Genomic DNA, 143,386 nt, shown 5'->3' with positions numbered 1-143,386 from the left:
TTTTGGCTCAGGAAAAGGTTCTGTGGTAAGCCCGGTCTCTGTTTTACTTGGATGAAAGCAATTCCTCAAAAGCAAAAGGTGATGTTTATTATTTATCTTCAAAATGTAATTAACGTAGAGGTGTGACTGAGGATAGTTTTCCTTCAGAGTCGTTCTTTATTATAGCCTGCAGGATTTGGTAGCGAGTTGTGGAGACTGAAGAGTTGTGGCTCTGAGGAAGGGAAAGCCATACCAAACTAAGAGTAATAGGCTACATGATAGAAAACACATAGAGCTCAGACACTATTCAATATTCTCTATTTATTCTCTCTCTCTCTCTCTCTCTCTCTCTCTCTCTCTCTACCTTTCTCCCCTCTCTCTCTCTCTCTCTCCCTACCTTTCTCTCTCTCTCTCTCTCTCTCTCTCTCTCTCTCTCTCTCTCTCTCTCTCTCTCTCTCTCTCTCTCTCTCTCCCCTCCCCTCTCTCTCTCTCCCCCCTCTCTCTCCCCCCCTCTCTCTCTCTCTCTCTCTCCCCCTACCCATTTTTCTTGCTCTCTCTCTCAGTTGCCACCCCCATCGCCTGTACAATCCATGGGGCAGACCTAAGTGGCTGTGTAGGCCAGGAAAGGGATAATGCTTGGCACTGCTATAGAGTTTCACCTCTTCAACTCTATCACCTTTTCATTCTCAAAGAGTATTGATGTACAGTGCATTCGGAAAGTATTCAGACCCCTTGACTTTTTCCACATTTTGTTACGTTACAGCCTTATTCTAAAATTGATTATATATGTTTTTTTCGCTTATCAATCTACACACAATACCCCATAATGACAAAGCAAAAACAGGTTTTTATAAATTTTGGCACATTTATAAAAAATGAAACATCACATTTACATAAGTATTCAGATCCTTTACTCAGTACTTTGTTGAAGCACCTTTGGCAGCAATTACAGCCTCAAGGCTTCTTGGGTATGACGCTAGAAGATTGGCACACCTGTATTTGGGGAGTTTCTCCCATTCTTCTCTGCAGATCCTCTCAAGCTCTGTCAGGTTGGATGGGGAGCGTCGCTGCACAGCTATTTTCAGATCTCTCCAAAGATGTTCGATCGGGTTCAAGTCCGGGCTCTGGCTGGGCCACTCAAGGACATTCAGAGACTTGTCCTGAAGCCACTCCTGCATTGTGTTGGCTGTGTGCATAGGGTCGTTGTCCTGTTGGAAGGTGAACCTTCGCCCCAGTCTGAGGTCATGAGCACTCTGGAGCAGGTTTTCATCAAGGATCGCTCTGTACTTTGCTCTGTTCATCTTTCCCTCGATCCTGACTAGTCTCCCAGTCCCTGCTGATGAAAAACATCCCCACAGCATGATGCTGCCACCACCATGCTTCGCCGTAGGGATGGTGCCAGGTTTCCTCCAGACATGACGCTTGGCATTCAGGCCAAAGACTTCAATCTTGGTTTCATCAGACCAGAGAATCTTGTTTCTCATGGTCTGAGAGTCCTTTAGGTGCCTTTTGGCAAACTCCAAACGGGCTGTTATGTGCCTTTTACTGCAGAGATGGTTGTCGTTCAGGAAGAATCTCCCATCTCCACAGAGGAACTCTGTGGAGATCACCTTTTGTTTTTGAGGAATTGCTTTCATCCAAGTAAAACAGAGACAGGGCTTACCACAGAACATTTTTCTGAGCCAAAACCCACAGGGCTAGAGCAGTGGCTCTCATCAATAACATCCTCATGCTTCTGCCTTAAAGGCCCAATGCAGCCGTTTTTATCTCAATATCAAATCATTTCTGGGTAACAATTAAGTACCTTACTGTTATTGTATTTAATTAAAATGGTCTAATAAAAAGCATGAGCTGGCGCACTCCCAGAGGACATCACTTAGTGTAGAGGTGCTGACCAACGGAGAATAAACTGTAAGCTATAAAAACAAATAAAGAGAGTCGCACACTCTATGTATAAACTCCCAGTCATTTATTAGGTAAGAAACCACCAACGTTTCAGCATCACCAAGGCCCTTCTCCCCTGATTGCTCTAGGAAGAGTCTTGGTGGTTCCAAACTTCTTCCATTTAAGAATTATGGAGGCCACTGTGTTCTTGGGGACCTTCAGTGCTGCAGAATTGTTTTGGTACCCTTCCCCAGATCTGTGCCTCGACACAATCCTGTCTCGGCGCTCTACGGACAATTCCTTCGACCTCATGGCTTAGTTTTTGCTCTGACATGCACTGTCCACTGTGGGACCTTATATAGACAGGTGTGTGCCTTTCCAAATCATGTCCAATCAATTGAATTAACCACAGGTGGACTCTAATCCAGTTGTAGAAACATCTCAAGGATGATCAATCGAAACAGGATGCACCTGAACTCAATTTTGAGTGTCATAGCAAAGGGTCTGAATACTTATGTAAATAAGGTATTTCAGTTTTTTATTTTTAATACATTTCGAAGAACCTGTTTTTGCTTTGTCATTATGGGGTATTGTGTGTAGATTGATGAGATGTTTATTTACTTAATCCATTTTAGAACAAGGCTGTAATGTAACAACATTTTGAAAAAGTCAAGCGGTCAGAATACTTTCCGAATGCACTGTATAACAGAGAGAGACGTTCCTATTCAAAAAGTCAGTATTCCAGAGTTTTCTCTTTCTCTCATATGTTCAACAGATTCTGCAGTCTGCGCCTATTTTTCCTTACCTCAAAGTTTGCAGTGACTAGGGCTGTTGTGGTGACCGTATTACCGCCACACCAGCGGTCACGAGTCATGAAGGCTTCTCCAAGCTCTGATGCTGCTGATGGTCATTAGTAGCTTACCAATATTGCTAACTGGCTGGTACTCAGCACTCAATTGTCCCTCTAATCACTCTAACATCAACGCAAATGTAATCGAAAATCTAATCAAACACTTCATGAGAGCCCATGAGCTCATATTGCGCAACTATAGGCTATGCAATTGCGCGAGACAACAAAGTGATGGCCTCTACTAAAAAGAGGAGTATCCCATCAGCTTTCTAAAGGCTAGGCCTACTATATTTATTTCTCAACTTTCCTAATATTAAGCGCATTGCTTATCTTTACAACAGGAGTATAGCCTACCTGGCTGGCATGAAAATGAACCATTGGAAAAGCGTTCTCCATTCGCTATTTAAGTGCATAGATTACATTACATTTTTTCCCGCTGCCCCTGTTTCGAGACAGGTGCATGATAATGGTCCATTCTAAATCAAAACAAATTTCACACATTTATTATTTAGTATATGTAAAGACAAGATTAAAACAAGAATAGTCTGATGGGTGACAATATTAGCCTATCACTTGTGAATGATGTCCAGCATTGGAAACAATGCCATTTTTTTGCGACTTTTTTTAAATCATAGTCGCACACCTCATGTAGCCTAGCCCATAGGCCTATATGTTTTAATAAGGTTTGTATCACAACTAAAGTGGCCAAAGAACTTCTTAAAATTAAGCACATTGATACGCTTTACAAGGGGTGTAGAGCTTAACTGGCATACATAAGCAGCACGTGAGTTTCAAGTTTGGGGAAGATAATTTTCACCATTAAAATGCACCTTTATAATATTCACATTTGCGGTCACTTTTGATAATGGTATTTTCCCACTAATGGAACATTTGCGCTTATAGCCTACTGCCGTGTGCGCATTGCTGTACTTATAATGTGAAGAAATAGCCTAATAGTTTATCAACATTTTAAGCTAAACGTTCTGATCTGTTGCGTCAGCCACATTGCGTAAAATACGTTTTTTGATGCTAGTGGTTGTATTAATTTGAGATCTATCGCATCCCACAACTGTCCCAGACTATGTTTGGAATATTTATTTCTCGCACATAATACACTGCTCAAAAAAATTAAGGGAACACTTAAACAACACAATGTAACTCCAAGTCAATCACACTTCTGTGAAATCAAACTGTCCACTTAGGAAGCAACACTGATTGACAATACATTTCACATGCTGTTGTGGAAATGGAATAGACAACAGGTGGAAATTATAGGCAATTAGCAAGACACCCCCAATAAAGGACTGGTTTTGCAGGTGGTGACCACAGACCACTTCTCAGTTCCTATGCTTCCTGGCTGATGTTTTGGTCACTTTTGAATGCTGGCGGTGCTTTCACTCTAGTGGTAGCATGAGACGGAGTCTACAACCAACACAAGTGGCTCAGGTAGTGCAGCTCATCCAGGATGGCACATCAATGCGAGCTGTGGCAAGTAGGTTTGCTGTGTCTGTCAGCGTAGTGTCCAGAGCATGGAGGCACTACCAGGAGACAGGCCAGTACATCAGGAGACGTGGAGGAGGCCGTAGGAGGGCAACAACCCAGCAGCAGGACTGCTACCTCCGCCTTTGTGCAAGGAGGAGCAGGAGGAGCACTGCCAGAGCCCTGCAAAATGACCTCCAGCAGGCCACAAATGTGCATGTGTCTGCTCAAACGGTCAGAAACAGACTCCATGAGGGTGGTATGAGGGCCCGACGTCCACAGGTGGGGGTTGTGCTTACAGCCCAACACTGTGCAAGACGTTTGGCATTTGCCAGAGAACACCAAGATTGGCAAATTCGCCACTGGCACCCTGTGCTCTTCACAGATGAAAGCAGATTCACACTGAGCACATGTGACAGATGTGACAGAGTCTGGAGATGCCGTGGAGAACGTTCTGCTGCCTGCAACATCCTCCAGCATGACCGGTTTGGCGGTAGGTCAGTCATGGTGTGGGGTGGCATTTCTTTGGGGGGCCGCACAGCCCTCCATTTGCTCGCCAGAGGTAGCCTGACTGCCATTAGGTACCGAGATAAGATCCTCAGACCCCTTGTGAGACCATATGCTGGTGCGGTTGGCCCTGGGTTCCTCCTAATGCAAGACAATGCTAGACCTCATGTGGCTGGAGTGTGTCAGCAGTTCCTGCAAGAAGAAGGCACTGATGCTATGGACTGGCCCGCCCGTTCCCCAGACCTGAATCCAATTGAGCAGATCTGGGACATCATGTCTCGCTCCATCCACCAACGCCACGTTGCACCACAGACTGTCCAGGAGTTGGCGGATGCTTTAGTCCAGGTCTGGGAGGAGATCCCTCAGGAGACCATCCGCCACCTCATCAGGAGCATGCCCAGGCGTTGTAGGGAGGTCATACAGGCACGTGGAGGCCACACACACTACTGAGCCTCATTTTGACTTGTTTTAAGGACATTACATCAAAGTTGGATCAGCCTGTAGTGTGGTTTTCCACTTTAATTTTGAGGGTGACTCCAAATCCAGACCTCCATGGGTTGATAAATTTGATTTCCATTGATAATTTTTGTGTGATTTTGTTGTCAGCACATTCAACTATGTAAAGAAAAAAAGTTTATTTCATTCATTCAGATCTAGGATGTGTTATTTTAGTGTTCCCTTTATTTTTTTGAGCAGTGTAGAATAGGTTAACTTTTGTACTATGGGGGATAGTAGATTGACATAGTCTAGTGCTTTTGCTGTTCGTTAGGCCTACTCATCTTGTTGGCTGACGAAAAGTAAATGTGGACAGTTCTTCCAATATCTTCAATATGCACCTCGGAATTGGATAAGAACGTGCGCAGTTGCGTCCCCATGTGTCTGTCTTCACTTGTAGCCTGTGAGAAAGACCCAGTCACTTGATGGAGAGCCATGTGAGTGAGAGGTGCTTCAGAGAGCGTAGCACTCAGGGAGAAGGGCACAACGCAGCACTCCGGGCCAAGGGCACAACAGCCACTGGCCTCAAAAGGCATGGATTATTTTAGGGTGCATTACGGCCACACAAAGGGGATCCCGCTGGGAAATTCGAGGCATTATCAAGTGCTTGTAAAATTGTGAATGAGAGACTGATAAAGTGCGTACAGCCTGCACAAAAAAACTAAGCAGAGCTCATGCCTTTCAAGCGATTTTTTTCAAATCATCATTAGAGTTGCATCATGCAGCCTTACAATGTATTAAACATCAAAACATATAGCCCAATGTTTGCAGAACAACTAAAGTTACATTAATAACTCTAAATTAAGCATATAGGAGTACCTCTTTCTTTGTTAACTGCTCAACACAGAATAGCCGCATGTGCACACTCCCTCAAATCATTTGGAGAAAATATCCTTTCTATTTAATTCAGCTTTGTTCAATTGTATTCTTCATACTATAAAATAATATAAAATAATGCCACAGAATTCTAAGCAAATCTTGTCTGCTAAATGAACTACTATTGCCCACGGACATTTGGCATAGCCAGATCAGGATGTAACATAAGGACAACTCAGAGTATGTTATTCTGTTCTTCTGAAATAGACTACATTTTCTTCACATCATTTTTCTTTAGACCTGTCTAAAATAAATAATGGATTTATTGTGAAGGTGTAGGCTATATTACATGGATTTATTAGACTTTTTAAAATGTAGATGTTCCTAAGGTCTGCATCAGTGGCTTGTAGGCTATGTGTGGAAGCCAGGAGATGCTAAATGTGTTTATGTTAATTGTGGGTCAATTACTGTGAGACCGACAGTTACTTGCTTGACAATGACAGGCTGACAATTTCTTGACCGCCACAGCCCTAGCAGTGACTGACTGCTTACTGCTCATTTACATTTTTCACTGTATTTTACCACTTTTCTCAGGGGAGTGTAAGGTCCTCAGAGGGACCAGTAAAAGTTCACAAACTGCAAGGCAGACAGAACTACCTCGGCTCCTACTCCCATGGAGTCCAATCTCAGGCCCTGTCCAGGTGGACCGCATCGTTTACTGTGGTCCATAGGTGGAGCCAAATACCAAACATGTTTAATATTGTACATTCCACAGAGGAACGTTTTACTTTCAAAGAAGGTTGAGTAGGCATAAAGAATGACTCAAACTGTATTTACTGTCATTCAATGTTGATGTTTTAAATGATTTACAGTGGAAATTAGGTGATTTTTCATTAATGACAAGTTTTGATCAAACATATCACTCTTTGTTGTCAGAATCTGCTTATGGCCTCCAGGAAGTGTCAGCCCAAATAGCTACAGCTGCCCTCCCTGCATCAGGACCAGGTAATATTCAAATTATGTAGATTAAACTACACATGATGATCACCAATACTGCATGAGACACATGTTAGATGCTATGGAGACATCCTCTCGTGGCCATACCTTACTAGAAGTTAGAAGTACAGTTACTGTATAACATCTCCATTACTAAATGGTTCTGTTTTAGACCATCCAGAGAGACCATGAAGTTACTCCACAGAGATACCTGTCTTCACTATTTACATTACAGATAAGAATGTTTTATTTCAACTCTTAACATGTATGAGCACCACATGCAGTAACCAGAGCCTGTTTGTCTTGCAGCGAAGAAAAGATAATGAAAGTCAGTGAAGAAAATATCTACACGAGGAAATATAGGTATGCTTGCTTTGCTTTTATACTGTAGAACATTTAATTTAGCTTCAAGAATGCCCATGTCTCTCTCATTCCAGACTTCCAGATGGAAATAGCCCTGCTGCTGGATAGCAGCAACAACGTTGGCGAGCGTCGCTTCAACCTTCAGAAGAACTTCATCAGCAAGTTAGCAGTGATGCTAAGGATTGAACGGAATAGACCACATCTCGGTGTGGTGCAAGCTAGGTGAGTCAATTAATTTGGTGTTCAATTAGTACATTTTCCAATTAGGTGTTATCATTTAGCCACTAACTCCATAGCAAAACAGTATAGAATTCCATGTAGCTAACACAGTGCTATACCCCACGGAAATAATTCTTCCTGACTAACCACAGTGCTCTTGTCCTTTTAATTTAAAAATAATAATAATTTGGGGGGTAGATCAGCTTAATATTGCAGATAGATTGTAACTTCCATCAATATAATTGTCTGCATCACTTCCAATCCCCCATGTTTTTTATATATATACTCCCCTTTATTACTTTTCAACCCCGCCATCCTTTCCCTACTTGGGGTAAATTAGTGAACAATGCTTAGGCCTCTACTTCCAGCTTATACTTACTATCTACATTTTATGGACACAGTCAATTTTACAATAATTCTATTTTATTTGTTTTTGCTCCTGAACTTCTTCTAATCTCAACCTCTCCGATCATTTTCATGATGTCCATCCGGTTTGCTTCTATATGTCATATATTTTTAACTGTGCTCTTTCCCAAAAGCTCCCTATATACAGTGAGGGAAAAAAGTATTTGATCCCATGCTGATTTTGTACATTTGCCCACTGACAAAGAAATGATCAGTCTATAATTTTAATGGTAGGTTTATTTGAACAGTGAGAGACAGAATAACAACAAAGAAATCCAGAAAAACGCATGTCAGAAATGTTATACATTGATTTGCATTTTAATGAGGGAAATAAGTATTTGACCCCCTCTCAATCAGAAAGATTTCTGTCTCCCAGGTGTCTTTTATACAGGTAACGAGCTGAGATTAGGAGCACACTCTTAAAGGGAGTGCTCCTAATCTCAGCTTGTTACCTGTATAAAAGACACCTGTCCACAGAAGCAATCAATCAATCAGATTCCAAACTCTCCACCATGGCCAAGACCAAAGAGCTCTCCAAGGATGTCAGGGACAAGATTGTAGACCTACACAAGGCTGGAATGGGCTACAAGACCATCGCCAAGCAGCTTGGTGAGAAGGTGACAACAGTTGGTGCAATTATTTGCAAATGGAAGAAACACAAAAGAACTGTCAATCTCCCTCGGCCTGGGGCTCCATGCAAGATCTCACCTCGTGGAGTTGCAATGATCATGAGAACGGTGAGGAATCAGCCCTGAACTACACGGGAGGATCTTGTCAATGACCTCAAGGCAGCTGGGACCATAGTCACCAAGAAAACAATTGGTAACACACTACGCCGTGAAGGACTGAAATCCTGCAGCGCCCGCAAGGTCCCCCTGCTCAAGAAAGCACATATACAGGGCCGTCTGAAGTTTGCCAATGAACATCTGAATGATTCAGAGGAGAACTGGGTGAAAGTGTTGTGGTCAGATGAGACCAATATCGAGCTCTTTGGCATCAACTCAACTCGCTGTGTTTGGAGGAGGAGGAATGCTGCCTATGACCCCAAGAACACCATCCCCACCGTCAAACATGGAGGTGGAAACATTATGCTTTGGGGGAGTTTTTCTGCTAAGGGGACAGGACAACTTCACAGCATCAAAGGGACAATGGACGGGGCCATGTACCGTCAAATCTTGGGTGAGAACCGCCTTCCCTCAGCCAGGGCATTGAAAATGGGTTGTGGATGGGTATTCCAGCATGACAATGACCCAAAACACACGGCCATGGCAACAAAGGAGTGGCTCAAGAAGTAGCACATTAAGGTCCTGGAGTGGCCTAGCCAGTCTCCAGACCTTAATCCCATAAAAAATATGTGGAGGGAGCTGAAGGTTCGAGTTGCCAAACGACAGGCTCAAAACCTTAATGACTTGGAGAAGATCTGCAAAGAGGAGTGGAACAAAATCCCTCCTGAGATGTGTGCAAACCTGGTGGCCAACTACAAGAAACATCTGACCTCTGTGATTGCCAACGAGAGTTTTGCCACCAAGTACTAAGTCATGTTTTGCAGAGGGGTCAAATACTTATTTCCCTCATTAAAATGCAAATCAATTCATAACATTTTTGACATGCGTTTTTCTGGATTTTTTTGTTGTTACTCTGTCTCTCACTGTTCAAATAAAGCTACCATTAAAATGATAGACTGATCATGCCTTTGTCAGTGGGCAAACTTACAAAATCAGCAGGGGATCAAATACTTTTTTCCCTCACTGTACGTATTATGGACACAGTATGCTTACATTATTAGTTATCTTGTTATTATTTGTTGTTATTTGTTATTAGTCCCATCCTTCAACTCCATTCAACACCTCCCATCTATCTCTTAACACCATCCATATAGGATTTCTATTTGCCATATATATTTCAACTGTACTGTGATGTTTTACAAAAGTTCTGAACCTTTCTATTCTCATTGGTTCTACAGATTGTGAATTAAAAATAAACATTTTTGCTAAAAGTATTATTATATTATTGATCAATTGATTATGACTTTTCAGATCACCCAGTAATGCTATCTGCAAGGTTAGCTCCAAGTAAATATTGCAATTCTTTAGCCATTCCTGGACCTGTGTCCAAAAACAAGCTACAAATGGACAGAACCAAAACAAATGATCTAATGATTCTGTCTCTTCGCAGCAAAATCTGCAGAGCTGGGAAGATTGTATCCCCCATATAAATAACATTCTATTGGTAGCAAGAATTTTATATAATAATTTAAATTGAAAGATTCTAATTTTTGAATCCCGTGTCGTTTTGCTGTCAGTTCATAAACACTATGCCATGGGATCGGTACGTCAAAAATCTCTTCCCAACTATTTTGCAATCTATATGGGACGGCTGTCAATCCTTTGGTCCTTAAATGAAACTGATATACTTTTTTATTTATCACAGTTTTCCTTAACCAATTATGTTCTTTAATGCAAGGCCGACAGACAAGTTCCTTACTTTCTCTCCCTTCCACTTTCCTCTTCCATTTTTGCGGTAAGGCTGCAATTATTTGGTTGTAATTTTGGGTAGAGCAGACATTTCCATATGTTTTTGTTAGCTGCATGTGCGACATAACTCCACCAGTCCTACCGATGATATCATTTACGAAGATTATACCTTTTTTAAACATTTTGTCAAAAAATAAAGGTTTTTTGTCAATTAGTATATTTGAATTTAACCACAATATTTGTTGCATTATTTGTTCTGTCTTTTCTGGAGGATTAAATTGAAATTGCAACCAACTTTCTATGGCTTGTTTTAGAAATAGTGATATTTGGGAGATGATTTCCTTTTCAAATAACTGAAAATGAGCGGTTGTAATCTGAATAAAGGGGAAAAGGCCATTCTTGAACATTGGGTGAGACAATCTTACTAATTTGCTTGAGAACCAGTTCGGAGATAAGTATAACTTTTGTATGACCGAAGCTTTTAGTGATAGGTTTAATGCTTTAATATTTAATAATTTCTGTCCTCTGAATTCATATTCATTATATAAATAGGCCCTTTTAATTTTGTCTGGCTTGCCGTTCCAAATCAAATTGAATATTATTTTCTCATATATTTTAAACAACTGTTCGCTAGGCGTAGGCAAGACCATAAGCAAATAGGTAAACTGGGATAATACTAAAGAGTTAATCAGGGTGATTTTTCCACAAATTGTAACTTTTGGTGCCAACGAGAATGAGATAAGAAAGAAGTCAAGACGACTAGCTTGATTGAGTCTCTGTCATATCATTTAGCCACTAACTCCATAGCAAAACAGTATAGAATTCCATGTAGCTAACACAATGCTATACCCCACGGAAATAATTATTCCTGACTAACCACAGTGCTCTTGTCTTTCCAGTGACACCCCTGGACAGAATTCCTCCTGACTAACGCCTCGATCACACCTACAGTGTAATTGCGCACAATGGTACCCATCATCATCTGGATATGTGTACAACAAAAGTTCAACATTCAACTTCTGCTACCATTTCTGTCAAGCCGTCTACGCATACAGTTTGACGCATACGTTCGATACATCTAATGTATGCACCACACAGAACGCACTGCAACTGCCTCTGCAATGCAATGCTGCAAGGCAAACGCAGCGTTCCATTGGAAATGAATGTACTTCTGGTGTACCAAAATGGAATGACACTATCAGTGTAATTGAGGCGTAACTATAGTGCTACCTACATTTTTCCTATTTTGTTGCCTTACAACCTGGAATTAAAATTGATTTTTTGGTGGTTTGTATCATTTGATTTACACAACATGCCAACCACTTTGAAGATGCAAAATATTTTTTTACTGTGAAACAAACAAGAAATAAGACCAAAAAAAAGAAAACTTGAGCGTGCGTAACTATTCACCCCCCCAAAGTCAATACTTTGTAGAGACACCTTTTGCAGCAATTACAGCTGCAAGTCTCTTGGGGTATGTCTCTATAAGATTGGCACATCTAGCCACTGGGATTTTTGCCCATTCTTCAAGGCAAAACTGCTCCAGCTCCTTCAAGTTGGATGGGTTCCGCTGGTGTACAGCAATCTTTAAGTCATACCACAGATTCTCAATTGGATTGAGGTCTGGGCTTTGACTAGGCCATTCCAAGACATTTAAATGTTTCCCCTTAAACCACTCAAGTGTTGCTTTAGCAGTATGCTTAGGGTCATTGTCATGCAGGAAGGTGAACCTCCGTCCCAGTCGCAAATCTCTGGAAGACTTTTCCCTCAAGAATTTCCCTGTATTTAGCGCCATCCATCATTCCTTCAATTCTGACCAGTTTCCCAGTCCCTGCTGATGAAAAACATCCCCACAGCATGATGCTGTTTCCCCACGGATGGTGCCAGGTTTCCTCCAGAGGTGACGCTTGGCATTCAGGCCAAATACTTCAATCTTGGATTCATCAGACCAGAGAATCTTGTTTCTCATGGTCTGAGAGTCCTTTACATGCCTTTTGGCAAACTCCAACCGGGCTGTCATGTGCCTTTTACTGAGGAGTGGCTTCCGTCCAGCCACTCTACCATAAAGGCCTGATTGGTGGAGTACTGCAAAGAAGGTTGTATTTATGGAAGGTTCTCCCATCTCCACAGAGGAACTCTGGAGCTCTGTCAGAGTGATTATCCTGTTCTTGGTCACCTCCCTGACCAAGGCCCTTCTCCCCCGATCGCTCAGTTTGGCCGGGCGGCCAGCTCTTGGAAGAGAAGGTGGTTCCAAACTTTTCCATTTAAGAATGATGGAGGCCACTGTGTTCTTGGGGACCTTTAATGCTGCAGAAATTTTTTGGTACCCTTCCCTAGATCTGTGCCTCGACACAACCTGTCTCGGAGCTCTACGGACAATTCTTTCGACTTCATGGCTTGGTTTTTGCTCTGACATGCACTGTCAACTGTGGGACCTTATATAGACAGGTGTGTGCCTTTCAAAATCATGTCCAATCATTTGAATTTACCACAGGTGGACTCCAATCAAGTTGTAGAAACATCTCAAGGATGATCAATGGAAACAGGATGCACCTGAGCGTAATTTCGAGTCTCACAGCAAAGGGTCTAAATACTTATGTAAATAAGGTATTTCAGTTTTTTGTTATTAATACATTTGCAAAAATTTCTAAAAACCTGTTTTCGATTTGTCTTTATGGGGTATTGTGTGTAGCTTGACGAGGATTTTGTTTTACTTTATCCATTTTAAAATAAGGCTGTAACGTAACAAAATATGGAAAGAGTCAAGAGGTCTGAAGAATACTTTCCGAATGCACTGTATGTTCTTATACAACAGGTGGGACTAATCCTGGATGCTGATTGGTTAAAACCGCATTCCAGCCGATGTTTATTCCACGTCTTTTTTTTTTGGGGGGGGGGTAGATCAGCTTTATATAATTTCAGAAAGATTGTGGGGAGAACAAGTATTTGATACACTGCCGATTTTGCAGGTTTTCCTACTTACAAAGCATGTAGAGGTCTGTAATTTTTATCATAGGTACACTTCAACTGTGAGAGACGGAATCTAAAACAAAAATCCAGAAAATCACATTGTATGATTTTTAAGTAATTAATTAGCATTTTATTGCATGACATAAGTATTTGATCAACTACCAACCAGTACGAATTCCGGCTCTCACAGACCTGTTAGTTTTTCTTTAAGAAGCCCTCCTGTTCTCCACTCATTACCTGTATTAACTGCACCTGTTTGAACTTGTTACCTGTATAAAAGACACCTGTCCACACACTCAATCAAACAGACTCCAACCTCTCCACAATGGCCAAGACCAGAGAGCTGTGTAAGGACATCAGGGATAAAATTGTAGACCTGCACAAGGCTGGGATGGGCTACAGGACAATAGGCAAGCAGCTTGGTGAGAAGGCAACAACTGTTGGCGCAATTATTAGAAAATGGAAGAAGTTCAAGATGACGGTCAATCCCCCTCGGTCTGGGGCTCCATGCAAGATCTCACCTCGTGGGGCATCAATGATCATGAGGAAGGTGAGGGATCAGCCCAGAACTACACGGCAGGACCTGGTCAATGACCTGAAGAGAGCTGGGACCACAGTCTCAAAGAAAACCATTAGTAAAACACTACGCCGTCATGGACTAAAATCCTGCAGCACACGCAAGGTCCCCCTGCTCAAGCCAGCGCATGTCCAGGCCCGTCTGAAGTTTGCCAATGACCATCTGGATGATCCAGAGGAGGAATGGGAAAAGGTAATGTGGTCTGATGAGACAAAAATTGAGCTTTTTGGTCTAAACTCCACTCGCCGTGTTTGGAGGAAGAAGAAGGATGAGTACAACCCCAAGAACACCATCCCAACCGTGAAGCATGGAGGTGGAAACATCATTCTTTGGAGATGCTTTTCGGCAAAGGGGACAGGACGACTGCACCGTATTGAGGGGAGGATGGATGGGGCCATGTATCGCGAGATCTTTGCCAACAACCTCCTTCCCTCAGTAAGAGCATTGAAGATGGGTCGTGGCTGGGTCTTCCAGCATGACAACGGCCCAAAACACATAGCCAGGGCAACTAAGGAGTGGCTCCATAAGAAGCATCTCAAGGTCCTGGAGTGGCCTAGCCAGTCTCCAGACCTGAACCCAATAGAAAATCTTTGGAGGGAGCTGAAATTCCGTATTGCCCAGTGACAGCCCCGAAACCTGAAGGATCTGAAGAAGGTCTGTATGGAGGAGTGGGCCAAAATCCCTGCTGCAGTGTGTGCAAACCTGGTCAAGACCTACAGGAAACATATGATCTCTGTAATTGCAAACAAAGGTTTCTGTAACAAATATTAAGTTCTGCTTTTCTGATGTATCAAATACCTATGTCATGCAATAAAATGCAAATTAATTACTTAAAAATCATACAATGTGATTTTCTGGATTTTTGTTTTAGATTCCGTCTCTCACAGTTGAAGTGAACCTATGATAAAAAATTACAGACCTCTACATGCTTTGTAAGTAAGAAAACCTGCAAAATCGGCAGTGTATCAAATACTTGTTCTCCCCACTGTATATACAGTGGGGAAAAAAAGTATTTAGTCAGCCACCAATTGTGCAAGTTCTCCCACTTAAAAAGATGAGAGAGGCCTGTAATTTTCATCATAGGTACACGTCAACTATGACAGACAAATTGAGATTTTTTTTCCCTGAAAATCACATTGTAGGATTTTTAATTATGGTGGAAAATAAGTATTTGGTCACCTACAAACAAGCAAGATTTCTGGCTCTCACAGACCTATAACTTCTTCTTTAAGAGGCTCCTCTGTCCTCCACTCGTTACCTGTATTAATGGCACCTGTTTGAACTTGTTATCAGTATAAAATACACCTGTCCACAACCTCAAACAGTCACACTCCAAACTCCACTATGGCCAAGACCAAAGAGCTGTCAAAGGACACCAGAAACAAAATTGTAGACCTGCACCAGGCTGGGAAGACTGAATCTGCAATAGGTAAGCAGCTTGGTTTGAAGAAATCAACTGTGGGAGCAATTATTAGGAAATGGAAGACATACAAGACCACTGATAATCTCCCTCGATCTGGGGCTCCACGCAAGATCTCACCCCGTGGGGTCAAAATGATCACAAGAACGGTGAGCAAAAATCCCAGAACCACACGGGGGGACCTAGTGAATGACCTGCAGAGAGCTGGGACCAAAGTAACAAAGTCTACCATCAGTAACACACTACGCCGCCAGGGACTCAAATCCTGCAGTGCCAGACGTGTCCAGGCCCATCTGAAGTTTGCTAGAGTGCATTTGGATGATCCAGAAGAGGATTGGGAGAATGTCATATGGTCAGATGAAACCAAAATAGAACTTTTTGGTAAAAACTCAACTCGTCGTGTTTGGAGGACAAAGAATGCTGAGTTGCATCCAAAGAACACCATACCTACTGTGAAGCATGGGGGTGGAAACATCATGCTTTGGGGCTGTTTTCCTGCAAAGGGACCAGGACGACTGATCCGTGTAAAGGAAAGAATGAATGGGGCCATGTATCGTGAGATTTTGAGTGAAAACCTCCTTCCATCAGCAAGGGCATTGAAGATGAAACGTGGCTGGGTCTTTCAGCATGACAATGATCCCAAACACACCGCCCGGGCAACGAAGGAGTGGCTTCGTAAGAAGCATTTCAAGGTCCTGGAGTGGCCTAGCCAGTCTCCAGATCTCAACCCCATAGAAAATCTTTGGAGGGAGTTGAAAGTCCGTGTTGCCCAGCGACAGCCCCAAAACATCACTGCTCTAGAGGAGATCTGCATGGAGGAATGGGCCAAAATACCAGCAACAGTGTGTGAAAACCTTGTGAAGACTTACAGAAAACGTTTGACCTGTGTCATTGCCAACAAAGGGTATATAACAAAGTATTGAGAAACTTTTGTTATTGACCAAATACTTATTTTCCACCATAATTTGCAAATAAATTCATAAAAAATCCTACAATGTGATTTTCTGGATTTTTTTTTCTCAATTTGTCTGTCATAGTTGACGTGTACCTATGATGAAAATTACAGGCCTCTCTCATCTTTTTAAGTGGGAGAACTTGCACAATTGGTGGCTGACTAAATACTTTTTTCCCCCACTGTACATACACACATACAGTGAGGGAAAAAAGTATTTGATCCCCTGCTGATTTTGTACATTTTGTACAGTCTATAATTTTAATGGTAGGTTTATTTGTAAAATGAGAGACAGAATAACAACAAAAAAATCCAGAAAAAAGCATGTCAAAAATGTTATAAATTGATTTGCATTTTAATGAGGGAAATAAGTATTTGACCCCTCTGCAAAACATGACTTAGTACTTGGAGGCAAAACCCTTGTTTGCAATCACAGAGGTCAGACGTTTCTTGTAGTTGGCCACCAGGTTTGCACACATCTCAGGAGGGATTTTGTCCCACTCCTCTTTGCAGATCTTCTCCAAGTCATTAAGGTTTTGAGGCTGATGTTTGGCAACTCGAACCTTCAGCTCCCTCCACAGATTTTCTATGGGATTAAGGTCTGGAGACTGGCTAGACCACTCCAGGACCTTAATGTGCTTCTTCTTGAGCCACTCCTTTGTTGCCTTGGCCGTGTGTTTTGGGTCATTGTCATGCTGGAATACCCATCCACGACCCATTTTCAATGCCCTGGCTGAGGGAAGGAGGTTCTCACCCAAGATTTGACGGTACATGGCCCCGTCCATCGTCCCTTTGATGCGGTGAAGTTGTCCTGTCCCCTTAGCAGAAAAACACCCACAAAGCATAATGTTTCCACCTCCATGTTTGACGGTGGGGATGGTGTTCTTGGGGTCATAGGCAGCATTCCTCCTCCTACAAACAGGGCGAGTTGAGTTGATGCCAAAGAGCTCGATTTTGGTCTCATCTGACCACAACATTTTCACCCAGTTCTCCTCTGAATCATTCAGATGTTCATTGGCAAGTTCAGACGGGCATGTATATGTGCTTTCTTGAGCAGGGGGACCTTGCGGGCGCTGCAGGATTTCAGTCCTTCACGGCGTAGTGTGTTACCAATTGTTTTCTTGGTGACTATGGTCCCAGCTGCCTTGAGATCATTGACACGATCCTCCTGTGTAGTTCTGGGCTGATTCCTCACCGTTCTCATGATCATTGCAACTCCACGAGGTGAGATCTTGCATGGAGCCCCAGGCCGAGGGAGATTGACAGTTATTTTGTGTTTCTTCCATTTGCGAATAATCGCACCAACTGTTGTCACCTTCTCACCAAGCTGCTTGGCGATGGTCTTGTAGCCCATTCCAGCCTTGTGTAGGTCTACAATCTTGTCCCTGGCATCCTTGGAAAGCTCTTTGGTCTTGGCCATGGTGGAGAGTTTGGAATCTGATTGATTGATTGCTTCTGTGGACAGGTGTCTTTTATACAGGTAACAAACTGAGATTAGGAGCACTCCCTTTAAGAGTGTGCTGCTAATCTCAGCTCGTTACCTGTATAAAAGACACCTGGGAGCCAGAAATCTTTCTGATTGAGAGGGGATCAAATACTTTTTTCCCTCACTGTACATACATACAGTATACACTCCTTCAGCTCCATTCAACACCTCCCATCTATCTTGTAACACCATCCATATTGGATTTCTATTTGCCATATATTTTTCAACTGTACTGTGATGTTTTACAAAAGTTCTGAACCTATCTATTCTCATTGTTTCTACATATCGTAAATTGAATATAAACATTTTTGCTAAAAGTATTATTATATTATTGATCGATTGACTATGACTTTTCAGATCACCAAGTAGTGCTATCTGCAGGGTTAGCTCCAGGTAAATATCGCAATCCTTTAGCCATTCCTGGACCTGTGTCCAAAAACAATCTACAAATGGACAGTACCAAAACAAATGATCTAATGATTCTGTCTAATCGCAGCAAAATCTGCAGAGCTGGGAAGATTGTATCCCCCATATAAATAACATTCTATTGGTAGCAAGAATTTTATATAATAATTTAAATTTTAAAATTCAAAGTTTTGAATCCGGCGTCGTTTTGCGTATCAATTCATAAACACTATGCCATGGAATCGGTACGTCAAAAATCTCTTCCCAACTATTTTGCAATCTATATGGGACGGCTGTCAATCCTTTGGTCCTTAAATGAAACTGGTATACTTTTTTTATTTATCACAATTTTCTTAACCAATTATATTCTTTAATGCAAGGCCGACAGACAAGTTCCTTACTTTTTCCCCCTTCCACTTTCCATTTTTGCGGTAATGCTGCAATTATTTGGTTGTAATTTTGGGTAGAGCAGACATTTCCATATGTCTTTGTTAGCTGCATGTGCGACATAACTCCACCAGTCCAACCGATATCATTTACGAAGATTATACCTTTTTTAAACGTAAAAAAATAAAATGTTTTTTATCAATTAGTATATTTGAGTTTAACCACAATATTTGTTGCATTATTTGTTCTGTCGTTTCTGTAGGATTAAATTGAAATTGCAACCAACTTTCTATGGCTTGTTTTAGAAATAGTGATATTTGGGAGATTATTTCCTTTTCAAATAACTTAACCCTCCTGTTGTCCTGGGGTCATTCTGACCCCAAATTAAATCTTTTGCCGACAAAATATGTTTTTTATTCATCAATTGGTCTGAAAATAACGGTAGTTGTTTAATACTATGCTCTTTATGATTCAAACAAATTTGAAGTAATTTGATTGAATTATGGGTGTTTTACTAAATGTAATAACTTCTGTTGTCCTCTGGGGTCAAAAAGACCCCGCAGCACAAAGTTTACATACTGCTTGGCAAAACATCTTTGATCATGTTTCTTTGATGTGTGGGGTCAAGCAATGGTTATGACAACAACAACAAAAAAAAAAGTATTTTCTCACAGGTGTTTGGGCATTTCACATTTTAGTCTGAGAGAGACTGTAACGATCCCGGCAGTCTGAGTCGGGTCCGGTCTGTGTACTAGTTTTTCTGCTCATGATCTCCAGTTTCCCGAGGGTTCTGGAACGCTCCCTGCCTGGTTGCCGGGCAACGTTGCTAGGCGGGAGCTCTCTTGATTTCCGCACCTGCATCCCATCAGCAATCTGCACACCTGGTCCTGATCATCACCCTTCTTAGGCTCTGGCCTAACATCCATTCCCTGCCGGATCGTTAGCCATGAACAGTAGGTTTACCAGAGTATCAGTCTTAGAGCTTCTAGCGTTAGTTTTGTTGTTTTGCACCTTGTTGGTTTGTTGTTTACTTACCTCCGTTTTGTTCCATCTGCAGTCACTCGTCCGGAACCTTCATCCAACCTCTGCCTGGTGGTCGGCGGCTGCCGAGCCATGATTGGATCAACCACTGCACCCCCAACAACTAATCAACGCCCGCCCGCTCTGTTCCCTGGATTATTCAGCATCACTCTTGAATTTGTAAATAAACACTCACCTTCGTTTCAACTTACCTTGTCCTGGTCTGCTTCTGGGTTCTGGCTTTGTAACTCGTGACAGAACGATCCGGCCAGTAATGAACCCAGCGGACCTGGACTCTGTTCGCCATGCCATTACCCATCAGGAGAAGATGTTGGGCCATCATAGCACGGAGCTACAGGAGATCGCGTTGGCAGTTCGGAACCTTTCTACCGGTCTGACGGAGGTCCAGAACCAGCGCAAGTTTCCGGTGGAGGATCCACTACCGGTTTCACCCATCTCGCCTGCCGCGTCTGGAGCTGTGTCCTTCCGTGAGCCCAAGGTTCCGGCGCCGGATAAATATGAGGGGGAGCTGGGAAGATGCCGTTCTTTCCTTATGCAGTGTGGGTTAGTGTTCGATCTACAGCCCTACTCTTATGCCACAGACAAGGCTAGGATAGCCTTTGTGATTGAGTTGCTGCGTGGTCGAGCGCTGGAGTGGGCTTCAGCCGTTTGGGAACGACAAGACCCCTGCATGGCTTCATACCAGGGGTTCACGGCCGAGATGAGGAAGCTCTTCGACCATTCCGTCCGAGGGAGGGACGCAGCTAGGCGCCTGTTTTCGCTTCACCAAGGAACTCGCAGCGTGGCCGACTTCGTGATCGAGTTCAAGACGTTGGCTGTGGAGAGTGGGTGGAATGAGGAGTCTCTGCAAGCGGCCTTTTACCAGGGTCTGTCGGAGCAGCTCAAGGATGAGTTGATCTCCTATCCGGAGCCTAGTGACCTGGACAGCTTGGTAGCCTTGTCTATTCGGGTGGATAATCGAGTCCGAGAGCCGAAGGAGGGAGAAGCAATGGGGTCCGTCCAATCGATCAGCTTCTCAGGTTCCAGTCGGGTCGGGGATTGGACCAGAATACGTCGATCATCGTCCACCACACAGGATTAGTGGAGAGGTCCTGTCTCCCGATTCTGAACCAATGCAAGTAGGGCGGCACGGGTTAACCAAGGAGGAACGCCAACTCAGACGTAGGACTAACTGTTGCCTCTACTGTGGTGGTTCGGGACACTACCTCGCCACCTGTTTCCGGCGGTCGTCAAACTGCGCGGCTCGCTAAAGTTGGGAGGACTTTTAGCGAGCCAGTTTCGACCTCTCAATACCTCTGTCAGACCCCGTTTCCCGGCTACCCTTGTGAACAGGAATCAGAGCTTAGCGATTAACGCTTTTATCGATTCAGGTGCCGATGGAAGCTTTCTTGATGCCGAGTTGGTGGAACAGCTGGGGCTTTCCAAGGAGCAATTGCCGGAAGCCATTGAAGCGACCACTCTGAACGGCAGTAGTCTGGCACGTATCACGATGAGGACTGAACCGGTTAAGATGCTGTTGTCGGGGAATCATTCGGAGATGATTTCATTCTTCATTCTGCCGTCTTCCCATGTTCCTCTGGTCCTTGGATACCCCTGGCTGAAGGAACACAATCCCACGTTCGATTGGGTGACGGGCAAGGTAACGAGTTGGAGCCTTGATTGTCATGCTAACTGTCTCAAGACTGCCTGTCCCCATTCGGTTCCCAGTCAGGTGATTGAGGCTAAACCCCCAGATTTGTCCCTGGTTCCCGAGACATATCACGATTTGGGGGAAGTGTTCAGTAAGCAGAAGGCTCTGTCACTCCCTCCCCCACCGACCATATGATTGTGCCATCAACCTGTTCCCTGGAGCTGTCTACCCCAAGGGAAGGTTATACAGTATCTCCCGCCCTGAACGTGAGGCTTTGGAGACCTACATCAAGGAGTCCCTAGCTGCTGGTCTCGTTCGTCCCTCGTCATCACCCCTGGGGGCAGGATTCTTCTTTGTGGGTAAGAAGGATGGCTCTCTTCGACCGTGTATTGATTATCGGGGGTTGAATGACATCACGGTCAAGAACAAGTATCCCCTGCCCTTGATGAGTTCTGCCTTCGACTCCTTACAGGGTGCTACGGTGTTCACCAAGCTAGACCCTACGCAATGCGTATCACATGGTCCGGATCAGAGAGGGAGACGAGTGGTTGACGGGTTTCAATACACCGATGGGTCACTTCGAGTATCAGGTGATGCCGTTTGGACTGACCAATGCTCCAGCGGTATTCCAGAGTATGGTGAACGACGTCCTGAGAGATATGATCGGTCTCTTTGTGTTTGTTTACCTGGATGACATTCTGATCTTCTCGAAGGAACCTTCCGACCACGTCCAGCATGTCCGGCAGGTTCTGCAGCGACTGTTGGAGAATCGCCCTGTTCGTGAAGGCCGAGAAGTGCGAGTTTCACGCCCACACGACATCCTTTCTCGGGTACATCATCTCCAGGGGAGAGATTAGGATGGACCAGGAGAAGGTTAGAGCGGTTCTGGAATGGGCCCAGCCCGGTACGAGATTGCAGCTCCAGAGATTTTTGGGGTTTGCGAAGTTCTACCGCAGATTCATCCGGGATTACAGCCGTGTGGCCGCTCCGTTAACTGCCTTGACTTCCAGTATCAGGAGCTTCAAGTGGAATCCGGAGGCGGATCGAGCGTTTCTGGATTTGAAGAGGCGATTCACCAACGCACCGATTCTCTCTCAACCGGACACGGCCCGTCAGTTCGTCGTTGAAGTGGACGCGTCTGATGTGGGAGTTGGCGCCATCCTGTCGCAGCGATGCTCCACGGACAGTAAACTCCATCCCTGCGCCTACTACTCTCGGGAGCTTCTCGCGGTGAAACTTGCCTTGGAGGAGTGGCGCCACTGGTTGGAGGGGGCGGAGCAACCGTTTATTGTCTGGACTGACCACAAGAATCTTGCTTACGTGCAATCGGCTAGACGTCTCAACTCCCGTCAGGCCAGGTGGTCGTTGTTTTTCGGACGATTCAATTTTTCCCTGACGTTCCGACCTGGATCTAAGAACGGCAAGGCGGACGCCTTGTCTCGGATGTTCTCCAAGACGGAGGAGAGTGGGTCCAAGACCGAGACAATTCTCCCCCGGAACTGCGTCGTGGGAGCTGTTAGGTGGAAGATTGAGGAGGAGGTGATGGCGGCCCTTCGGACGCAGCCCGGTCCCGTAACGGTCCACCCGGTCGGTTGTTTGTGCCTGAGTCGGTTCGTCCCTGCGGTCCTCAAATGGTCCCACGCCAGCAAGATGGCTTGTCACCCTGGCGTGGCTCGGACGATGGCGTTTCTTCGCAGACGTTTTTGGTGGCCTGCCATGGCCGAGGATACTCGGGGTTATGTTGCTGCCTGTCCAGTGTGTGCGCAGAATAAGAGTACCAATCGGTCCAGCTCTGGACTACTTCACCCCCTTCCGATTCCCCGGCGACCATGGTCGCATCTGGCCCTGGACTTTGTCACTGGGTTGCCCGCTTCTGAGGGGAACACGGTCGTTCTGACTATCGTGGACAGATTCAGCAAGTTCGCCCACTTTGTGCCAATTGCCAAGCTTCCCTCTGCCTCGGAGACGTCCGAGATCCTGGTTAGGGAGGTTTTCAGGGTCCACGGTTTGCCCAGTGATATCGTTTCCGACCGTGGCCCTCAGTTTACCTCTGCTGTCTGGAAGTCCTTCTGTTTGGCCATTGGAGCTACAGTCAGTCTCACGTCTGGTTTTCACCCCCAATCTAATGGTCAGGCGGAGAGAGCCAACCAGAAGATGGAATCCACGCTACGCTGCCTGGCCTCTTCCAACCCCACCTCCTGGGTCTCTCAGTTGCCTTGGGTTGAGTATGCCCACAATACTCTCCCTACATCTGCCACTGGGATGTCTCCCTTCCAGTGCCTGTATGGCTACCAACCTCCCTTGTTCCCTTCTCAGGAGAGGGAGCTCTCAGTGCCTTCTGTTCAGGCCCATATTCGTCGTTGCCACCGGACCTGGCATCGGGCCAGAAAGGCACTCCTTAGAGTTTCGGACCGGTATCAGCTCCAGGCGAATCGTCGCCGGATCCCCGCTCCCACCTATACCATCGGAGATAGGGTCTGGTTGGCCACGGGATCTTCCTTTACGGACTGAGTCTAGGAAGTTGTTACCACGGTTCATTGGTCCGTTTGTGGTGGAGAAGGTGATCAATCCGGTGGCAGTTCGACTCAAACTCCCGAGGACGCTCAGAGTCCATCCCACCTTTCATGTCTCCTGCCTCAAGCCTGTTTTCCTCAGTCCTCTGTTGCCTCCTCCGCCTCCTCCTCCTCCTCCTCGGATGATCGGAGGTGGTCCTGCCTACACGGTGCGACGCATCATGGATTCCAGACGGCGGGGCCGGGGTTTCCAGTATCTCGTGGACTGGGAGGGGTATGGTCCTGAAGAGAGGAGTTGGATTCCGCGGCGACAGATCCTAGATGCTGACCTCATCCGTGACTTCTACCGCCTCCATCCTGGCGCTCCGGGGAGTCCGCCCGGTGGCGTTCGTCGGAGGGGGGGTACTGTAACGATCCCGGCAGTCTGAGTCGGGTCCGGTCTGTGTACTAGTTTTTCTGCTCATGATCTCCAGTTTCCCGAGGGTTCTGGAACGCTCCCTGCCTGGTTGCCGGGCAACGTTGCTAGGCGGGAGCTCTCTTGATTTCCGCACCTGCATCCCATCAGCAATCTGCACACCTGGTCCTGATCATCACCCTTCTTAGGCTCTGGCCTAACATCCATTCCCTGCCGGATCGTTAGCCATGAACAGTAGGTTTACCAGAGTATCAGTCTTAGAGCTTCTAGCGTTAGTTTTGTTGTTTTGCACCTTGTTGGTTTGTTGTTTACTTACCTCCGTTTTGTTCCATCTGCAGTCACTCGTCCGGAACCTTCATCCAACCTCTGCCTGGTGGTCGGCGGCTGCCGAGCCATGATTGGATCAACCACTGCACCCCCAACAACTAATCAACGCCGCCCGCTCTGTTCCCTGGATTATTCAGCATCACTCTTGAATTTGTAAATAAACACTCACCTTCGTTTCAACTTACCTTGTCCTGGTCTGCTTCTGGGTTCTGGCTTTGTAACTCGTGACAGAGACAGGCAGCACAATGAGGAGGCAGAAGTTTTATAATGCACAGGAGGCTTGCAAGATAATTTTTGAAATAAAAGAAAATAATGACCAGGAGGACAATGCTGCACATAATGAGGATGAATCAACTGATGAAGAGGGTTCAGGGTCAGAAGAGGAGGAACATAATGATAAGGTGATAGATCCAACATACAGACAGCATGCTACTTCTTCCTCCGAAGATTCCCCCACATCTCCTGCTGCAGAAATGGAAGATGATTATGAATATAAGGAAATGGATGAACGTGATGATGACGTAGAATCTGAAGCTGGTATGGAAGAAGTGTCAGAAGTGGAGCACTGCACCTATTATGATGAAGAATCAACAGATGAGGTAGAATCTGAAGTTGAAATGGAAGAAGTGTCAGAAGTGGAGGACATCATCTATTATGATGAAGACGAAGAATCAACAGATGAGGTAGAATCTGAGGAAGAGGACCCAGCTGACCCTGAACCCTCTTCATCAGTTGATTCATCCTCATTATGTGCAGCATTGTCCTCCTGGTCATTATTTTCTTTTATTTCAAAAATTATCTTGCAAGCCTCCTGTGCATTATAAAACTTCTGCCTCCTCATTGTGCTGCCTGTCTCTCTCAGACTAAAATGTGAAATGCCCAAACACCTGTGAGAAAATACTTTTTTTGTTGTTGTTGTTGTCATAACCATTGCTTGACCCCACACATCAAAGAAACATGATCAAAGATGTTTTGACCCCACACATCAAAGAAACATGATCAAAGATGTTTTGCCAAGCAGTATGTAAACTTTGTGCTGCGGGGTCTTTTTGATCCCAGAGGACAACAGAAGTTATTACATTTAGTAAAACACCCATAATTCAATCAAATTACTTCAAATTTGTTTGAATCATAAAGAGCATAGTATTAAACAACTACCGTTATTTTCAGACTAAATATGTAACACAGAATTGATTGAAAATGTATACTGTATGCTTTATAAACAGTCAAACCAGGCAGGACAAAAGGTGTGATTATGGGCTGTCATTAATAAAAATAAAATGATTCAAAAACAGCATCCTCACTAAACTTTTACAAATACCACTCAGTGATAAGTCAAATAGTCAAAATAATAATAGGTCAAAATAATTCATAGTTTCATTGTATTTTTACTTAAAAACAGGGTATACTTTTATGTAAACAAGGTCTATTGGCTCTAAATTCCAAAACAAATGAAAAAAATTATAGTAATGGGTTGAACAGAAGTAAGAATAAAGATGTAACACAGAATTGATTGAAAATGTATACTGTATGCTTTATAAACAGTCAAACCAGGCGGGGTCATTTTTGACCCCAGAGGACAAAAGGTGTGATTATGGGCTGTCATTAATAAAAATAAAATGATTCAAAAACAGCATCCTCACTAAACTTTTACAAATACCACTCAGTGATAAGTCAAATAGTCAAAATAATAATAGGTCAAAATAATTCATAGTTTCATTGTATTTTTACTTAAAAACAGGGTATACTTTTATGTAAACAAGGTCTATTGGCTCTAAATTCCAAAACAAATGAAAAAAATTATAGTAATGGGTTGAACAGAAGTAAGAATAAAGATGTAACACAGAATTGATTGAAAATGTATACTGTATGCTTTATAAACAGTCAAACCAGGCGGGGTCATTTTTGACCCCAGAGGACAAAAGGCGTAAGGCATTTGGGAGGACAACACAAGGGTTAAAGTGAGAGGTTGTAATCTGAATAAAGGGAAAAAGGCCATTCTTGAACATTGGGTGAGACAATTTTACTAATTTGCTAGAGAACCAGTTCGGATTTAAGTATAACTTATGTATAACTGAAGCTTTTAGTGATAGGTCTAATGCTTTAATATTTAATCATTTCTGTCCTCCGAATTCATATTCATTATATAAATAGGCCTGTTTAATTTTGTCTGGCTTGCCGTTCCAAATAAAATGGAATATTTTTTTCTCATATAATTTTAAAAACTGTTCACTAGGCGTAGGCAAGACCATAAGCAAATAAGTAAACTGGGATAATACTAAAGAGTTAATCAGGGTGATTTTTCCACAAATTGACAGGTATTTACCTTTCCATGGTAGCAAGATCTTATCTATTTTTGCTAACTTCCTATTAAAATGTATTGGAGTGAGATCATTTATTTCATTTGGGATATGTATTCCGAGTATATCCACATCACCATCAGACCATTTTATTGGTAAACTACATGGTAATGTAATTTTTTTATTTTTTAGTGATCCAATATGTAATATAGTACATTTATCATAATTTGGTTGTAATCCAGAGAGGTTAGAAAATGTATCTAGATCCTCTATGAGGCTGTGGAGGGATTCAAGTTGTAGATTTAAAAGAAAACATGAATCATCAGCGTACAATGACATCTTTGTTTTTAAGCCCTGGATTTCTAATCCCTTGATATTATTGTTGGATCTGATTTTTATAGCTAACATCTCGATGGCAATAATAAATAGATATGCCGATAGTGGACAACCTTGTTTCACTCCTCTTGACAGTTTAAAACTTTCTGAGAAATAGCCATTATTTACTATTTTACACCTAGGGTTACTATACATGATTTAAACCCAATTTATAAGAGATTGTCCAAAATTGAAATTCTCCAGGCATTTATATATAAACCCGTCGTACTTTATCAAATGCCTTTTCGAAGTCTGCTATGAATAGTAGGCCTGGTTTCCCAGATTTTTCATAGTGTTCTATTGTTTCCAGTACTTGCCTTACATTATCTCCAATGTATCGCCCATGTAAAAAACCTGTCTGATTAGAATGAATAATGTCCGACAATACTTTTTTAATTCTATGCGCTATACATTTTGCTAGAATTTTTGCATCACAACACTGAAGTGTAAGGGGCCTCCAATTTTTTAAAATGGACTGGATCTTTATATTTTCCATTTGTATCCTGTTTCAGTAATAATTTATTCCACAAGTTACCGCTATAAGATAATCATAGTGACCTAACAGATTTCTAAGATTATGCTCTTCCTATTCCTTGTTTAATCACTTCACACGACCACACTACTCAGCTGATCTCATCTGACCTATCTCTCTACCAGTTGTATTATTTCCTATTAAATACCAGTGGAAACACAAACAGTAACGTAAAATAAAGTGCTTGCCCCTGTTCAGAGGACAGTACAGCAGAAGCTAACAGGGCAACAGCATTGTAGGTACACAAGTACTTAGAAAACTATAACATATCATCAAGTTTGATATCTGACAGTTTGGAAAATTTTACTTTTCATGTTTTAGGCGAAGTGTATCATAATCATGTAACTATACTAAAATTCTGATGTGCATTTTAAGGTTCATGTGGTTTTCTATGTATTTCATGAACAATCCAAAGCAGGCAAAACCAAAAGCATTGAAACAGCATAGATAAACTACATGACCAAAGGTATGTGGACACCTGCTCATTGAACATCTCATTCCAAAATCATGGTCCCCCCCTTTGCTGCTATAACAGCCTCCACTCTTCTGGGAAGGCTTTCCACTAGAAGTTGGAACATTGCTGCGTGGAGTTGCTTCCATTCATCCACAAGAGCATTAGTGAGGTCGGGCACTGATGTTGGGCGATTAGGCCTGGCTCGCAGTCGGCGTTCCAATTCATCCCAAAGGTGTTCAATGGGGTTGAGGTCAGGGCTCTGTGCAGGACAGTCAAGTTCTTCCACACCGATCTCGACAAACCATTTCTGTATGGACCTCGCTTTGTGCATGGGGGCATTGTCATGCTGAAACAAGAAAGGTCCTTCCCCAAACTGTTGTCAGAATGTTGGAAGCACAGAATGGTCTAGAATGTCATTGTATGCTGTAGCGTTAAGATTTCCCTTCACTGGAACTAAGGGGCCTAGCCGAACCATGAAAAACAGCCCCAGACCATTATTCCTCCTCCACCAAACTTTACAGTTGGCACTATGCATTCATTTGGCATCCGCCAAACCCAGATTCAACCGTCAGACAGTGAAGCGTGATTCATCACTCCATAGAACGCGTTTCCACTGCTCCAGAGTCCAATCGCGGCGAGCTTTATACCACTCCAGCCGGCACTTGGCAATGCGCATGGTGATCTTAGGCTTGTGTGCGGCTGCTCGGCCATGGAACCCCATTTCATGAAGCTCCCGATGAACAGGTATTGTGCTGACGTTGCTTCCAGAGGCAGTTTGGAACTCAGTAGTGAGTATTGCAACCGAGGACAGACAATATTTACGCGCTACAGCACTTGGCGGTCCCATTCTGTGAGCTTGTGTGGCCTACCATTTCACGGCTGAGCCGTTGTTGCTCCTAGACGTTTCCGCTTCACAATAACAGCACTTAAAGTTGACCGGGGCAGATCTAGCAGGGCAGAAATTTGACAAACTGACTTGTTGGAAAGGTGGCATCCTATGACAGTGCTATGTTGAAAGTCACTGAGCTCTTCAGTAAGGCCATTCTACTGCCAAGGTTCGTCTATGCAGATTGCATGGCTGTGTGCTCGATTTTATACACCGGTCAGCAACGGGTGTGGCTGAAATAGCCGAATCCACTAATTTGAAGGTGTGTCCACATACTTTTGCATATATATACACTGTACAGTGAGGGAAAAAAGTATTTGATCCCCTGCTGATTTATTTTTATTTTTTATATACAACTTTTCAATAGATTTTTGTTAATCACGCAAACACAATTAACCCAACAAAACAAGGTTACATGCAGTCTCAGCATGCATTACAAACACAGACTTTATGTACAGGTACACCATTTAATATTTATTATAGACATTTTATATACATTACTTTTCAACAGTTGCATTTTGCTATGTGGTACAATCTTTAAAATCTGCTGATTCATAGTTTGTAAAACAAAAACCTTACAAAACTCATCAAAACTCACAAACTAACCAGAACCTTTTTTTGGAAGACTAGAAAAAATATTTTATTGTATTTATCATGCATTACACAAACAAAAGTATTTAGTTACACCATAAATTGTAGCATGTTTGAACATAAAATTGTTTTGCAGGATAAAAGAGAAAAGTACAACCAAACAAAAGACTGAGTCGTGATTAATCTTACGTTTGCTATTCCAATTCCTTAAAACAAAATTAAGAAAAATAAAACGGTTACACCCCATGCTTGCTTCAAAGCACTGATTTATAGCATTAAGATGTCTAATAACCTGTGATAAATAAACTAAAATACAGTAAGGTGTACAAAAATATCACATAGTGATAGGATGATGCAGTTTATTTTAAAAGAGAGCGCTCTCTCAGGAAGCCATGAACTGTGCTTCTTTTAGTCCTATAGTCTTTACTCATGTGACAAGACCGTGTCAAAGCAATGTAAGAGATCACATCCTTGGGTTAGGAAGGGCGAGTTCACTGAGTGTTTTCAGTGACGTGGGAACAGTAAGATGATGGTTGTGGGGGACAGCATTAGTTGTGATGAAGGGTTCAGACCGGGAATAAATATTCCCTTCTTTTTTTATTTATATACATAATTTTCAGTGCTGTTATGACAGACTTTATTTATATAAAAAGGATTATAAAAACTATATTTATTTTTTTACACAAAAATGTCATGGAACTAATGCTAAAGTGTGAAGTTGATTGACTATATTTCATTCATTATTTTTCTCACTACATGATGTTGTTGAGTGGACGCCTGACTGACTCATGTTTAGTGTGAACTGAACTGACGCCGCAGGGTCTCCCGGTCGGCCCACCAGGGGCTGTGGCCACGTCCTGTTAAATAGAAACTATCAGAGCCAGCCCTGTATGGTTGGGGTCAGCCCTGTAGTATGAATCAGGTGAAATCTCAAATTCTCCCTCGGTCACTGAACTATACCTACAGAACAGATATTAGCTCAGCTCAAACCCAGTCAAAAAGGCTACATACGCTAGTTTGTTTTACTCCAGCTTTTTTAACTTACAGTAAATTACAGGTAAATGTTGTTGTTGTTTTAGTTTGAAAACAGGATAAAATTGATTGGGCGCTTCTCCACCCTCCACGCCTGGCATAAGTCCCCTTGGCACCTGGTTTGTGTTGAGTTTAACAGGGATGGGGGTGGAGGGAGGCAGCTTCAATGTAGTGTCATAAAATGCTACTCTTGTTACACAAGGCAGTGAAGCAGTCCATTCTTTCTTTCTGTGTCTACACACTCAGCTCAACCTGGCAGAGCAGCACTGGTCTACTACACAAACACTTTGGCCAGGGCGTCGGCCCCTGCACTTGCTATGTATGCCTTAGACGGGTGGAAGGCAACGTCATAGATGGACTCGTCAGACTTCTTGCGGTGGGCAGTGATCTCCTGCACACAGGTCTTACTGTCCAGGTTCCACAGACGGATAGAGCAGTCGTGGCCTACGGATGAGGAATGTGTTCAGTAGGGAGAAAACATTTTGAAACAGAGGTACTAGCTACCTGAACCCAAAAAGAAGACTTCCCTTGTCCATACAAAACGTTTTGCTACAGTGTGAGTGAGCAGTAGCGGATTCAGTGGCGTTGCTTGAACTTACTTCCTGACATCAGGTAGATTCCGTTGGGGTCCACAGCCAGGCTGGTGACGGCATCCAAGTGGGCCACCATCGCATGGATCACTTTACCTACACGACAGACAGACGTAACAGTCAGTACAGCGGTATGGCAGACAGACAGGCAGACGTAACAGTCAGTACAGCGGTATGGCAGACAGACAGGCAGACGTAACAGTCAGTACAGCGGTATGGCAGACATACGTAACAGTCAGTGCAGAGGTATGGCAGACAGACAGGCAGACGTAACAGTCAGTACAGAGGTATGGCAGACAGACAGGCAGACGTAACAGTCAGTACAGAGGTATGGCAGACAGACAGGCAGACGTAACAGTCAGTACAGAGGTATGGCAGACAGACAGTCATTCTCCCATCTAGGCTGTTATTCACTAAGCTACACACACAAAGACAACAGTCAGTCAGAGTAGCTAGCTAAACAGTGTGTCCACTCCTGTCCACTTACCCGATTTATTGTCGAAGAACTTGATGTTTCTGTCCTCGTGGGCCGTGATGGTTACAGGCAGGGTGGGGTGACTCACTACCTTGTTGATGTGGTTGGCTGCAGGCAGAGCTGAAAACATACAGAGGAGAGAATGGGTCAACACTACACTCACTATTAATACACCATCTGGAATGAAGACCGTTAAAACTGTTTACTTCTTCTCTAGGAGGATATATCATATATCTTGCATGGTCACAGGAGAACAACAACAGTAGCTAAAAAGTTCCCCAGTCCTACCACAGAGCATAGGGTTAGTCTCGCTAGTGTGTTAGAAAAGGCTATAGGCTAGGGTTTGGACTAGGTCAGGATTCTACTCTAAATTGTAGACTTACTGCTCTCCCCCTGACCAGCGAACACCACGGCGGTCTGTGAGGTCTCCAGGTCATAGATCACAGCGTTGCCCGTATTGAAGGACGCCACCATGTGGGCGGGGTCACAGCCGTTGAAATCCACCGCAGTGGGGATGCCGTGCTCTGTCGTAGACAGACAGACACACACACACACAAAGACAACGGTCAGTTAAAGAGCCTTTTGCACTTCCACTCTCTGACCTTGGCCACTTGACACACCAGCCATAGACAAGTGCCATTGTCATGTTATGTCCGTGTGAATAACAAGCTCTCCATCACACTACTGGGGAAGTTGAAGTGCACAGCATTTGGATGCATACCATATGGATTTCTCTTAAAGGAAGGGAGAATTTAATATAAAACAATTTATTTAACTCCAACTTCGCTCTAAGACAAATGGAACTCAGTTAAGCTATTTGGGCCTTATTAATGGAATACTAAGTCTAGTGCTATGTTCTTACCTTTCTCTGCATTGTAAGTGCTGATGCATGGGTTCTTCTCCTGGGGGTTCCACAGCTTGACTGTTCCGTCTGCGGAGCAGGACAACAGGCGGTTCTTGATGCCGCTGTAGGCCAGCCCCCACACGGCGTCTGTGTGGCCCAGCCAGGTTCCAGCCAGGACGCTGGGGTCTGAGGGGTTGGAGGAGGGGACAGGGTCAGTCATACCCATACAATAAGGAAGGAAAAACAGCTCTGTGATTACTCAAGGACGTGATTGGAATAAAGTGAAGAAAAAGTATACTAGTCGATTCCAATAATATGATAGATGAATGAAAGTATTCCTGACTTCTGTTAGTGTGGTCAATGTCTAAAGGCACAGAGGATAGACAGAATATTGGCCATGCTAAATGTGCCAACCTTACCATAGGTGTCATAAGGGTCTACGTTGGAGCTGGGGATGTTCCACCACTGTATTGTGTGGTCAATCCCTCCACTGTAACACTGCTCTCCACTGGAAGTCATAGCCAGGGACAGCACAGGCCCCCTGAGGAGAGGAAAGGCGTATCAGAAAGGTGACTTTTAATGCTCCCTACTAACAATAATTTACATCATTATACAGTGAGAGAAAGCTATATGCAAAACAGTTTTATTGATGGATTACAGTTTTACCGTATTAAGTTGTGTTTTTTACCACTGCTCCTTCCGGTAATTAGATACTTACACATGAGCTCTGAATGTGTATATAGGCTCCACATCAAAAGAGGCACTTCTAATGAAGAGGAAACAAAGAATTCTTTAAAAAGGGTTTTCATACCTATTTAATATAATGATGCATTCTAGAATTCAAGAATGACAAGTTAATCCAACCATGTAAACAAGTGTTTGTGTGTGTGTGTGTGTGTTTACTTTTTGGCAGGCACAGTCTTCTGCAGGTTCCACAATTTGAGGGTGTGGTCCTCAGACACGGTGACCAGGACAGGCTCTACAGGATGGAAGGCCAGGGCCCTGACCCCGTCAAAGTGGCTGCGCAGTGTGTACTTGGGATTCCACGTCTTCCTGAACGTGTCCTTATTGGCTGGCAGCTAAAAATAGATAGACCGGACAGGGGAGGAGAAGAGAAGGGCAACTTTAAACAAGTGTGGAGTGAAAAATAGAGACAGGTTGGTGGTGAGTTAGCTAGGGGGGAATAGACAGCACTAGAAGATGTTATGTAATAGGACTACTTGAGTGCGGTATGCCCCTCCATTTCCTAATGAAGCCCCTAATGGACATGCTTGGGATGATTCTGACCAACTGTCAAAGCTAGAACATTTCCCCTCTCAACGCTCTGTGTATGTGAGGTGGCTGAGGAGGAGGAGAGAGGTTCAGGGAGAGATTCAGGAGGAAAGAGAGAGGGGCAGGGAGGGGTTGAGGAGGAGAGAGGGGGGCAGAGAGGGGTTGAGGAGGATAGTGAAGGGGGGCAGGGAGGTGTTGAAGGAGAGAGAGAGGGGCAGGGGGGTTTTCAGTGTGGGGGGTTGGAGTTGTTCAGGGATGGCAGGTAGGACTTGTGGTACTTACATCATAGCTGTAGTCGGCCTCGTCATTGGAGACGGTGAGGTCAGCTAGGTCTCCCAGTCCCAGGACACTCTCCAACACGTCATCAGAGCCCATGATAAAGGACTTGCCCCCGCCTGAGGGAAACGGTAAGGGCTCAGCTAAGAATAGGACGGAGAGGAGAGGAGGAGGTTTTAGTAAACACTATACAGGCCACACCTAGACAGAGACAAAGATGCTTGGTAAACAAAGATCTCAGCTCCTCTCAGTGGGGTGCTAAAACATTCACCCGAATGGGAAAGACTGCAGCGCACACACTAAGCTGATTGACATGGCTAGACAAGCTTTTATGGCTAACACTTAAGGAGACATAGTAGAAAGTAAAGTATTCCCCTAGGTAGAAGTCAAAGCCTTGAGTAAAAAATGTAGACATGCAATTAAACAATTTCCTAAACAGACTAACGTTAAAGATGCACTATGCAGAAATCGCTCCGCCATTTCCTGATTGCTAAAATTCTAATAGTTTGCTTAATTTCAGTTTGTGACAAAACAAGCAAGAACAGTGTAGAGAATTATTGTACCATCTAAACCGCAGTGAAATATATTTTCTATAACCAAAACATATTGTATTTTCAGCTGATGTACAAAACCGAAAACGTAATGTAAAAATGTAACTTAACCATCTACATTCTAAGCCCTGTCTAAGAACGGGAAGCATAGAAATAGCGCACATAGAACACACATACTGTTTCTTAGACTTGCTATCAATGAGAATGACAGATCTATAACATCCATTTCTATGTGAATTTGGTCGGGTCGCCCTAAAAGTTACATATTGCAGCATTACGGAGGAGAAGCAACTACACGGGTTAGGACTCCTGCACAAAAACTAAAGAAATATAGGCCAGCATGTATAGACTGGGGTTCATTTCATGACTAATGAGTCTGACTGGTGCTCTGTATGCAACCCTTTCTCTCAGCCACTGTGGAGGATTGCGCTGAGAGTAATGTTGAGATTAGTGCTGCCTGAGAGTACTGTGACTGACCCTAGAGGCTGTGATTAGAACAGGGCATGCAGCAGCAGTGAGGTGTGTATGGCAGGGCCAGGGAAGGGCTCAGAATATCCTGTGCACAAGTGAGGAGGAATGCGGACGCAGCATTGGCGCAATTGAGATTCCACAGGGTGGGCCTTTCTTGCTGCAGATCAGAATACACCCCCCCACTACACTACAGTTCAATTAGATCTACCACTGGCCCACACATAGACATGTATTCCTCTACTGTCCACAGATCCTCTACCCAACACCCATGCGGGCTAACACAGATTATAATTACCGCATTTATGCCAAATGGACATGGTGCAAAATGGGGTATAACCAGTAAAGTCTTTAGAGTCTAAGCTGACATATGTAACTGTTTTAAGATAGTCATACTATTGATGATTTGGATATTTGAATTTTAGGACCCCTTTAGGTAAATACCAAGTAAATAAATAAATAAATAAATAAATAAATAAATAAATATATATATATATATATATATATACACACATACACACACACACACACAGTGGGGAGAACAAGTATTTGATACACTGCCGATTTTGCAGGTTTTCCTACTTACAAAGCATGTAGAGGTCTGTAATGTTTTATCATAGGTACACTTCAACTGTGAGAGACGGAATCTAAAACAAAAATCCAGAAAATCACATTGTATGATTTTTAAGTAATTAATTTGCATTTTATTGCATGACATAAGTATTTGATACATCAGAAAAGCAGAACTTAATATTTGGTACAGAAACCTTTGTTTGCAATTACAGAGATCATACGTTTCCTGTAGGTCTTGACCAGGTTTGCACACACTGCAGCAGGGATTTTGGCCCACTCCTCCATACAGACCTTCTCCAGATCCTTCAGGTTTTGGGGCTGTCGCTGGGCAATACGGACTTTCAGCTCCCTCCAAAGATTTTCTATTGGGTTCAGGTCTGGAGACTGGCTAGGTCACTCCAGGACCTTGAGATGCTTCTTACGGAGCTACTCCTTAGTTGCCCTGGCTGTGTGTTTCGGGTCATTGTCATGCTGGAAGACCCAGCCACGACCCATCGTCAATGCTCTTACTGAGGGAAGGAGGTTGTTGGCCAAGATCTCGCGATACATGGCCCCATCCATCCTCCCCTCAATACGGTGCAGTCGTCCTGTCCCCTTTGCAGAAAAGCATCTCCAAAGAATGATGTTTCCACCTCCATGCTTCACGGTTGGGATGGTGTTCTTGGGGTTGTACTCATCCTTCTTCTTCCTCCAAACACGGCGAGTGGAGTTTAGACCAAAAAGCTCTATTTTTGTCTCATCAGACCACATGACCTTCTCCCATTCCTCCTTTGGATCATCCAGATGGTCATTGGCAAACTTCAGACGGGCCTGGACATGCGCTGGCTTGAGCAGGGGGACCTTGCGTGCGCTGCAGGATTTTAATCCATGACGGCGTAGTGTGTTACTAATGGTTTTCTTTGAGACTGTGGTCCCAGCTATCTTCAGGTCATTGACCAGGTCCTGCCGTGTAGTTCTGGGCTGATCCCTCACCTTCCTCATGATCATTGATGCCCCACGAGGTGAGATCTTGCATGGAGCCCCAGACCGAGGAAGATTGACCGTCATCTTGAACTTCTTCCATTTTCTAATAATTGCGCCAACAGTTGTTGCCTTCTTACCAAGCTGCTTGCCTATTGTCCTGTAGCCCATCCCAGCCTTGTGCAGGTCTACAATTTTATCCCTGATGTCCTTACACAGCTCTCTGGTCTTGGCCATTGTGGAGAGGTTGGAGTCTGTTTGATTGAGTGTGTGGACAGGTGTCTTTTATACAGGTAACGAGTTCAAACAGGTGCAGTTAATACAGGTAATGAGTGGCGAACAGGAGGGCTTCTTAAAGAAAAACTAACAGGTCTGTGAGAGCCGGAATTCTTACTGGTTGGTAGAATACCATCCCAACCGTGAAGCATGGAGGTGGAAACATCATTCTTTGGGGATGCTTTTCTGCAAAGGGGACAGGACGACTGCACCGTATTGAGGGGAGGATGGATGGGGCCATGTATCGCGAGAGCTTGGCCAACAACCTCCTTCCCTCAGTAAGAGCATTGAAGATGGGTCGTGGCTGGGTCTTCCAGCATGACAACGACCCGAAACACACAGCCAGGGCAACTAAGGAGTGGCTCCGTAAGAAGCATCTCAAGGTCCTGGAGTGGCCTAGCCAGTCTCCAGACCTGAACCCAATAGAAAATCTTTGGAGGGAGCTGAGAGTCCGTATTGCACAGCGGCAGCCCCGAAACCTGAACGATCTGGAGAAGGTCTGTATGGAGGAGTGGGCCAAAATCCCTGCTGCAGTGTGTGTAAACCTGGTCAAGACCTACAGGAAACGTATAATCTCTGTAATTGCAAACAAAGGTTTCTGTACCAAATATTAAGTTCTGCTTTTCTGATGTATCAAATCCAATTTGTAAGTCGCTCTGGATAAGAGCGTCTGCTAAATGACGTAAATGTAAATACTTATGTCATGCAATAAAATGCTAATTAATTACTTAAAAATCATACAATGTGATTTTCTGGATTTTTGTTTTAGATTCCGTCTCTCACAGTTGAAGTGTACCTATGATAAAAATTACAGACCTCTACATGCTTTGTAAGTAGGAAAACCTGAAAAATCGGCAGTGTATCAAATACTTGTTCTCCCCACTGTATATAAAAAATGTATTTGATAAAATATTGATTTTGGCCTTTACTACTAAAGCCCATAGAAATTAATTGAATAACACATTCATAAATGGCAAAAAGGACAGTCAAAAAATAAATAATAAGAAACAAGGTTAAGTGTCGGTCCTAGATCTAGGAGATAGACATTTCCTTGTTTTCGAAAGAAAAGCAATTTTTTGGTCCATTAAAATAACATCAAATTGATCAGAAATACAGTGTAGACATTGTTAATGTTGTAAATGGCCATTGTAGCTGGAAACTGATGATTTTTTATGGAATATCTACATAGGCATGCAGAGGTCCATTATCAGCAACCATCAGTCCTGTGTTCCAATGGCACGTTGTGTTTGCTAATCCAAGTTTATCATTTTAAAAGGCTAATTGATCATTAGAAAACTATTTTGCAATTATGTTAGCACAGCTGAAAACTGTTGTGCTGATTAAAGAAGCAATAAAACTGGCCTTCTTGAGACTAGTTGAGTATCTGGAGCATCAGCAATTGTGGGTTCGATTACAGAATCAAAATGGCTAGAAACAAATAACTTTATTCTGAAACTCGTCAGTCTATTCTTGTTCTGAGAAATGAAGGCTATTCCATGCGAGAAATTGCCAAGAAACTGAAGATCTCGTACAACGCAAACTGTCTCTAACCGGAATAGAAAGAGGAGTGGGAGGCCCCGGTGCACAACTGAGCAAGAGGACAAATACATTAGTGTCTAGTTTGAGAAACAGGCGCCTCACAGGTCATCAACTGGCAGCTTCATTAAATAGTACCCGCAAAACACCAATCTCAACGTCAACAGTGAAGAGGCGACTCCGGGATGCTGGCCTTCTAGGCAGAGTTACAAAGAAAAAACCATATCGCAGACTGCCCATCTTTAATTTTTATTGGCCAGTCTAAGATGTGTCTTTTTCTTTGCAACTCTGCCTAGAAGGTCCTCATCCCGGAGTCAATTTGATGTTATTTTAAAAATGGACAAAAACATTGCTTTACTTTCAAAAACAAGGAAATTCCTAAGTGACCCCAAACCTTTGAACGGTAGTGTATATAAAATATTTATAAACAATTTTAAAAAACTACAGTTGAAGTCAGAAGTTTACATACGCTTAGGTTGGAGTCATTAAAACTCGTTTTTCAACTACTCCACACATTTCTTGTTAACAAACTATAGTTTTGGCAAGTCGGTTAGGACATCTACTTTGTGCATGACGCAAGTAATCTTTCCAACAATTGTTTACAGACAGATTATTCACAATTCCAGTGGGTCAGAAGTTTACATACACTAAGTTCACTGTGCCTTTAAACAGCTTGGAAAATTCCAGAAAATTATGTCATGGCTTTAGAAGCTTCTGATAGGCTAATTGACATCATTTGAGTCAATTGGAGGTGTACCTGTGGATGTATTTCAAGGCCTACCTATAAACTCAGTGCCTCTTTGCTTGACATCATGGGAAAATCAAAAGAAATCAGCCAAGACCTCCACAAGTCTGGCTCATCCTTGGGAGCAATTTCCAAACGCCTGAAGGTACCACATTCATCTGTACAAACAATAGTACGCAAGTATAAACACCATGGGACCACGCAGCCGTCATACCACTCAGGAAGGAGACGCGTTGTGTCTCCTAGAAATGAATGTACTTTGGTGCGAAAAGTGCAAATCAATCCCAGAACAACAGCAAAAGGACCTTGTGAAGATGCTGGAGGAAACAGGTACAAAAGTATCTACACTGCTCAAAAAAATAAAGGGAACACTAAAATAACACATCCAAGATCTGAATGAATGAAATAATCTTATTAAATACTTTTTTCTTTACATAGTTGAATGTGCTGACAACAAAATCACACAAAAATGATCAATGGAAATCAAATGTATCAACCCATGGAGGTCTGGATTTGGAGTCAACCTCAAAATTAAAGTGGAAAACCACACTACAGGCTGATCCAACTTTGATGTAATGTCCTTAAAACAAGTCAAAATGAGGCTCAGTAGTGTGTGTGGCCTCCACGTGCCTGTATGACCTCCCTACAACGCCTGGGCATGCTCCTGATGAGGTGGCGGATGGTCTCCTGAGGGATCTCCTCCCAGACCTGGACTAAAGCATCCGCCAACTCCTGGACAGTCTGTGGTGCAATGTGGCGTTGGTGGATGGAGTGAGACATGATGTCCCAGACGTGCTCAATTGGATTCAGGTCTGGGGAACGGGCGGGCCAGTCCATAGCATCAATGCCTTCCTCTTGCAGGAACTGCTGACACACTCCAGCCACATGAGGTCTAGCATTGTCTTGCATTAGGAGGAGCCCAGGGCCAACCGCACCAGCATATGGTCTCACAAGGGGTCTGAGGATCTCATCTCGGTACCTAATGGCAGTCAGGCTACCTCTGGCGAGCACATGGAGGGCTGTGCGGCCCCCCAAAGAAATGCCACCCAACACCATGACTGACCCACTGCCAAACCGGTCATGCTGGAGGATGTTGCAGGCAGCAGAACGTTCTCCACGGTGTCTCCAGACTCTGTCACGTCTGTCACATGTGCTCAGTGTGAACCTGCTTTCATCTGTGAAGAGCACAGGGCGCCAGTGGCGAATTTGCCAATCTTAGTGTTCTCTGGCAAATGCCAAACGTCCTGCACGGTGTTGGGCTGTAAGCACAACCCCCACCCGTGGACGTCGGGCCCTCATACCACCCTCATGGAGTCTGTTTCTGACCGTTTGAGCAGACACATGCACATTTGTGGCCTGCTGGAGGTCATTTTGCAGGGCTCTGGCAGGGCTCCTCCTGCTCCTCCTTGCACAAAGGCGGAGGTAGCAGTCCTGCTGCTGGGTTGTTGCCCTCCTACGGCCTCCTCCACGTCTCCTGATGTACTGGCCTGTCTCCTGGTAGTGCCTCCATGCTCTGGACACTACGCTGACAGACACAGCAAACCTTCTTGCCACAGCTCGATGTGCCATCCTGGATGAGCTGCACTACCTGAGCCACTTGTGTGGGTTGTAGAGTCCGTCTCATGCTACCACTAGAGTGAAAGCACCTCCAGCATTCAAAAATGACCAAAACATCAGCCAGGAAGCATAGGAACTGAGAGAAGTGGTCTGTGGTCACCACCTGCAAAACCAGTCCTTTATTGGGGGTGTCTTGCTAATTACCTATAATTTCCACCTGTTGTCTATTCCTTTTGCACAACAGCATGTGAAATTTATTGTCAATCAGTGAAGTGTGATTGACTTGGAGTTACATTGTGTTGTTTAAGTGTTCCCTTTATTTTTTTGAGCAGTGTATATCCACAGTAAAACGAGTCCTATATCGACATAACCTGAAAGGCCACTCAGCAAGGAAGAAGCCACTGCTCCAAAACCGCCATAAAAAAGCCCGACTACGGTTTGCAACTGCACATGGGGACAAAGATCGTACTTTTTGGAGAAATGTCCTCTGGTGTAATGAAACAGAAATACAACTGTTTGGCCATAATGACCATCGTTATGTTTGGAGAAAAAAGGGGGTGGCTTGCAAGCCGAAGAACACCATCCCAACCGTGAAGCACAGGGGTGGCAGCATCATGTTGTGGGGGTGCTTTGCTGCAGGATGGACTGGTGCACTTCACAAAATAGATGGCATCATGAGGAAGGAAAATGATGTGGATATAATGAAGCAACATCTCAAGACATCAGTCAGGAAGTTAAAGCTTGGTCGCAAATGGGTCTTCCAAATGGACAATGACCCCAAGCATACTTCCAAAGTTGTGGCAAAATGGCTTAAGGACAACAAAGTCAAGGTATTGGAGTGGCCATCACAAAACCCTGACCTCAATCATATAGAACATTTGTGGGCAGAACTGAAAAAGCGTATGCGAGCAAGGAGGCCTACAAACCTGACTCAGTTACACCAGCTCTGTCAGGAGGAATGGGCCAAAATTCACCCAACTTATTGTGGGAAGCTTGTGGAAGGCTACCTGAAACGTTTTACCCAAGTTAAACAATTTAAAGGCAATGCTACCAAATACTAATTGAGTGTATGTAAACTTCTGACCCACTGGGAATGTGATGAAAGAAATAAAAGCTGAAATAAATCATTCTCTCTATTATTCTGACATTTCACATTCTTAAAGTAAAGTGGTGATCCTAACTGACCTAAGACAGGGAATTTTTACTAGGATTAAATGTCAGGAATTGCGAAAAACTGAGTTTAAATGTATTTGGCTAAGGTGTACGTAAACTTCCGACTTCAACTGTGTGTGTGTGTGTGTGTGTATATATACACATATATAACACACATTTAACCCCTTTTTTTGGGTAGGCACAAAACTACCTTCTTACTTCCATTCGTTTTTTAAAAACCTGTACCGGTTAGCTTCAGACAAGTCCTGTGACACTTGTGGGGGTCAAGGAGAACAACATTGTGTTCGTAAGAATCTCCCCTTTCCACAGTGGGGTCCCATTAGTTTGTACGTCAAACCGTTCTGACGTTTTCGTAAGATCTCATGGTCTGACAAACACTGCTCTAGATCTGCCACCTTTCACCGCAGATGTGGAGGTGCAACACTGCCGGATGCGGTGGATTGAGACGCATCCAATGCGAAAGAAACTGATATCTCTGACAGATTTTGATGGGGATATTTTTGTTATATAACACCGGTGCGTCAATCGACTCAAGGGAGTTAAATGTAACTAAATGTAATCGAAAATGTAATCTACGTAATCCCCAAAAGTTATTATTTATCATGAGAGGGCCATAAACAATAACTAGTAATGCTGAATACTCCAAGAAAGGTTTAAATCTCACCTTTTTGCTAAAAATAGTTATAAATTGCAGAAGTGTAGTCACTTTTGAGGACACAAGCTCAAGTACACACTACAAATATGAAATACAGTATTTTATATGATGTAATTTCCTATTCAACAAAACTGTATGAATAAGGCTTGAAATGACATACGCTTTCAAAATATAGTACAATCAAATTATAAAACTACTAACTATAAGATTTCACCTTCCGTATAACTGTAAAATACATATTTGTATGTTTAGTGTTAGAGAACATTTGCATATATTGATCAAGGTCTCTTGATCAAAACATCTGCCCCCATTGCTGTGAACATCTCACAGAGCTCTAGCTTGGCTTCCTGAACTCGTTATGAACTCGCCTTTGCTCTAATATTAATCATGTCCATCTATGACAAACAGCAAGTGTTTTTTGTTTAAAAATCTATTAATTATTTTAGATGAATGGCTATAAATCGATCTCTGAATGTGCTACCATGATGAAACCACTCTGCGCTACAATGTAACGATTGCAGGCATGTGCTTTGTTAGTGGCTGGAGATGATGGACAGTCAGAAGAGCAAATGAAATGGTAGGAGGGACATCCCAGCTTCAAGTGGTTTCAGATTTCACATCCTATGTCACACAGGCTCAGAAAATATACTCTGTGTCCGTGGGAACCAGGGCTATCGATTTATTAGGGGACTTTACATCTATAAGATAGCTCTCAGCAGCTAGTGAGTTAGGTATCTGATATCCTCTTACCCCATTCGGTCCCGTCCCCTGAACTCCGGGCCTCCCCTGCTCCCTCTCCGTCCTCGGCATTCACCAGGAAGTCAAACTCCTTCAGAGCCTCCTCCGTGTCGGGGTCATCTGGAAGGTCAGAGGCCAGGCCCTCGTTCCCAACCTGGACAGAGGACAAACACAGTCAGTCACCAGGTCTGGCACAGTGGGATTATCAGATATATAGTTCATACAATACTTGTAAAATAAAAGTATACTTCACAATACTTTTATTTTCCATTTTAGGAGACTAGTGGTTGTTATTTCCGTTCCATATGCTCTTGTACCAATTTAACTGTGTTGACTTATTTTACACAGCAGGCATTTAAAGGTTCTCTCTTGATGAATATCAACATTTATAAATCAGGTCTGAGGATACCAGTCTAGTGTCGAGCTAAGCACTACTTTGGTCTTAGTAAGACATTATTACAACCATTTACACAGAGATGACAGCGGCAGTACATTTAGAACATTAGGAATGGTCTTTTCACTTATGACCAGATGTAATTGTCTGTAGCAAAGAGGGTTTCACCTTTATCTTATGCTTTTTTATTGTGTGTTTGCCACTGTCTATATCCTCCATCAGGTCTCCATCCTCATCGTCATCTTCATCACTGTCCTCTGCGTTTTCTAAGAAGTTAAATGTTTCCAGAACATCTCCTGGATTCCTAGTAAAACAGGTAGAAAACTATTTAGAGCAATGCGTCACTGTGGATGATTTGATTAGTCACATACATGGCACAGGTCTGGATGATGCATCTAATGCTATTCAGAGCATACTGTTCTGAGCACAGAGGCAGAATGTACAGAATCCATCAGAAATCTGCTATCTGGGAAGTTGCCAGGAAAAGTGAAGAGAGTGATTTCAGTTGTCAGGCAAAGTGAGCAACATTGTGTCAGTTGGATAACACCAATTCCTTCAGACCTTCACTGAAGTGATTGGCAGTATGCATGATCAGAGGAGGCCTTACTACCTACCTTTTCATATCTTGTCCCTTTCGTTTGGCTGGAGACTCCCCTCCATTAAGGATCTGATCCAGGTTCTTGTTTTCCACCGAGCCATTCTGCTCTGAGCCGGACAGGCCCAGTAACGAACGCACTCTCTGAGACCGCACATCTAGTATTGTGTCCGTGTAACCTACTTCCTGAAGATATCTGTTGGGACAGAAACAGAGAATTACACATAAAAATTACTTAGCTAACTAAGTAAACCTGGGCACGTATTCCTAAAGCATCTCAAATCAAATTGTATTGGTCACATACACATATTTAGCAGATGTTATTGCGGGTGTTGCGAAACGCTTGTGTTCCTAGCTCCAACAGTGCAGTAGCAGCTAACAATTCAAGAGCTGGGTGCTGCTCTAGGATCAGTTTGACCTTTTAGATTATAAGGAATCAGATGACATGGACAAGGGGGACCTGATCCTAGACCAGCACTCCTATTCTGAGATGCAGGCCCGGATGGGAATTCATCTTGAGCTATAAGTAAGTGTGTTAGCATGGTAGCTGCATGCGAGGCCCTGTAAGCTGTGTGTGCTGTCAGTAGAGTACTCACTGTCTGAGGAGTTGTCTGCCCTGTTTCCACGTCAGCTGACTATTCTGAGGTACAGCAGGGACCTCTGTGTCTTTGGTATCTTCTGTAAACACAACAGAAAAGTTAATGAAACCGCTGTAAAACTAGCTTTATGTCAACAGATTCTATTTATCATCATTACGTTTTATTGCAGTTCAGAGAGGAGAGGTCCATACCTGATTCAAAGCTGGGCATCTTAACTTCACCTTGATTTAATTCTGTTCCATATTTTAATTTATGGTATTTTGCTCTAGTAGAGAAAAGATAAAGTAAAGAGATTAGTAAATGTGATAATAAGCATACTTTGCAGTTATGCACAAAATGTACAGGTAATGTATAAAATGTCAGGCATTGAGGTCAATGAGACCAAGATTGAAATTGGCCTTGTATCGACGTTATTGACTCATGTAAAAAATTATAGGTAATAGGTATACACTCACCTTTCTTGCTTTAATGCATATTCTAACATTTTTATTCTTCTAACTAGATCATTCTTTAAATTTTCTTGACCCTTCCTTTCTCCTTGTAGGAATGCTATTCGAGCCTGAAAGAAACAAGAAAAGAGAAAAAAGAAATAGGTTTAGGGTCTGCCGATAAAGTCAACATTTTATTCTCAACTTAGAAAGCACTACACATGAAAGGTCATATTTTGTGGTGTATCAAACACTACTCTTTCCCACAGAGGAAATAGGCATGTCATGTCTACTGAATTATTAAAACAGCAGAATAACTGTGTCAGAGGCAGCAACGATTACAACATCACCTAGTACTACCACACTCTTCTTCTTATCCTCATATTCCATTCAAATAATTACTCCATCAAATCTTTGTATCACATTAAACTTTAATTATGCACACAAACAAACCCCATGTAGGGGCTTACTAGTCCAGCTATTGACCCTGTACAACAGTTGTCACCAACCTTTTCTGAGTCAAGATCACTTTTGCAGTCAAAAAGAAGGCAGAGATATTTTTTAAAACATGAATTAAAATGTAACATTAACCTAATAAAAACAGTTATGTAGGAATGAGGTTTGTGCAGTAGGCCTAATACATTATCACAGCATATTGGCTATATGCCTGGCCTGCCAATATTGCTCTGCTTAGACCACATTATATTTCAAAACTCGAGCTTTGATAACAAAATAGATCAGTTGGTGTAGCACTTGAGGCACAGTTGAGCATAAATTGAAATAATTTGCTTTTGAATTTTACTGGACTGATGGTACCTGCATCAGATGGTCATGGTTCTCTCAAGACAACTGGGAACTCGGAAAAAAACAAGGTCAAATGATGACTTCAGTGAACTTCAGGTCGGAACTCTCGAAAGATGCCAGAGTTTCCGAGTTGGTTGACCGTTCCCCCCCATAAATCCCAGTCGGATCTCGTTTTTTTCAGAGTTCCCAGATGTCTTGAATGCACTGAAGTCTGAGATTTCTGAGTTCCGAGTTCCCAGTTGTTTTGAACATGGCATTAGTTGCAGCGGAGGGATAGAGCAGCAGAGGGTCCGCCTCTTACGGTCCCTGCTCTCTCCTTCCTTTCCTTTGGTGAGACTGACCAGAGAGAGGGGACACAGTCTTCCATCTGATGGCGAAACCCGAGTCGCACCGCAACTGCCTCAGGCACAAATCATGTTGTTCCTATGACCAGAGAAAGTGAAATACTCCGATATTAAAATAGCTAATAATAATAAAAACGCAGGGCTATCGATACACTTGGCTGCTCATTCATTTCAGCTGCAACGCGAGTGGAAGTAGAGAGAAGTGCGTTTTATGTTTTGTAATAGTGTTGAATAAAAACAGTGTTGACAGAGCTGAATAAAACTTAAAGACAAACTCACTCATAAAAACAGCAGCTCTTTGCTGTATTCTTTCACAGTCTCGCTCTGGTCATGGTTTTAAAAGTTATGAAATCTCACGTAGGCTAGTATCAAACTTTGCTGTGGCCGGGGTAGTGGAAGCTGTAGGTAGGCATGGTGATCCGATTGGCCAGCGCAGTAGGCGCACTCGATTTAGCCACAGATCTCCTGGTCCTCCGGGTTGGCGTAGTTTGTCTTTTCAGACAAATGAAATGGTTCAAAATGGGAACACTTTGCCTACCCGGTGTGCAGGGCTTCTGAATCAAGTGGACCTACCGCCAACAGCGCAACACAAAGAAAAGAGAAAAAGGAAATGTTTGGTGATCGACTAAGAATGTGATCGACCGGTTGGTGACCACTGCTGTACAACATTGACCCTACACATTACATTTCTCTCTCAAAGAGTAAAAATAGACCTAAACTAACAAAAACATATAAGGCAGATGAATTGGGGAAACCTTGGTATAGACCTGGCAAGTCTGGGTAGGACTGCAATTAGCAGTGTGTCTGACTATCCTCAGATCAGCAGAGCAGCAGGCCCAGGTTGTAACACAGGCCTCTCTAGCACCATCACCCCTGTAGGGGTGTTCAGTTCATACAGAACTATTTAGCTGGCCCTTTTCTCCTGCTCAACTCTGTACTGCTAGGGAGTACTGAGCAGCTGTGAAACCCAATGCCGTTTAAAAGGGTAGCAGGCAGGGGGTATTTTTAGTCAGCCGCCCCTTGACTGTAGGGGCAGTGCTCGACTTGGGCAGGAGCTCACCGGAGCAGAGTACCAGCACTCCAAATGTTCTACTGCTTAAGCTCCTGCACCTATATAAAATATTAGTCAGCTGCCCCTAAAAACCTCTCTCGACTGTAGGGATGTCATGGTGCCCATTGCGACCCAGTTGTAAATTGGCAGGTAAACTGGAGACCGATTTCCATTCCGTAGTCATGGAGACTGAGAAAGTGTGGTACCCTGGCTCTGACATAGTGACTCCACATATTGGGCCACCGGCTAGTTTACATAACAGTTTCTTTGCTCTCTGGTATTAGATCATACCTGCTAGGAAAACACTATGGTGGATCTGAACCATTGACTCACCTGGTCCAGTCACTCCCTCAAAGTAATAAGATAAGACAGAATTGAGCACATTCAAGGAGAGAAGGAGTAGGAGATTTAACTCTCTACAGAAAAACATGGAGAACTGGGGTCAATTTTAACAACAGGATTCCCTTCAGTCAACTGAGATCAGTTCTATTAAACAGAATGATATAGGAACAGTCATATTTTGTGTACGATATTCTTTCATTTGCCTGCTTCCTTGGTATGCAAGTCAAAGGGCTAAATGAACGTCTTGCTGGGACCATAAGCATGGGAGGTCTGGCCAGTCAACATTAGCTAGAGGGAGAAGGAAGGTTTCAGCTGAACGAACAGCTGTGTATACACTGGAACCAGCTCAACAGCCAGAGTAGTCTGTTACACAAGCATGCTACTAGCTCTGCAGATACAGCTGGCTACAACATTCTTCAAATAAATATCACTGTATGTGTAGATTTAATATACAGCTAAAATCTAAAAGAGGTCATACTAATTAGTCTATTTGTTAACCTCACTTTTCAATATCCCTGATAGGAGCATGGCAGGCATAGTGACGTGCAATACAAATACAGTACACTAATCAGTGATCAAATCCCAACTATGATCATAATTTTAATTTAAATGTTAAATCACTACTGCTAAAACCACTTTGGGAATCCCCCCTGCCCGAAGGACCACCCTTGAGACCGCCTCGAACCAATCCCAGTGCAGTTAGCAAAGCCAGTATAGGCCTAGCTGCTATGTGTGTGAGGTCACAGCGTTTAGATGTGTAACGGTCAGACTGGGGATACAGAGTGAGCTCACAGACCCAAATTAACATGCTGACAAAGGAATGGGCTGTATTGGAGCAGGAATAGACATGGCCAACTCCTGACACATTCCTCATTGTACAGCTGTCCTGTAATGGGGGCAGAAATAATGGCTGCCTTTTGGAGTTGTCGTCACCAACGTATCATATACCTACCACTTCACTGCAAAGGAACACTGCTTAGGCCTAGTCACACACTTAGATACATTTAGGCCTGTATTTTGGATTCGCCTGTCTGTCTACTTGTTTGTGTTTTTGTGTATAAAAGCCACCTTGCTTCAATAAACAACAAATAAGTCATATTTTCAACAATCTTGGTTTCACAACCCTGGCCTAAAAATAATACCCTATTATCAGACAAGTCTGAAACTGTCAAAATGTATTCACACAGTTCGCACCGTTTTTAGGAGCCAAGGTAGTCCATTAAGTAGAACAGCTATTTTCAGCTTGTCTACTTATAGATGTTATGTATAACCAAGAAAGAACTGTGGAAGAAAATGGCAGTGTAATACTAATTAGCACTGATGCTTTAAGGATAGAGCACTGACATAGTGGTGCACCAGCTGGCTCATACGGGTCCTGAGGAAACACCTGATGCCCAGTGGAAAAATACATCACCCACCAAATCAAGCACAATGAAAGAATGACGTGAATAAGAGATAGTACACTGACTACACACAGAAATACTAAGGTATGAACATAGGCCTACATTGAGATGGTGATTTCAATTTCATCAAGAGAGAACAACATGGTATCAGTTGGATAACATAATCCTGTCAAACCTACATTGTGGTGTTTAAATACTCAGCATCAACATATCAAAAATAAAACCCAGATAGAACACTCTGTGTTAATAAACATTTTATTTCCAAGCCATATTCTGAATAGAAAGGAAAGTGCCCTGTCAGACTGCCATTTCTCTGTCTATCTGGCTGCCATTTCTCTGTCTGTCTGTCTTCTACAGCCAGGGCAAAGGAAGAACAGAGCACATAAGAATGGTTCTTAATATGCCCTGGCAGTCTCAGTGACCTATAAAGCCTGATTTAACCCAGATACTTTCAGGCCTGATGTGACTGCTGTGGACATTGAAGTGATTTGTGCTAACAAGGCTGACTGCTTGAGTGGTGTGGCTGGACCGCAAAGCAACTCAAACAATAGTGAAGGTGCAGCTGACCAAAATAATCTAGGATGTCAGCTTGCTTCATTAACGTAAAATGGAAATAATGTGACCAACACAGAAGTTCAGAATGCATACACTGATTCATATTGTTTTATCAATAAAAAGTGTAACAATATATTGTTCTGGCAAATTAGGCAGGTCATAGGCTACTACTTTGTTTATGTTGACAAGATAAGTATCTATCATATTGCTCTTCAAATAGGGGCTATGTGAAATGTAAAAAAAAATATATATATAGACAGACCTAGACATAAACCCTGAACAGTGCCCTAAATCTGGCTCGTTTTCTGGCCATCTAGTGAGGCATTCAATTACAGGGTCATGGCATGTAGTTTTGTCACTTCACTAGTCCTGAGGGGAGATTGACAGAGCACTACAGGGATGTGGATGACTGTGTTGCCTTCTATCCATTTCAATCTCTTGACTGGTGTGGTCAGAGTGAGTCATGCTGAAGGCATGTGTCACTGAGCAAGTCAGTAAAAGGGGAGTCAATAACCTCCCATCTGCCTCCACCTCACCTGGCTTGTTGTGGGTTGTGTTCAAACAAAGCAGTACTCTACTCTGTCCCAGGCATTTCAACACTTCCACATTCCTTATTATTACAATCACAAAACTGAAACTGAACCAACATTCCCTTTCCTCTCTGCAAGACAGAATTATCACTTTGCTGATGTCATAATAAACGTGTTATAACAAAACCTGGCAAAATGTCATAGAAATAATTCAACTTGCCAAGATGACACAAAAAACAATTATAAAAGTAATGTAGCTAGATAGCTAGTTTGCTAAGTCTAAAGCCACAGATGTTTTACCGTTCGATCTTGAAGTGCATAGCTAGCTAGTGTGTGCCACTGTCAGACTGTGTGGGGCCCTTGACAGCTAGCTAGCTTTGTTGATGTTAGCTTGCTAACAACAGGCACGAGCCATCTGACTGGCATCAGACTATATGGGATTTTCTGATAAAAAAAACAAAAAACACTTTCAGTTAAAAACATTGCACAACTGATATGATCAATAAGATGAGATGTATTCCTATTCAAGATTGACCGTAACCTAACGTGACTCAAGAAGACCCAGCCAAGTCGTCGCCATAATGACCAAACCAAAATGGCTCCTATTCTCGGAGATTAGTTGACTGTCAGCGGTTTGATTAGATCATTCTGTAGTTCAACGACTCTAAAATGAAACTACTAAATGAATACCACAACAGCAAGAGTCAACATGATTAATAAGATCACGGGTAAGACATTGCAAACACATCAACCTGATGATGTTCCACTTTTAAAAAAAAGAGTGACATAGCTTGCCATTCTGTGTGCTAAGCTAACGTTAGCTAGCTACCTGTTATCCGTGGCTAGCTAGCTAGCTGGTGGTATTTGATAGCTAACATAATCAAGTTGGGCGGACAAACTACAGTAGACATTTTTTATCTATCGAAGCATGCCCACTGTATGCAAAGGGGGTGAAACAAATGTTGCACACTATCCAGGCAAAATGCATTGTTGCTCAAGATTCTGTACTCTGTTTATTTAGCTAGCTAACTAGCTAAGGTAACGTTAAACAAGTTAGCTTGCTAATAGATAGCTACCTGAAGTTCGGCCCTTTCCACTTCCCAATGAGCTCTCTCCATTTCGAATCTGGCCCACTCGTGCTGGATATAATGTAGAATACCGGGGATGGTATACTGCTGTGGCCGTGGCATCTCGTCATGCTGCTGCCCCATCCCTGAGCCACCTCCACCACCGACTTGGGGATTAGCGTTGTTATTCCCCTGCGGTTGTTGCTGAGGTCTTGGGGCGGCCATTCCAACTCCTCCTCCGCCGGGGTGTTCATCCATTTTTAAGAAGAGGAAAGTCCCAGCACAATTTGCTGCTTGAATTCGCCCCCCTCCCCCTTTTCAGTTCAGTATTCCCGTATGGATTTGACGATACCTTTCCCTGAAATTCCTCGGCGGCTGTAGTGAGACAGGGCTATGTTTTGGATTTGCTCTCAGTGTAAGGATTTGACGGCCGCTATTAGTCCGATCCTTGGATATGAGAGTCTACTTACTGCGGGGGTGATGAAGAATTGGCCCGCGCTGCATGATGGGACAAGCTCACCTTTTTATTTTTTCCTGTCATCCAAATCAGCTCAATGATCCAAATACAGGAGCCTGGGGATGTGTGCCGTGAGTACAGTTACAGCACAGACAAATTGTGAACCAAGGAAATAATAGAATATAAACATTATTCGAAAAATATATATTGATACAAAACGAACAATCAGGTGTCTGCATGGCAGGCCTGGGACTCTCAGGGAGCCTTCTATCCAGCACCATGGACCTCTGCTCATTGTTGTTGAGTGTTACTGACTACAGTGTTTATGTGTATCTTGTCAGACGCATCAGGATCTGACTTGCATCTGAAATTTTGTTGGTTTAGGGTGAGTAGCCTAATAGTTTTCAAGCTTGACTGAACGCATTCAACGCTTGGCCATAGTCCTTCTGACTTTGCTGAATGGGATATAACTGTCCAGTTACAAATGCATTAACACAAAAGGGTATTACATAAAGACTTTATGCATGATTTGCTATGGCACCATTTATATAACTATTTCCTTTTTTGCAGATACACTGGACTAGGAGGTCACCATGATCAAGTTCCTCCTGATGGTGAACAAGCAGGGCCAGACCCGCCTGTCTAAGTACTATGAGCGGGTGGACATTGGGAAGAGGCCTTTTCTGGAGGCTGATGTTGTCAAGGGATGCCTGTCACGCAAAAAAGAAGAGGTCTCTATCTCAATTATGTTATTTTTACTCTATTAGAAATCTTAATCAATCAAATAAAGGTATTTTGTAAAGACCTTTTTACATCAGCAGTTGTCACAAAGTGCGTTACAGATACCCAGCCTTAAACCCCTAAAAGCAAGCAAGCAATGCAATGGCTTGGAAAAACTAGTTTTTTTTGTTTACTTTCAGGGGTAGAACACAACAGTGAGAAGACGTACATAACTGGTGACAGGGGCATAGACGAGATCCTACAGGACAGAACAAAATCCAGTTCAATAACCTACATCCATCCCTTTAATGTATCATTTAATTTATGCTATTCTTCATGCTGAGTTAGTGTGCCACTGCCAATCCACATGCATTTTATACAGGTGACACAGAGCTCATTCTGCTATTCAAACACCCAAGTAACTATTATTTTCTATCTAGTGCTCTTTTGTGGAATACAAGGACTTCAAACTAGTGTATCGACAGTATGCTGCTCTCTTCATAGTTGTTGGTATCAGTGACACTGAGGTGAGAGTTCATAATTTTACTGTTATAAGTGTAAAAGTATGAGTTATCAGATTAAGGTTGAGATTATATTATTGAGAGTATTCATGATTCATGTTGTGGGATGTCTTTCTTTCCACAGAATGAGCTGTCGATCTATGAGCTGGTACACAACTTTGTAGAGGTTCTTGACAAGTACTTCAGTCATGTGAGTTCAGAGTCTCTCTTTTTATTCACTACTTTAGCACATTCTGGCTGTATGCTAGATTTACTGCATGTCAACTATCCAACCACCTGTGCATAGCTCAGCATTTTAGAGGTCAGCTTTTTCTGGGACAAAAACACATTACTCTAAACTGAGCATTCCCCATAAGAGAAGCCAATACTTCACATTTAATAGTTGTTTTCCATTGGCAGATGTATCCTTGGTTTGCCTAATGTATCTCTATTTTGCCTTTTGTATTGTATTGATGTGTATATTCTTGTAATTACAGGGCTCATCTGCAAAAGAGACCTTGGTCTCAGCATGACTCCCTGTCAAAATAAAGGTTTTAAATAAATACAATAAAAAATAACCATGTAACTGCTTTGTGTTTTTCTCTCCTAACAGAGTGAATTGGATGTATCCTTTACAAATGATAAGTTGTTTTGTTATTAATCAGTTTGAGGAAATGAGTCAGTCATTGAAACAGATGCAGGGGCTGTCTGCGTGTCCACCCCTCACATTAGGGGCTTGTCATGTGGCTAGCCAACTGTGCCATTCGAGGCTTGGCATTTAGTACGGCACTGCACAGACTGATGAACACAACTGTCATTGTCGGACTCTGGTCTCAGTCAGACTTGCCGGGGTCAGACCAGTCATAAGAAGTGGAATGCAACTACAGTCGGTGGTGTTAACGGTTTCACTACACCCGCAATAACATCTGCTAAACACGTGCATGTGACCAATAAAATGTGATTTGATTACACTATGTTTTTTAAGTTGTTCAACTGGCGAGAGACATGTTAATGCAGGGGTTAAAGCCTCCCAAAAATCCCATGACTGAAACTTAAATCAATTAATCATTTTAGGGAAAGAGGATAATTTTGTACATGTATTAAACTGCAAGTTTGACCATTTCAATGTTGAAAAATATATTTTTAAATGATCAATGACTGAAATCTGTCACAGTGAACGTTGACCCCTCTGTTAATGGAGTAGCCAGGGTTAACAATTTCTTACTAATGGAGAGGGCTCATTGAGGGGGGTTAACAAATGCCCTACTTTACACTGTGATAGGGAATTCAATGTGTATTCAATGTTACAATGTCATTTAATTTCTTTAACTCCAGTTCAGATCATGTTGAACCTTGATAAAGTGCACATCATCCTTGATGAGATGATCCAGAATGGGCACATAGTGGAGACCAACAAGAACCGCATCCTGGCACCTCTACTAGCTCTGGACCAGATGTCTGAACCACATTGAGCAATTGTTTGAACAAGACAAGACTATTGGCCTTTGAAAAAGGAGACACATTGCCATCCAAATGATTCATGGACTTCATACTTGAGTTTAGTCAACAATCCATTGTTATTAAGATAGAATAGGGAGGTTTTAGACAGCTATAGTAATAGATTGTGAACTAAGGTATTACACATAAACCCTGTCTTGTGTTTGGTTCTTGAATGTGCATGGAATATGTTATTCAGGTCTTTTATTAATTAAATAAACAACACGTTTCATACTTTGCAAACATTTTAATTTTTTGGAGCATACACATTTGAAAATATCTGTTTACTTCAAACTGCAACTTGAGTTAAATAAATGTTTATAATATACAAAGAAAATACAAGGGAAAGCATAGCTTGCTTTTTTCTTTTTAAATGTGCCTTGCACACAGAACCAGTGTTTTTGTCTCTATAGCTTTATTGTAAAATTACACAAGAAATGCACTCAGGGACTTTGATCCTTATAGCAGGATAATGAACAATCAAAACATACATGACGAAAGAAAAATGAAAATACAAAATAATAAGCATGTGCATCATGATTGTATGCCGTAAGATTAAGTAAAAGGAAGGAAAAATGAAATCCTAATATTCAAACAATGCAGGCACTAGTAAAATTTAACCTGGTAAGGAAATGCCCAAACACACTACAGTTAGCTCTACAGAAGCAGATGCCGTTCTCCCCTCACGCAGGGAAAGGAAGGGGGTTGACAGCCGGGTGGTGGAGAGAAGATCGTGTCAATCGGAAAACCCTAAAATCTACAGAGAACGTACAGATGCTCACAGCCAGAGTATGAGAGAGAGAGAGTAAACACTGTAGACCATGAGGTAACTGTCTGCCCTGGCTTCCAGTCGCTTAAGCCCTTCAAGCAGCAGTGTGCCCTGGGGAGGGAGGGAGCTGTAGTGAGTGGAGCGGAGGAAGGTGGGGGTGCCCCTGACCTTTTCTGTATCAGTAGCTAGTTGAGCCAACATGGGACTGTTTTCCTAAAGTTCTCAGGGGGAAAGGACGGAACAGGGGAGATTTAAGGGAGGGTGGTTGGTGGGGTTGGAGGAGGGGGGAGAGAGATCTCAGAGAGCACAGCTTGTTTATTTTTCTGCAACAAAACACAATAGGCTTCACCAGCAGGGGGGGTTGGTCAGTCATAATGGGGAAGACAGGGCATGCTCAGTTGAGGTGGAAGCCCTTCTCCATGGTGGCTGCTAGGAGGCGCTCTCTCATGATGTCTTCAGAGGAATACTCTGGCAGCTTCAGATAGTGTACACAAGTGTTAACAGAGGGATAGCTGGAGTCTGTCGCGTCCACCTACGAAAGGAACAATTAGTTTAATTGAATTGCAGTCACCTTGCGGTAACTATATACTGAACAAAAATATAAACGCAACATGCAACAATTTCAAAGATTTCAGTTCCAGTTCATATGAGGAAATCAGTCAATTGAAATAAGTTCATTAGGCCCTAAACTATGGATTTCACGACTGGGAATACAGACATGCATCGGTTGGTCACAGATACCTTTAAAAAAAAAAAAAACTGTATCTGGTGTGACCACCATTTGCCTCATACAGTGCGACACATCTCCTTTGCATAGAGTTGATCAGGCTGATGATTGTGGCCTGTGGAATGTTGTCCCACTCCGCTTCAATGACTGTGTGAAGTTGCTGGATATTGGCGGGAACTGGAACACGCTGTCGTACACATCGATCCAGAGCATCCCAAACATGCTCAATGGGTCACATGTCTGGTGAGTATGCATGCCATGGAAGAACTGGGACATTTTCAGTTTCCAGGAATCGTGTACAGATCCTTGCGACATGGGGCCGTACATTATCATGCTGAAACATGAGGTGATGGCAGCGGATGAATGGCACGACAATGGGCCTCAGGATCTCGTCACGGTATCTCTATGCATTCAAATTGCCATCGATAAAATGCAATTGTGTTCGTTGTCCGTAGCTTATGCCTGCCCATACCATAACCCCACCATGGGACACTGTTCACAACATTGACATCAGCAAACAACTCACTTACATGCCGCCATACACATGGTCTGTGGTTGTGAGTTAGGTTGGACGTACTGCCAAATTCTCTAAAATGACATTGGAGGCGGCTTAGGATGGAGAAATGAACATAAAACTATCTGGCAACAGCTCTGGTGGACATTCCTGCAGTCAGCATGCCAATTGACACTCCATCAAAACTTGAGACATCTGTGGCATTGTGTTGTGTGACAAAACTGCACATTTTAGAGTGGCCTTTTATTGTCCCCAGCACAAGGTACACCTGTGTAATGATCATGCTGTTTAATCAGCTTCTTGATATGCCACACCTGTCAGGAGGATGGATTATCTTGGCAAAGTAGAAATGCTCGCTAACAGGGATGTAAAGAAATGTGTGCACATTTTTATTTCAGCTCATGAAACATGGGACCAACACTTCACATGTTGCGTTTATATTTTTGTTCAGTGTAGTTTGAACCCTGCTCTATAATCCCAGAGGTATGGAGTGGCAGATATTAGTGATGGAGGTAGTGTCATTCTTGGATGATAATATAATACTATGTTTTAAAGCTAAACAGAATACATTTAATTTCAAACATTCCCCAAATTCCTACTGGTAGAATTTCTGAAACATGTCAATATCAATCTCATTAGGATGGCTTACTGTACTGCGAGGTTGACATAGCTTCCTAAACTCAGCAGTGATTTGCATCATGGAGAGTCCTTCCTTACCTTTCGAACGATGGTGAGGCGTGGGTGCAGGTTTGCCAGACCACCAGGGGGCAGAGTGGAGCATCCAGTGGTGAACTGGAGGAAGGCTTTCCTCTCGTCAGACGACATGCCACACAGAACCCGCACAAAACGCAGGAACCCAGGACTGTGGGGAGGACAAGAGAACCGATAAAACCGTTAAAAAGGACTCTTCAGTGAGATATGAAAACAACCAGCTGTTAGATAGTGCCAGTTGATGTACTGGTACTTGAGTACAGGCCTTATGTTCCTCCAGAAACAAAGATAAGTTATGTTCTGGTCATGTCAGCGACCTTGCCATTTCAGTTCTTGTCATTTGAGCCCCTTTTAAATCATGACTAACACAGTAAATACAAGGAGATCTAACGACAAAGAACCTATTTCCAAGCTGGCCAGAGGAAGTTATCTATTCTACAAGCTGCAGTAGATGGAGGGTCATCATACCTGTCCCTAGTGTAGCCCAGCTTGGGCTCTGTGTAGTTCATGACGTCTTCAGATGTCCAGGATGGAGACTGGTTTCCACACAGAATCATCTGCACCTCCTTGTGACTGAAGGAGCTCAGCTTCTCCATGGGGAACACTCGGTTAAAGCCCTCTGAGAAAGGAACCATTCATTTCATTACATCCAAAATGTAGAGTAGAAAAATAAACTTGTTTGTGATGACTAACGCTGAAGATATCCAATCTGCCAGTCATTTTAACAGGCATACCTCTGAACGCCTCCATTTGTTTCTGGATGCCAGTGTGCATGCAGAAGTCAAACATGAGCTCCACGTACTCCTCAGCATTATCCATGGTCACCATCTGGATGGATGAACAGCGAGGGAAACAGGACATATTCAGACACCACTCATCTAATTAATAAAACAGGTCAGAGCCAATAGTGGTGCTCTACCTACCTCGTCATCTGCATTGGGCTTCAGGTCCACTGCTGAGAACCCATGCACTTTGGATGAGGGGCAGAACTGGAAATTCAATCTGAGGGAAAAGGGACTCAAAATTAGCCATGTTGAATGACTACATAACTTTACAGCTGTCAAGATCAAATACTATATCAGCATCATGGGAAACTGACAAAAGGAAAGTGAAGAAATTCAAAAGTGGTTATACATAGCCTACAAAACAATGTAATTAGCACAAATGTCATTCCAGTTCAGGATAGTATCCACTGAATGCCTGACTAATTTAAGAAGCTCTCAGTAAGAGTGGTGGTAGTAGCTGTGCTCACCCCAGGTCCTCTACACTAAGCGGGGGTCCGGAGCCCATGGGGTTCTTCAGCATGAGGTCCTGCAGCCTAGTGTTCTTCTCATCCTCAGACTGACTGTTGTTCCCCAGGATCAGCCTCCTCTTCACCGCCAGCTCCTTCATCTCCTTCAGGAACTTGGCCCGGTGGGGGTTGACCCGCTCAAAGTCCTCCCAGGTCAGGATGCCGTGGTACCAGGCCGGGGGCTTGGGTTTAGGGGGGTCCAGGATGAACTCGGACTTGGAGTCCTCGTCAAAGCTGCCGACGGAATAGGTGTCCTGGCTCTCCTCGGTGGACGCCTCTGACTGGATCTCTGAGAAGTGGCGGTGCTGCTCAGTGGGATCGAGGAGGAGAGGGCCCCCGCGGGATGCGTACAGCAGCTTGGACATGTTGCTCTTGATGTCACCCATACAGAGCAACTTGAAGAAGGGTCGTGAGATGGGAAGGTCCACCAGGCGGTTGTCCTGAATGCACTTGGCCAGGAAGACCCCCAAGAAGAGGAAGAGTTTGCTGAGGCGCTCCAGCTCATCACTGTCCTGGGGGAATGGGGCGGGGAACAGGCCGCAGGAGCGCTGGACATAGTAGCCTGGAGGTTTCAGACCCCCACCCAGATCCACCTGATAGTACAAAACACACAGTCAATAAAAAGCAGGGCATTTTCATTGACATGGCCTTAACCCCCAAAAAATTCATTAAAAGTGACACTGACATGGTTTATAAAATCACAAAATTTAAATAATCTTGTTCTTTAAGAAAATTTGAACATGCCACTTCATGGATATTGTCAATTGTGCAAATGTGAATTGTATGAGTCCAAATATTACTGTTTAGATCTACGTTTTAATGATGTGACAGTGAAGCAGCACTTGCCTGGCGAGACTCATCGTCTGGGAAGTCATCATCACAGAGCCAGATACCCAGGGAGGTCCTCTGGAACTCAGCTGCCACCAGAGCGTAGAACTCCAGTGTGGGACCCAGGCCTGTACCCTCCTCCCCCTGGAACTCAACCTGGGGAGAGAGACACACTGGTCAGTCACTACGACCTCTCATAACCAGTCACTATGACCCCTCATAGCCATCTCATAACCAGTCACTATGACCTCTCATAGCCATCTCATAACCAGTCACTATGACCTCTCATAGACATCTCATAACCAGTCACTATGACCCCTCATAGCCATCTCATAACCAGTCACTATGACCTCTCATAGCCATCTCATAACCAGTCACTATGACCTCTCATAGACATCTCATAACCAGTCACTATGACCTCTCATAGACATCTCATAACCAGTCACTATGACCTCTTGTGGCCATGCCAATCAAATAATTAATTATGGGAAGACATTATCAAGCTGGAAAAAAACACATGTACAGTAAGATTACAAGATGTATGAATTGGATGAATGAGTACTTATCACACCATTTAGCATTACATGGAGCACTTATTCATGGTACCAATGACAATCAATAATCCCGTCACACACTCTCCATTGAGCATGCTTTTTAGTCCAGGAGTACAATTAATCTGGTTTTATCAGGTGTGGTGTTTTACCTCCAAAACAGATTTCCTGTCAGCGTGGATCTGCATGACGCTCTCGGCCCACTCCATCATCTGGTCTCCGCGGGGGACCTTGACTCTCTCGTGTTTGAGCCGGCCCACCCTGAACTCCCCAGGGTCGTCTCTCCGCACCGTGGTGGAGGGCCGCGAGCGCTCCATGGTTGCCTCCCGCCGGTTCTGCAGCCACACTACCGCCCTGAGGTACACAGACAGTACAGTACAAAGTCAATGAAATGAACAGCAATAATTGGCCCTGTAATATGCGAGAGCTGTAATAGTTTGCTACTCAATGATATATAAGCAAAGACATAAAATGTGTGTGGATGTGAGAAGAAGTTGCACCAGTTTCAGGAAAGTACAGAGCAAGACAAATAAAAATAAAATTGTATTTGCCACATGCGCCAAATACAACAGGTGTAGACCTTACAGTGAAATGCTTACTTACAAGCCCTTAACCAACAATGCAGTTAAGAAAAATAAGTGTTAAAAAAAAAAATAGATAAGTAAAAAATCAAAATAACATAATTAAAAGAGCAGCAGTAAAATAAAGTAACGGTATGGAGGCTATATACAGGGGGTACCGGTACAGAGTCAATGTGCGGGGGCACCGGCTAGTCGAGGTAAATTAGGTAATATGTACATGTGGGTAGAGTTAAAGTGACTATGCATAGATAATAGTGTAGCAGCAGTGTAAAAGAGGGCTTGGGGTGGGGGGGACAATGCAAATAGTCCGGGTAGCCATGATTAGCTGTTCAGGAGTCTTATAGCTTGGTGGTAGAAGCTGTTCAAGCCTTTTGGACTTAGACTTGGCGCTCCGGTACCGCTGCGGTAGCAGAAAGAACAGTCTGACTAGGGTGGCTGGAGTCTTTGTCCATTTTTAGGGCCTTCCGCTGACACCGCCTGGTATAGAGGTCCTGGATGGCAGGAAGCTTTGCCCCAGTGATGTACTGGGCCATACACACTACCCTCTGTAGTGCCTTGCGGTCGGAGACCGAGCAGTTACCATACCAGGCGGTGATGTCAGGATGCTCTTGATGGTGCAGCTGTAGAACTTTGAGGATCTGAGGACCCATGCCAAAGCTTTTCAGTCTCCTGAGGGGGAATAGGCTTTGTCGTTCCCTCTTCACAACTGTCTTCGTGTGTTTGGACCATGATAGTTTGTTGGTGATGTGGACACCAGGGAACTTGAAGCTCTCAACCTGTTCCACTACAGCCCCGTCGATGAGAATGGGGGCGTGCTCAGTCCTCTTTTTTTCCTGTAGTCAACAATCATCTCCTTTGTCTTGATCACGTTGAGGGAGAGGTTGTTATCCTGGCACCACACGGCCAGGTCTCAAACCTCCTCCCTATAGGCTGTCTCATCGTTTTCGGTGATCAGGCCTACCACTGTTGTGTCGTCGGCAAACGTAATGATTGTGTTGGAGTCGTGCCTGGCCATGCAGTCATGGGTGAACAGGGAGTACAGGAGGGTACTGAGCACGCACCCCTGAGGGGCCCCCGTGTTGAGGATCAGCGTGGCAGATGTGTTGTTACCTACCCTTACCACCTGGGGGTGGCCCGTCAGGAAGTCCAGGATCCAGTTGCAGAGGGAGGTGTTTAGTCCCAGAGTCCTTAGCTTAGTGATGAGCTTTGAGGGAACTATGGTGTTGAACGCTGAGCTGTAGTCAATGAGAATAGCATTCTCACGTAGGTGTTCCTCTTGTCCAGGTGGGAAAGGGAAGTGTGGATTGCAATAGAGATCGCATCATCTGTGGATCTGTTGGGGCGGTATGCAAATTGGAGTGCGTCTAGGGTTTCTGGGATAATGGTGTTGATGTGAGCCATGACCAGCCTTTCAAAGCACTTCATGGCTACAGATGTGAGTGCTACGGGTCGGAGGTCATTTAGGAAGGTTATCTTGGTGTTCTTGGGCACAGGGACTTATGATGGTCTGCTTGAAACATGTTGGTATTACAGACTCAGTCAGGGACATGTTGAAAATGTCAGTGAAGACACTTGCCAGTTGGTCAGCGCATGCTCAGAGTACACGTCCTGGTAATCAGTCTGGCCCTGCGGCCTTGTGAATGTTGACCTGCTTAAAAGTCTTCCTCACGTCGGCTACGGAGAGCATGCTCACATAGTCATCCGGTACAGCTGATGCTCTCATGCATGCTTCAGTGTTGCTTGCCTCGAATCAATCAATCAATCAATTTTATTTTATATAGCCCTTCTTACATCAGCTAATATCTCGAAGTGCTGTACAGAAACCCAGCCTAAAACCCCAAACAGCTAATAATGCAGGTGTAGAAGCACGGTGGCTAGGAAAAACTCCCTAGAAAGGCAAAACCTAGGAAGAAACCTAGAGAGGAACCAGGCTATGAGGGGTGGCCAGTCCTCTTCTGGCTGTGCCGGGTGGAGATTATAACAGAACCATGCCAAGATGTTCAAAAATGTTCATAAGTGACAAGCATGGTCAAATAATAATCAGGAATAAATCTCAGTTGGCTTTTCATAGCCGATCATTAGAGTTTAAAACAGCAGGTCTGGGACAGGTAGGGGTTCCATAACCGCAGGCAGAACAGTTTAAACTGGAATAGCAGCAAGGCCAGGCGGACTGGGGACAGCAAGGAGTCACCACGGCCGGTAGTCCCGACGTATGGTCCTAGGGCTCAGGTCTCTCAGTTGGCTTTTCATAGCCGATCATTTAGAGTTGAAAACAGCAGGTCTGGGACAGGTAGGGGTTTCGTAGCCGCAGGCAGAACAGTTGAAACTGGAATAGCAGCAAGGCCAGGCGGACTGGGGACAGCAAGGTGTCATCATGCCCGGTAGTCCTGACGTATGGTCCTAGGGCTCAGGTTCTCAGAGAGAAAGAGAGAACGAGAGAATTAGAGAGAGCATACTTAAATTCACACAGGACACTGGATAAGACAGGAGAAGTACTCCAGGTATAACCAACTAACCCCAGCCCCCCGACACATAAACTACTGCAGCATAAATACTGGAGGCTGAGACAGGAGCGGTCCGGGAGACACTGTGGCCCCATCCGAAGAAACCCCGGACAGGGCCAAACAGGAAGGATATAACCCCACCCACTCCGCCAAAGCACAGCCCCCGCACCACTAGAGGGATATCCCCAACCACCAACCTACAATCCTGAGACAAGGCCGAGTATAGCCCACAGAGGTCTCCACCACAGCACAAACCAAGGGGGGGCGCCAACCCAGACAGGAAGATCACGTCAGTAACTCAACCCACTCAAGTGACGCACCCCTCCCAGGGACGGCATGAAAGAGCACCAGCAAGCCAGTGACTCAGCCCCTGCAACAGGGTTAGAGGCAGAGAACCCCCAGTGGAGAGGGGAACCGGCCCGGCAGAGACAGCAAGGGCTGTTCGTTGCTCCAGCCTTTCCGTTCACCTTCACACTCCTGGGCCAGACTACACTCAATCATATGACCTACTGAAGAGATAAGTCTTCAGTAAAGACTTAAAGGTTGAGACCGAGTCTGCGTCTCTCACATGGGTAGGCAGACTGTTCCATAAAAATGGAGATCTATAGGAGAAAGCCCTGCCTCCCGCTGTTTGCTTAGAAATTCTAGGGACAATTAGGAGGCCTGCGTCTTGTGACCGTAGCGTACGTATTGGTATGTACGGCAGGACCAACTCGGAAAGATAGGTAGGAGCAAGCCCATGTAACGCTTTATAGGTTAACAGTAAAACCTTGAAATCAGCCCTTGCCTTAACAGGAAGCCAGTGTAGGGAAGCTAGCACTGGAGTAATATGATCAAATTTCTTGGTTCTAGTCAGGATTCTAGCAGCCGTATTTAGCACTAACTGAAGTTTATTTAGTGCTTTATCCGGGTAGCCGGAAAATAGAGCATTGCAGTAGTCTAATCTAGAAGTAACAAATGCATGGATTAATTTTTCTGCATCATTTTTGGACAGAAAATTTCTGATTTTTGCAATGTTACGTAGATGGAAAAAAGCTGTCCTTGAAACAGTCTTGATATGTTCGTCAAAAGAGAGATCAGGGTCAAGAGTAACGCCTAGGTCCTTCACAGTTTTATTTGAGACGACTTTACAACCATCAAGATGAATTGTCAGATTTAACAGAAGATCTCTTTGTTTCTTGGGACCTAGAACAAGCATCTCTGTTTTGTCCGAGTTTAAAAGTAAAAAGTTTTCAGCCATCCACTTCCTTATGTCTGAAACACAGGCTTCTAGCGAAGGCAATTTTGGGGCTTCACCATGCTTCATTGAAATGTACAGCTGTGTGTCATCCGCATAGCAGTGAAAGTTAACATTATGTTTTCGAATAACATCCCCAAGAGGTAAAATATATAGTGAAAACAATAGTGGTCCTAAAACGGAACCTTGAGGAACACCGAAATGTACAGTTGATTTGTCGGAGGACAGACCATTCACAGAGACAAACTGATATCTTTCCGACAGGTAGGATCTAAACCAGGCCAGAACTTGTCCGTGTAGACCAATTTGGGTTTCCAGTCTCTCCAAAAGAATGTGGTGATCGATGGTGTCAAAGGCAGCACTAAGGTCTAGTAGCACGAGGACAGATGCAGAGCCTCGGTCTGACGCCATTAAAAGGTCATTTACCACCTTCACAAGTGCAGTCTCAGTGCTATGATGGGGTCTAAAACCAGACTGAAGCATTTCGTATACATTGTTTGTCTTCAGAAAGGCAGTGAGTTGCTGCGCAACAGCTTTTTCTAAAATTTTTGAGAGGAATGGAAGATTCGATATAGGCCGATAGTTTTTTATATTTTCCGGGTCAAGGTTTGGCTTTTTCAAGAGAGGCTTTATCACTGCCACTTTTAGTGAGTTTGGTACACATCCGGTGGATAGAGAGCTGTTTATTATGTTCAACATAGGAGGGCCAAGCACAGGAAGCAGCTCCTTCAGCAGTTTAGTAGGAATAGGATCCAGTATGCAGCTTGAAGGTTTAGAGGCCATGATTATTTTCATCATTGTGTCAAGAGATATAGTACTAAAACACTTAAGTGTCTCTCCCGATCCCAGGCCCTCGCAGAGTCTGTGCAGATCCAGGACAGCTAAGCCCTGGAGGAATACGCAGATTCAAAGAGGAGTCCGTAATTTGCTTTCTAATGGTCATGATCTTTTCCTCAAAGAAGTTCATGAATTTATCACTGCTGAAGTGAAAACCATCCTCTCTTGGGGAATGCTGCTTTTTAGTTAGCTTTGCAACAGTATCAAAAAGAAATTTTGGATTGTTCTTATTTTCCTCGATTAATTTGGAAAAGTAGGATGATCGAGCAGCAGTGAGGGCTCTTCGGTACTGCACGGTACTGTCTTTCCAAGCTAGTCGGAAGACTTCCAGTTTGGTGTGGCGCCATTTCCGTTCCAATTTCCTGGAAGCTTGCTTCAAAGCTCGGGTATTTTCTGTATACCAGGGAGCTAGTTTCTTATGACAAATGTTTTTCGTTTTTAGGGGTGCAACTGCATCTAGGGTATTGCGCAAGGTTAAATTGAGTTCCTCAGTTAAGTGGTTAACTGATTTTTGTCCTCTGACGTCCTTGGGTAGGCAGAAGGAGTCTGGAAGGGCATCAATGAATTTTTGTGTTGTCTGAGAATTTATAGCACGACTTTTGATGCTCCTTGGTTGGGGTCTGAGCAGATTATTTGTTGCGATTGCAAACGTAATAAAATGGTGGTCCGATAGTCCAGGATTTTGTGGAAAAACATTAAGATCTACAACATTTATTCCATGGGACAAAACTAGGTCCAGAGTATGACTGTGGCAGTGAGTAGGTCCAGAGACATGTTGGACAAAACCCACTGAGTCGATAATGGCTCCGAAAGACTTTTGGAGTGGGTCTGTGGACTTCTCCATGTGAATATTAAAATCACCAAAAATTAGAATATGATCTGCTATGACTACAAGGTCTGATAGGAATTCAGGAAACTCAGAGAGGAACGCTGTATATGGCCCAGGAGGCCTGTAAACAGTAGCTATAAAAAGTGATTGAGTAGGCTGCATAGATTTCATGACTAGAAGCTCGAAAGATGAAAACGTCATTTTTTTTTTTGTAAATTGAAATTTGCTATCGTAAATGTTAGCAACACCTCCGCCTTTGCGGGATGCACGGGGAATATGGTCACTAGTGTAACCAGGAGGTGAGGCCTCATTTAACACAGCAAATTCATCAGGCTTAAGCCATGTTTCAGTCAGGCCAATCACATCAAGATTATGATCAGTGATTAGTTCATTGACTATGACTGCCTTTGAAGTGAGGGATCTAACATTAAGTAATCCTATTTTGAGATGTGAGGTATCACGATCTCTTTCAATAATGGCAGGAATGGAGGAGGTCTTTATCCTAATAAGATTGCTAGGGTGAACACCACCATGTTTAGTTTTGCCCAACCTAGGTCGAGGCACAGACACAGTCTCAATGGGTATGGCTGAGCTGACTACACTGACTATGCTATTGGCAGACTCCACTAAGCTGGCAGGTTGGCTAACAGCCTGCTGCCTGGCCTGCACCCTATTTCACTGTGGGGCTAGAGGAGTTAGAGCCCTATCTATGTTGGTAGATAAGAGGAGAGCACCCCTCCAGTTAGGATGGAGTCCGTCACTCCTCAGCAGGTCAGGCTTGATCCTGTTTGTGGGTGAGTCCCAGAAAGAGGGCCAATTATCCACAAATGTTATCTTTTGGGAGGGGCAGAAAACAGTTTTCAACCAGCGATTGAGTGCTGAGACTCTGCTGTAGAGCTCGTCACTTCCCCTAACTGGGAGGGGGCCAGAGACAATTACTCGATGCCGACACATCTTTCTAGCTGATTTACACGCTGAAGCTATGTTGCACTTGGTGACCTCTGACTGTTTCATCCTAACATCGTTGGTGCCGACGTGGATAACAATATCTCTATACTCTCTACACTCGCCAGTTTTAGCTTTAGCCAGCACCATCTTTAGATTAGCCTTAACGTCGGTAGCCCTGCCCCCTGGTAAACAGTGTATGATCGCTGGGTGATTCGTTTTAAGTCTAATACTGCGGGTAATGGAGTCGCCAATGACTAGGGTTTTCAATTTGTCAGAGCTAATGGTGGGAGCCTTCGGAGTCTCAGACCCCGTAACGGGAGGAGTAGAGACTAGAGAAGACTCAGACTCAGACTCCGACTCGCTACATAATGGGGAAAACCGGTTGAAGGTTTCTGTCGGCTGAATGAGCGACACCGGTTGAGCATTCCAACAGTATTTCCCTCCAGAAGCCATGAGAAAGTTGTCCGGCTGCGGGGACTGTGCGGGGGGATTTATACTAACATTACTGTCTGTACTTACTGGTGGCACAGACGCTGTTTCTTCCTTTCCTACACTGATATTACCCTTGCCTAACGATTGCGTCTGAAGCTGGGCTTGTAGCACAGCTATTCTCGCCGTAAGGCGAGAATTCTCCTGTATATTATGAGTACAGCGACTGCAATTAGAAGACATCATGTTAATGTTACTACTTAGCTTCGGCTGTTGAAGATGTTGATGAACCATGTCCAGATAAAGCGTCCGGAGTGAAAAAGTTGAATAAGGGAAAAAAGTTGCGATGGAAAAAAGGAAAATAACGTAAAGTTGGCAGCTAAAACGCACAGGAAAATGACTCTTCTATCCCGTAGCTGGTACACCAGGAAGGCTTGGAAGCGAGCATAGAAGGGATTTAGCTCATCTGGTAGGCTTGTGTCACTGCAGCTCGCGGCTGTGCTTCCCTTTGTAATCTGTAATAGTTTGCAAGCCCTGCCACATCCGACGAGCGTCGGAGCCAGTGATGTACGATTCAATCTTAGTCCTGTATTGACTCTTTGCCTGTTTGATGGTTCGTCAAAGGGCATAGCTGGATTTCTTATAAGCATCCAGGTTAGAGTCTCGCTCCTTGAAAGCGGCAGCTGTACCCTTTAGCTCAGTGCGGATGTTGCCTGTAATCCATGGCTTCTGGTTGGGGTATGTAAGTACGGTCACTGTGGGGACGACGTCATCGATGCACTTATTGATGAAGCCAGTGACTGATGTGGTGTACTCCTCAATGCCATCGGAAGAATCCCGGAATATATTCCAGTCTGTGCTAGCAAAACAGTCCTGTAGCTTAGCATCTACGTCATCTGACCACTTCCTTATTAACCGAGTCACTGGTGCTTCATGCTTTAGTTTTTGCTTATAAGCAGGAATCAGGAGGATAGAATTATGGTCAGATTTGCCAAATGGAGGGCGAGGGAGAGCTTTGTACACGTCTCTGTGTGTGGAGTAAATGTGGTCTAGAGTTTTTTTTCCTCTGGTTGCACATTTAACATGCTGGTAGAAATGAGGTAGAACGGATGTAAGTTTCCCTGCATTAAAGTTCTCATCCACTAGGAGCGCTGCCTCTGGATGAGCGTTTTCTTGTTTGCTTATGGCCTTATACAGCTCATTGAATGCAATCTTAGTGCCAGCATGTGTTGGTAAATAGACAGCTACGAAAAATAGTTTGGTCTACAGCTTATCATGAGATACTCAACCTCAGGCGAGCAAAACCTTGAGACTTCCTTAATATTAGATTTCGTGCACCAGCTGTTGTTTACAGTCGTTCTATCCTGCTGATGCAGCGTATATCCCGCCAGCTGTATATTATCCATGTCATCGTTCAGCCACGACTCGGTGAAACATAAGATATTACAGTTAATGTCCCATTGGTAGGATATCCTTGATCTTAGGTCATCCATTTCATTTCCCAATGATTGCACATTGGCTAATAGGACTGATGGAAGAGGCAGATTACTCGATCGCCCTCAGATCCTTACAAGGCACCCCGACCTACGTCCACGATATTTCCGTCTCTTTCTCATGCGAATGACAGGGATTTGGGCCTTGTCGGATGTCTGTAGAATATCCTTGCGTCCGACTCGTTGAAGAAAAAATCTTTGTCCAATACGAGGCAAGTAATCGCTGTCCTGATATCCAGAAGCTCTTTTTGGTCATAAGAGACTGTGGCAGAAACATTATGTACAGAATAAATTACAAATAATGTGAAAAAACACACATACAGTTGAAGTCTGAAATTTACATACACTTAGGTTGGAGTCATTAAAACTCATTTTTCAACCACTCCACAAATTTCTTGTTAACAAACTACAGTTTTGGCACGACACAAGTAATTTTTCCAACAATTGTTTACAGACAGATTATTTCACTTATAATTCACTGTATCACAATTCCAGTGGGTCAGAAGTTTACATACACTAAGTTGACTGTGCCTTTAAACAGCTTGGAAAATTCCAAAAAATGATGTCATGGCTTTAGAAGCTTCTGATAGGCTAATTGACATGATTTGAGTCAATTGGAGGTGTACCTGTGGATGTATTTCAAGGCCTACCTTCAAATTCAGTGCCTCTTTGGTTGACATCATGGGAAAATCAAAAGAAATCAGCCAAGACCTCAGAAAAAAAATGGTAGACCTCCACAAGTCTGGTTCATCCTTTTGAGCAATTTCCAAATGCCTGAAGGTACCACGTTCATCTGTACAAACAATAGTACGCAAGTATAAACACCATGGGACCACGCAGCCGTCATACCGCTCAGGAAGGAGATGTGTTCTGTCTCCTAGAGATGAACGTACTTTGGTGCCAAAAGTGCAAATCAATCCCAGAACAACAGCAAAGGACCTTGTGAAGATGTTGGAGGAAACAGGTACAAAAGTATCTATATCCACAGTAAAACGAGTCCTATATCGACATAACCTGAAAAGCCGTTCAGAAAGGAAGAAGCCACTGCTCCAAAACCGCCATAAAAATGCCAGACTACGTTTTGTAGCTGCACGTGGGGACAAAGATCGTACTTTTTGGAGAAATGTCCTCTGGTCTGATGAAACAAAAATAGAACTGTTTGGCCATAATGACCATCGTTATGTTTGGAGGAAAAAGGGGAAGGTTTGCAAGCCGAAGAACACCATCCCAACCGTGAAGCACGGGGGTGGCAACATCATGCTGTGGGGGGGCTTTGCTGCAGGAGGGACTGGTGCACTTCACAAAATAGATGGCATCATGAGGAAGAAAAATTATGTGGATATATTGAAGCAACATCTCAAGACATCAGTCAGGAAGTTAAAGCTTGGTCGCAAATGGGTCTTCCAAATGGACAGTGACCCCAAGCATACTTCCAAAGTTGTGGCAAAATGGCTTAAGGAAAACAAAGTCAAGGTATTGGAGTGGCCATCACAAAGCCCTGACCTCAATCCTATAGAACATTTGTGGGCAGAACTAAAAAAGCGTGTGAGAGCAAGGTGGCCTACAAACCTGACTCAGTTACACCAGCTCTGTCAGTTGGAATGGGCCAAAATTCATGGAAGGCTACCCGAAACGTTTGACCCAAGTTAAACAATTTAAAGGCAATGTTACCAAATACTAATTGAGTATGTAAACTTCTGACCCACTGGGAATGTGATGAATGAAATAAAAGCTTAAATAAATCATTCTCCCTACAATTATTCTGGCATTTCACATTCTTAAAATAAAGTGGTGATCCTAACTGACCTAAAACAGGGAATTTTTACTAGGATTAAATGTCAGGAATTGTGAAAAACTGAGTTTAAATGTATTTGGCTAAGGTGTACGTAAACCTCCGACTTAAACTGTAATAGCACAATTGGTTAGGGGCCGTAAAACGGCAGCCATCTCCTCCGGCGCCATTCTCAGACACCCATTTTCTTTAAAATGTCAAGCAGCACTAACCTGGAGGCTCCAAATGCAGTGCAGGTGAAGTAGAGCTGCCGGGTCTCGAAGGGGATGAGGAAAGGACACTTGCTGGTAAGCTGCTCACACCAGTCTGGGAGAGCCCCGCTGGCCAGGGCCAGCGGCTCCTCAATCTGCTGGAGAATCTTCGTTGTGACTTTCTTGCTGGTGAATTCCTCGGGCGATGCATTGAATTGGAGATCCTCTACATATTGTCAAAAACAGTGGTTTAACAACACATGTTATTAAGAACACTAACAAGTAACATTTTCACTGCAAGAGGATAATAAAATAAGGTAGCATATTATCTTGTATTCAGGTGATATGTGCTGGGGGAGGGTGGTCTGAGGTGGTGTTAGGTGTGTATCCGTACCTTCCTGGAAGGTGCGTGTGTGGGCGTGGGGGTCTCCCCCGATGATGAATAGGATGCGGAGCAGCTGGAGCACGTCCTCCACTCCGCAGGTGCTCTGGCTGGAGCCAGCCTTGGCCTGGGCCTGCTCACTGGCCACATTCAGGATGTCACACGTCTGCATGGCACCCAGAGACCCAGGGCTCAGACACCCCGACCTGCACCCATGCTCACAGAAGTCCTGCAAGCAATCATATGGACTGTGGTTTAAACCTGATGTTTCCTTCAGCTACCTGACTTTACAAACTCTCTGATTAACAGCGAAGACAGTAGCATAAAACTGGACATGGCTATTTTGCTGCACATACATTCAGTTACTGCATTCTCACAATCATTATGTTCGTCCAACAACAGAATAATGAAAGGGAACAGATTCACAACAATGTAAATCATGGTAATACATTATTTACAGAACAGCCAACAAGCCATTTGGATAAAGTTAAGAGAACAGCAAAAACTGTTTAACAAGTGGCTAGACAAGTGACAGTCAAGCAAGAAGGAAAACGATATCAAAACAGTGAAGGGAAAATAAATAGATATATAGACAGATAAGCAACATCTTGATGCCGGTCTATACCTTGTATGCAGCTATGAGCTGAGAACAATTTCTGTTTTTCCTAATACTTTTATTAGTGCCGGTTAATTTCCAGTGGCGCAGGAAAGAGGAGTCTGCATTCTTCTGCATGTAGGTTATCAAGTCATTCTTTGGTAATTCATCAGTGCCAAGGTATTGCGCCACATGCTCTACAGACCAGCAACCCTACAACAGGAAGAACCAAATGTTGGTCTTTCCTGGTTGTAAAGTCTCAACGCAAATAGACATGCATTACAGTAGATTGGTTTAACCACTAAAGAGGCCCGTGCAGTTACTCTAGATACATTATTACTAATAGGGTTTTTAGTCACAGTATCCTTGCTGCTTTAAAGGTTAGTGAAGTAGGTCTGTCTTAGTCTCGAAAACCCGACCCTAGGCAACAGTGACTAGGGTCTGATTTCAATTACAGACTCTTTTGGCAACTTCGATGAGAAAAAAAAAAAAATGTTTTCCTTGTTCCATGGTGGGTCCTCTTCAGATAGACAACTCTCCCAACAAATCACGATGCAGACATTCCAGAATGTTGCGATTCGAAACCAAAGTTTGCAGGCAAAATCTTTGCAGTGGTTTTATTGAGGATAGTTGACGCAAACTAGCCACTTGCGAAATGCACTCATAAAAAATAACCTCAGTGATCTCAATCTTGCTAGCTACTATTTTTAATTGTATTCAAGCAGATAAGCTAGTGACGTAGTTCCTCTATGCCTAAAGAGTCACTGTTGCCTAGGGTAGGGTTTTCCAGACTAGGTCTGTCTAACTGGAGGAGCATTTTGCTACACATTGAAAACAGCCACAAAAAATTCACAGCAAAGATTTTAAAAATGGGCAGGAGAAAGACTGGGGGTGGGTGGGGGGGGTGAAACTGGTCATTTACCATCTTTCTGCTTTCCTTCTCTTTGTCCGAATCCTTCAATTCTCTGTACATTATCCTGCAAAACAAAGTAAAAATGGAGCTCAAAAGGAGAAGCTGGAGACTCTTATCTCCCTCACTAACTTTAAGCATCAGTTGTCAGAGCACCTTACCGATCACTGCACCTGTACACAGCCCATCTGAAATTAGCCCACCCAACTACCTCATCCCTATATTGTTATTTATTTTGCTCTTTTGCACCCCAGTATCTCTATTTGCACAATCTCTTGCACATCTAGCATTCCAGTGTTAATACTAATTGTAATTATTTTGCACTATAGCCTATTTATTGCCTTACCTCCATAACTTGCTACATTTGCACACACTGTATATATATATTCTGTTATATTTTTTTACTTTATGTTTTGTTTTACCCCATATGTAACTCTGTGTTGTTTTTATCGTACTGCTTTGCTTTATCTTGGCCAGGTCGCAGTTGTAAATGAGAACTTGTTCTCAACTGGCTAACCTGGTTAAATAAAGGTTAAATAAAATAAAAAATAAAAATCTGCCAGTAATTCCAGCTATTTTCAGTTTAGGTTTCATCATAGCGTCAAGTTAGAATCATTAGGAAAAACTAAAAACACCTAAACAACTAGCACCCTGCCAGGCAGACTTACGTGTACGTGGGTTCCCAGATCCGGCGTAGTTTATCCGATTTGATGCTCCCGTTGCAGGAGAGCTGTAGAAGCTTCTGGACATAGTAAAATATAGTACCCTTGTAGTTGGAGAGAGGTAGTTCAACTTCTCGGGTGGTTCCAAGCCCTGCCACTTTGAGGATGAGGGCGAGGTGAGGGGAGGGGGCACACTCAACCTCCTCCTGGACTTCAGATCGAGGTGTACCTGCAAGGACAAGGAAAAACATGAGGAAAGAGCTCACCACTGTGCCCTAGGGTGCAATTTAAGTATGTGTGAAAGACTTGCCATTTGTCTAGTAATCATCTACAATCCAAGTCCATCCACAGTCATAAATATTGAACTGAATACTCGTGTCGTGTTTGTGTACCTGGGGGAGGTATCTCCAGGTCAGTAGTCTGCTGGACGTTGGTCCGGCCTGGCCTGGGGTCAAACGCCGGGACTAAAGCAGAGAACTGGCGTTTGAGGACAAAGTCATCGTCCCAGGTTCTACGCCGACCCCCTTTGGTTTCATACTCTTCCTCTTCCTGATAAAACAGGACATGAACAACAGCCCTCAGTTCTCTGGGAGTGGCAGGCAAGGTATTACACACAACACAGATCGACGTTTACAGGAGAAACAAACATTCATAAAAACAAAAGAAAAAACAACATCACATACATTTAGTCACACACTTCACATTGGAAATCCACAATAACTTACAAACTGAAATAGGGAGGTTTTCAGGCAATTCTTTTTTTAAGGGGGTGCAAGCATGCAATCGACAAGTACACTTTATATGAATAGAAACTGCAACAGATTTTACCCTATTAAAATGAATGTGGAAACCAAGGTTTACCCTGGACCGTACCAAAACTTCCTCATACTCTTGGTCTTCCTGATTGTCATCCTCATTCTCATCATCATCATCATCATCTGGCTCAGGCAGATCCTCCTCATCATCTAACTCAGCCAATAACGTGTTAGCACGACAGCTGTCCAGGAAGTCTGCAGGGAGAGTAGGACGCAGGTGAGATCTCACTAGAAACAACTCTGATCATAATGCACTTTATATAGTGTCAGTCAGAAAGCACTAGCCAAATGTACGAGGAGGACACTGATGAGTCAAGAAGTGTGAAATGACAAGATGGAAGTTAGGCAGTAGAAACACGTAAGTGTTAAATGATGAAGAAGCAGAATAGTGGAGGAGGATATGAGAGCTGTATAATACAGGAATAATAATAGTAAGTCTAGTAAAGCCTACCATAAAGGGAAAACTCAGCATCCTGACCAGTGTCACTCTCACTAGACGTAGAGGTCAGGCTGGTCGTAAGAGTGTTACTGAGCAGCTGGCCAACCGACAAACCTGTGGTTGCCGTGGCTACATTATTGCTGCTGGTTACTATGGATGTGGACATTGTAACAGTTGAGGTGGTACCAGTGGTGGTGAGGTTAGGAAAGCTCTGCGCACCCATGAGAGGAGAAGCTGCAAACAAAAACCCAAAATGCGATTAGTTCCCAAACAGAAAAATAAGCAGTTATTATTTTGACTGGTTCCAATTCAAACTGAATGCTGGTTGCACTTCTACCACTACACATGCTCGTCACATTCAAGCCTCAGTCAGCACCTTCCGACCACTGGAAGTCATGTTTTGAGGTAAAAAAAAAAAAAAGTGTATCTTACTTTTAAAGGTCAACATTATAAAAGTATGCACTGATCATTATTTCTACCGACCCACCGCTCACTCTACATAGGGATGACGCAAAACTGTAATTAGAAAATGTCAGAAATACACTGTCAGCAAAGCAAAAATACAATTTATTGGTGAAGCATTTGATTCTCCTTGGTTTAACAAAATAGCCTAATATTAGAGCAAAGAAAACCACAAAAAAACTGAAGCACAAAAGCAAGAACACCATTCAGATATGTGAAGCCAGTATTTCTTCTTCTTGGCTAGATGAGTGTCTGTCCTGTTTCTTCCCTTTGTGTGGTGATCAAGAGTCAGATTAGCAATCATATCAATATTGAACGCAATATACAAAAGATATATACTTTTGTGATGTATTCATTCACAGTACTTTTTAAAAATAATTTTACATTGCCAGGACAAGTTTAATGTTGACTACTACTCCAGGTTAATGTACAAATGTGATAATGTATTACCGTACAAGCTGAAGCTAAACTCTATGTTTATGTAAAAGTGTGACCAAATCTCAAACCAAAGCTACAAGGCTCCTTCTACAAGTAATGCCAATAATGTCCAGTGAGCTGGCTGGGCAGTGGTCCCTTTATGTGCACTGAAGGCTGAGGAGGACTGAAGGCTGAGGACTGAGGGCTGCATGTATCCCATGCGTCCCTGGCCTGCAGACAGTAGAGGCTGAATACTCACTGGCAGTGCTCATGACGTTTCGTCCCAGTGTGTTGGTGTTGTTGTCGCTGCTGCTGCGGCTCAGGTTCATGTTGTTGGTGGCATTGGTGCGGGACATGTTAGGAGCCCGCCGCACAAACGACTCCATGAGGCTGGCCTCCCGTGACGACAGGTTGGGTACGCTGGCGCTGGAGCTCATGGGCGCGCCGGCCGCCAGCAGAGAGCTGACGGACAGACGGGCGCTGGCCACGGAACATAGAGGCCTCTGGGAAGCAGCCTCCTTACTGGAGGACTCGGACACGGAGCTGACGTCGGGCGAGCTGACGCTGACTAGTCCCATGGAGATGGCCGTGGCGTCTGCCTCCGCTTGCCTGTCCGCGCCCGCTTTCCGCTCGCCACCCTCCTCGGTGGTTAACGTGCTGGTGCTGGAGGCGGATCCGGCCTCGGCGGAGGACAGCACCACAATGGGCTCTTGGCCCTCAGCCCCGGGGATGCCACCACCAACCCCTAGTACCCCCCCCTGCTCCAGCAGGCTAACGGCCCGGCGCTCTACCTTGGTGGAGCTGAGACTGATATCGCTGCTGCTGGCCACACTACACACCGAGCTGCTACTGCCCTTCCGGCTGGAGGAGCTGGCCCCTGCAGCCGAGGAGGAGCCGCCCTTGTCCGGACAGTTATTTTTCACCAGGCTGCTCCAGGACTGCGCTGTGCCTGAAACAGTGGATGAGACAGGTTTGGGTGACGGCGCAGACTCAGGGTCGTACCCTGGCGCAAGCTTGAGGTCAAATTTTCCTTCAGCACCCATACGATAAGAGTTTGAGCCACCAGCATCCCAGGTGACATCAATCCAGCCTGGAAAAGGATATGAATGTAGTGAGACCCAGCAGAGAGCAGACAGCAAGTCAAGACAGCAGCTCCGCTCGACACTGGACCAGATAACCATGTTTGTGACAGCAACGTTGTCTACAGGTGGGCTGAATACAGCTTCAGACTAGATCCATTATTCACCATCAGTATGCCATTCTATGCAGCTATGCTGAAGCTGATAGTCAGTATGTTAGCATTGTGCTGAATAGTTAAACCAATCGCAAGTCAAATTGAGATATTGGATGTCTTGACAAAACTGTATGTTCTATTACTCTGGTCCAGGTGAAGCAATGAGATAGAGATCATGAGTTACAGAAAATGACAAAGCAAGGTAGAATTTTGCAAATGCAAAGCTGAAAGCTACTTGAGAAAAAGGAACTGAATAATATTTTTGTCAATGTAAATATAATACAATTGCAATGGAGCCCATTCAGTGCTTGCAAATTGTGACATCAACATGCACTCAGCTGATTGATGGAGACAATTAGTCAAAAAGTATTTAAACACACTGGAAACATGGCTGCCCAGAGATCTAACAGATAGCGAAGAAGGAAATGCTTGTACAAGTATGAAAAGGTTACCTGGTAAGTTGGGGGAGAGGGGGAGGGTTGCACTTCAAAATATCAAACTAATAACAAAAAGGGTATAATGGTAGTGACAGTTTGCAAGTTTAGTCAAATACGTAAATGATAATGGGAGTGGTTTTAAAAGACGTTTGGCATACAGAGATAGGTAATATGTAATCCTTTTCACGCCCCTTGTATTTAATCATAAAAAATAAAGGTTAAATTTTAAATAAATAAAATAATGCAGGGAAGGAGAGCAATAGGAGGATGAGCCCCACGTAATGCAGTCTAGTCACACAGCAGAGCAGTAGCACTGACTCTGATCAAACACTAGGCTGCTCTGTAGTCAGTGCTCAGCCTCTACAGTTAGATAAAGGGCTTTTGAAGGTTATTATTTATCCTTCATTAACATAAAGCATTGCCTTATTTGCCAATAGGGATGAAGAGGAGGAAGTAGGCCTATAGTGTGAGGTCAGAAGAAGCAGGTTAATTAATAGGCCTATAGTGTGAGGTCAGAAGAAGCAGGTTAATTAATAGGCCTATAGTGTGAGGTCAGAAGAAGTAGGTTAATTAATAGGCCTATAGTGTGAGGTCAGAAGCAGAAGAGAAAGCCTTCAGTTGGAAAACCAGGAACAAAGACTGGACCGTTTGGAAATGTTGAGTTGCATCGCCCACAATCCACCTGTACAATGTCTTATACAGACATTGTTTTTAAAGTTACTGATCAGGGTTATAGAAAAAAAAATGTTATGTAAGGACATAATGAACAACTGCTGGTTGATTTCTTCTGGCTGACCCCCCCACCCCACAGTATTTAACATACAAAAGTGAGACTTTTCTACGAGCGTTAGTAATAGAGGTATGCTCCTCAAAGCATATAAATGCACTTGATGTTCACAATTTGTTTTGTTGTTGGTCTACCATATTTATCAATGACTCCATTGTTACTAGTTTTTGCACATCCTATGTTCAATCGTCATAGTTACGTAGCCCGATTTCTCTGAACGACTATTATAAACACTCCCCACTGTCTACGTGATAATGATGGGGTGACGTATGGGTTTATTCTGGGATAAAGCTCTGCATTATGTCCTGCTTTAGCAGTTGAAACATGCATCATCTTGTCAGCCGACTAAGTCCAGCAGAACATTTCTTAACAAACACTTTCTTCATATAAAAACAAAAGCTTTCTATGCAAGCTGTGTGGGTGTTCAGTTCCACACAGAGGGATGTTTTATTAGATAGTGGGGCTCGTGTCTTACCGTTATGGGCCTCCCCCGTCACCGTACCCTCTCCTGCTGGGTTGCCATCCTGGTCTCTCCACTTCCAGTCGATGCCCCGCACCACGCGCGCCCCAGGCACTATGTACTTCATCACCTGGGAGCGGAACAGACGCCGCTGCCTGCGCAGGTTGGCCTCCGCTTCCTTCACTGCTTTACCTGTAGAAGGGAGAAGGAGATTGGTCAGATTGCTTTGCATCGTTCAAATCTAATGAATAATGACTCATAAACATACTACAACCAGTGTCTCAGCAAAAAGAGTGCTCCACGCACACACACGTTGTTAAAATACTTTCGTGTTTTGAATGTTTCTTGACAGCAGTGGCAAGATCTTAGACCCCCAAAGAGCAAGCAGAAGTGGCAAGGCCAAACCCCCTAGACAGAAGAAACCGAGAGAACCCAGGCGCAGACTCTTACCTAGCTGGTCCTCACACACGCCACTGACGGTGCCGTAGATCTCCAGGCCTGACAGAGACAGGTAGTGGGTCTGCCCGCTGGCATTCTTCCCCATCTGCTTGATGCGGATGTGTCTCCAGCCCTGTTTCTCCTCTTTGGACGGGTCCAGAGGCCAAGTGGCCGTGGACCTTCATGACAGGAGACAAACTCACTGTCAGAATCCACCTTATAGGTTTAGGGTCCTGAGTTCTAACCATAAGCTCCTGGATATAGGCCCTTGTGACTGGGACAAGGCTTACTTACCCTGGCTCGTTGAGGCTGCAGTCCTCCATGTGGTTGTAGAGACTCATCCAGGTCTGGCCGTCTTTGGACACCTGGAACACCCAGTTCCTGAGGGCGGAGCGGCCGTAGCCACGGGCGTGGCGGAGGGTGTAGGCCGAGGGGATGACCCACAGGCCCAGGTCGATGGCGAACCAGGCGTTCTTATCGTCGTTGGTGTGGCAGTTGAGGGCAGAGCTGTCCCGACTCAGGATGTCCTCCAGTCGGCCATAGGGGAGATTACGACCCTCAGAAGAAGTCACTACCACCAGGCCGTAGGCTGCTGGGTTCACCCACTCATAGGCAGTCCTAGAGACAGAGGAAACACACAAGTTTAATACAAGGTTATTTTCTAAATACTTTATTGTATTGTATAATAAGACTTTAGCTTATTATCAGGTCTTTACACATAAAGACGATGGGAGGAGACGTACTTTGCATTGGTGCCAATCCAGTAGACTATTCCGTTCTCGTCAAAATCATGCTGGTGTCTGAATGTGAAGGTCTGTCCCTCTCTTAGCTTCCTGACGAAGATGAATGAGGATCTGTCAAAGTCGTACCACTGCTTGGCCACCTGGGGGAGAGAGGAGATGACTGAGACTGAACATGCTGAATGGACAGATAGAGAGAGAAGATTAAACATGGTTGAGGTAGAGGGGGTGGTACCATCTTGAGGAGGTACTGCTCCAGAGACTCCACGGTGGCCAGGGGCTCCATCTTCAGCATTCGCCCTGTACGGTCAATCAGCGCCGTCTCCCCAGGCGCACGCTCCAGACGGAAACGCAACCTCCTCGTCAGGATCTAAAACACACACACAGGAATTAGTTAGGGATGGGCATTTGACTTTTGACTGTTCGGGTACTCGTAGGATCCCCCCCATATACAGTGGTGAAAAAAAGTATTTAGTCAGCCACCAATTGTGCAAGTTCTCCCACTTAAAAAGATGAGAGAGGCCTGTAATTTTCATCATAGGTACACGTCAACTATGACAGACAAATTGAGAAAAAGAATTCCAGAAAATCACATTGTAGGATTTTTTATGAATATATTTGCAAATTATGGTGGAAAATAAGTATTTGGTCACCTACAAAACAAGCAAGATTTCTGGCTCTCACAGACCTGTAACAACTTCTTTAAGAGGCTCCTATGTCCTCCACTCGTTACCTGTATTAATGGCACCTGTTTGAACTTGTTATCAGTATAAAAAGACACCTGTCCACAACCTCAAACAGTCACACTCCAAACACCACTATGGCCAAGACCAAAGAGCTGTCAAAGGACACCAGAAACAAAATTGTAGACCTGCACCAGGCTGGGAAGACTGAATCTGCAATAGGTAAGCAGCTTGGTTTGAAGAAATCAACTGTGGGAGCAATTATTAGGAAATGGAAGACATACAAGACCACTGATAATCTCCCTCGATCTGGGGCTCCACGCAAGATCTCACCCCGTGGGGTCAAAATGATCACAAGAACGGTGAGCAAAAATCCCAGAACCACACGGGGGGACCTAGTGAATGACCTGCAGAGAGCTGGGACCAAAGTAACAAAGCCTACCATCAGTAACACACTACGCCGCCAGGGACTCAAATCCTGCAGTGCGAGACGTGTCCCCCTGCTTAAGCCAGTACATGTCCAGGCCCGTCTGAAGTTTGCTAGAGTGCATTTGGATGATCCAGAAGAGGATTGGGAGAATGTCATATGGTCAGATGAAACCAAAATATAACTTTTTGGTAAAAACTCAACTCGTCGTGTTTGGAGGACAAAGAATGCTGAGTTGCATCCAAAGAACACCATACCTACTGTGAAGCATGGGGGTGGAAACATCATGCTTTGGGGCTGTTTTTCTGCAAAGGGACCAGGACGACTGATTCGTAAAGGAAAGAATGAATGGGGCCATGTATCGTGAGATTTTGAGTGAAAACCTCCTTCCATCAGCAAGGGCATTGAAGATGAAATGTGGCTGGGTCTTTCAGCATGACAATGATCCCAAACACACCACCCGGCAACGAAGGAGTGGCTTCGTAAGAAGCATTTCAAGGTCCTGGAGTGGCCTAGCCAGTCTCCAGATCTCAACCCCATAGAAAATCTTTGGAGGGAGTTGAAAGTCCGTGTTGCCCAGCGACAGCCCCAAAACATCACTGCTCTAGAGGAGATCTGCATGGAGGAATGGGCCAAAATACCAGCAACAGTGTGTGAAAACCTTGTGAAGACTTACAGAAAACATTTGACCTGTGTCATTGCCAACAAAGGGTATATAACAAAGTATTGAGAAACTTTTGTTATTGACCAAATACTTATTTTCCACCATAATTTGCAAATAAATTCATTAAAAATCCTACAATGTGATTTTCTGGATTTTTTTTCCTCATTTTGTCTGTCATAGTTGACGTGTACCTATGATGAAAATTACAGGCCTCTCTCATCTTTTTAAGTGGGAGAACTTGCACAATTGGTGGCTGACTAAATACTTTTTTCCCCCACTGTATATATTCAGTCAATAAAAAAAAACAAGTGCAATTTAAGATACATTTATTGAAACCGTAATATCAACTGGTTATATTATATTGTGGAACACAATCTTCAAAAAGGTAGTAACACCTCAGCAGTGGCGCTTGCTTGTAGAAGCCTGTGGCTGTGCAACGGTATAGCATTGTTTTGTTAATTTAGCAGACAAGACGCTCTTATTTACTAAGCCCTTATCACAGTCAAGACACGCCTATTTAATAGTAAAATAAAAGCTGGTAATATAACAGAATAAAATACAACAGAATAGTGCGAAGTGATTCGCATCTCGCGTCAAAGAGTGATAATTTGAAACAGTGCTCAATTTGTTAGGATTACAAACCAAAATCTGTCTTTTCAATATACAGATGTTCAATCTTAGTTTATTATGCCTGTTCCTTGGAATTTTCTAAATGGATTAACAATTCTACATTGAACACTGCATGGATATGAATTATGGCCAGGACATCTGTTTGGTTAGCTTAATGGTCAGCTTAATGATTCTGATGAAAATACACTATGTCTTTATCAAACTAATGTTTTAGCATATTTTCAGTGTGGAACCTGTCTATATTTAGGGGGATTATAGCCTAGGCTAACCAATTCTAAATGCCACTAGCAGTTCGCAAAGTAGGGTCGTCACTAACGTTAGTTACCACAGACACAATGTCATAAACCCTGCCTGTTTTTACAAAATCTGATTTTAAACCTAACCTTAACCACACTTAACCTTAAATTAAAACCAAAAAGCTTATTTTTGTTTTGATTATTTGACAATTTTGACTGTGGCAACTGCAAAGTAGCCTAAGCGGAAAATGATGCAATTATTCCAAAACTGCCAAATAGATAAACCAAATAGTTTTACAGTATAAAAAAAAAAAAAAGTGATCTCTGGTTAAAGATTGAGTTTTGATGTCAGTTCGAGTACTCAATTACTCATGCCCATCCCTAGAATTAGTTTTACAGGTCACTGGAACAAACAAAAACAACTGTCCCCCACCACTATACTACTGAGAGGTGTGGTGGAGGAGAGACTCACCTGCAGGTTATAGGTGGAGCCTGGGGTGTCATACAGGTGCAGAGGTAACCTCTCAATGGACTCCAGGACTGCTAGTAGTTTGCGGATTAAGGCAACTGCGGGTCGGCTGAATGAATGGGAAAAACCAGGTGAGCCACTGGCAGATGTTTTTTTTTTTTACTACAATACATTAATTCAAATAATTAATTATATAAAAGTCAGAATTATTACCTTTCATCATCTTCGTTTTCACTGAATGCGGTTTTAAATACATTTATTCTTTCCATTAATGGTTTACAATCATGTTTCATGTCAAGTTCCACACTCTGAAAAAGACAAAAACATTAATTGAGCAGGAGTTGGACTAATCACACAAAATATTCAGATTCAGAAAGCTTTATTGTCCCAACATTGAGGAAGTTAGTTACCCAGACAGTGTTGAGAAAAAGGCTTAGAAAGGAAGAGAACTCTGCAGCCCAGATGGCACCGTATTCCTGTATACAGTACTACCCTGTACACCTCATCCATCCCATCCTACTTACATTATTAAGAACTGTAAAAAGTGCTTGCACTAGGCCACTGCTGCACATTTCATAGGGGGAGATGGTGTTCTCATCCTTGAGAACCACAATCAAGTTTTCCAGAGCCGTCTTCATCAAGTCTCTCCATGTGTTCTCTCCCTCGATACACTGCTACAGAAACAAAACACATTTAACTTTCACAGCGTCAAACCTGTAGCCTACAGCTTCAGACAGCACAAACAAGAGAACAAAAAAACTCCATATCAGAGTGAGTCAATAATGAGGGGAAGTCATTCAAAATATCTACTTTGTTTTTTATGAATGTACCGATTTTACTGTAAATTGCATTGAGGTGCACTTTCCATAAAGTGTAAGTAGACATGAGTTTATGTCAATGTGTGTTGTGTGAGTGCTCCAGGGCGATTCCCCCACCTACCCGTCTGCTGGTAATCATAATGTTATCCGACTCTGACATACATTTAGGTTAGAGTTCATGTACTTTTGTTACCTACCTGTCTGTTGGTATGCAGCTCCCAAGCAGACTCCAGCTGGGTGGCGATGTTCCTCAGGGTGACCACCACCCCTCTGGGCATGCTCTCTACCGCCTTGAAGTGGTCATCATACAGGTCTCTGGCCATGGTCTTCACCTGCATTTGACGTTTTAGCTGTTTAGCAGACGCTCGTATCCAGAGCCACTTACAAATCAGTACATTCAACTAAGGTAGGTAACACAACCACACATCACAACATAGGAACAGACAAGGAGGGGCTCTAGGCTCACTGGGTGTTAAGGAAAGCGTGAGGGATAACTAGCATAAAACCTGCTGTTAGGCTTGGGCGGTACACCGGGTATTTGGAAATAGCCAAGGGATGGTTTTCCAATACCGTTTAAACTATTTATTTGAAGTTTTGTTATTTACAAATTGGAATATTTGCAGCTACTTTTTAAGTAAATACCTGCAGTCAACTTGTGAAATATGATAAAGAAGATTGTGTTCTTCATTTCACCTGTCAGATAAATGTTTCATTATGAAACTTACCGGTAGTAGTACCCAGTCCCGTGGTGTTTGTTTACAAGCACACAATGACGAGAGACCGCAGCCTTATGAGTCACTCACTGTTGTTCAGCACAAGTCAGGTGATCTAGTTACAGTATGGAATTCACAACTAAATGTTTGCCAGCTAGATATCTTATAACTATTAAGTGAACTGTCTAAAATGTGCCAAATGCTCTGTAGTTGTACATTTGGTTCGCTAATGTAGTAGCTACTTACCTATCTAGCTAAGTGGTTAGCTTCTTCCAAAATATGTCTAATATTAGTTTTGTGCGTGCAGTAAACTGGGAGCAGCATTTTTGAGTTACTTGTAATAACTTCATGAGCTGGGATGTCTGTCCTGAAAATAGTTTAGGTCAGAGACTGTATAAAATGTTCACAATGCGCTCGTTAGCATTCTCTATGGGATTTTACATGTAATTGTTAGCATTGCTAACCTTCGGATTACAAAGGCTCAGTGGAGTTTGAAAATAACGCCCCCTATGTTCAGTGTCGGTATCACCGAAGATCCCTGCACGGAACAAGGCCGGTGTAAAGGTATGACAATCTGGATACCGCCCAAGCCTACCTGCTGTTTATTAAACAGAAGAATGATGTGACGGCTAAACTAGATGGATAATATGTCATGTGTTCTAAAGCAACAAAAAAAAAAACTGTGTCCCTGTGACAATAGACAAAGTAATCTTCTAAATTCAGGAAGGAGGAAGCTGGCTTAAAAAAATCTAATAAAAAAAAACAACCTGTGAAAACACTGAACAGCAGACGGACTTCACTGCTAGAAAACAAAACATCCACCTTTTGTTTTGTTTTCTCCAATTTGGATTTGAGCTTTCTTCCCCTCTTTCCAGTCCAGCCAGTCACAAATTCTGACCCTGTACAACACAACACAAACAGAGAAGAAAAACTATAAGACAATCCCCATCAAATGCAGGCCATCACCACATCATTCTAGTAGAGGATAACTTTACATTTTTCTTTACACACACATATACACATACAATACATGACCAAAAGTATGTGGACACCTGCTCATCGAACATCTCTTTCCAAAATCATGGGCATTAATATGGAGTTGGTCCCCCCTTTGCTGCTATAACAGCTGCCACTCTTCTAGGAAGGCTTTCCACTAGATGTTGGAACATTGCTGCGGGGACTGATGTCGGGGCGATTAGGCCTGGCTCGCAGTCGGCATTCCAATTAATCCCAAAGACTTTCGATTGGGTTGAGGTCAGGGCTCTGTGCAGGCAGTTCTTCCACACCGATCGACAAACCATTTCTGTATGGACCTCGCTTTGTGCACGGGGGTATTGTCATGCTGAAACAGGAAAGGGCCTTCCCCAAACTGTTGCCTCAAAGTTGGAAGCACAAAATCGTCTAGAATGTCATTGTATGCTGTAGCGTTAAGATTTCCCTTCACTGGAACTAAAGGGGCCTAGCCCAAACCATGAAAAACAGCCCCAGACCATTATTCCTCCTCCACCAAACTTTACAGTTTGCACTATGCATTCGGGCAGGTAGCGTTCTCCTGGCATCCGCCAAACCCAGATTAGTCCGTCGGACTACCAGATGGTGAAGCATGATTCATCACTCCAGAGAACGCGTTTCCACTGCTCCGGAGTCCAATGGCGGTGAGCTTACACCACTCCAGCCGATGCTTGGCATTGTGCATGGTGATCTTAGGCTTGTGTGCGGCTGCTCGGCCATGGAAACTCATTTCATGAAGCTCCCGACGAACAGTTCTAGTGCTGACGTTGCTTCCAGAGGCAGTTTGGAACTCGGTAGTGAGTGTTGCATCCGAGGACAGACGATTTTTACACACTACAGCACTCGGCAGTCCCATTCTGTGAGAAGAAAAAACTCAGCCATATCAGTGAGTCAATAATGAGGGGAAGTGACCTACCACTTCGCGGATGAACAATTGTTGCTCCTAGACGTTTCCACTTCACAACAGCAGCACTTATAGCTGACCGGGGAAGCTCTAGCACGGCAGAAATGTGATAAACTGGAAAGGTGCCTATGACAGTGCCACGTTGAAAGTCACTGAGCTCTTCAGTAAGGCCATTCTACTGCCAATGTTTGTCTATGCAGATTGCATGGCTGTGTGCTGGATTTTAGACACCTGTCAGCAACGGGTGTGGCTGAAATAGCCAAATCCAATCATTTGAAGGAGTTTCCACATATTTTTTTTATTTATAATAATAATAATAATAATAATAATAATAATAATAATAATAATAATAAGCCATTTAGCAGACGCTTTTATCCAAAGCGACTTACAGTCATGCGTGCATACATTTTTGTGTATGGGTGGTCCCGGGGATCGAACCCACTACCTTGGCGTTACAAGCGCCGTGCTCTACCAGCTGAGCTACAGAGGACCACATATTTATAGTCCATCTCAGGGTTTTCGTTAGTCGGTAATAGCCGGCTTTTAGCCACAATTGTTTTTGAAAAGCCGATGAATAAAAAATTGCCACCGGCCATTTGTCCGGGAATAGAAAACAAATCCCATTGAGAAAATGCTTTTTAGCCTATTCATTGATGGAAAATCCAGTTGCTGTAAATACATTTGACCGATCATGCTTATTGGTCTTTGGGTTAATTTGCATAATTTAGTGGAATTAAATTGCCGGGTGTATATTCGTTATGGATCTTGTAAATTTTGGGGCCATGATTTAAAAAATCCTACTCTTTTTCTTTCTCAACTGATAATTGAAGTGCACTTCCCATTCGCTATTCAAATGCTTAAGCGCGCTACACAACACATTGCAATGAGCTGGAGGCAGTACGCATTTTGAAAACATATGGCTACTTAATTGTTTGAAACCAGAACGTTTCACTACATATTATGAGGAATGTTTTACCTTTCTTCAAAGTAGCCTAGGCAAAACCCAACCATATCCGTGGAGCAGTGGAGGCTCCTCAGAGGTGGAAGGGGAGGACAATCCTCAGTGATTATTTATTTTTTAACAGTGAAACATAAAAAAAGGTTATCCTTTTTAGATAAAACTATACTATGTTCACGTCACCAAATAATTGATTAAAACACTGTTTTGCAATGAAGGTCTAAAGTAGCCACAACAGCACTCTGTAGGGTAGCACCATGGTGTAGACGGAGAACAGCTAGCTTCCGTCCTCCTCTGGGTACATTGACTTCAATACAAAACCTAAAAGGCTCATGGTTTTCACCCCCTTCCATAGACTAACACAGTAATTATGACAACTTCCGGAGGACGTCCTTCCAACCTTTCAGAGCTCTTGCAGCATGAACTGACATGTTGTCCATCCAATGAATCTAGTAATGAAAGCATAAGCTAGCTAGCACTGCAGTGCATAAAATGTGGTTAGTAGTTGACTCAGAGAAAGACAATAGATGAAAAGTCAAAAATGAAGGAGAAGCAAGAGAGATATTTAGTCATTTATTTTTACTTAGCTAGCAAATGCAGCTAGCTAGTTTAGTCTACTCAAACATAGGGATGCCATGTTAGCTAGCTGGCTATGACAATCCAACACAACACTGGATCTCTTCCAAGTCAAGGTAAGCTTTTGGTTTTACTAATTTATTGCCACCGGGGCCTGCCGGAGTAACTGCTAAACTGCTTACTGACTGTACACAGTACTGCATGATTGTAGCGGCCAAGAGTGTGCAAAGCTGTCATCAAGGCAAAGGGTGGCTATTTGAAGAATGTTAAATATAAAATATATTTATTTGTTTATTGGTTACTGCATGATTCCATATGTGTTATTTCATAGTTGATGTCTTCACTATTATTCTACACTGTAAAAAACAGTACAAATAAAGAAAAACCCTTGAATGAGTAGGTGTCCAAACTTTTGACTGGTAGTGTATATTAGCTTAAATTATGACTATCCAATCTACTAATCACGAATAGTAGGCTATTTTACATAAGTCCGCAAATGTGATGATGCATGGAATGCTTTATTATAAAGATGCAAGGTGAAAATATGCTTCCCCAAACATGAAACTCACACGCCACCTATGTATAGGCTAGTGATTTTGCTGTTCATTACTCTAGAAAAGTAAATGTGGACAGTTATTCTAACATCTTCAAAGTGCGCGGTAAGGACACACGTCATTGCATCCTCGACTTGTATGTTCTGTTAAAATGAATTACCATAATCTAAAATCAGATTTTTGTCATTCTGAGCACTGTGGGTGGACGCCCTAATCAGGTTATGGTACATTTCTCAAATGTCCGGTAAATTAAAATGCTGCTGGTCAAATGTCCGGTGCCACATTTTCATAACGGAAACCCTGAGATGAGATGTATAAATAAATGAGAGAGAGATTAATCTATAAACGATTTAGGCACATTTAACTACAGAATTAAATACAACATGAATTATAATGATCTATATGCACTGAAGTTCAAACTAACTGACCTAGTGATGTTTCAGCGGTGAAGGAGTGCTTGGTGCCCCTGTTGGACTCGAACACGAAGCCGGGCAGGTCCTCCTTGAGGATGGTGGCCTGCTGTCCGTCAGAGTTGTGGATGGCGATCTCTCCCTCCTTCAGGCAGGTCAGGGACCAGTTCCCCACCGTCAGCTTGGTGGGACCCATTGCAGACAGGATGGGCTGGCTGGCTGTCACAGGCTTCACCTGGCTCCGGGCACGCTGCAGCTTCTCCAGAAACTCACTACGACTTTCTGGGTAGGTAGTACATTAGAGGAATTGGAACAGTTTGATGTTGGTTGTGCTATCACCATTATAATACGGTTATTCACTTGTTACAACTGCATGTACATGAGTGGAAGGAGCTCATTCTGGCCTTAATTCTGATAAGAGATGGAGAGGAATAGGTAACTAGTTGAGGGAAGTTCAAGTCATAACATACCAGGTCAATTGAGAAGGTATGTAGCTAGGTCTACCTGAGCTGTCGGAGCCTCCCTCGGGGCTGCCGCTGGAGTACATTGTGGCCAGCTTGCCATCCAGGATGAAGCGGAACCATCCGTTGGAGCCGTTGGAGAGCTCCAAGGCTGCAGCGTCACTCCAGATGTACAGGCAGTCCCTCCCCCTGATAATGGACCAGTCACGCCAGTGGTAGGGCTTCCCCTGCTGCACCTCTTTGGCATCCTCCTGTGGCTCATCCTCCTGGTGAATCAAGAGACATTTACATCTTGTAGCAGACGCTCTCATCCAGAGATTACAAAATATATTTAAATAATACATTTTCTTTGCGGAACGCTTTTTATTACACACAGAAATCACAAAGCTCTATCAGTGCATATTTGGACTGCATTAGGGCGTTCTTATCACACCTTCTCTGGTTTGGACACCTCCTCGTTCTCATCGTCTGAGGTGGGTCCAGCCAGAGTGGACACCTTGTTGATGACGCCCAGTCTAGCCAGCTGGTCCAGGAAGACGTCTCCTCCCTTGTCCACCAGGTCTCTGATGATCTGCAGCGCCAGCAGGTGACCGTCATCATCGTCCTGTACAGGAAGAGACACCACATTTAACTTAGCCTGTGGATGACTAGAAAGCTGGTGCAACTACATTTATTTTTAACAGGCATTAGGTTATTGGTGGACGTTGTTAACAGTGGAGGATCACACACACACACACACACACACACACGAGTGCGTACACCTCCTGATCGAGCACAGTGGAACACACACATACACAAAGAGATGGATGTTATGTAGTGCCGTACCTCCTGATCCAGCACGGTGGAACACACACATACACAAAGAGATGGATGTTATGTAGTGCCGTACCTCCTGATCCAGCACGGTGGAACACACACATACACAAAGAGATGGATGTTATGTAGTGCCATACCTCCTGATCCAGCACGGTGGCGGTGATCTCCACTAGCACGGTGGGCAGGTTGTGACCGGCATCAGAGTCACACACCTCCTTCAGCAGCACTTCACAGCTGTAGTGGATCATCTTCCTGATCAGAGCCAGGCTAGCTTTCCTGTAAGGGACAGAGGGAAGACGTGGAAATACTTTTTCCCCCCACTGTATGTGCGATATTTCTATGCTTTCCGTTCTTTTGCTTTAGGTTTTGTACACCAGCTTCAAACAGATGAAACTACAATATTTTTGGTTATTGAAAATATATTTTACTGCGGTTTAGATGGTACAATTATTCTCTGAACGATACACTGAGTGCTTGTTTTGTCACATAAACTGAAATTAGGCAAACTATTAGAATTCTAGCAACCAGGAAATGGCGGAGCGATTTCTGCATATTGCACCTTTAATGCAGGGGTTTCCAAACTTTTTTGGCCGGCTACCCCATTTTGATATTTAAATTTTTTTGAGACCCAACATTAATTTGGGCTATGACAGTTTATTTACAAATCAGTCTGACAGTATTTTTGAAAGTATTTCAATCTGAAGACAGTATGGTTTGAAGTGACTGAAATGCATCAGAAAGGTATTGGGAACTTCAGAAGATCATCAGGCAATAATGTTGTATGATCTTCTGTGTAGAAAATAAACTTATCGTTGATGATTCTCCCCCCCAGTCTAATTTAGTGCCTGGTCTTGTCCACTCGGTTCTAATGGCCCACTATATGTGGGTATAGTAGAGGGAAACAGTATGTACGCACGTGTTCCTGAGAGTCCTACAGTATCTTTCAGTGATGGGGTCATCATATTTTGTAGCTTAAACCATTCAAAAGATAGAGCCACATTTATAGTAAGAATAAATAATTACAACCGCATCTAGCGGCTACCAGAAGTTACTTGCGTAACCTCGGTTCTATGAACCAAGCGCTAATTTTCTCTCACGACCCCCTTTTCAAATCACACAACACATAGTTTGGGAAACCCTGTGTTAATGGATTTGTATATGTCCCTATTCAAATAAAAATGCATTCAGGACCTCAGTAATATATACATCTCTGTGAGCTTAGACAAAGGTCCTTTGGTCAAGTGATTCAAAGTTGTGTTTACCTAATAGAAGGTAGCATGGTTTGCTGAAAGGTTTGTGCAAATACTGGTAGCAGCCTCTTCAGGTAGATGGGGGCCATCTCAGGGTCTCCTTTAGGTTCACTAGCCTCCTCCTCCTCTTTGTTCACATCTTTCTTCTTCTTGTCCTCTCCTTTGTTAACGGGGCACATCCAGTCTCCTTCAGAACAGGAGAGAAGAGAACACAACAAGTTGTCAAATAACCACTGTCCTTCTTTATTCTCTGATGATGGGCATGAGCCACTGACGACCAAAGCTTTTCATGGAAGTCAGTCGGCAGCACAGCTGTTAATATATTGTTATAACTCACCAGGAGACTGGAGGATGGCTACAACCTCACTGTGGCCACGCTCCCTTGCTTTGTCCAGGGGGGTTTTCCCATCTTCATCTCTGAGGTCAGGGTTGGCTCCATGTCGCAGTAGAGTCTATCGACACAGAGGAAAATGATGCTTACTAGGGGAACATACATAGGTCTGCCTGCATTTCCAAACAACATATACAGGAGGAGGATAGTGTGCACACGCAAAAACGTTTTTTTTCTATTAATTGAAATCAATATATAAACCAGGGCCCAACAGTCCAGCTGCTGGGCCTTTGTCAAGGGATGTTGGTAGAAAAAAACAGCAGTTAGAGCGTTAGAAGAGATTTCCTCTAAAGGTTAAAGAGACCATAACTACCTTTGCTACTTGAGGCCGTCCAAAACAGGCAGCGTAGTGGAGGGAGGAGGACCTCTGACCTCTGTTGACATCAGCACCTCTTTCACACAGGAACTCAACCTGGGACATCAACCACAACAAACAGGGGTTATTCAACAGGGTCCTGATAATTAAGGCACGCAAAGAACAACCTTTTACAACATTTTGGAACAGCAGGTTTGTTATTGGACTCTCCTTGTTTCAGTCCATTTTCTTCTGTTTGGTGCCTAATGAATACAACGTAACAGACCTGTGTGGTGGTCTGGCTTCGAGGTGACAAACAAGACATTATTCAACCAAACTCTAGTAATCCGTCTGCATTAGGCCAGATTATGCATACACAGCATTCATTCAGGTGTGTGCTGCTGCTTGTTGCTATGGACACCTATTGACAGAACCTTGAGCCCTTCCTGAGAACGTTCTTGCAGCATAACAGGGAAGAGATGCTGTCCTTAAAGTGATACTTTGGGATTTTGTCAAACTACCCTTTATCTACCAGAGTCAGATGAAGTCATGGATACCATTTGTATGTCTCTGTGTCCAGTATGAGAGATGAGAGATAGTTTAGTATAGGTATATGGGTATGCTAGCAGATACCAATAGACTTCCAGTCACTACGCTAACGCTAGTAAGCAATTATGCTAGCGCTAGTTAGCAACTTCCTTCAACTGCGCGCAGAGACATAAAAATGGTATCCACAAGTTCATCAGACTATGGGGAAGTAGATAAAGGGACTCATTGCCAAAATCCCGAAGTATCCCTTTAATTTCTCTGGCACAATGAACCATTCTGTTCTGTTCCAGCACTTAATGGTCACCATAATGTACTGGGTAATCATGTTGTTGTTACAAGGCTGAAAAAACTATTACAATTGCCCTGTAAAGAGATGGAGGGATACGAGACTCAGTCTAAAATAGCTAACATCTTACCATTTCCTGTGTGCCAAACGCAGAGGCCCAGTTCAAAAGAGTCTGCCCGACATCATCCATGAAATTCACTTCAAAGGCTGCAACATAGGAACAATTTTCAGGAATTGAATAAGCGTGCTCAATAACAGCTGATACTTGATCATAAACTTGACATATTTACCATTATGCAAACAAACGGCTGAAATGAATTAGGGAAAAAATAAGGCACCATTACACCAGATTGGACAAACTTCCTCTGCCACATCACTAAACTACCTCCAGACAGACCAACAGACAGAAAAACCACATGGCATAGGATATATCTGGGTCCCAAATGGTACCCTATTCCATTTAAAGTGCATTACTGTTGACCCGATATTATCCATCCACCCACCTCCGGTGTCGATGGCGTCGATGAGAGCGTCTGTGTCTTTGCTGCGGATACAGTCGATGAGCTGTCGGTGGGAGCGCTCCCCGGAGCTGTCCAGCCGTCGCAGGCCCGGGATGCGTCCTGTTGAGCCAGCGGTGGATTTGGGCAGAGCCTTGCGGCCCTCGAACAGCAGCACAAGCAGCAGGTCCACCAGACGCATGGTGTCCAGGACACAGCGCTCGTCCCCCTGCAGGGCACTCTCCATGGAGTCAGGCAGCGCAGAGCGCAGCAGATCCTATACACACAGGAAATACACAGGGAGGAGGCAAAAGAAAAACACAGCTTCTATGATTATCCCATTATTCTCTTATACTAGTCCTATTGTCACTTCAGAATAGCTCTCATTACAATACAGCTCTCTTCACTAATATATTCGGAAATTAGATCCTTTCAACGTTTATTTTTTATTACTGTTAGCTTTCAAGATATTGCAGTTCATACATTAACATTCTGTGCCAATAAAATTGCTATGGAATAAATGATAAATCCTTACTGATACAGAAGTGTGTCCCAGATACAGCCACCAAAAATCTAACTGCAATAATTTGACAAGAAGGCTGAGGACATAAAATAAAAGCCATCTAATAAAACTTCTCTCAGGGAGTAGTCCCTTTGAGATATGGGCTGGTCCTTAAAGACTCACATTCAGAAAGGTATTTTGTACCAACAATTGGCAATTTGATTTGTAACTGTATTTTATTTTTACAAGACCAAATGTAAAATGTCCTTACATGGGTGACGAGGGGAGAGCCTCTGCACAGCGTGGACAGCAGGCTAACGATGGTAGACACCTGGTTGGAGAGTTTGGAGTCGGCGGCGGTGGGTTGGGCCCCAGTGGAGGTCCGGCCTGGCTTACAGGTGGAGGAGGGGCCGGAGACCGTGCCCCCTGCCGCCGCCATCCGGGACAGCAGCTCCTCTGTCAGACCGTGCTTGGCCAGTGGCGCGGGGTCCACCCCTCGACGGGTGAAGCGGTCCGCCAGGGAGGCGAAGCAGCGCAGAGCACCGTCAGACACCTGTCGATCAATGGATTGCATTTTCATCAATAACAATGCAATCATTTGCAACCAGACCTTTAAGCTGAAAATTGATTAATTGGATTTACAGTGGGGGAAAAAAAGTATTTAGTCAGCCACCAATTGTGCAAGTTCTCCCACTTAAAAAGATGAGAGAGGCCTGTAATTTTCATCATAGGTACACGTCAACTATGACAGACAAATTGAGAAAAGAAAATCCTGAAAATCACATTGTAGGATTTTTTATGAATTTATTTGCAAATTATGGTGGAAAATAAGTATTTGGTCACCTACAAACAAGCAAGATTTCTGGCTCTCACAGACCTGTAACTTCTTCTTTAAGAGGCTCCTCTGTCCTCCACTCGTTACCTGTATTAATGGCACCTGTTTGAACTTGTTATCAGTATAAAAGACACCTGTCCACAACCTCAAACAGTCACACTCCAAACTCCACTATGGCCAAGACCAAAGAGCTGTCAAAGGACACCAGAAACAAAATTGTAGACCTGCACCAGGCTGGGAAGACTGAATCTAAAATAGGTAAGCAGCTTGGTTTGAAAAAAAATCAACTGTGGGAGCAATTATTAGGAAATGGAAGACATACAAGACCACTGATAATCTCCCTCGATCTGGGGCTCCACGCAAGATCTCACCCCGTGGGGTCAAAATGATCACAAGAATGGTGAGCAAAAATCCCAGAACCACACAGGGGGACCTAGTGAATGACCTGCAGAGAGCTGGGACCAAAGTAACAAAGCCTACCATCAGTAACACACTACGCCGCCAGGGACTCAAATCCTGCAGTGCAAGACGTGTCCCCCTGCTTAAGCCAGTACATGTCCAGGCCCGTCTGAAGTTTGCTAGAGTGCATTTGGATGATCCAGAAGAGGATTGGGAGAATGTCATATGGTCAGATGAAACCAAAATATAACTTTTTGGTAAAAACTCAACTCGTCGTGTTTGGAGGACAAAGAATGCTGAGTTGCATCCAAAGAACACCATACCTACTGTGAAGCATGGGGGTGGAAACATCATGCTTTGGGGCTGTTTTTCTGCAAAGGGACAAGGACGACTGATCCGTGTAAAGGAAAGAATGAATGGGGCCATGTATCATGAGATTTTGAGTGAAAACCTCCTTCCATCAGCAAGGGCATTGAAGATGAAACGTGGCTGGGTCTTTCAGCGTGACAATGATCCCAAACACACCGCCCGGGCAACGAAGGAGTGGCTTCGTGAAGAAGCATTTCAAGGTCCTGGAGTGGCCTAGCCAGTCTCCAGATCTCAACCCCATAGAAAATCTTTGGAGGGAGTTGAAAGTCTGTGTTGCCCAGCGACAGCCCCAAAACATCACTGCTCTAGAAGAGATCTGCATGGAGGAATGGGCCAAAATACCAGCAACAGTGTGTGAAGACTTACAGAAAACGCTTTGACCTGTGTCATTGCCAACAAAGGGTATATAACAAAGTATTGAGAAACTTTTGTTATTGACCAAATACTTATTTTCCACCATAATTTGCAAATAAATTCATTAAAAATCCTACAATGTGATTTTCTGGATTTTTTTTTCTCATTTTGTCTGTCATAGTTGACGTGTACCTATGATGAAAATTACAGGCCTCTCTCATCTTTTTAAGTGGGAGAACTTGCACAATTGGTGGCTGACTAAATACTTTTTTCCCCCACTGTATATACCACTTTTCCAGTAGCTCAAAGCACTTTACACAGAAATGGGGAAAACTCATTAATCCACCACCAATGTGCATGGATGACCGCCCCCCCACCCACCCACCAACCAACCACGATGACCCCTGAGTGGGTGTCCCATTCACCTGGTGGTCTTCGTGTTTGAGCAGGCTGGAGAGGGACTCCACGCAGGTCTCCAGAGAGGCGTCTTGGGGCTCCATCTTGCTGCACAGGCGAGACACCACAGACATGGCAGAGTGCAGGGTGTCCTTATGGACCAGATGACCGCTGTCCCGGATGAAGCTCAGCACGCAGTTCAGACCCCCAGCCTCAAACACTGCTCCAGACTCCCTGGTACAGATCAGCTCCAGCACCTGACAAATGACACCACAAATACAAGTCAGCAGAAGAATACATTCATTATTTATGATGTGCGGTCCATCTCTTTTACTATGGACTTTACAATGAGGACTCTGCACCTGACTACTTTTGAGTATGAGCATGTTCTGTAATATTCTACCACATACGTAAAACCCTTCCTAAACCAGATATTTGTTGTGTACACTAACAAAGAGGAAATATGACCTACATATTCAAGACCTAATTTGAATAAACTCCTCATATGCATCTTGTGATTTGAATAAAAACGTCTCAAGTAAAGAGAGAACGTTCTCTTGCAGGGCCTAAAATTGATATTTTCTTCCACCAGCCACTGTGGCAGGTAGATGAAAAAAATCTACCAGCCAAAATCATTTTCTGTCATAATTACATAAAAGAACTGATGACCATGTTTTGTAATGTTTCTAAAACAAGAAATGTATTAGTAAGAAGTAATGTGGTATATTGCTACATTTAATTTCATATTTTATTTTAACCAAAATATCAGATGAGACAAAATGTTCAGCTGTCCCTTTAAGGGTGGGATTTTACAGTGGTAACGGGCCACTGGAGTAATGTCAGGTGTGTCTGTGTGTGAGATTTGGGATGTGACTAGTAGTAGACAGTGGCTGCAATCAGCGACCTTTCGGTTACTGGCACAACGCTCTTAACCACTAAGCTACCTGCCGCCCATACCTTAAAATGTCCCTTGCCCAAGCGAGGGAGAGTGATGATCGGAGAGGCAACGTCCTTGATGGAAATCTTGAAATTGAGCTTAAAAACAACCAACCTAAAGCTATTCATGTATCTTGCAAGCTAACGTAGCTAGCTTACCCATAGCTGGCTAGCTAGTTTTATAGTTTGGTCATTTATTCCAATACATTTCAGAATTCCAAGAAATATCTTTATGAAGCTAACTGGGTTTTATAGGCTCCTCAGAACGAGACTAAGCCAATTTGCCAACGCTAAAATCAATGTCATCTATCAATTTTTTTTTAGCAAGCTAGCAACATTATTTTGTCTCACATGCCGAAAATGCAGCCATGTTGATTTAATGACACGTCGTGGCCACCAGCGTTTGACACTTGACTACAGTTTGCATTGAATTGTGGGTCATGAGTAAATTAGACCAACTTTTATCAGTGCTTCATTCACAGCGCACAAAGCTGTTGCTGCGCGAGGTGGGATGTAGGATTCGTATTTCTTGGTGTCATACTTGACTTTTGACTATTTTTTTATTCACCAATGCAAATGTAATGCTCTTGCTGTAGAGCCCTGCAAATTGACCACCCGCCAACGTGACTAGTGAAGTCTGTAAAATGTAATACTTCCCCCCAAAAAAACAAATCCTCCTCCAAATATGGTATTTTACAGTTAATACCGTCAATGGCACTAAATATAAATATACCCGCATTTGGCGGGTGTTAATTTTATGCACTGTTTATGCCCTGAAGCAAAGAGTCGATCACATAAAAAAGGCAAAGGAATTGTTTTTATGAAGTAGAACAAAAAAATAAATAATCCCCACACTGGTGTAATGCTCCCAAAGTGTTTAATAGGAGAATGTTTCAAGCCCAAATTGGGTCTTCGTCAGGACGATTTTTCTAAATAAAAGTGTACCTTGACACACTGCTCGGCCAGGTCTCTGCTGGTCCTGTTGTTGAGCTCCACCACCACTAGGCGGTTACACAGAGCCTTGATGGCCCCGTCCACGCCCACGATCCTGCGGGTGCACTCAGCCGACACGTCCAAGTAGTATGTAATGGCGCGGGCAGTCACCTCCAGCACGTTGTCCGGCGCGCTCTCGTCCAAGAAGATCTTACACAGGGCCGGGAGGAAGGTGCGTGGGGGACACCTGGAGGACATATATAACCTTTATTTATACAGGTTATTCTCATTGAGATAAAATCTATTTTGCAAGAGAGGACTAGCTATATAAACATCTGTGCACGGCTCAACAGTAACTACATAAAAAGGATTGTGCCATCATTACAGGCAGTTTGTATAAGCGCGGCATTGTCCACTCAACAGTATGACTAATGCCTGAGATGTTTGTGAGATCAACATATGACAGTGTATGTTGGTGACTCACGTCTCGAAGCAGCGGTCCACGTTGTCAGACATGAGCAGTAACATGCAGAGCTGCTCCAGGGCGATCAGCTGCATGTCTCTCTCATCTCCCTGGCCCATCTGGAGCCATTCCAGCAAGGTGTCTGGGTCCACGTCCGCCATGATCACCCCCTGCTACAGCTCCCTATCTGGCACCTAGCCCAATCACTGCTGTGGGCTGAGCTGGGGACTCATCCGCCGGACGGAGAAAACACTGACAGGTCCAATCACTGCTCCCTATTGTGTGTCATGTAGTCTTCCTTCACCTGGGGTGGAGCGGTAGAGATAGAGGGAAAGAAAGAGAGGTAGAGTGGGGGAGAGAGAGAAAGGGAGAGAGAGAGGTGGGGGGGAGAGAGAGAGGTAGAGGGGGGAGAGAGAGAAAGGGAGAGAGAGAGAGCTAGAGGGGGGAGAGAGAGGTAGAGAGAGAGGAAGAGGGGGGAGAGAGAGAAAGAGAGAGGGAGGGGGTAGAGGGGTATAGAGAGGTGGTAGAGGAGGATAGAGAGAGGGAGAGCGAAAGCTGGCGTTTAGTTTAATCATGACTGGCTCAACTTGCAGTTGCCAATGGGATTACGTTGGGCAAGTAAGAGCAACAAAGGTTTGTAGCTAGTTCACGTGACATCTGAAACATGGTAATTGCTATAAAGAACTAAGCAACAGTAAACTTTTCTTTTCAGGAAAATAAGTGAGGCACAAAACCTGTTCTACGGGTACTGTATGTAATAATAATAACAACAACAACAAATGGGACTTGCATATCACTTTTCAAGGACCCAAAGTCACTTTACAATTGTAGAAAAAAAATTACAAATAAAAAACAGGAGTCCAAATAATCATCAGACTAAACAAAACCATGAATAAAGAGTGGGGTGGGTTCAAAGATGGGAAAGAGTGTGATATATCAGTGTATGGGGAGGGTAGGTTTGGGATTTGGATATGGTGCTGCTCGGTATGGTGAAGAGAGTAGTGTCTTGGTAGTGTATTTATTTGCTTGTGTGTGTGTGTGTGTGGGGGGTGCTTTAGGAGGGACTGAAAGATAGTGAAGGACTCAAGAGTTACAGATGGCTGGAGGGAGGAGTTTCAGAGCCTAGGAGCAACCCTGGAGAAGGCCCTGTCGCCGAAGCTCTGGAGCTTTGACCTAGGGATGACAAGGTGGCCTGCTGTGGTCGAACGGAGTGCGCGTGTGGGTAGGTAGGGGAGAAGAAGGTCTGAGAGGTAGGGGGGTCAGAAAGAGGATTTTGTAATCAATGCATTGGGAGACAGGGAGCCAGTGGAGTTCAGAGGACTGGGGTGATGTGGTGCCAAGATTTAGTGTGAGCCAGGCTGCAGACTGGCGGTATCATCTCAACACAATACTGAGTTCAACTATTTTCTGTTGGGGGTTGGACTACTTTCATTAGGACTTGAAACAGTAGAACAGTCTCCTTTGTTAGAGCCTGGATGGCTATAGGCTAAACAGGCTTGGGGTAGATCCTCTTATCAACAGATTAATCACAAATTGCCAGAGAGAGTTTCTACGACTGACAACTACTGACTCGCACTGAATTGTTTCCCAGAAGGCATAGGTTCCATTTCCTTTGAGCCACAAACTGAATGTCCAAAAAGGATAGCCCAGTACTAGGTAACTTTTATCTATCTTACATCTACAGTCTAACTGACAATAGAGATACACTAATAATGTGCAGACAACCCATCTCTTTACTTTTGACATTATCATTATTCAAGTACCTAGCTAATGTCACAAAACAAGTCACAAATCCATTATTGTTAGCAACACCAGAAAGTACAGCAAACATATTCAAGTAAACAGTTCTTTATATAGACCTAACTAGCTAGCTACTGTAGCTAGTTAATTCCATCATGACATGGTTCATTTTTACTGCCACTGCAGCCAAGTTAACGTTGCAGTTGTTGTGAAAGACAACCTAGTTAAGTAGCAGCATAACAATCTTACAAAACAAGCTGAACTGCATAGCTAGCTAGTTAGCGTAAACAACCTAACGTTATCATTTGCTATAAGGCCTGGCTACACTTAGCTAGGTACTGGCTAGCAAGCCCAGTTATATCAACATAACGTTAGCCATCTATCCACGAAGACAAATAACGTATTCCCTGCTGTTGTCGACGTAGCTAGTTAGCTAACTTCTGCTTGGTACCGTTAGCTAGCTACTGTTAGATGACTACGTTAACTATATTTAGCTAAACTAACGTTAGCTAACAATTAACCGGTTATAGGCTAATACAAGTAAATTACAATCAATTAAATAACTACTACTTCATGCTCAATGTGAGAATATATCACACATAGCCGACTGTATAGGAGGACGCCAACATTTGCGTGTTATTTTTGGTTGATCTGTACATCAGGTTTAGCCAGCTAAATTAACGTTAGTGTACCTAGCTCATCCTAGTCAGATTAGCTAGCTACAGTAGTTCGTCGCCTAAAATCAAACAATGAAACTGCTACAATATTTACTAACATGTATATCTTCAGGATTGGAGAATACAGAAGAGTTCAAAACATGTTACAATGCATGGCCTGACCATCAACACATAATCCGCGAGGATTCAGTTCCAGGAGAGCCCAAGGCCGCAACACTTCTGTCAGTCATAACATGTAGGAAAAGCTGGGTCGCTCGGTTCACAGCACAAACATAACAGATAAACACTCACCGTCTTTCAGCAGATGACGAAAAGAAAATGACGGTCGATCAAATAGAATAGTGCGTAAAGGAACAATCTAACCTAAGGGGAAAAAACGACTTATTTCCCAGTTCTTTTTACCGAGCCATAAAGGTCAAAGTACACAGTAATGCAATACACAAATTCGAGCGAAATGGAGAGCGGTAGAGGGAACGGAGTGGGCTCTCCGTCGTATGCATCACGAGGCTACGCAGCGTCCTACTGTATTCTCTTTTCACGGGCTGACAGCATTGCGGCTGTATGCAGGGGGCGCTAGCTACAATACGTGGAAAAGCACAGAGACCCCATTTCAAGAATAACTTGTTCTATGTAAAGGGTGGACCTACATACTCACTTGGTATCATTCATGAATATTGCAGTCAGTCAGATATAAAATGCTAAATGCAGAAAACATGCATACAGTATGTTGTCATACCATCACATATGTTATAGACAAAGACGCAATGAATACAACACATTTTGGTTTTATTTTACAGTATCCTCACAGACACAGCTGCAGTATGAAAGTGCTAAACAGCCATAGCAAAAGCCAAGCTGAAAGCAGGACAATGTACTTACCAGATTTATTTGTTATTGCATAAATTCTTTAATTTGTTGTGTTACCTTTCTGAACCACCTTCCCACGATTGACTGATCCAATATCATAGTGTCACTTACATTTTCATTGCATTTGATTGAATTTCGATGTTTGTATCCATTTCGTAAACCACAATTCTGAATAGTGTCCTTTGGACCAGAAATTATTTTAACATACATTCCTTCACACTCAGCCACCCAGGAGACTTATGTAGGGTAACTTAACATGAACACTGAGAGGATTATGCTAGTAATGATAAAGTGATGCTGCTAACTGACTGCTGGTTAAATGGATCTCTATGCAGCCCTTTTTAATGTAGTCAGTGACCATAATACAGCACTAAGATTATGACCATTATAATGTTAACTTAATAACAAAGTTTTGATTGCTGGCTGGACATGTAGCTACAACATTAAACAGTATGTTAAGTGCAATGCCATTTCAAGAACATCAGTGCAGTGGTTGTATTGTTCTGTGGACACACTGCTCTGTAGACAGTTGGATTGGTCTTAAAAATAAAAAAAACGTTTCAGTACATATGGTAGTTTACATTGCTTTACCTGTATTGCTATGGCAATTCAAATCAAAGTTGTGTTGGAGAATGAAGTTAATGCAGTTTTATTTTCCTTCAACACTCTACAATTATGACAGCGGTGTGTATATATGTGTGTATGTATGCTGCATCTCTTTCAGCTTGCGTTGCAAAATGTCTGTATTATATATAGACTGCCTCTACATAATATGATGACAGCCATTCAAATGATATGACAAAACGAATACTGTAGACATCCAATCATGTGGATGCCATGTGAAGTTTAGATGTGAATGAAAATGCTATGGTTAGAAGTGAGCTAATGTTTCCCATACTGATTGAACAGGGGTGTGTGTATTCACTAGGAAGCAAACAGGCCGAAATGGGGAGGGACCTACCTGAATTTGTCCATAAGAAACACTTGTTTTCCTTTTCTGTTTGCACTAATGAATACAAAAAATTGGTCTTGAGTTGAATGCTAGGTGAGGTCTTGTTGGGTACTTGAGAGCTGTGTGGCCTTGGCGTTGACACTATTCTGGTTGCCCTTGACAGCAGCCTCCAGCCTGGCCTTCATGTGGGGCGAGGAGGCCGTTAGGGCCTTGAAGACGGACGAGTGCTGGGGGCCAATGCGCATCAGGTCCTGCAGGGACGACTCATACAGTGCGCGGGCGGGCATGGGGGCAGAGGCCAGGGCATTCTCATCCAGCAGACAAGAGATTAGGATGGGAAGGAGAATGGCCACCAGCTGGGGACCTGGCGGTCAAAGATCAAAACACAACCAAAATAAGACTATGCATCATGGGACAGAAAGACAGAACAATTGGAAAGGAAAGAAAAATATCAACCAATCCAGATTTGACACCTATTATCCTGGGAACTTATTATAGTTTTCCACTTCAACATCTAGAAAAGCTGACTAATAATATTGACCACTAATGACCACAGCAGTCGGGAGTCTGAGGTAACTTAGTCTCCTCATGGTGTGTCTCGTCTGCAGCAAACACCAGAGCCTCCAGGGTCCTGACTCCATCCTGGATGGCCTGGAGCTCCTCGGGGCTCTGGGACCTCCTCCTCTCCACCTCCTGGAGGTGTCCCATCACACATCCCTACAGGTCCTGGATGAAGGGCACCACTAAACCCGTCTGGCTCTGGTACACTGACATCAGCAGCTGGTAACTCCTGCTGAGCACCTGAGGAAGAATAGAGAGCTGTTGTAGAGTCAGCTGTGGATACAGCCTTTACATATGCTTTACATATGAGAATCAGTGGGGAGAACCTATTTGCATTGAATGCTTGAAGAGAATGTAATACTGAGGAACTTTGAACAGTAACTTGCACAGTAGAAAAGTTGACTATATAAAATACTTTTATAGTCATCATAAGACAGTGGGTCACCAAGGAGTCCTAAAAAGGTGCCTTGTTCTATAGTTTTGTATTACTGCTGAACTACTTAGTGCTGAGTTACCACAGGGTCTTTAGACTCCAGGACTGTCTATGCAGCGTGTCTGCAGTGGCTGGGCTGTGGTGACCTCAGGACTGGCAGACAGCAGGAAGATGGTGAGAGCTGTCAACAGACTGATCTCATCCACCGCAGGGTTGGGCTTATCTGTTAACAGAGTCAGGGACACAAAGAGAATCATTCATCCAGTTAGAATCTGACTGAACCTAATACAATTTATAATGGAATTGTGCATTCTGAACCGTATTTTGACTTGTAAAACCCAAGACCAAACTTGGAATGCAATTGAGGAACTTAAAATGGGATTGCGTATGTGTGGACTTTCAAACCAAAGGCCATGACATTTGCTGTAGGCTGATTTGTTTGATCAATTTTTCCTTGTGGTGTGGGCTCCTGTGTCGTAACAGACTGCGTATGTGTGTGTGTGTGTGGGTGTGTGTGGGTGTGTGTGTGTGGTTGTGTGCATGGTTGTGTGTGTGCGTGATTCTGTTTTCAATGTGAAGTGCCCTCCCATTCCGCTTTGTCCCTGACTCCGTACCTGAGTCCCAGAAGTCCAGCAGGGTGTTGAGGGCACAGCGCAGCAGGTGGGCCCCCGCAGCTCTTCTCTGAGCGACTCATAGGGGAGGAGAGCACAGCTCCCACCAGGCCCAGAGCCCCACCACCACAGGGCTGCTGGACCAACTCCCTCAGCACCCCCATCAACAGGTATAGTACTGTAGGCAGGATGGACACACTACCTATGGGGGAGAAGAGACAGGGTTTAACCATTAACCACAGGTTAACCACAGCACCATAGAAAAGACAAGAGAGTGGTGAGGAGGAGAATGTTTAATCAACCTATCATCTGAGTGATCATTCTTTAAACAAGATAAAGTTGTTTTTAAAGGGCTTTAACACATTCATTTACAAATTAGTATTCGTCCATTTGTGAGTCATGTATTGGCCACTACTGATCAAATAATCAATCATTCTCCATGAATCAATCTAATGATTAATCATGGTCTTGACCTACTCTCTGTGCTGTTTACTTCCTGACTTAGTTGAGTTGAGATGGAATTAATTAACCACAGTCCTGGTTAGTATCGCAAGCAGGCCCAGCTTGGCTTACCCTCAGGAGAGCAGGTGGATGGCAGGTCAGACAGGAAGAAGGCCATTGAAGGCCGAAACGTCAATCTTTTAAACTTGTCAAATATAACTAAGAATTTCTAATGGTGAGAGGGCATTGCACCTTTTCCTATCCAATGAGGTCAGACAGAATGCCCAGAGCAGCCGCTACCAGTCTGCAGTCACTGTCACTGAGACTCCAGGCCGATCCTCCCTGGCCCCCACTGGGGCTGCCGGCCCAGCTTGGTGCTGAGCTAGGGTAGTTTATGCACCAGCACACACAGGCACAGCTCCAGGGCCCCATTTGACAGCACACCCACCTGCAGAGGCAGACAGGACGTCTTTGCAGAGTTTGAGCTAGTGGGCCAGTTTCCCCATGGCGTTGGAACTCATCATGTGAACCAGGGTCTCCTGGATGTCCTGACAGAGACGGGGGTCAGACTCCCGTTCTAGTAGGCTGAGCAGAGCCCCCTCCAGGCCCACCTCCTTAATGGTCACATCTGAGGAGGAGAGGAGACACGGGCCACAATGAGGCTTTTCTACAGCTTATTAAGCTACATCTTAATGTATGTTCATTATTCAAAGTCCATTTGCACATGCTGAGCATTACGTGGTCCTCTGTAGCTCAATTGGTAGAGCATGGCGCTTGTAACGCCAGGGTAGTGGGTTCGATCCCCGGGACCACCCATATGTAAAAATTTATGCGCACATGACTGTAAGTCGCTTTGGATAAAAGCGTCTGCTAAATGGCATATTATTATTACCGGAAAGATAATAGATTTGCTGTCGAAAGGTCAGTGACCATAAACATCTCGCCTTGTTTGTGAGTCTGTGTGTGTCTCTCAGTATGTGTCTGTCAGTGTGTGTGTGTCTTAGTGTGTGTTTGTGTCTCAGTCTCAGTGTGTGTGTGTGTGTATGTGTTGGTCTTACCCAGCGGTGTGTTGTCCCTGCACGGTAGCTCCTTGACCAGGGCCACAGCGTGCTCTGACACCTCCAGGGCTTCCTTCTGGGCCAGCTGTCTCAGACATGCCACCACAGCACGACGCAGAGACAGGTATGAGCTGCAAAGGTTCACACGCACGCACGCACGCACGCACGCACGCACGCACACACACACACACACCCACCCACAGGGTAGGGGAGGGAATGGCCGGCAGCGATGTAGCTCAGTTGGTAGAGCATGGCGTTTGCAATGCCAGGGTTGTGGGTTCCATTCCCACGGGGGGCCAATATGAAAAATCTATGCACTCACTAACTGTAAGTCGCTCTGGATAAGAGCGTCTGCTAAATGACTAAAATGTAAAATGTAAAAAAATATACACACACACACACACACACACACACACACACACACAGGGACACACACAGTGACACACATGCCGCACACAGACTTGCATACATACATATACACACACACACACAGAGATACACAGAGACACACACACACACAGAGAGACACCAATACGTACTTAAGCAACACAGTATATCAGGGCTACATAGAGACCCTAACACCTGTAGAGAGGGTGACCATTCTGTCTGTGTTTTGAAGTGATAGTAGCACATGGAGAATCCCATAATAAAGGAGTGATTAGCACTTTGGTTGAAACATAACAATTCATAGGATAGAAGAAGTGAACTAAGAGTGAGTCAGATCACATTTCATTACAGGACCCAGTCTATCCATCTTAACAGTGTGACTACTCCTCTGTTCAAAACCCCAGTAGAAACACTATCATAGATAATTAATAAATGTTCAGCTCAACATCATGCTGGAACGGATACAAAATAATAATTGCTGTGAGCAGCTAGCGAAACCGAAATATCAGGGATATTTCAGCAAGCAATTACTTTCACAGTTGTGTGTCAACAACTGAATCCAAAATTATTTGGCCTGCTAACCAGGGGTTGACAGAAAAGAGAACAGACTGTGAGTTACACAGCAGAAGACAAACAACAAGCAACAGAAGAAGTGTTATTAGCTCCCTGGGAGTGGAGACTAGAAATTAGTCCTCCCTGGTGCCATGATACTGTTAATCATCCTGTCATATCAAACAAACAGAAGCCCCTTTAGAGGAGGGGGGAGGAGTATTAGCCTGGTCCTAGATCAGTTTGTATGGTCTTGCCAACCCCTATAATCATTGTCAGGTCATTGTCAACAAGTTGGCAAGACGGCGCCAACAGATCTGGGACCAAGCTAGAGGAGTGTGGAAAAGATCTGACAGCAGAGGTACTGGGAAGGATAGTTGTACTTGCGTCAGTGACTACATTATATGTTGTTTGTTGTTTAGACCAGTGTCATCAATCAATCTTTACTGCTTATATAGTCATGTAGTCATGGTCATCATTTCTCAGAACTGATAGCAGAACTCACTACTACTAATAAAGTCACTAAGCTAAGGATCCTGGGACTAAACACCTCCCTCTGCAACTGGATCCTGGACTTCCTGACGGGCCGCCCCCAGGTGGTAAGGGTAGGTAACAACACATCTGCCACACTGATCCTCAACACGGGGGCCCCTCAGGGGTGCGTGCTCAGTCCCCTCCTGTACTCTCTGTTCACCCATGACTGCATGGCTAGGCACGACTCCAACACCATCATTAAGTTTGCCGACGACACAACAGTGGTAGGCCTGATCACCGACAACGATGAGACAGCCTATAGGGAGGAGGTCAGAGATCTGGCCGTGTGTTGCCAGGACAACAACCTCTCCCTCAACGTGACCAAGACAAAGGAGATGATTGTGGACTACAGGAAAAAAAAGAGGACTGAGCACGCCCCCATTCTCATCGACGGGGCTGTAGTGGAACAGGTTGAGAGCTTCAAGTTCCTTGGTGTCCACATCACCAACGAACTATCATGGTCCAAACACACCAAGACAGTCGTGAAGAGGGCACGACAAAGCCTATTCCCCCTCAGGAGACTAAAAAGATTTGGCATGGGTCCTCAGATCCTCAAAAAATTCTACAGCTGCACCATCGAGAGCATCCTGACTGGTTGCATCACCGCCTGGTATGGCAACTGCTTGGCCTCTGACCGCAAGGCACTACAGAGGGTAGTGCGTACGGCCCAGTACATCACTGGGGCAAAGCTCCCTGCCATCCAGGACCTCTATACCAGGCGGTGTCAGAGGAAGGCCCTCAAAATTGTCAAAGACTCCAGCCACCTTAGTCATAGACTGTTCTCTCTGCTACCGCACGGCAAGCGGTACCGGAGTGCCAAGTCTAGGTCCAAAAGACTTCTCAACAGCTTCTACCCCCAAGCCATAAGACTCCTGAACAGCTAATCATGGCTACCCGGACTATTTGCACTGCCCCCCACCCCATCCTTTTTACGCTGCTGCTACTCTGTTAAGTATTTAGGCATAGTCACTTTAACTCTACCCACATGTACATATTACCTCAACTACCTCAACTAGCCGGTGCCCCGCACATTGACAATGCAACGGTACCCCCCTGTATATATAGCCTCCCTACTGTCACTTTATTTTACTGTATATATAGCCTCCCTACTGTCACTTTATTTTACTTCTGCTCTTTTTTTCTCAACACTTTTTTGTTGTTGTTTTATTCTTACTTTTTTGTTTAAAATAAATGCACTGTTGGTTAAGGGCTGTAAGTAAGCATTTCACTGTAATGTCTGCACCTGTTGTATTCGGCGCATGTGACCAATAAAATTTGATTTGATTTGATTTGAAATAGAGCAAAAAGCAGTTGACAGAGACTAGTGACTGTTTTTGCCCCTTGACCAGTGTGAAGAGAGGAGGACTTTGAGAAAAGAGCCACTGACGCAAAACAAATCCTTGGCACTACCCCTGGTAGAGGGCTGTCAGGGAGGGAAGGAAGGAAGGACGCCATTGGTTCATGCTCGCTGTGGATGCCTGATCGGGTCAGTTCAAACTCACAGAAGAGAAACAAAAAGAAACCAAAAAGGACAACCAAAATGAAAATCAACAGGGTGACAAAGAAAACACTGATAAGAAAGTAGGATCAGGGCCAACAGCAAATAGAACAGATAAACGTCACACAGGAACTCCTGCAATCAGGGGAAAGAACCTACCAACATAGAATAATCCAACAAGATCTCCTGTATGCGAGAGAATGCACACCGTCACTACAGAGGAAGGCACTGCAGAAACACTCTCTGGGACTGCCTGGTTTAACACATTTTACACACAAAAAAATGTCATCAACATTCCAAAAGAGAACTGTGTTCAACTAGGTAGTTCCATTTCTATGGCTGTGTTGGAGTGTGTGTCTGAGGGATTGCTGACACCAGCCTAATGGTATCATTAGCTCAATAGCTTAGCATTAGCTAGGAATGACATTAGCTAATTAGCTACCTAGGTAGGACATAGGGAGAATCTCAATTGGATTTCCTTGATTCTTCACGTACTCTTCTCCATCATCTCCTCGCCTCCTTTTGAAAAAGGTCAAAGGTAGTCGAGGAGGGGAGTCGAGGGGAGGGGAGGAAACAAATGCGCTTGAATGAAATGAGGCTCTTTCTTCTCTAGCCCGTCATCAGGCAAATTACGTTTACAGAGGTGGAATCCCAAAATACATGTGTAAAGTGGAAAAAGAAATGTAGCTAGTTGTGCTAGACATTTTATAGACAGAAGGATAAGTAGCATATCATTTTTAAATGTGTGCATGCTTTTTCAATCTGAGAAAACTGCTGTTTCAAAGGTCGTGTGGAGGCTTTCAAAACTCTTCCACGGTAGGATACACTTGAGCCTCCTCTTCCTCCTCCTCCACCTCTTCCTCCTCCTCCTCCGTTCGCCTATTAACAAATCGACACTCTCCTACATATTAGTGATGGGGAGAAAAAATGTATAGTTACATATCGCAATATTATTTTGGACGATATTATATCAATACTTTGACTCCAAGTATCGATTTTCTTTGCTAGGCAGCGTTAGCTAGCGGTAGTTGGCTATACCTGCACCTAAACTCTGGTATTTTTCATCCTTTAGCTTGTTCTCCATGTTCTTTTTAATAGTGAGCGAACATGTTTTCAGCACTTTTATCCCCATGACTGATCAAAACAAATGTTCTAATGCTCTCTCATCTCTCTGCAGCAGACATATAGTGAGCAATATGTTTGGAAACACAAATCGCAAAATAAATTGCAGTATCGAATCGCTATACATATAGAATCGGCACCTAAGTACCTAAGAAATTAATGGTATTTTCTCTGGTATAAGATTTCTACTTTACAGTGACTCAGTGTGTGTCTATGAGTTGGGTCTCCTTGTAGGTCAGGTCCTCATATTGTGATAGAAACCCGCCTTTTTCTTCTCTATCAGATGATCCTTTAAAGTGTTTGTATTAAGTATGGGATTCACCTTGTAGGTTAGGTCCAGGGTAGTGAGGAGGGTGTTGAGGCAGCGGCCCAGGCTCTGGTGGACCTCTACATGGGTGGGGGGACAGAGAGCAGCAGCCTCAGCACCAGGGTGAAGCTTGCCTCCACATAGCCGTGGTACAGAGGACCAGCCAGGTCCATCACCCTTGGACAGAGAGTGCAGCGCCCACCTCTTACACAGACAAAGCGGAGACAGTTGCCAAGTTGCCAACAGATACTTTTATTTCCCTATAGACCTTTTCAACGTCTTTTTGAGGAGCTGTGGAAGTGACGTACAGGGTCTGTCCATAAACAACAGCTGTTGAGTGGGTGACGATAGGAACAAACAAGCTCTGAACTAAATCAGATTGGTAATCACTACTGTACCTGGACCTCTGGGGAAGTGCTGTCTTGGGAGAGGGTGAAGAGGATGCCCACACAGGCACTGAGGTGCTGGGGGGAGCTGGTGCCCTCTACATAGCGGTGCAGGGCACCCAGCACCTGGGCATGACCCGTACGATCACAGCATCCTGGGCTGTCTTCAACCTGGTGGGAGAGAGATAGGATCAATCTGAGGTCCAATGCACTGTGAAACTGATAAAATGTTGTCCAACCAACACACAAATGTCACAACATTAGCTTAGCATGCACCCTAATATGGAGTCCTAAATGAAGACAGCGCAAGACATTGTACAATATCACTGCCAAAGGCAGATCAGTCCAGTATGTGTGTGGTAAGGGGTCGGGGGTTGTCCACTCACTTGTCGAAGCTGAGCAGGGTCATGGAGACAGGGAATGCATGGTTGTTGACCACCTGTACCAGGCGAGACAGGCCCTCAGCAGCCATGCACTGCAGCAGGGGGTTAGAGCTCTCCAGAGCACCTACCAACAGGCCCATGGCTGGCCTCCGAACCTCTTCTGGACCCAGATCTACACGGCTGGAGCCTAGGGGCTGAACACACACACACAGAGATGAGGAGGGTTTATTCATACAGCATGGCATATCCACAGTAACATCTCCTAGTTTATCCCAAAGGAAATTTCACAACGACACATTTAAAATTGTGCATCACTATGATGAAATTTGCATCGTAAGTGTGAAGACATTTGTATTATCATTTTGCCTTTAGACAACGTGTGTAGAATAAAAAAAACATCCTATTATATAGGTTGGTAATCCAAAAGGCAAGGCTATCAGGCCTACCAAGATGTCAGAGTTCAGGCTCTAAATGTTTACCTTCAGGACACTGCAGAGAGCAGCGGTCACGTGAGTCTGAACAGTCTGCTGCAGGAAACCCTTCAACTGCTTCAGAGACACAGTAAACAGTTCCAGAATCTGTGTCCTGTTCAGGAGACAGGAGATTAACCATATAGAGGGTGAGGTAGAGCCAAAATGATTGTAACTGCAGTCACACAGTCAAGTTTAATAAAAAGCGTCAAACCTATCTCTGTGATAAAGAGAAGTTGTCCCCAAAACTGAGCTAAAAAGGGAAATAGAACTATAAGAAAAAAAACTGAGGGCTGAATTTTACTTTCACAGGAAAACCACCAACCCACAAACACTATTTAGTTCCTCATTGAGTGAAAAGTATAAAGATGCTGCTCTGATCACATAGCAGAGGACAGATACCACAGACAAAGACACACACCTACGTAACAGACAGTGGATGGACAGAAGCTGTGATCGAATATGGCAAAATGTTTCTCTCTTTTTACCTGGACCCGTATCCACAAAGAAAATTGGTCGTAAGTGCTGAGAATAGAGACATTTTATTCCTACTCTAGTATGATAAAATCATTGTGTTGGGCGATTTTAATATTCATGTTGACAAAGAGACTGACTCCAAGGCCATTTAATTTATGAATCTTTTGAGCTCTATGGACTTTATCCAACATGTTACTGGGCCGTCCCATAACCGCGGCCATACTCTGGACCTGGTTATTACCAAGGGGCTTTCTATTGACATATCCTCTATTGTTGATGTTGCTTTATCTGATCACCACCATGTATTTTTTACTACCTTGTTGCCCATAGCACAGGGTAATACTGAACACATTATTAAGAAACACTATCTTACCTCTGAAGTTGCTACAGATTTTATTGAATGTATAAACAATACTCCACCATTTATTCTGCCTTCCTCTTGTGATGATTTAGTTGATAACTTTAATAGCAAATTAAGGGCAACCATTGATGCCATCAGTCCAATAAAGTTGAAAAAGCCACATCCAAACAGAGAGCCCCTTGGATGAGTGAGGAAACTAATCAATTAAAGAGAAATTGCAGAAAGGCAGTGCGGAAATGGAGAAGTTGCAGGTCCATTATGATATTCTGAGAGAGCAACTTGGCATATATAACAAGGCAATAATGAATGGCAGACGGGCTCATTTTTGTAACTTGATCACTATTAATCAGAATAATTTGAGAGCGCTCTTCTCGACCATTGATGGCCTGATAAATCCTACCCCCACAAATCCTACCCCCCCATGTGAACTTTCCTCCACATCTAAATGTGATGAGTTTGCAGCACATTTCAGAGATAAGATAACCAACATTAGGCTGGGTATCAGTCAAGCAAGACCTGATGAGAAGTTTGATGATATGTGCCCTATACCTACCACACAAAGGCACTATGCTCATGAAAGTTATGTCACAACTTAAGCCTTCTACCTGCCTTCACGATCCTATCCCCACCACCTTCTTCAAAACAGTTTTAAAATCTCATAAGAAGTGAAAGCTATTGTTAATCACTCCCTGTTCACAGGCACTTTCCCCACTGCACTAAAAACTGCTATGGTGAAACCCCTTCTGAAGAAAAGTCATCTAGATTCTTCAGCTCTTAGCAATTTTCGGCCAATATCCAACCTTCCATTCTTAAGCAACATTCTGGAGAAACTGGTGTTCAAACAGCTCAATTATTTTTTAAGTGCCAACTGTATTATTTTAAAATTCCAATCTGGTTTTCGTGCCCACCACAGCACAGAGACAGCCTTAGTTAAAGTGATAAATTATCTTAGAGCCAACTCAGATGCCAAACAGCTCTCTGTCCTTGTACTCTTAGATTTAAGTGCTGTATTCGAACACTGTTGACCATGATGTCCTTCTGGACAGACTGGAGAGGTGGGTTGGCCTCTCCGGCCCAGTTCTACATTGGTTTAGGACCTATTTAACCAGTCGTGAGTTTTTTGTCACCCTTGGTGAACATAACTCAGAGAAAATAAATGTCACGTGGCGTTCCACAAGGTTTGATTTTGGGTCCGGTACTGTTCAGTTTATACTGTATATACAGTACCAGTCAAAAGTTTGGATGTCTTCACTATTATAGTTTTGATGTCTTCACTATTATTCTACTATGTAGAAAATAGTAAAAATAAAGAAAAACACTTGAATGAGTAGGTGTGTCGAAACTTTTGACTGGTACTGCATGTTACCCATTGGCAGTGTTATAAGAAAGCACAGCATTGATTTTCACTGCTACGCAGACAATAATTCAACTTTACATTTCTGTGTCACTAGAGGATTTTAGCTCCACGGATAAATTATTAGACTATATTAGTGGTTTACAGTGCATTTGGAAAGTATTCAGTCCCCTTGACTTTTTCCACATTTTGTTACGTTACAGCCTTATTCTAAAATATATTTTTTTCCTTCAATCTACACACAATACCACATAATGACAAAAACAGGTTTGTAGATTTCTTTGCAAATTTATAAAAAAATAAAATTCGGAAATATCACATTTGCATAAGTATTCAGATCCTTTACTCAGTACTTTGCACCTTTGGCAGCGATTACAGCCTCGAGTATTCTTGGGTATGACGCTACAAGCTTGGCACACCTGTATTTGGGGAGTTTCTCCCATTCTTCCCACGGGGGGCCAGTATGAAAAAATATATGTATGCACTCACTAACTGTAAGTCGCTCCGGATAAGAGCGTCTGCTAAATGAAAAAAAAATCTCTGCAGATCCTCTCAAGCTCTGTCAGGTTGGATGGGGAGCGTCGCTGCACAAATATTTTCAGGTCTCTCCAGAGATGTTCGATCGGGTTCAAGTCCGGACTCTGGCTGGGCCACTCAAGGACATTCAGAGACTTGTCACAAAGCCACTCCTGCGTTGTGTTGGCTGTGCGCTTAGGGTTATTGTCCTATTGGAAGGTGAACCTTCGCCCCAGTCTGAGGTCCTGAGCGCTCTGGAGCAGGTTTTCATCAAGGAGCTCTCTGTACTTTGCTCCGTTCATCTTTGCCTCGATCCTGACTAGTTTCCCAGGCCCTTTCGCTGAAAAACATCCCAACAGCATGATGCTGCCACCACCATGCTTCACCATAGGTATGGTGCCAGGTTTCCTCAAATTTTTTTTTTTAGACGTGATGTTTGGCATTCAGGCCAAAGAGTTCAATCTTAGTTTAATCAGACCAGACAATCTTGTTTCTCATGGTCTGAGAGTCCTTTAGGTGCCTTTTGGCAAACTCCAAGTGGGCTGTCAGGTGCCTTTTACTGAGGAGTGTCTTCCGTCTGGCCACTTTACCATAAGGGCCTGATTGTTGGAGTGCTGCAGAGATGGTTGTCCTTCTGGAAGGTTCTCCCATCTCCACAGAGGAACTCTGGAGCTCTGTCAGAGTGACCATCGGGTTCTTGGTCACCTCCCTGACCAAGGCCCTTCTCCACCGATTGCTCAGTTTGGTCGGGAGGCCAGCCCTAGGAAGAGTCTTGGTGGTTCCAAACTTCTTCCATTTAAGAATGATGGAGGCCACTGTGTTCTTGGGGACCTTCAATGCTGCAGAAAGATTTTGGTACCCTTCCCCAGATCTGTGCCTCGACACAATCCTGTCTCAGAGCTCTACGGACAATTCCTTCGACCTCATAATCTAGACCTACAGTGGGGAGAACAAGTATTTGATACACTGCCGATTTTGCAGGTTTTCCTACTTACAAAGCATGTAGAGGTCTGTAATTTTTTATCATAGGTACACTTCAACTGTGAGAGACGGAATCTAAAACAAAAATCCAGAAAATCACATTGTATGATTTTTAAGTAATTAATTTGCATTTTATTGCATGACATAAGTATTTGATACATCAGAAAAGCAGAACTTAATATTTGGTACAGAAACCTTTGTTTGCAATTACAGAGATCATACGTTTCCTGTAGGTCTTGACCAGGTTTGCACACACTGCAGCAGGGATTTTGGCCCACTCCTCCATACAGACCTTCTCCAGATCCTTCAGGTTTTGGGGCTGTCGCTGGGCAATACGGACTTTCAGCTCCCTCCAAAGATTTTCTATTGGGTTCAGGTCTGGAGACTGGCTAGGCCACTCCAGGACCTTGAGATGCTTCTTACGGAGCTACTCCTTAGTTGCCCTGGCTGTGTGTTTCGGGTCATTGTCATGCTGGAAGACCCAGCCACGACCCATCGTCAATGCTCTTACTGAGGGAAGGAGGTTGTTGGCCAAGATCTCGCGATACATGGCCCCATCCATCCTCCCCTCAATACGGTGCAGTCGTCCTGTCCCCTTTGCAGAAAAGCATCCCCAAAGAATGATGTTTCCACCTCCATGCTTCACGGTTGGGATGGTGTTCTTGGGGTTGTACTCATCCTTCTTCTTCCTCCAAACACGGCGAGTGGAGTTTAGACCAAAAAGCTCTATTTTTGTCTCATCAGACCACATGACCTTCTCCCATTCCTCCTTTGGATCATCCAGATGGTCATTGGCAAACTTCAGACGGGCCTGGACATGCACTGGCTTGAGCAGGGGGACCTTGCGTGCGCTGCAGGATTTTAATCCATGACGGCGTAGTGTGTTACTAATGGTTTTCTTTGAGACTGTGGTCCCAGCTCTCTTCAGATCATTGACCAGGTCCTGCCGTGTAGTTCTGGGCTGATCCCTCACCTTCCTCATGATCATTTATGCCCCACGAGGTGAGATCTTGCATGGAGCCCCAGACCGAGGGTTATTGACCATCATCTTGAACTTCTAGAATAGACTGATCATGTCTTTGTCAGTGGGCAAACGTACAAAATCAGCAGGGGATCAAATACTTATTTCCCTCACTGTACCTACCTTCCTGGCCGGCTTACCGGGCTGGACCTACTTATCTGGCCTGCCGGCCGGACCTACCAGGCCCGACCTACCTACTTGGCCGGCCGGCCCGCTGAACCTACCTACCCGGCCGGACCTACTTACCTGGCCGGCCAGCCGGACATATCTACCTGGCCGACCGGCCAGCTGGACCTACTTACCTGGCGGGCCGTCCAGACCTACCTACCTGGCCTGCCGGACCTACCTACCTGGCCGGGCGGGAGACAGACACTGACAACACAATCCTTTGGGCAAAACTGAAAGAACTGACCAGACCACAATGGCTTTGGTAATTAGTATGAATTTGTTCATCCAAAACATATTTTGTTTTAGGGGGATTTTTACTACCCCGTACGGTAGGTGGCGGCAATAGACCTTATGAGTGTAGTCTGCCAATAAACCTCAAAGAAGAAGACCACAATGGATTCAAGTGATTTTACCAGGAGGAAGGTGGGAGATGAGGTATGCTTGAGGTTATATGGGAGAAACTTGGAGAGGGTGGGGGCCTTCAGGTTCCTTGGGGTATACTTTGACACTAGACTGACCTGGGCAGAACACATTGAGAGAGTGGTGGGAAAGTGTAAGAAGGTGCTAAATGTGATGCGCTGTCTGACGGGGAAGGAGTGGGGGGCTGGGCGTTCCTCATTGAAGAACATGTATGTTGCATTGATCCGATCTGTAATAGACTATGGAAGTATAGCATATGGTTTGGCAGCCCGGACCTCACTGGAAAGGCTAGATGTCATACAGGGGCAAGGACTCAGAATATGTAGCGGGGCGTTTCGGATGTCCCCAGTGGCTGCATTACAGGTGAAGATGGGGGATATGCCGTTGCAGATTAGGAGACAGCAGCTGGCAATGAATTACTGGGTCAACCTACAAGGACATGGGGTGTCTCATCCTGCGAAAGGGATTTTACAGGCATGCTGGGAACATCAGCGAAGACCGAACACAATATTTGGGTGGGTGGGTAATACCCAGGCAAAGGAGATGGGACTGTATGGAAGGGAGTTTAGTCCAACGGTAGTTATTCCACCATGGCTACTCCCGTCTACAGTAGTTGATCTAGAAGTGTTGGAGAGACTACAGAAAGATAGGGAGGGTGTTGATCCAGCTGATTTCTTTAAGATACTTCTGGAAAATGTGTATCAGGATTTTGTGGCCATTTACACAGATGGTTCAAAGGATCCAAGGACAGGACGTACTGGGTCAGCATTTGTAGTGCAGGAATGTGGGGTCGAAGTCAGGAAACGTATTACAGATCATATGGGTGTATATACGGCGGAGCTGATGGCCATACTGTTGGCCTTGCAGTGGGTGGAGAAAGTTAAGCCAGACAGAGTAGTTATTTGCTCTGATTCAAGTGCAGTGTTAATGAGTCTCCAGTCCTTTAGCTCACGTAGCAGACAAGACCTGCTTTATGAGGTGCTACAAACCCATGGCAGGATTAAACAGATGGGTATTCAGATAAGATTTACTTGGGTTCCAGCCCATGTGGGGGTGGAGGGGAACGAGGCAGTAGATGAACAGGCTAAACAAGCACTTAGTAGTGGGGATGTTGATGTTGAAGTGTCAATGAGCAAGGCAGAGGCAAAAAGACTGATATATACAGTGATGGTGAAGAGATGGCAGGAGCAGTGGAATAGAAATAATAAGGGAAGACATTTATTTAGTACAGAGGAAAGTCGGGGAGGGGAGGACGGCAGGAAGGGACAGAAGAGAGGAGGCTATTTTTACAAGATTAAGGGTGGGACACAGCCAGTTGAATAAGACATTAAACATGATAGGAAAGCATCCATCAGGAAAATGTGATTATTGTCAGGAAATAGAGACTGTGGAGCATGTATTGCTACAGTGTGGGCAGTATCAGAGGGAAAGAGAGAGGATGAGATTTAGTATGAGGGAGAAGGGGATACAGGAAATTAGTTTAAAGAGTATATCGAGTAGAGAGTCATTATATATAGTCTCAAATATTTTGTTATCTTTTTTAAGAGAAACGGGGTTGGCAGGTAGGATTTAGTTTATCCCTGTCTCTAGCCCACACTCCAGTACAGTAAGTGGCGGTAATGCACCATAACGTTGGATGCCAACCGCCGATAAACCCCACTGAAGAAGAATAAGAAGATTCAAGCGATTCCTCTCATCAACACGAATGAATTCGAAGATGGGAGCATTTTAAAGCTACATTTTGACATTCAACAATACATGTTTCAACCAGAATATAGCGAAGAGGATTCGAAACAAAGAGTTGGATTTAGCTAGAAGCTCAGCTACATCCGATGCCAGCACTAACAACCCAGTGTTAGAAATTGCGTAATTCAAATCTGGTATTGGAATAAGAATGTGACACTCTGGCTCTATGGACTTTTATTTTGAGCCAGGGTTGTTATTTTTCTGTTGGGTGTATTTCTAGGTTTGCTTTTCTGTTGGGTTGGTTTCTATGTTTGGTCATTGACTCCCAATCGGAGGTAACGAGTGTCAGCTGTCGGCTCGTTATCTCTGATTGGGAGCCATATTTAAACTGTTGTGTTTCACTGTGTGTTTGTGGGTTTTTGTTCCATGTTTCTGTCAGTGTTACAGAGGACTTCACTATCGTCATTTGTTGTTTTTTCGTGGTTGCTTTATTAAATAAAGTCATCATGTTCACTCCACGCGCTGCGTATTGGTCCGCTTCTTCAGACGATCGTGACAGAAAAACCCACCACAAAAGGACCAAGCAGCGCGTCCAGGAGCAAAGGGTCTGGACATGGGAGGAGCTGTTGGACGGAAAAGGGTCCTGGACGTGGGAGGAGATCCTGGATGGGATGGATCGCCGTCCATGGAGCGAAACGGTGGAGAGGCGACGGCGAGAGGAGCAACAGCGTCGGCAGGGCTATCGTCGGAAGGACGGGAGGCAACCCCAAAATTTTTTTTGGGGGGGGCACATGGCTTGGGCGGCTGGGCAGCAGGAAGCTGCCACAGGGAGATATGGAGAGAAGGCTTTCGGATTACGGGAGCCATTGGCGAGTAGAGGGAGGGAAGTTGTTGTGGCACGGCGTGAGAGACTGAAGTGTGTTACCAGTCCGGTCCGGCCCGTTCCTGATCCCCAGTTAAGGCCAGTGGTGTGTGTTCCCGGTACGGACCGGCCTGTTCCTACTCCACGCACCAGGTCCACGATGTGCGTCGCCAGCCCAGCCCGGCCTGTTCCTGCTCCACGCACCAGGGATACGGTGTGCGTCGCCGGTCCAGCCCGGCCTGTTCCTGCTCCACGCACCAGGGATATGGTGCGCTTCGCCAGCCCGGCCCGGCCTGTTCCGGCCACTCGCACCAGGGATACGGTGCGCGTCGCCAGCCCGGCCCGGCCTGTTCCTGCTCCACGCACCAGGGATATGGTGCGCCGCCAGCCCGGCCCGGCCTGTTCCGGCCACTCGCACCAGGGATACGGTGCGCGTCGCCAGCCCAGCCCGGCCTGTTCCTGCTCCCCGCACTAGCCCTGAGATGCGTGTCCTCAGCCTGGGACCACCAGTTCCGGCACCACGCATCAGGCCTACGGTGCGTCCCCAGGGCCCAGCATGCCCTGTTCCTTCTCCCCGCACTAGCCCTGAGATGCGTGTCCTCAGCCCGGTACCTCCAGTTCCGGCACCACGCATCAGGCCTACGATGCGTCCCCAGGGCCAAGCATGCCCTGTTGCTGCTTCCCGCACTAGCCCTGAGATGCGTGTCCTCAGCCCGGTACCTCCAGTTCCGGCACCACGCATCAGGCCTACGGTGCGTCCCCAGGGCCAAGCATGCCCTGTTGCTTCTCCCCGCACTAGCCCTGAGATGCGTGTCCTCAGCCCGGTACCTCCAGTTCCGGCACCACGCACCAGGCCTACGGTGCGCCTCAGACGGCCAGAGTCTGCCGTCTGCCCAACGGGGCCTGAACTGTCCGTCTGCCCAACGCCGTCTGAACTGCCCGTCTGCCCAACGGCGCCTGAACTGTCCGTCTGCCCAACGCCGTCTGAACTGCCCGTCTGCCCAACGGCGCCTGAACTGCCCGTCTGCCCAACGCCGTCTGAACTGTCCGTCTGCCCAACGCCGTCTGAACTGCCCGTCTGTACTGAGCCTGCAAAGCCGCCCGTCTGCCATGAGCCTTCAGAGCCGTCCGCCAGACCGGAGCCGCTAGAGCTCTCCGCCGGACAGGATCAGCCAGAGCCTTCCGCCAGACAGGATCAGCCAGAGCCTTCCGCCAGACAGGATCAGCCAGAGCCTTCCGCCAGACAGGAGCCAGAGCCGTCCGCCAGACAGGATCAGCCAGAGCCTTCCGCCAGACAGGATCAGCCAGAGCCTTCCGCCAGACAGGATCAGCCAGAGCCTTCCGCCAGCCAGGATCCGCCAGAGCCGTCCAGCCGGGATCCGCCAGCCAGCCAGGATCCGCCAGAGCCAGCCAGCCAGGATCCGCCATTTAGTCCGGTACTGCCCCTTAGCCCGGTGCTGTCCCTTATCCTGGTGCTGCCCCTTATCCTGGTGCTGTCCCTTATCCTGGTGCTGCCCCTTAGTCCGGTGCTGCCCCTTAGTCCGGTGCTGCCCCTTAGTCCGGTGCGGCCCCTGAGTCCGGTACTGCCCCTTAGCCCGGTGCTGCCCCTTAGTCCGGTGCTGCCCCTGAGTCCGGTGCTGCCTCTTAGTCCAGTGCTGCCCCTTAATCCTGTGGGTTTTAGTTGGGGGTGGTCATTTGGAGGAGGCTACGTAAGCAGGTAGTGACTATGGTGGGGTGGGGACCACGACCAGTGCCAGAGCCGCCACCATGGACAGACGCCCACCCAGACCCTCCCCTAGACTGTATGCTGGTGCGCCCGGAGTTCGCACCTTTAGGGGGGGGTACTGTGACACTCTGGCTCTATGGACTTTTATTTTGAGCCAGGGTTGTTATTTTTCTGTTGGGTGTATTTCTAGGTTTGCTTTTCTGTTGGGTTGGTTTCTATGTTTGGTCATTGACTCCCAATCGGAGGTAACGAGTGTCAGCTGTCGGCTCGTTATCTCTGATTGGGAGCCATATTTAAACTGTTGTGTTTCACTGTGTGTTTGTGGGTTTTTGTTCCATGTTTCTGTCAGTGTTACAGAGGACTTCACTATCGTCATTTGTTGTTTTTTCGTGGTTGCTTTATTAAATAAAGTCATCATGTTCACTCCACGCGCTGCGTATTGGTCCGCTTCTTCAGACGATCGTGACAAAGAATCAAGAGATCTTCAATCCAAGCTAAATTTATTATAGGCAAAATGTATGTATGATAAGTATGAAGGTTCGTATATACGGGTCCACTGAAATACCACGCAGGGCACTCAGAGAACTAATCCATTGTTACAGGTTCTTCTTCAAATACTCTGACAGAGATATTTCCCACTCCCTGCTGGCCAATCAGAGTAGAGACTGAGCGTGGTTTAGACTTACTCAGCCAATCCGTTGGCGCACCGGCTGGTCCCAGCCCCTTGGCGCATCCCTGTTGCCAGGCATAAGTTTTTATCATAACAACCTGTGGAGTTAGCACCCAAAAGACACCATTCCACTGTACTGTACTGTGAGTACCTAGTTCAAGGACGGTTCACAGACAACGGTTCACAGACAACAAAGAGGCAGTGTTCGTATCTGTAAGAAATACAAGTCTTATCTGTCCTACACCCTAACGTTCCTCACATGAATCACAGCCTGTTATGTGAAACAATTTATATCAGTATAGTACAAACCTATGCTTATCATTAATGCATTCCTTCTAAGCTATTCATCACATACAGATCCAATTATGAGAAAATAGAACCCCACAATCCCCCTTTTCACACCCACTGGGTGTGAACCCAAAATAAGAAAACACAGGGTTTCACTCATTAAAATACAATACAAACAAAAAGAATCACACTTTTATTAATAGGCAATAATGATACTAAAAAATTAAAACCCTCAGTCCTTCCATCTACACCCAACTTACAAACGGTTGGCTACCAGTCACCCAGGAACTTCAAACCCTCACATAAGGAAAGACAAACATTCACAATGGTTAACTTGATTAATAAAGCATAAAACACAAGATTAATAGAACACAAAACATAAGATTATTCAAACATAAAACACAAACAGGGAAGTAAATTTTGGCCCCCTTTAGACACCCCCTAGAGTGTCACTCCACCAAGCCTGGTAGGTCATATCCTTCATTCCTTAGGTCGGAGTCCGGGATTGGGCCGTATCTCACCATCTGTTGGGAAACCACCTTTTCCATCTCCTTTCTCACCAACCCTCAGACACAGGAAATAAGACAACATCCACAAAGAACAAGTATACCCATAGAAGCTATAACTTCACCCAGAATAGTTACAACAATAGTTTTCCATTTACCAAATATGTTATCAAACCAACCGTTTATGGAGCTATCAATACCAGAGTTCTCAGCCAGTTTGTTCGCCAACGTGCTGAGTCCCTGAAGCGCTTTGGTCACGGACCCGTCCGGTGCTGTGTTGTTGGAGATGAAAGTACAGCACATAGATCCAAACAGAACACAAACCCCGTCCCGCTCAGCCAAAAGCATATCTAAAGCTATTCTATTCTGCCATGTCATTAAGCTAGTTGCAGCTGTCTACTCAGCTAATCCCTTTATTGCATCACGAGTGTGGTTTATAAATCTTTGCTGGTTATAGTAAATATAATTTATCCAATCTACGTTTTTATTAATTGTTGACCACCAGAAAATACTTGATTCAAACACAGCTGCGATCTGATTCCTAGCTTTGAATTCTTCTGGAACCCCTCGAGGTACTCCTATCCCATCAATATATATCCTTTCATCAAAGGATCCCGGGAGGAGGTCCTACTTTCTACGTGACAACTCACCAGTCTTTGACACGTTTGATTGTTTGCGTATGTAGGTGAGTTCACAATCTGTTAACACCACACAACCATCAGATGTCAGCACGGGCCTGGTTTTGGTCCCTAAAATCCTCTGGCTGCAACAAAGAGGAGAGATTAGTCATGGTCTCTTTAGTTGTGACATTCTCTGTGTGGGAGCAGGAGCTAAGACGCCCTACCCTGTATCCTATCTTATTAGTCCTAGAAAAACAATAAGAATCCCCTGAGACTTCAAACGGAGGCAACCTAGGTTGGGGTGACTTTGTTATCGGGGGATACAGATAGTGCAAGTTACTACAAGACTCTTTCACCTCATTCCCAGGTGGCTTGAACAATTTAATCATAGAGGATAAACCTGACAGAGAATTAAAGCCTGTCAAGGGGAACGGAGTAGTTGTTAACCTTGGTTTGGCTGTCCCACAGGCATAACAGTCCTCTTTAGACATACAGTGGGGAAAAAAAGTATTTAGTCAGCCACCAATTGTGCAAGTTCTCCCACTTAAAAAGATGAGAGAGGCCTGTAATTTTCATCATAGGTACACGTCAACTATGACAGACAAAATGAGAAAAAAAATTCCAGAAAATCACATTGTAGTATTTTTTATGAATTTATTTGCAAATTATGGTGGAAAATAAGTATTTGGTCAATAACAAAAGTTTCTCAATACTTTGTTATATACCCTTTGTTGGCAATGACACAGGTCAAACGTTTTCTGTAAGTCTTCACAAGGTTTTCACACACTGTTGCTGGTATTTTGGCCCATTCCTCCATGCAGATCTCCTCTAGAGCAGTGAGGTTTTGGGGCTGTCGCTGGGCAACACAGACTTTCAACTCCCTCCAAAGATTTTCTATGGGGTTGAGATCAGGAGACTGGCTAGGCCACTCCAGGACCTTGAAATGCTTCTTACGAAGCCACTCCTTCATTGCCCGGGCGGTGTGTTTGGGATCATTGTCATGCTGAAAGACCCAGCCACGTTTCATCTTCAATGCCCTTGCTGATGGAAGGAGGTTTTCACTCAAAATCTCACGATACATGGCCCCATTCATTCGTTCCTTTACACGGATCAGTCGTCCTGGTCCCTTTGCAGAAAAACAGCCCCAAAGCATGATGTTTCCACCCCCATACTTCACAGTAGGTATGGTGTTCTTTGGATGCAACTCAGCATTCTTTGTCCTCCAAACACGACCGAGTTGAGTTTTTACCAAAAAGTTCTATTTTGGTTTCATCTGACCATATGACATTCTCCCAATCCTCTTCTGGATCATCCAAATGCACTCTAGCAAACTTCAGACAGGCCTGGACATGTACTGGCTTAAGCAGGCGGACACGTCTTGCACTGCAGGATTTGAGTCCCTGGCGGCATAGTGTGTTACTGATGGTAGGCTTTGTTACTTTGGTCCCAGCTCTCTGCAGGTCATTCACTAGGTCCCCCCCGTGTGGTTCTGGGATTTTTGCTCACCGTTCTTGTGATCATTTTGACCCTACGGGGTGAGATCTTGCGTGGAGCCCCAGATCGAGGGAGATTATCAGTGGTCTTGTATGTCTTCCATTTCCTAATAATTGCTCCCACAGTTGATTTCTTCAAACCAAGCTGCTTACCTATTGCAGATTCAGTCTTCCCAGCCTGGTGCAGGTCTACAATTTTGTTTCTGGTGTCCTTTGTCAGCTCTTTGGTCTTGGCCATAGTGGAGTTTGGAGTGTGACTGTTTGAGTTTGTGGACAGGTGTCTTTTATACTGATAACACGTTCAAACAGATGCCATTAATACAGGTAACGAGTGGAGGACAGAGGAGCCTCTTAAAGAAGAAGTTACAGGTCTGTGAGAGCCAGAAATCTTGCTTGTTTGTAGGTGACCAAATACTTATTTTCCACCATAATTTGCTAATAAATTCATAAAAAATCCTACAATGTGATTTTCTGGATTTTTTTTTCTCAATTTGTCTTTCATAGTTGACGTGTACCTATGATGAAAATTACAGGCCTCTCTCATCTTTTTAAGTGGGAGAACTTGCACAAATAGTGGCTGACTAAATACTTTTTTTCCCCACTGTAGTTCTTGCCGTATACTGAATCCATTCCAACCACAGGTCAAGATTTCTACACCCCGTCTCCACCTGTACTACTTCCTTCAGGTCTATAGTTTGCACTATCTTCACCACAGCCCCGGTCTCACTACCTCCCTCAGAGAGGTTTACTCTATAGGGTGCCCCAGTTGAAGAGGATATCTCACTTGTTCAGGTCTGTAACCTGTTTTAGCGTAATTCAGACTTTCAGACAGTACCTACCCTTATATGGGTCGCACTGCCATTTTCTGGTAATTCCCTACTTTCACAATACTACACCTGTCCCTAAACTGTGTATGGAGATTGACATATCCCCCCCCGCTTGGTATGAGCAACTACATAGTCCCAGGATGTACATGGTGACATACATATGGTGATGTCCTTCCCTACAGTCCCTACAGTCCCTAGTACTTCCCCTTTCCCTACGTCTAGCTGTCTCCTATGCCTTCGTAGACTGTGCGGTATTATTTTATCAACTTGTGTTAGGTTAACTACTACTTCTGGCTGATCAGGAGGGTTTGAGTGTGTTAGGAATATGGCCCCCACAATCAGACAGCTACCTACCGTCAGGAGACCTGTGAATCCCCACCCTCGCCCTGAGAACATGTCAGACGCCAGAGGCCAACCCATTGCTTTACCTTCTATCGAACTCACACAGGGATGATCAGACAGGGTAAGGGAATCTTCGTTAAGGAGCCAACCCCCGAGCCCTAGTGGTGATCGGTTCTTTCTCCTAACTCTGTGTTTGTTCGTCAGGTGTAACTGGGTTTACCTTTTTGCAGTGTGTGACATGCACCCAGGTGGATCTAATAGGACTTGGTAGGGCCCTTCCCAACAGGCCTGCTTCCAGTTTTTCTTCTTTTAGGGACTGGATCCACACCCAGTCTCCTGGTTAGATAGAGTGGGTCACCTTCTCCTTTAGTTCACCGGTGGGGCACAAAACCTCTGACATATGGGTGTGGTTAATAAACTATCTTCACACATACATTTATTTTTTTTGTATTTTGTCCTCTCCTTCGTATATATTTATTATTTAATCCTACCACTCCCCTTTTGACACATGATTTGCCCATGTGTCAATATTACCACCTACCTAAACAATCACTTAGGTAATATTGGTAATTCATTATCCAATTGCCATCCCTCCACTCTCTCTTCTGTTATTTAGTGGTTCAAATCATATATATTATTACCAAATTATAATCTTCTTCACACTTTTTCATAAATGTTAGTTATCCCAAGTGTTCATTAAGTCCTCATGACATTCATTGTACTACTATTGTACTACATTCATTCTTGACTCATCAGACCAAAGGACAGATTTTCAATGGTCTAATGTCCATTGCTCGTGTTTCTTGGCCCAAGCAAGTCTATTCTTCTTATTGGTGTCCTTTAGTGGTGGTTTCTTTGCAGCAATTCAATCATGAAGGCCTGATTCACGCAGTCTCCTCTGAACAGTTGATGTTGAAATGTGTCTGTTACTTGAACTCTGTGAACCATTTATTTGGGCTGCAATCTGAGGTGCAGTTAACATTTACGTCATTTAGCAGACACTCTTATCCAGAGCGACTTACAGTTAGTGCATACATGATTTAATTTTTTCATACTGGCCCCCCGTGGGAATCGAACCCACAACCCTGGCGTTGCAAACACCATGCTCTACCAACTGAGCTACCTCTCTAATGAACTTATCCTCTGCAGCAGAGGTAACTCTGGGTCTTCCTTTCCTGTGGCGGTCCTCATGAGAACCAGTTTCATCATAGAGCTTGTTGGTTTTTGTGACTGCACTTGAAGAATTTTCAGATTGACTGACATTGTCTTAAAGTAATGATGGACTGTCATTTCTCTTTGCTTATTTGAGCTGTTCTTGCCATAATATGAACTTGTTTTTTTACCAAACAGGGCTATCTTATGTATACCTTGTCACAACACAACTGATTGGCTCAAATGCATTAAGCAGGAAATAAATTCCATAAATTAACTTTTAACAAGGCACACCTGTTAATTGAAATGCATTCCAGGTGACTACCTCATGAAGCTGGTTGAGAGAATGCCAAGAGTGTGCAAAGCTGTCATCAAGGCAAAGGGTGGCTATTTGAAGAATCTCAAATATAAAATATATTTTGATTTGTTTAACAATTTTTTGGGTACTACATGATTCCATATAATAATAAAAAAATATATATATATAATATTCCATTTAGCAGACACTTTTATGTGCATACATTTTTACGCATGGGTGGTCCCGGGGATCGAACCCACTACCCTGGCGTTACAAGCTTATGTGTTATTTCATCATTTTGATGTCTTCACTATTATTCTACAATGTAGAAAATAGTAAAAATAAAGAAAAACCCTGGAATGAGTAGGTGTGTCCAAACTTTTGACTGGCACTGTATATATTTCATATTTTTGTTAATAGTAGCAATCTTAGCAGAAAAAAAGTAATATGATCTTGTCTAGATCTTGTCTCTCATGGCAGGTGTAGGGGGGAAAAAATATTATACTGAACAAAAATATAAACGCAACATGTAAAGTGTTGGTTGGTCACATTTGTGTTTGTATTTGTATTTATTATGGATCCCCACTCTTCCTGGGGTCCAGCTAAATTAAGGCAGTTCATACCATTTTAAAAACATTACAATACATTCTCAGATTTCACAACACACTGTGTGCCCTCAGGCCCCTACTCCACCACTACCACATACAGTTGAAGTCGGAAGTTTACATACACTTAGGTTGGAGTCATTAAAACTCGTTTTTCAACCACTCCACAAATGTCTTGTTAACAAACTATAGTTTTAGCAAGTCGGTTAGGACATCTACTTTGTGCATGACACAAGTAATTTTTCCAACAATTGTTTACAGACAGATTATTTCACTTATAATTCACTGTATCACAATTCCAGTGGGTCAGAAGTTTACATACACTAAGTTGACTGTGCCTTTAAACAGCTTGGAAAATTCCAGAAAATGATTTCATGGCTTTAGAAGCTTCTGATAGGCTAATTGACATAATTTGAGTCAATTGGAGGTGTACCTGTGAATGTCTTTCAAGGCCTACCTTCAAACTCAGTGCTTCTTTGCTTGACATCATGGGAAAATCAAAATGAATCAGCCAAGACCTCAGAAAAAAAAAATTGTATACCTCCACAAGTCTGGTTCATCCTTGGGAGCAATTTCCAAACACCTGAAGGTACCACGTTCATCTGTACAAACAATAGTACGCAAGTATGGCTAAAGGATTGCAATATTTACCTGGAGCTAACCTTGCAGATAGCATTACTGGGTGATCTGAAAAGTCATAGTCAATCGATCAATAATATAATAATACTTTTAGCAAAAATTTTTATTTTTAATTCACAATCTGTAGAAGCAATGAGAATAGAAAGGTTCAGAACTTTTGTAAAACATCACAGTACGGTTGAAATATATATGGCAACTAGAAATCCTATATGGATGGTGTTAAGAGATAGATGGGAGGTATTGAATAGAGTTGAAGGATGGGACTAATAACAAATAACAACAAATAATAACAAAAATAGCTAATAATGTAAGCATACTATGTCCATAATAAGTATATAGGTTGTATGTTGGGAGCTTTTGGGAAAGAGCACAGTTAGAAAGATATGGCATATAGAAGCAAACCGGATGGACATCATGAAAATGATCGGAAAGGTTGAGAGTAGAAGAAGTTCAGGAGCTAAAATATATATATATATATAATAGAATTATTGTAAAATTAACTGTGTCAATAAGGTGTAGATAGTAAGTATAGACCGGAAGTAGAGGCCTGGGCATTGTTGTTCACTAATTAACTCCAAGTAGGGAAAGGATGGCGGGGTTGAAAAGTAATAAAGGGGAGTATATATATAAAAAACATGGGGGATTGGAAGTGATGCAGACAATTACATTGATAGAAGATACAATCTATCTGCAATATTAAGCTGATCCACCCCCCCAAATTCTTTTTAAAAAAATAACAATAGTACGCAAGTATAAACACCATGGGACCAAAAAGTGAATCAATCCCAGAACAACAGCAAAGGACCTTGTGAAGATGCTGGAGGAAACAGGTACAAAAGTATCTATATCCACAGTAAAAAGAGTCCTATATCGACATAACCTGAAAGGCCGCTCAGCAAGGAAGAAGCCACTGCTCCAAAACCGCCATAAAAAAGCCAGACTACGGTTTGCAACTGCACATGGGGACAAAGATCGTACTTTTTGGAGAAATGTCCTCTGGTCTGATGAAACAAAAATAGAACTGTTTGGCCATAATGACCATCGTTATGTTTGGAGGAAAAAGGGGAAAGCTTGCAAGCCAAAGAACACCATCCCAACCGTGAAGCACGGGGGTGGCAGCATCATGCTGTGTGGGTGCTTTGCTGCAGGAGGGACTGGTGCACTTCACAAAATAGATGGCATCATGAGGAAGGAAAATTATGTGGATATATTGAAGCAACATCTCAAGACATCAGTCAGGAAGTTAAAGCTTGGTCGCAAATGGGTCTTCCAAATGGACAATGACCCCAAGCATACTTCCAAAGTTGTGGCAAAATGGCTTAAGGACAACAAAGTCAAGGTATTGGAGTGGCCATCACAAAGCCCTGACCTCAATCATATAGAACATTTGTGGACAGAACTGAAAAAGCATGTGCGAGCAAGGAGGCCTACAAACCTGACTCAGTTACACCAGCTCTGTCAGGAGGAATGGGCCAAAATTCACCCAACTTATTGTGGGAAGCTTGTGGAAGGCTACCTGACACGTTTGACCCAAGTTAAACAATTTAAAGGCAATGCTACCAAATACTAATTGAGTATGTAAACTTCTGACCCACTGGGAATGTGGTGAAAGAAATAAAAGCTGAAATAAATCATTCTCTCTACAATTATTCTGACATTTCACATTCTTAAAGTAAAGTGGTGATCCTAACTGACCTAAGCCAGGGAATTTTTTACGAGGATTAAATGTCAGGAATTGTGAAAAACTGAGTTTAAATGTATTTGGCTAAGGTGTACGTAAACGTCCCACTTCAACTGTATCTACAGTACAAAATCCATGTGTACGTGTGTGTATAGTGTGTATGTTATCGTGTGTGTGTATGCATGTGTCTGCGCTTATGTTTGTGTTGCTTCACAGTCCCCGCTGTTCCATAAGGTGTTTTTTTTAATCTGTTTTTTAAATCTCATTTTACTACTTGCATCAGCTACTTGATGTGGAATAGAGTTCCATGTAGTCATGGCTCTATGCAGTACTGTGCGCCTCCCATAGTCTGTGAAGAGACCTCTGGTGGCATGTCTTGTGGGGTATGCATGGGTAACCGAGCTGTGCGCCAGTAGCTCAAACAGACAGCTCGTTTGCACCCAACATGTCAACACCTCTCATAAACACAAGTAGTGATGAAGTCAATCTCTTCGACATGCATATTATTAATATTAGCTCTCTGCATACATCCAAGGGCCAGCCGTGCTGCCCTGTTCTGAGCCAATTGCAATTTTCCTAAGTCCTTTTTTGTGGCACCTGACCACAGTAGTACAAGTGTGACAAAACTAGGACCTGTAGGACCTGCCTTGTTGATAATGCTGTTAAGAAGGTAGAGCAGCGCTTTATTATGGACATACTTCTCCCCATCTTAGCTACTTTTTTATCAATATGTTTTGATCATGACAGTTTACAATCCAGGGTTACTCCAAGCAGTTTAGTCACCTCAACTTGCTCAATTTCCACATGATTTATTACAAGATTTAGTTGAGGTTTAGGCTTTAGTAAATTATTTGTCCCAAATCCAATGCTTTTAGTTGTAGAAATATTTAAGACTAACTTATTCCTTGCCACCCATTCTGAAACTAACTGCAGCTCTTTGTTAAGTGTTGCAGTCATTTCAGTTGCTGTAGTAGCTGACATGTATAGTGATGAGTCATCCGCATACATAGACACTCTGGCTTTACTCAAAGCCAGTGGCATGTCATTAGTAAAGATTGAAAAAAGTAATGGGCCTAGACAGCTACCCTGGTGAATTCCTGATTCTACCTGGATTATGTTGGAGAGGCTTCCATCAAAGAACACCCTCTGTGTTCTGTTAGACAGGTAACTCTGTATCCACAATATAGCAGGTGGAGTAAAGCCATAACACATACGTTTTTCCAGCAGCAGACTACGATTGATAATGTCAAAAGCCACACTGAAGTCTAACAAAACAGCCCCCACAATATTTTTATCATCAATTTCTCTCAGCCAATCATCAGTCATTTGTGTAAGTGCTGTGCTTGTTGAATGTCCTTCACTATAAGCATGCTGAAAGTTTGTTGTCAATTTGTTTACTGTAAAATAGCATTGTGTCTGGTCAAACACAATCGTTTCCAATAGTTTACTAAGGGTTGCTAACAGGCTAATTGGTTGGCTATTTGAGCCAGTAAATGGGGCTTTACTATTTTTAGGTAGCGGAATGACTTTTGCTTCCCTCCAAGCCTGAGGACACACATTCTAGTAGGCTTAAATTGAAAATATGGCAAATAGGAGTGGCAATATCATCCGCTATTATCCTCAGTAATTTTCCATCCAAGTTGTCAGAGCCCGGTGGCTTGACATTGTTGATAGACAACAATTGTTTTTTCCCCTCTTCCACACTCACTTTACAGAATACAAAATTACAATGTTTGTCTTTCATAATTTGGTCAAATATACTTGGATGTGTAGTGTCAGCAATTGTTGCTGGCATGTCATGCATAAGTTTGCTAATCTTGCCAATGAAAAAATAATTAAAGTAGTTGGCAATATCAGATGGTTTTGTGATGAATGAGCCATCTGATTCAATGAATGATGGAGCTGAGTTTGCCTTTTTTCCCAACATTTCATTTAAGGTGCTCCAAAGCTTTTTACTATCATTCTTTATCTCATTTATCTTTGTTTCAAAATGTATGCACTCACTAACTGTAAGTCGCTCTGGATAAGTGTCTGCTAAATGACTCAAATGTAAATGTAAATGTTTCATAGTGTAGTTTCTTCTTATTTTTATTCAGTTTAGTCACATGATTTCTCAATTTGCAATACATTTGCCAATCGGTTGTGCAGCCAGACTTATTGCCATTCCTTTTGCCTCATCCCTCTCAACCATACTATTTTTCAATTCCTCATCACGTTTCACAAAAAGCTTATTTCTCTCAAATGTTGTGCACAAATTTGTTTACATCCCTGTTAGTGAGCATTTCTCCTTTGCCAAGATAATCCATCCATCTGATAGGTGTGGTGTATCAAAAAGCTGAATAAACAGCATGATTATTACACAGGTGCACCTTGTGCTGGAGACAATAAAAGGCCACTCTAAAATGTGCAGCTTTGTCACACAACACAATGCCACAGATGTCTCAAGTTTTAAGGGAGCGTGCAATTGGCATGCTGACTGCAACAATGTCCACCAGAGCTGTTGCCAGAAATGTAATGTTTATTTCTCTACCATAAGCCGCCTCCAACGTCATTTTAGAGAATTTGGCAGTACGTCCAACCGGCCTCACAACCGCAGACCACGTGTAACCATGCCAGCCCAGGACCTCCACATCTGGCTTCTTCACCTGCGGGATGGTCTGAGACGAGCCAGCTGATGAAATTGTGGGTTTGCACAAATGAAGATTTTCTGCTCAAACTGTCAGAAACCGTCTCAGGGAAGCTCATCTGCGTGCTCGTCATCCTCATCAGGGTCTTGTCCTGACTGCAGTTCGACAGCGTAACCGACTTCAGTGGGCAAATGCTCACCTTCGATGGCCACTGGCACGTTAAAGAAGCGTGCTCTAAACGGATGAATCCCGGTTTGAACTGTACCGTGCAGATGGCAGACAGCATGTATGATGCCGTGTGGGCGAGCGGTTTGCTGATGTCAACGTTGTGAACAGAGTGCCCCCATGGTGGCGGTGGGTTTATGGTATGGGCAGGCATAAGCTACGTACAACAAACACAATTGCACAGAGATACTGTGACAAGATCCTGAGGCCCATTGTCGTGCCATTCATCCGCCGCCATCACCTAATGTTTCAGCATGATAATGCACGGCCCCATGTCGCTAGGATCTTTACACAATTCCTGGAAGCTGAAAACGTCCCAGTTCTTCCATGGCCTGCATACTCACCAGACATGTCACCATCCATTGAGCATGTTTGGGATGCTCTGGATCGACGCGTAATCAAATCACATTTTATTTGTCACATGCGCCGAATACACCTTACAGTAAAATGCTTACTTCCAAGCCCTTAACCAACAATGCAGTTTTAAGAAAAACAAGTGTTAAGAAAGTATTTACTAAATAAACTGAAGTACAAAATAAATAAATGACAGCGTGTTCCAGTTCCTGCCAATATCCAGCAACAGCCATTGAAGGGGAGTGGGACAACATTCCACAGGCCACAATCAACAGCCTGATCAACTCTATGCGAAGGGGATGTGTCGCACTGCATCAGGCAAATAGTGGTCACACCAGATAATGACTGGTTTTCTGATCCACACCCCTTCCTTTTTTTTAAGGTATCTGTGACCAAAAGATGCATATCTGTATTCCCAGTCATGTGAAATCCACAGATTAGGGCCTAGTGAATTCATTTCAACTGACTGATTTCCTTATATGAACTGTAACTCAGTTAAATCTTTGAAACTGTTGCATGTTGTGTTCATGTTTGTGTTGCTGGTGCAGTGCTTATAAATCCCCACTAGATGTCACAAGATGCCATTCATAAACCCATTCACAATCTATACAAATATTTCAGTTGAGTTCAGACTTTCTTTTGATTTCATTATCATATTAAATGTATGATTTAACTAAATAACATGATACAAACACACGCCTTATAATAAAAACTATTGGCACCTTTAATCAGATCTATGCATACAGTACCACCATTTCAGGGACAAGAGTGCAATTGGTCATTTACTGTGAAATGTAATTAGTATTGGAAGTTTCAAAACTCCATCAGGTGTGTGTATGGACCGTTGGTATCCAGCTTCAGCACTTGTCTGTTCCCATAAGTTCCATGTTTGACGATGGTTCCAGTCTCACTACTCTTACTGGACAAAGCCAGTTCCTTCTCAAAGAGGGAGACAAAGTTAGAATACAGCTGCAGGCCCTCTTCTTTCCTAATGTTATTGTGGTACTGCATGCCCTTCCCTTTGGCCATGCCTCCCAGTGTAGCCTGAGGCACGATGAGGACGCTCCCAGGCAACTCCAGCACTGACACATACTTCCCAGAGTCAGCCTCACACAGCTTCAAGTTGAGCAGAGTGTTCACTGTAGAGTACAGTAGAGCAGAGTGATTAATAACCATTCAGTAGCAACACTGCTTTACGATTCATTGAAGAACAGTGACATTTACTGTTGACAGTCTTGCGAAGCCCAGGTAGGTGCATTATTGCAGGATTGTCCAAAACTGGAAAAGCACTGGACCTACCCATTTTGGTGATAATGTCCTCTGTAGCGCCTTTGAAAAAGCAGATATATACCACCATCCCTCTGTCAATCTGAAAACATGAAATCTTATGAAAACCCCCAATTATTATAAATAATAAAATAAAATATCTTAGGCAAGGTGCCATTATTATTCTGAGCATACACTCTCACTAGTATAGACCATATTTGCATTTGAGAATGTAGTAGAACATAATTCAGTAGTACCTCCACCCATTCAGCCTCAGACTGATCATCTGCAGGTTTGACTTGAAGCCTTGCATAGAGACACTGCTGAAGAACAGTTCTTGCTTGTGGAGAATCTGCCTTTTCAGTCATTCTAAAACGATGTCTGCCTGGTTCAGAAGATAAAGCACAAGCGGAATCGTTACATAAAAAAAAAAAAAAGGGACAGTCAGGCAAAACAACAGAGAAGAAACATAAACGTGGAAAACGTACCTGTTTTTGACACTCGCTTCCGGGTGAGGCAGGCTCCTCCTGACGCGATGAAAACGTCATCAAACATCGACATTCACTTGGGCAATAACACAAGATGGCTCACTGAAGCTACAGTAAACTCTCACATTTATTAAAGTTAACAACCGCTAACTTAAATAAACCTACATTGTTACGGACCAGGAGACATATTCAACATGCACCACTACGCTGCAAATATTTCATACGTTTTCATAAGGTAAGATTCCAGCTCTATTGCTCAAATTGTTTACAACTAGCTTGATACAAGCTAGCAAGTTCACTCTGGTTTACTGTTTACAAAGCTAGCTGATCAGTAATCATAGCAAGCCATTGAGGCCAATAATGTTGCCTGTTTGTGTAACTTATCTGTATAAGTTACATAATGTGAAACTCAGTTGCTCATTCCATGATGGTGTCTCTATATTCCCCAGACCTCAGGTCCTGAGAGGGCGTTGTAGGAGAGACAAAAGCAGCATATGGCACGCAGCTTGCCCAAACAAAAGCCCATTGCTGGAGTGAAAGAAGTTATTGTGGTGGCCTCAGGGAAGGGGGGTGTTGGGAAATCAACCACTGCAAGTAAAGCAGGTTCTTATTGGGCTCTCTGTGCTGCTCATTCATTAAACATTTACACAAATGTGTAGGCTACAATTTGAAAACATTTCAACAGACAGTGGTTTGGTCTGATCTTTTTGTACTTCATGTACTATATATTTATATACAGTGTAATCATTTGCTTACCTAATACTTTTGCATTTCCTCCCCTCAACAGTGAATTTGGCCCATGGACTCACAGCTAATGATCCAGTAAGGAATGCATGCATGATTATTCATTTGCACATTTTGTTATTACTGTTGCATACCAATTTCTGCCCAAATGGGAATGCAGAACCATGACAATCTTGCTCTCTCTCATGACAATCTTGCTCTCTCTCTGTTTTACTACTGCTGTACTACCCATTGTTCACTCAGTTGCTCTTCATGTATCTTTTCTGCACACAGAGTAAAACAGTGGGCATCTTAGATGCTGATGTTTACGGTCCCTCAGTGCCTAAGCTGATGAACCTGATGGGGAACCCAGAACTAACTGACAGTAGGAGACTTCTGCATGTAGTCTAGCTTGAGGAATAACAGTGATGTATTAGCTTTGTCCATTCATTATAGAGATCACATTGAAAAGATTACCTACAAAGTTGTGTGGTGTTTACTTAATTTGTGCTTTCAGACAACCTCATGAGACCGCTTATGAATTTTGGGATTCCTTGGTGAGTATATTTATCTACAATTGCAAGTGATGGGGGAGGGAGCTAAGCAACCAAATAATGAATTGAGTCATTGACTGTCCTCTCCATCGCTGTCATCCTTCTGTCCTCAGTATCTCCATGGGGTTTCTGGTAGAGGACGTAGCACCCATTTACTGGAGGGGCATGATGGTGATGTCGGCTATAGAGAAGCTACTTAGACAGGTGGAGGAGAATGATCATTCATGTACAGTAACCTTACCCTTTATTAGTTTTTATACTAGAGATACTATATCAGTGTAATAGCTACTAGATATTGTAGTATGCTGTGCCATTAATTTTTTTCTTCTTATGCAGGTAGATTGGGGACCGCTGGACTACCTGGTTATTGACATGCCACCTGGAACTGGAGATGTTCAGTTATCAATCACTCAGAACATCCCAATAGCAGGAGCAGTGATTGTGTCCACTCCTCAGGATATTGCCTTGCTGGATGCACGCAGAGAAGCAGAAATGTTCAAAAAAGTCAATGTACCGGTAAGAGCATTGGATGCAAAATGCCACTTTATATCAACTCTGCATAATTATGAAAAATGTCTTAAATTATTTTCGAATGACCTTGGTAAGGACAAAATAAACGTACAGTGGGGAAAAAAAGTATTTAGTCAGCCACCAATTGTCCAAGTTCTCCCACTTAAAAAGATGAGAGAGGCCTGTAATTTTCATCATAGGTACTCGTCAACTATGACAGACAAATTGAGACATTTTTTCTCCAGAAAATCACATTGTAGGATTTTTAATGAATTTATTTGCAAATTATGGTGGAAAATAAGTATTTGGTCACCTACAAACAAGCAAGATTTCTGGCTCTCACAGACCTGTAACTTCTTCTTTAAGAGGCTCCTCTGTCCTCCACTCGTTACCTGTATTAATGGCACCTGTTTGAACTTGTTATCAGTATAAAAGACACCTGTCCACAACCTCAAACAGTCACACTCCAAACTCCACTATGGCCAAGACCAAAGAGCTGTCAAAGGACACCAGAAACAAAATTGTAGACCTGCACCAGGCTGGGAAGACTGAATCTGCAATAGGTAAGCAGCTTGGTTTGAAGAAATCAACTGTGGGAGCAATTATTAGAAAATGGAAGACATACAAGACCACTGATAATCTCCCTCGATCTGGGGCTCCACGCAAGATCTCACCCCGTGGGGTCAAAATGATCACAAGAACAGTGAGCAAAAATCCCAGAACCACACGGGGGGACCTAGTGAATGACCTGCAGAGAGCTGGGACCAAAGTAACAAAGCCTACCATCAGTAACACACTACGCCGCCAGAGACTCAAATCCTGCAGTGCCAGACGTGTCCCCCTGCTTAAGACAGTACATGTCCAGGCCCGTCTGAAGTTTGCTAGAGTGCATTTGGATGATCCAGAAGAGGATTGGGAGAATGTCATATGGTCAGATGAAACCAAAATATAACTTTTTGGTAAAAACTCAACTCGTCGTGTTTGGAGGACAAAGAATGCTGAGTTGCATCCAAAGAACACCATACCTACTGTGAAGCATGGGGGTGGAAACATCATGCTTTGGGGCAGTTTTTCTGCAAAGGGACCAGGACGACTGATCCGTGTAAAGGAAAGAATGAATGGGGCCATGTATTGTGAGATTTTGAGTGAAAACCTCCTTCCATCAGCAAGGGCATTGAAGATTAAACGTGGCTGGGTCTTTCAGCATGACAATGATCCCAAACACACCGCCTGGGCAACGAAGGAGTGGCTTCGTAAGAAGCATTTCAAGGTCCTGGAGTGGCCTAGCCAGTCTTCAGATCTCAACCCCATAGAAAATCTTTGAAGGGAGTTGAAAGTCCGTGTTGCCCAGCGACAGCCCCAAAACATCACTGCTCTAGAGGAGATCTGCATGGAGGAATGGGCCAAAATACCAGCAACAGTGTGTGAAAACCTTGTGAAGACTTACAGAAAACGTTTGACCTGTGTCATTGCCAACAAAGGGTATATAACAAAGTATTGATAAACTTTTGTTATTGACCAAATACTTATTTTCCACCATAATTTGCAAATAAATTCATTAAAAATCCTACAATGTGATTTTCTGGAAAAAAAATTCTCATTTTGTCTGTCATAGTTGACGTGTACCTATGATGAAAATTACAGGCCTCTCTCATCTTTTTAAGTGGGAGAACTTGCACAATTGGTGGCTGACTAAATACTTTTTTTCCCCCACTGTATATGTCACATCTCATAGGTCCTGGGCATAGTCCAGAATATTAGCGTGTTTCAGTGCCCCAAGTGTAACCACCAGACCCACATCTTTGGGGCAGACGGAGCAAGGTCACTTGCTGACACTCTGGGAGTACAAGTATTGGGTAAGACCCATTTCAAACATATGTAATTACAGAGTTAATCATTTCTCTCAATCTCATAGAAAGATAATAGTGTTGACTGATGTCTTCTCCCTCCTCTGTCTAGGAGACATTCCTCTACACCTGAGCATCAGAGAGATGTCAGACAGGGGCCAGCCTGTGGTGGTGTCCTCGCCTGATAGGCCTGAGGGAACAATAGATAGTCAAGACAAACATTGGCAATGTTGGGAGTCAGACTGTGTATTCGTCACCATAACATTGTGTACGTTTTACACTTTTGAGAGTTTGCCATGTTAGTTTTCTACCTGGGTTTGTTTCATATATGTCTGCCTATGCGTATTGTTTTAGGCTGAGGCCTACAGAAAAGTGGCAACTACCGTGGTCCAGCGTCTAGAAGAACGCTTTGGTTGAGTGACTGCCAACTACTGTGTAGGACAACTGGACAACTAGTAATCTACAGAAAATGGACCAGAACACTGCTCTTCTCCCTATCCCCCACTGTTGCCGCAGAGTCCGCAGAAATCCATGGTATCTGATCCGGTTACATTGATATATATGACATACTTACTCTATGGAATGATGTATAGTATATTGGACTTTCATTGTAGTGACAGTGATAACATTATGTTCAGTTTCAGTAGCAATCTGTCTCTTCAAACCGGTCAGTATTCAATATATAGATTTAGTGTTCAGTCTGATGTTCAAATACAACAAGTTTTAATTTAAGCCTTGACACCACAATGTACAGTCCACAGTAAACTCATTGATTGTTATTTATGCCCTAAAAGCATAGGGTGAAAATAAAGGAATGCTTTGATTATATGTAGTTTTTTTCTATCTGAGGTGATGCCTGGAGAGTTGTGCTTTTTTCTTTGTTTACAATATTTACACAATCTTCCATCTTCATGAAATGCAACATGTTACCAAGTCAGAGATGAAAATAAACAACCTACTGTTGTATTGCCCACTTGACTTGAAGCCTATAAGAGTTGCAGTTACTCTCTATAAACATCAGGTGGCACTGCATATCCAATCAAACATCCCACTTTCCCACCACCAGTCATATCAGCCTGGTCTCAGACTAGATGTAACATAGTAAACATAAATCCGGGACACTCAAATTAGTGTGAAATGTTACATTTGGTATGGTTACATATGACAGAAGGTTACTTAAGGCAAAAACTAAAGTAGGGTGGCTGGTCAGGCGTATAACGTGAACATCTAGCAACCCAAAGATTACATGTTCTAATCTCATCATGTACGATTTTAGCTATTTAGCAACTTTGCAACTACTTACTACTTTTTAGCTACTTTGAAATTAATTAGAATGTTAGCTAACCCTAACCGTGTCACCTAACTAACATTAGCCACAACAATTCATAACACATCTTGTTTTGCTAATTTGTAACATTTTGTACGAATTGCCATTAATAACATATCATACTAATTGTAATTCGGAACATATACATTTTACATTTACATTTACGTCATTTAGCAGACGCCCTTATTCAGAGCGACTTACAAATTGGTGCATTCACCCTATAACCAGTGGGATAACCACTTTACAATATTTTTTATCTTTTTTATCTTTTTTATTGTTTTTATTTTTATTTTTATTTTTTTTGGGGGGGGTAGAAGGATTACTTTATCCTATCCCAGGTATTCCTTAAAGAGGTGGGGTTTCAAATGTCTCCGGAAGGTGGTGAGTGACTCCGCTGTCCTTGCGTCGTGAGGGAGCTTGTTCCACCATTGGGGTGCCAGAGCAGCGAACAGTTTTGACTGGGCTGAGCGGGAACTATGCTTCCGCAGAGGAAGGGGAGCCAGCAGGCCAGAGGTGGATGAACGCAATGCCCTCGTTTGGGTGTAGGGACTGATCAGAGCCTGAAGGTACGGAGGTGCCGTTCCCCTCACAGCTCCATAGGCAAGCACCATGGTCTTGTAACAGATGCGAGCTTCAACTGGAAGCCAGTGGAGTGTGCGGAGGAGCGGGTGACGTGAGAGAACTTGGGAAGGTTGAACACCAGACGGGCTGCGGCATTCTGGATGAGTTGTAGGGGTTTAATGGCACAGGCAGGGAGCCCAGCCAACAGCGAGTTGCAGTAATCCAGACGGGAGATGACAAGTGCCTGGATTAGGACCTGTGCTGCTTCCTGTGTAAGGCAGGGTCGTACTCTCCGAATGTTGTAGAGCATGAACCTGCAGGATCGGGTCACCGCCTTGATGTTAGCGGAAAACGACAGGGTGTTGTCCAGGGTCACGCCAAGGCTCTTCGCACTCTGGGAGGAGGACACAACGGAGTTGTCAACCGTGATGGCGAGATCATGGAACGGGCAGTCCTTCCCCGGGAGGAAGAGCAGCTCTGTCTTGCCAAGGTTCAGCTTGAGGTGGTGATCCGTCATCCATACTGATATGTCTGCCAGACATGCAGAGATGCGATTCGCCACCTGGTTATCAGAAGGGGGAAAGGAGAAGATTAGTTGTGTATCGTCAGCGTAGCAATTATAGGAGAGGCCATGTGAGGATATGACAGAGCCAAGTGACTTGGTGTATAGCGAGAATAGGAGAGGGCCTAGAACTGAGCCCTGGGGGACACCAGTGGTGAGAGCACGTGGTGCGGAGACAGCTTCTCGCCACGCCACTTGGTAGGAGCGACCGGTCAGGTAGGACGCAATCCAAGAGTGAGCCGCGCCGGAGATGCCCAGCTCGGAGAGGGTGGAGAGGAGGATCTGATGGTTCACAGTATCAAAGGCAGCAGACAGGTCTAGAAGGACAAGAGCAGAGGAGAGAGAGTTAGCTTTAGCAGTGCGGAGAGCCTCCGTGACACAGAGAAGAGCAGTCTCAGTTGAATGACCAGTCCTGAAACCTGACTGGTTTGGATCAAGAAGGTCATTCTGAGAGAGATAGCAAGAGAGTTGGCTAAAGACGGCACGCTCAATAGTTTTGGAAAGAAAATAAAGAAGGGATACTGGTCTGTAGTTGTTGACATCAGAGGGATCGAGTGTTGGTTTTTTGAGAAGGGGTGCAACTCTCGAAGACGGAAGGGACATAGCCAGCGGTCAAGGATGAGTTGATCAGCGAGGTGAGGTAGGGGAGAAGGTCACCGGAGATGGTCTGGAGAAGAGAGGAGGGGATGGGGTCAAGCGGGCAGGTTGTTGGGCGGCCTGCAGTCACAAGTCGCAAGATTTTATCTGGAGAGAGAGGGGAGAAAGAAGTCAAAGCATAGGGTAGGGCAGTGTGAGCAGGACCAGCAGTGTCATTAGACTTAACAAACGAGGATCGGATGTCGTCAACCTTCTTTTCAAAGTGGTTGACGAAGTCATCCACAGAGAGGGAGGGGGAGGGGGGGGGATTCAGCAGGGAGGAGAATGTGGCAAAGAGCTTCCTAGGGTTAGAGGCAAATGCTTGGAATTTAGAGTGGTAGAAAGTGGCCTTAGCAGCAGAAACAGATGAAGAAAATGTAGAGAGGAGGGAGTGAAAAGATGCCAGGTCCGCAGGGAGTCTAGTTTTCTTCCATTTCCGCTCAGCTGCCCGGAGCTCTGTTCTGTGAGCTCGCAATGAGTCATCAAGCCACGGAGCTGGAGGGGAGGACCGAGCCGGCCGGGAGGATAGGGAACACAGAGAGTCAAAGGATGCAGAAAGGGAGGAGAGGAGGGTTGAGGAGGCAGAATCAGGAGATTGGAGGGAGAAGGATTGAGCAGAGGGAAGAGATGATAGGATGGAAGAGGAGAGAGTAGTGGGAGAGAGAGAGCGAAGGTTGAGGCGGCGCATTACCATCTGTGTAGGGGCAGAGTGAGTAGTGTTGGAGGAGAGCGAGAGAGAAAAGGATACAAAGTAGTGGTCGGAGACATGGAGGGGAGTTGCAGTGAGGTTAGTAGAAGAGCAGCATCTAGTAAAGATGAGGTCAAGCGTATTGCCTGCCTTGTGAGTAGGGGGGGACGGTGAGAGGGTGAGGTCAAAAGAGGAGAGGAGTGGAAAGAAGGAGGCAGAGAGAAATGAGTCAAATGTAGACGTAGGGAGGTTGAAATCCCCCAAAACTGTGAGGGGTGAGCCATCCTCAGGAAAGGAACTTATCAAGGCAAAATGGGTGTAGGACATCCAAAATGGATTATGGACATCCACAAATTAATACATACCATACGAAACGTAACATATCATACTAATTGGAGTTTCTTCGATTTACATTTACTATGTTATGTCTACCCCTGAGCAGTGGCGGCTCCTGAAAAAATTCTCAGGGGGGGCAATTTTTCTGATGATTTAGGTGACCTACACACATTTTAAAAAAGATATGTCCAGCAACAACATGAAGACAGGGGCAGCATATAAGTCAATACTGATATACACATTACTTGCATAATTCACAACAAGCAAGCAGGAGCTTTTGATAGAGGCTACTGAAAACATTGATGCAAGTTATTGGTAATAATAAATTTTTATAGACTTCCATATTCTGCCCTCTTGTATAGATTTGTGAAAATGAACAGTGATAGACATTTTGCCTGAAAACAGAATTTGAAAATAATTTCTAGAAAATGTAAACACAGCTATCTGTATGGCTTTGTAAAAATGAACAACCATATTCTGGCC

At 43.9% G+C, this 143,386-nt stretch overlaps 5 protein-coding genes and 1 pseudogene across 17 annotated transcripts; 3 read left to right on the top strand and 3 right to left on the bottom strand.

The window, feature by feature from the left end:
• Positions 1 to 7,595, top strand: part of LOC121544271 — a 19,113-nt pseudogene extending 11,518 nt beyond the window's left edge.
• Positions 7,596 to 29,598: 22,003 nt separating this feature from the next.
• Positions 29,599 to 51,830, bottom strand: LOC121544716 (striatin-3). 2 transcript variants are annotated; one of them, XM_041854802.2, is made up of 16 exons: positions 51,571 to 51,830; positions 45,493 to 45,596; positions 45,229 to 45,302; positions 45,035 to 45,116; positions 44,458 to 44,634; positions 44,012 to 44,147; positions 43,462 to 43,603; positions 34,224 to 34,360; positions 33,573 to 33,748; positions 33,388 to 33,435; positions 33,089 to 33,210; positions 32,688 to 32,855; positions 32,209 to 32,349; positions 31,838 to 31,945; positions 31,360 to 31,446; positions 29,599 to 31,204 (listed from the first exon to the last, which is right to left on the bottom strand). In XM_041854802.2, the coding sequence occupies exons 1-16, from the start codon at positions 51,817 to 51,819 to the stop codon at positions 31,035 to 31,037; spliced, it is 2,121 nt and encodes a 706-aa protein (XP_041710736.1). In that variant the 5' UTR covers positions 51,820 to 51,830; the 3' UTR covers positions 29,599 to 31,034. The 2 variants fall into 2 exon arrangements, with proteins under 2 accessions (XP_041710736.1, XP_041710737.1); XM_041854803.2 differs by lacking the exon at positions 51,571 to 51,830 and adding an exon at positions 46,282 to 46,613.
• Positions 50,903 to 55,221, top strand: LOC121544717 (AP-4 complex subunit sigma-1-like). 4 transcript variants are annotated; one of them, XM_041854806.2, is made up of 8 exons: positions 50,903 to 51,222; positions 52,112 to 52,149; positions 52,360 to 52,403; positions 52,589 to 52,749; positions 53,179 to 53,265; positions 53,384 to 53,449; positions 53,852 to 53,863; positions 54,579 to 55,221. In XM_041854806.2, exons 4-8 carry the CDS (start codon positions 52,612 to 52,614, stop codon positions 54,708 to 54,710), a joined length of 435 nt encoding a protein of 144 aa, XP_041710740.1. In that variant the 5' UTR covers positions 50,903 to 51,222; positions 52,112 to 52,149; positions 52,360 to 52,403; positions 52,589 to 52,611; the 3' UTR covers positions 54,711 to 55,221. The 4 variants fall into 4 exon arrangements, with proteins under 4 accessions (XP_041710740.1, XP_041710739.1, XP_041710741.1 ...); XM_041854805.2 differs by lacking the exons at positions 52,112 to 52,149; positions 52,360 to 52,403 and having other exon boundaries at positions 50,905 to 51,222; XM_041854807.2 differs by lacking the exons at positions 50,903 to 51,222; positions 52,360 to 52,403 and having other exon boundaries at positions 52,061 to 52,149.
• Positions 54,968 to 101,463, bottom strand: LOC121544714 (E3 ubiquitin-protein ligase HECTD1). Of its 7 annotated transcripts, none has more exons than XM_041854795.2 (41): positions 101,239 to 101,463; positions 98,552 to 98,834; positions 98,080 to 98,314; positions 96,228 to 96,455; positions 94,117 to 94,398; positions 93,350 to 93,620; positions 92,977 to 93,053; positions 92,030 to 92,128; positions 91,663 to 91,777; positions 91,338 to 91,512; positions 90,213 to 90,351; positions 89,693 to 89,863; positions 89,303 to 89,525; positions 88,817 to 89,080; positions 85,208 to 85,284; positions 83,870 to 84,004; positions 83,379 to 83,528; positions 83,068 to 83,162; positions 82,858 to 82,963; positions 79,981 to 80,115; positions 79,749 to 79,888; positions 79,300 to 79,623; positions 79,018 to 79,184; positions 78,583 to 78,759; positions 75,909 to 76,739; positions 74,783 to 75,004; positions 74,345 to 74,526; positions 73,909 to 74,065; positions 73,523 to 73,745; positions 72,867 to 72,921; positions 71,975 to 72,157; positions 71,362 to 71,578; positions 70,989 to 71,193; positions 60,279 to 60,480; positions 59,594 to 59,731; positions 58,709 to 59,340; positions 58,380 to 58,458; positions 58,191 to 58,284; positions 57,925 to 58,075; positions 57,463 to 57,607; positions 54,968 to 56,036 (listed from the first exon to the last, which is right to left on the bottom strand). In XM_041854795.2, the coding sequence occupies exons 2-41, from the start codon at positions 98,689 to 98,691 to the stop codon at positions 55,899 to 55,901; spliced, it is 7,779 nt and encodes a 2,592-aa protein (XP_041710729.1). In that variant the 5' UTR covers positions 98,692 to 98,834; positions 101,239 to 101,463; the 3' UTR covers positions 54,968 to 55,898. The 7 variants fall into 7 exon arrangements, with proteins under 7 accessions (XP_041710729.1, XP_041710731.1, XP_041710732.1 ...); XM_041854797.2 differs by having other exon boundaries at positions 74,390 to 74,526; XM_041854798.2 differs by having other exon boundaries at positions 75,909 to 76,598.
• A 32,642-nt stretch (positions 101,464 to 134,105) lies between these two features.
• On the bottom strand, positions 134,106 to 135,248 carry dtd2 (D-aminoacyl-tRNA deacylase 2). Its single transcript, XM_041854793.1, has 4 exons — positions 135,160 to 135,248; positions 134,929 to 135,056; positions 134,705 to 134,774; positions 134,106 to 134,544 (listed from the first exon to the last, which is right to left on the bottom strand). The coding sequence occupies exons 1-4, from the start codon at positions 135,230 to 135,232 to the stop codon at positions 134,219 to 134,221; spliced, it is 597 nt and encodes a 198-aa protein (XP_041710727.1). The 5' UTR covers positions 135,233 to 135,248; the 3' UTR covers positions 134,106 to 134,218.
• A 54-nt stretch (positions 135,249 to 135,302) lies between these two features.
• Positions 135,303 to 139,621, top strand: LOC121544712 (iron-sulfur protein NUBPL). 3 transcript variants are annotated; one of them, XM_041854790.1, is made up of 9 exons: positions 135,303 to 135,394; positions 135,609 to 135,762; positions 135,947 to 135,981; positions 136,177 to 136,267; positions 136,400 to 136,439; positions 136,550 to 136,662; positions 136,777 to 136,952; positions 138,682 to 138,802; positions 138,906 to 139,621. In XM_041854790.1, exons 2-9 carry the CDS (start codon positions 135,654 to 135,656, stop codon positions 139,094 to 139,096), a joined length of 876 nt encoding a protein of 291 aa, XP_041710724.1. In that variant the 5' UTR covers positions 135,303 to 135,394; positions 135,609 to 135,653; the 3' UTR covers positions 139,097 to 139,621. The 3 variants fall into 3 exon arrangements, with proteins under 3 accessions (XP_041710724.1, XP_041710726.1, XP_041710725.1); XM_041854792.1 differs by lacking the exon at positions 135,609 to 135,762 and having other exon boundaries at positions 135,310 to 135,394; positions 135,947 to 136,267; XM_041854791.1 differs by lacking the exon at positions 135,303 to 135,394 and having other exon boundaries at positions 135,662 to 135,753; positions 135,947 to 136,267.
• The last annotated feature ends 3,765 nt before the right edge of the window (positions 139,622 to 143,386 follow it).

The sequence above is a fragment of the Coregonus clupeaformis genome, chromosome 29, assembly GCF_020615455.1.
Source record: "Coregonus clupeaformis isolate EN_2021a chromosome 29, ASM2061545v1, whole genome shotgun sequence".
NCBI classification, from domain to species: domain Eukaryota; kingdom Metazoa; phylum Chordata; class Actinopteri; order Salmoniformes; family Salmonidae; genus Coregonus; species Coregonus clupeaformis.
The sequence above is the reverse complement of the archived record's forward strand: the minus strand, read 5'-3'. Positions and strand labels throughout refer to the sequence as shown.

Excerpts from the sequence above, each read along its gene's own strand:
- LOC121544716 (XM_041854802.2), bottom strand. The coding sequence starts at position 51,819 with ATGGATGAACACCCCGGCGGAGGAGGAGTTGGAATGGCCGCCCCAAGA. Across the intron at positions 44,148-44,457 it reads AAGGGACAAGATATGAAAAG|GAATCCAGGAGATGTTCTGG; the intron begins GTAGGTAGTAAG and ends CTGTTTTACTAG. Across the intron at positions 33,749-34,223 it reads AGGCCGACTACAGCTATGAT|CTGCCAGCCAATAAGGACAC; the intron begins GTAAGTACCACA and ends ATCTATTTTTAG.
- dtd2 (XM_041854793.1), bottom strand. The coding sequence starts at position 135,232 with ATGTCGATGTTTGATGACGTTTTCATCGCGTCAGGAGGAGCCTGCCTC. Across the intron at positions 135,057-135,159 it reads GAAGCGAGTGTCAAAAACAG|GCAGACATCGTTTTAGAATG; the intron begins GTACGTTTTCCA and ends CTTCTGAACCAG. Across the intron at positions 134,775-134,928 it reads CTGAGGCTGAATGGGTGGAG|ATTGACAGAGGGATGGTGGT; the intron begins GTACTACTGAAT and ends TCATGTTTTCAG.
- LOC121544714 (XM_041854795.2), bottom strand. The coding sequence starts at position 98,691 with ATGGCGGACGTGGACCCAGACACCTTGCTGGAATGGCTCCAGATGGGC. Across the intron at positions 82,964-83,067 it reads GAAAACGAAGATGATGAAAG|CCGACCCGCAGTTGCCTTAA; the intron begins GTAATAATTCTG and ends CCATTCATTCAG. Across the intron at positions 59,732-60,278 it reads ACAGGAAATCTGTTTTGGAG|GTTGAGTTCCAGGGGGAGGA; the intron begins GTAAAACACCAC and ends CTCTCTCCCCAG.
- LOC121544717 (XM_041854806.2), top strand. The coding sequence starts at position 52,612 with ATGATCAAGTTCCTCCTGATGGTGAACAAGCAGGGCCAGACCCGCCTG. Across the intron at positions 52,750-53,178 it reads TGTCACGCAAAAAAGAAGAG|TGCTCTTTTGTGGAATACAA; the intron begins GTCTCTATCTCA and ends TTTTCTATCTAG. Across the intron at positions 53,266-53,383 it reads TTGGTATCAGTGACACTGAG|AATGAGCTGTCGATCTATGA; the intron begins GTGAGAGTTCAT and ends TTCTTTCCACAG.
- LOC121544712 (XM_041854790.1), top strand. The coding sequence starts at position 135,654 with ATGGCACGCAGCTTGCCCAAACAAAAGCCCATTGCTGGAGTGAAAGAA. Across the intron at positions 136,440-136,549 it reads ATGAATTTTGGGATTCCTTG|TATCTCCATGGGGTTTCTGG; the intron begins GTGAGTATATTT and ends TTCTGTCCTCAG. Across the intron at positions 138,803-138,905 it reads TCTGGGAGTACAAGTATTGG|GAGACATTCCTCTACACCTG; the intron begins GTAAGACCCATT and ends TCCTCTGTCTAG.